Below are 144179 nucleotides of genomic sequence, written 5' to 3'. Positions count from 1 at the left end.
CATAGGATATGTTGGACTCTAATCCACCTTTTGATCACAACTTTGATATGTGTTGGCAGAATTCTTGGGTTAGATATAGATATCTTCTAAATATTTCTCTCGTAGTTTTCTCAAATAATTTATACCTAACTATAGCTAGAACGTTTCCTTTTGGCATGACATTTCAATTTTCGTTTTATACCCCTTACTTACGTCTCGTGTAAACTACACAGGATAAAGTCGAGTTTTAATATCACTGCGAAGCTTCTTAGGAACACACAAGTCAAGCAAATTTAAAGTTATACAAATGAGTTAAACAAGATTGCAAGACACTGGAAAGGACAAATCATTGAGCGATGTTTTAGATAGTGGTCTACCACTATCTAGCGATAAGTAATCACATTAATAAAATTTCAGTTCCTATTAACATTAGTATTGCTAGGATCTATACAGCCTTCTGTAAACATTGTATCGTGATTCGTGATTGCTGATGCAAATCTGGACTAATAAATGTCTTACATGTAAACTCACTTTAGTACATTCGAAACCGCGATCTCTATTGGGACCTTAACGTTGAGTTTGTTGACAAAGTTATCCAAAACTACGCTGAAATTCAACAACAATCACCATCACCTGAATGTCGAGGCAATCTAGCTGCTGGACAACACTGATATATCTAGAAGACTAAAACTAACAAAACCATTTGAGTTAGCGTAGTGCTAGTGAATAAGTGTAATACAATATAAAAATAGTGATATTATAAATGACACATGAACAAAGTGACTTCCCCTTAATAGAGACATTAAGAAATGTGTTAATGGCCACATTCTTAGTTTAATCTATCTAGCAGTTTAAGTTAAAGTAGGATTTCTTATAAGTCTAAGTTAAGACTAGATTTTAATGCAAGTGGGGAAACATTAAAATAACGATATTATTATGTTCCCTATAGTAAAGAAAAAAATAAATAAGCCGCCATATAAGTTTGTTACACCATTCATCTCAGACTACAAAATGATAAAAAATAACAGTAGTAGAAAGTTACAGATACAGACTCACTATTTAAGTTTACAATGCCAAGGATCAATAAGGTGGCTTTTAGGTCGTATACAATACTTTCTATTTTACAGAATCAATATAGTCTAGTATCGAGTATCGTCATAGTATCTTCATCATTCGGCTTTATATACGCTAAAGACTTGTAAACAAGGCGGTGGTGTATCGAGAGACTTGCCCATAGGTCTTCAAATAAATGAACAGCAAACAAGGTAATATGATATTTCTGTTTCAACATACTTCATTAATATTTGGTTATACAAAAGTAATATTTGATCCCCTTAATAAGTCTTTTTTTATGATGCAAATCGAACGAAGTAACCTCGGGACTTGGGGTACATCCTGACATGGACAGGTTAGATAGAAGGAAAAGGTAGCCTTGCTCTTGATTGTTATTCTTTTAACCTAATATGACATTATATTTAACACTAGCTGACCCGGCAAACGTTGTTTTGCCATATAAAGTATAATTCACGCGATAGTTTTATAAGTAATAAAATATTGCCTATATTATAGCCTGTACATCATTTTGTTCTATTGTCGATAGTTTTTGCAGCGCACGCAAAAATAGGTTTTCGATTTTACACCTTGTGTTACAAAATAGCAATTTTATTACGCATCCCTAATTTTGAAAAACATAGCCTATAGCCTTCCTCGATAAATGGACTACCCAACACTGAAAGAATCATTCAAATCGGACCAGTAGTACCAGAGATTAGCGCGTTCAAACAAACAAACAAACAAACACTGCAGCTTTATAATATTAGTATAGATATATCTTTACTGCACCTGCAAAGCAACTTATCAAAATATTATACAATTAATTTTTATTTCTCTTGGTTTTGCGGTTTTTTAAGGTTGGTCTAACTATATTAAAATATCGATTTGTTAAGTAAAAATTATGACCGTTTAGATTTTTTACTTCCTCTTTTTAAAAAACAAATTAATCATTAATATACGCCTTAAAGTATTAGGTCCATCTCAATTTAAACAGCATCAAAGGTAAGTTATTCCAAAAGTTAGTATTTGCCAATTATCTCAACTTTTAATAGACCCAACATGTTACTGAAAAAATGAATCTTTAAGACGAATAGCCATATAACGAAGTGTTTCTATAAGAGTATTTTTTCTTCTCAAATCAAAATACTACCCGCAACTGTTTGCTCGACAAGCACACTCTTTACGATCAAAAGGCTTATCAAATCATAAAACCCTAAGAATGTGAATCTGTTTTGGTGCTAATGTACTTTCATAAACTAATTCAAAGTTAATTATTACTTATCCCATTAAAAAATTCCATTCTAAGTTTATTGTTTCATTTTTACTGATTTATTACGTCTTATTTCGATAAGCAAATGTTACGTTTAGAAATATCTCATTTCTGACTAAAACTTTTTGTTGTTATTCGGAGTTTGACTCAAGGGCCCAGACATCTTAACAATAAAGATTTTTAATAACTCGGCTTGGCGTCGGCTCGATTTTCAAATTCTAATCGAGTTTTAAATTGCAGCTATTCTTATCTGCTGCGCTCGTTCCGCGAGCCCGAGTTCAACTTTCATCTCTCATCTACGGTCCCATTCCTCGTTAGCTTCTCCTTATAACTTTGTCCGTAACTTCGACATCGACTTTTTTAACTCGTCTAAAACTCGATTCTTGTGATTAATTAATACGATTGTGTGTGGAGTTATTCTTGGTACGATGTCCATTATTTCGTGATTTGTGCCATTAGACTGGGGTTCTTTTTGCCCGGTCATTGCACGAACCTCAAAACCCTCTATAAAACTTTGACCTTTCCATAGGCTGTTTTAAATTATTCATCGAAATTCTTTATTACATCATACGATTTCCCGTTCCGTATTATAATAAATATTCTGTATCGTTTGACGTAATTAAAGTTCAAAATAATTTTAATAAATTCTTAATATGAATACATTTTGTATTTGCTAAAGCGACTTGATAATAAAAATTTATATTACCATGAAAATTTCTATTTTCGGAGACTTGGTAGGTAAATTAGTAAGGATGTGTAGCTTTTGTTCAATACTTTCGAATTGTTTTAAGGTATACCGATTTATTTATTGACGACCCATATAGCCGAATGGTTAGTGACCCTGACTACTAAGCTAGAGGTCACGGGTTCGAATCCAATGCAATCATTTATATGATGAATATGGATGTTTGTGTGCGAGTCATGTATGTTTATATGTATGTTTAAGTAAGTAAGTATATTGTATTAAATATTATATCGTTGTGTTGTACCCATAGTTCAGGCTATGCCTAGTTTGGGGCAAGATAATTTGTGTAAAAGTGTGTCAACATTATTATGATATTGTTATTATTTAGAAAGGCACCACGAATCTTACAAATACAATATTACTCTACAACTGTGATAAGGGAGAGTAATATTAAGTAACTTACTAACGTCTATCAATAAATTATATATTTACATAAGTTTAAAACTATACTTATACACAATTAAATAAAAATCAATAGTCGATTTGTAATATAAAAATATTTTTTTAGTTTTTTTTTTAATGCCAAAATAATGTCTAATTGTATCTAATGTATTTGTTTTCATGTTCAGGAAAACCAAGTTTTGAAAGACAATTATGGTGACAAAGCTCTTTTTAACGAAATATTGTATGAAAAATCAAAATGAGTGAACATTCTTCATTGCGATGCCACTCAACAATCAGGAACGTAATGGCATGAGTATACCACTTACCCTCAATTGGATTTTTACTCATATCGTAACAATTCATAAAAAAATCTAAACAATTCTATCACTGAGCTTGTATTTTAATTATACATATATATATATTTGCCAGTCTCATATACAGAAAAATCTTTTATTCAGTTAAGTCAAAACTTTTCACAACATAAATCTACAAGGGTGCCTTCATGAAAATGTAATGACAAACTATTTATAGCTAATCCTTTTGAAGTAAACTGTTTGAGCGGTGTCCATTTGAATTTCTTGTCTAGCGTACTAAAACGGCTGCGACAAAAAGTTACCAAGTTGAAGAAAGATGGTGATACATGATCGTAATGAGTACGAAAGAGAGATAAAGAGCCACAGACGAATAAGGTATAGAGTGAATTTTTGAATTGCAAATAGGGAAATGAAGCTTCTGTTGCGTTTCCTGGCCACCCTAATCTGAGCCAGCCTGAGTAATAACCATCGTTAACAATATGGGACTGAAATAATGAATTTACGGTGCGATCAAAGCAGAAAGCTAACTGGTAGAATATTTGATACGTCATAATATTTTGATTAACTGATTCACCTTAACGTTTGGGCTTTTATTCTTCGAAACATTAATGTTTGTATATCATCCCCGTACACAATAAATCACCTTTACCTTATTGTATAAGCTAAAACAAAATATTTGCTTCAACCATTCAATATATTCATTAAATCTTTATTTAATTTTCTTATAATCATAATTTATATTAAAGAATATTTTAAAATACCTTATAAATGTTAAATATTTATGAACGGTTGTCAGCTTCCAGTATTACCATCCAGGTTTTAATATTGTCGTGCCATGTAATTCTCCTACGGCCTCTACCCCTACTTCTCTCTATTTTGCCCTCAATGATTCTCCTGATATATCCTACTTATCCTCCCAGTGGGAGGCTCCTTTGCACAGGATGCCGGCTAGATTATGGGTAACACAACGGCACCTTTTTTTACCGTGAAGCAGTAATGTGTAAACATTACTGTGTTTCGGTCTGAAGGGCGCCGTAGCTAATGAAATTACTGGGCAAATGAGATTTATCTGTTCAGAATTTTGGATTTTTTAAGAATCCTGCGCGGCACTACATTGTAATGGGCAAGGTGCCTTGCGAATCAACTGTGCGGTCTTTGCGCCATCAACGCTCCATCATCATCATCAGCCGAAAGACATCCAGGGCTGGACGAAGGCCTCTTCCAAAGATCTCTACGACGATTTGACCTTGACCAGATGTTCGGTTCATCTAACGCTTAAGTTATTTTAAATATTCATTCAAAAACCTAAAATTAAAAAACAAATATGAAAAGCATTTATTCGACAACAAAGCCTCGGTACCAGCGAGTATCAAACATTTACATATATCAACTTGCAATGTAGTTAAAAATTTAAATGTTTTTGCATAAATGGTCATCACAATTTCAAACTTTTGCAACAAAGCGAAAACTGTTGGCTCACTTTTCCCCAAAACTAATTACTTTGTCATTTCGTATTATAATTTAGACAAAATTGTTGTGAGGGGTCCCTGTTGGTATGGTACAGTGACTCTGATTCGGGCAAAATTTAATTGTGTCGTGCAACATTCCACCACAGATTGCATTCCAACATGGAGAAGTAGCGCAGAGCAACATGACGTATTTGCAACATAGGACTCGCTAAATTGGGTATTGCTTCGAACATTGCACTGAGGTCAGGTTTTATTAAAATATTTGATAATTTATCTACACCTATGCTTTAAATCCTCTATTAAAGATTCTACAGTTAGCTTATTGCCTACATTAAAACACTCAATGTCCTAATATCCATTACAGTTCCGATTCAAATTCAAATGCAAATATTTTATATTCAAAATAGGATGTGACATCACTTATTGAAAGTCAAAAAAACTACCACCCATTCCAAAATGAATGCCTCCGACGTGAGAAGAATGGGCGCAACAAACTCAGCGGGCTTTTTTTTTCATCAAATAAAAATGTTTACAAAGTAATATTGTACAATTAAACTTATTATTTAATAGCCTGAGGGCGGTCACTCCATTCCCAATCTGTGGTATCATTAAGAAAGTAATTTATGTTATTGTCTTTTGTCTTTTGAATAACGTAATACTTTTGTTTTGAACATTTTCTGGAATCTTGTTGAAAAAGCATATACATCGCCATCAGCCCCATCGCCATCCCCATCGAGTAGTAGGCATCATTAGTTTATTTCTGGTCCTGGTGTTAGCATTATGGTTATGACAGTTTCTGGAAAATTCACTTATATCCTAGTATCCGTTTCTAGGACTGGCTTTTTTAATGTTAGCAGTAAGCTAACTGTTTCAGAATCTTTTATAGAGGATTCATATTATGGGCGAAGATAAAGTCTTGTATGCAACTGTTGATAGTTAGGTATTAAAGCACTCATGTTATCACCCATATTAAACCCACATTCGGGTTTTAACACCCCTTATTACACAACAGTTGCATAAATAACTATAGTAATAATATTTCTTATTTAATAAATCTTTTCACTTTTTTGTGATTTTTTAATCATTTTGTATCAAAATTTTAGTACACGTTAAATTGATGTTACGCTATTTCTTATCGATTTCTTAACTTCGATTTTTTTCCTTTTGACCTCTAGAAAAAGTTCTCCAAGCTCTTAACATTAACTCAAACTATGATGTCATCATATTAGAGGTACATGAGTGTATTTCCAACACTTTTGTTTAGTTTCCTATGCAATTAAATGATTAGATGCAATATCAATTAAGATAAATCGGAAAGACTTTGAAGGCAATTTTGACAACTGTGAAAACTTCGAAAAAAAATTCCGTTTAACAGTCAATCTGTATTTTGAACAATGCATGCACACAAACACAAAGTGACACCCAAATCGCGCGTGTAAGACGTAGCTTATCACGCACAATAAAGCAATAAAGCTGGCCTGATTTTATCGGTTGTCTAGCAAGACAAATTTTCAATTTTAGTTATGTTAGGCCTGGTGAAATAATTAAAACTCTTATGTCTCTAGACATGAAAAAAATGCTGATATATGGGGCATTTCTGTTAAAATAATAAGTTCAATAATTAATGTCATAGCACCATATCTTGCAATAGTCTTTGATAATAATTGTATTAATTGTGGCGTGTGAAACATAGTATAATTACACCAATATTTAAGTCGGAATGCTTTTCTGATCCGTATAACTATCGTCCTGTGTTAGTTTTGCCGACGCTTAGTAAAATTTTGGTAAAATAATTTTAATCTTAATGCTTACTTACTTTAACTCTCATAAGTTACTTTTTGAAACAATTTGGCTTTACTGGGGGACGTTCAACAACAGATGCAGGTGTTGAGTTGATCAAGAAAATTTTTGATACCTGGGAGGAATCGCAGAATGCACTTGGCATCTTTGCAATTTATCTAAGGGTTTTGACGCTGGTCAGGAAGCTACGTCACTATGGCATAAAAGGAACTGCGCTCAACTTCTGATTTCATATCTAAACAATTGAGTTCAAAAGGTTGACGTGAATGGCAGGAGATCTTCTGGAACTCCCTCAGTATGGAGATAGCTCAAGGGTCTATTCTTGGACTCTTCCTCTTTCTATATATAGAAAAAAACCATAATTGTTTGCGGACCACACTTCACTGATATTCAAAGTGAGGAGAAATCAAGTTATGTATGACGAAGTAAACGATATTCTATCTGACATCGTGTACTGCTTCAGCGCTTATAACCTATTGCTATTAGCAAGAAAACGAAATATATAAAATTTACCGTACCAAATGACAAAAATGTAGATGCATGTGTTTTGTTTAACACAGAGCTGATAAAACCGGTGGAATCTGCTTTATTTCTTGGCATGACTCTGGATTCCAAATTACAATGGGGCCCCCATATTGAAGTATTGGCGAACGGACTTAGTTCTGCAGCATTCACGGTTAAAAAGATTAGACAATTAACTGACATAGATACGGCGCGATTATTTTACTTGAGTTATTTCCATAGTATTATGTCCTATGTATGTATATTGCTATGGGGCAACGCTGCCGATATGAATACAATATAAAACAATATTTGTACTGCAGAAGAGGGTTATTCGCGCTATATATAACCTAGGTCCTAAAGAATCATCGAGAGCAAAATTTAAAGAAATTAACATCTTCATGCCTCTCGATATATTCTTGATAATGTAATGAATTTGCTAGAAACTGTAATAGCCATCATGTTAACACCAGGAAGAGACATAAAATTATAGTGACTACTACTCGGCTAAGTCGAGTTAGTAAGTCTTTTGTGATGTATATGCTTTTACAACAAGATCCCAGAAAATGTTCAAAACAAAAGTATTACGAAATTCAAAAGAATTGTGTGGTAAAGGTTACTATAACATAAATGACTTTCTTTATGATGCCACAGATTGGGAATGGAGCGACCGCCCTCAGGTTATTAAATAATAAGTTTAATTGTACAAAATTACTTTGTAAACATGTTTTTTGATGAAAAAAACGCCCGCTGAGTTTTTTGCGCCCATTATTCTGAGGTCTAAGGCATTCTTTTTTTGGATGGGTGGTAGTTTTTGAGTTTCAATAACCTACTCCTGCCCAGGCGTTTAACCAAATGCTTTGTTATTCTGATCGGCTTACTTCCTGCCCAAGACAAATAAAGACTATATTGTTGTCTTATGAGTATTTAGATTTTTTTTAACTATTTTTTCGGATACCCTTGGAGTATTCTAAATGCCAATGCATTTAAAACCCAATGGGTCATTCCAAAGTCTGATATATTTTGTCCCTTTGTAAGCACATTGGGCACAATTACATAAATCATCTAAGCTGTATCTGTCCTTTTTGAAAGACATTGGGTACATTAAATGAAAGGATATTTATTTAAATCAACCTTTAATCTCAAAATCAGTTTCAAAAAGCTTGTAAATCAACTAATTAAAAAACTAAAAACTTAAATATAATTTGGGTCTCGAAATCTCGGGTGATTGCCAATTCCGTCATCTGGCAAAACCAAATTGTCTTCGAAGAAGCTGGGCGTCATGAATAGAGCACGGCAAACTTCCCCACATTCTAGCGCTCTACAAAGCGCAGGTCCGGCCACATATGGAGTATTGCTGTCATCTCTGGTCTGGCAGACCCCAGTATCAGCTCGAACCATTTGACCGCGTGCAACGCAGAGCAGCTCGAATGGTGGGGGACTAACCATAATTAGTTAGTAGTATTACCAATCATTGTTCATATAGTACAACTTTCCAAGTTGAAATTTTTTTCTTCGTCAGGCTCGGAATCAGTAGTGTTAACATCGCATAGCGATTCTCCTCTACGCTCCGGAATAAACTCCAGGTCATTATCACCTAAGAGTTCTTCTATTTCAATGTTCGTTTACCTCGAGTCTGTGACGAAAATACCCAATGTGATTTTTAAATGACATACATTTTTCGGAGACTTTGAAAAACCAAACACTAGCAATTTAAAAAAAAAATGCTAAAATCTTACATGTTATGGACTAAAACAACTAAACTAACCGTTAAATACATTCATTTCAAGAAAACACAAAGAATTAAGTAAAAAAAGTAGATTTTAAGTAATCTTGTCTCTGGCGTGGCAACATCTTGGATGTTTGGGTTATTACTGTCAGAAAATATTTTTTCTATGCCCCAGATCACAATATCTTGTTGCAAATAAACCAATCATTAAACAACATTAATTTAGCTATTTAGCGGCAATTTCAAATCCTGTGTATAAAAAATGGTTATGTCATTTTTGCTGGACAGCAATAAAATAAAACTTAAGAATAATTTACTTGGGCAGGAACCGTGAAGTTTAAAATGTACTTTAAAAATACCAATGAGCAGGATATGGATAAGTGATGTCACATCTGAACCTGTCATTTGAATTTGTCTATTAGTCTCCTGTCAAATTGGACCGAATTTTGAATATAAATATTTTTATCGTTAATGTTCTGTATTATAACGGATATCATTTAAGAAAATATGTGTTAGATAATAATATATTGTATACGTGAATATGCCGTTTATCAATATTTGTCATAGGAATTGACCAAAAGCAAAAGACTACACACTTCACCAACTCACTAACACATCTGTAAAACTCGCACACATGAATATTTTAAATTTTGTCTCACCGTAATTAGGTGAGTGTTTGTCTATTACGGTAGTATACTAAACTTATGTTTTAAACAGTCAGTTATTACCTACTTAATATTAAAGCCACTAGCTAACGCACAGTCATTTACAAATCAAAATTGGTCATACATTATCGGATTATCAAGTCATATACACCCTAGTATATGCTTATAATTATTATTATATTGCTTGTAACTAATTCTAGTAGGCTTCATAAGATACATAAAAGCTTTAAAGGTAAATGTATACACTTCTATAATAAAGTCCCAGCCACTGTTCAGGCATTATCTATAAATAAATTTAAATGTTTTATAAAAAAAATGGCTCTGTCGTAAATCCTATTACTCCAATGCTGAATATCTAAATGATCGGGCAGCCTGGGACTACATTGTGATTATTTTATAGCGACAGAAATGAATGTACAATATTGTATATTTTTATTGAAAAGAGCACAAAAAAAGAATGAGAGCGCCATTTGTTTCCGAAGCGGTAGTAGTATCTAGCAGTTATTAGGAATTACATCAAAAAGAATTCTAAAGGAATAAATTTTGAGAAAATAAATGCCTTTTATTTCTTTTATATGCTATGTTTATGAAAAATACTAACTGATAAAATAGTGCTTCTTATAATAATAGTAAAAACTTTCGTTGGAATCACCAAATTACATTGAATTATTGCAATTAAATAATTATATCAAAGGCTGTCAAAGAAATTGTTATTAATTGCCTTAAATGTATTTTGATTACGGTGTAACAGGGCTTCGTATTATTAAGATGTAGCCTGAGGCTTAATAGACGCTAAGTTATGAGAAACACGTAGGTAAGTGTGCAGCCTAACTATTATCCAGCGTTAGTAAGTTATTGCTTATTTACAACATAGATAAATCATAGCGGACGGTTTATTTATCCGGTGTTACCTTCAATTACCTTATACCAGTTTTGACCAAATCAATATCATATATAGTCGTATATAAATATATAGTGATCGGACAGCCTGGGACTAGATTATGATTATTTTACAATATTTTATTTTAATAAAAAGAGCGCAAAAAAAGAATGCTGGGAGAGTTTCTTGCGCCGCTTCTTCATTCTCAGAGCGCCATTTGTTTATGAAGCAGTATATACTAATTTGAACTGACATCAAAAATAACCACAGACCTAACCTTCAATTGTTGCGGCGGCATGCCTAGCATAACCAAAGAATCCAAAATCTCCATCGGATAATTCACATCTTCGTTGGTGTCTCAAACTGCATCGAAAGATTTGTATGACACCAAATCCCATGGCAATAACTGTTGTATCTTGGAGTTTGATCCTCTGACGTCCACATTTTTTGCTGCTAAAATTGCTCTTTCTGCCATCCATTCAAGATTTATGTATTGTCGAAGGATGTCATTGAAGCATCTGAACGCGCATGTGCACAGTCATTTGTACTTTTACAACATTACGCCACAGTGGCGATGATTTTAATGAAATGTTGATTTCATCAGTGTACGTTGAACGTTTAATAATGGGAAGTGTCTGAAATCACCTGAAAGGCTGTTACTCCTTTCAGGTGATTTGTACCAATAATAGCTTATTTTATGGAACAGGAGGACAAACGAGCATACGGGTCACCTGGTGATTAGCCGCCGCCCACAGTCTCTTGGAACACCAGAGGAATCACAGGAGCGTTACCGCCCTTAAGGAAGGTGTACGCGTTTTTTGTGAAGGTACCCATGTCGTATCATCCCGGTAACACCGCACAAGGAAGCTCATTCCACAGCTTTGTAGTACGTGGAAGAAAGCACCTTGAAAACCGCACTGTAGAGGACCGCCACACATCCAGGTGGTGGGGTTGATACCCTAAATGTGGCGTGTCGTGCGAAGGTGAAATTCGGCGGCAGGAATCAGGTTAAGCAGCTCTTCGGAACACTCCCCGTGATAAATGCGGTAGAAGACACATAATGAAGCGACATCTCTACGCAACGCCAAGTGATCCAGCCGTTCACAGAGCACTGGATCCCCGACAATTCGAGCTGCTCTACGTTGCACGCGTTCAAATGGATAAAGTATTTTGAAATACCAATAATTATATATATAATAAATTGTGGGGATAATTACGTAGATTTTGTATTTGAAAGTACTATTCGCTGTTTGATTGAATAGAAATCATAATTTGGAGGTATTCCAAAAATATACAACTAACTTCCTTACTTAAAGGCAACGCATCTGTGAAACCTCTGGTGTTCCAAGAGATTGTGGGTGGCGGTGAACACTTAGATGAGCCGTTTGCTCGTTTTTCCTCCACTCCATTCAAACAAACTAACAAAAATACTTTCGTTTTTCTTACAGCTCGTTTGGAAGGCAGATTTCCTTAGAGAAGAACGTGCAAGAAACTCTAAGGTTCCACTTTTCAAAACTGAATGATATAACAGATTATTATTTTCAAATAAATTTTAAAAATCATTTCAATTACAATACATGCAAAGCGATGCAACAAAATACACAAACGTCAATTACTAAATGCCTTACACAATAAGTAAAAAAAATGTAAATTAATAATATAAAAATAGGTGTATTTATTGAGTACATACTTAAAGTACAATATAGTAGATGCATCAATCCACACTTTCCGTTAATAAAATAAAGGCATTATGCGAGCATTTTATAAGGTATTATCACGGACTAGTAAAAAAATAAGGACTCCATGTCACCTTGTAGCACCAAAACAAGCCGATTAACATATAAATACATAGCCCCACGCATACACTTACACTACTACAGGCTGATAGGCGGCCATTATGTGAATTGCCATCGTCTGTGACAGATCAGTTTGCGTCTCAATTATTTAAAAAATGCCGTCGCGCGTTGTGAAAACGAAGTGTCAAGGAGTTACATTTCACAGATAGAAAAGTAGTAATCACACTGTTTTTGTTCTTTTCATAATACAAATTAATTCGATGTTTGGAACACAAAACCTCTACAACGCGACATCCAGTGTGACCGGAAAATAAACAGGGACATTACCCAAAAAATTGGGTAATCCATATTTTAATGGTGTTCTAAGTAGATAATTCATTTTTTTATGAAAATAAGGGTCGAGACAATCAGGTCGTTCAGCTGATGGTAATTGATACGCCCTGCCCATTAAAATGCAGTCCCGCTCAGGATTCTTGAAATACCCAAAAATTCTGAGCGGTACTACAACTGCGATCGTCACCTTGAGACATAAGATGTCAAATCTCATTTGCCCAGTCTCTACCAACATCTAGTCTTTACCAACATTTTTTTAAAGTAGTGTGGATCATTACTTCAAACCGGCCCATATTTGTGTGCTTTATAAGGTGCGGTTCCGGCCACATAACGAGTATCTTTGAGCAGAGCTGCTCGTATTGTCGGGGATCCAGTACTCTGTGAAAATTTCCATTACTTTGCGTTGCGGAGAGACGTGGCGTTTTAGACACAAAATGACTGAAAGATGGCAGACCAAAGGAGGATGGCGAGAATCCATGTGTTTTGGGACCCACTGAAAGAAGTGGCGTACATCATGGAAACTTATTATTAATTGTAGAACGTAACAAACTAAGAAAAAAGCTAATCGTAAGTAAGTCTAAAAAAATGGGAGAAAAAAGATATACTTAATAGTAAAATTTAACCTAAAATTATTAAACTATATCTAATTTTTTAATCAATAATTTGTATCTTATGTCTATGCCTAACACTACCACCACCACCTACCTAGCACGTCAGTGGCATAAAAAAACGAATTTAAGAATGAATTTTGTGTAGGTATTCTTAAAAATAAGAAACGTTTGTACGTCATTTTTATGTCAGTTAAAACAAAGATACTGCAAACAAGACATGGGCACAGGAATTAAACCCGCAATCCTTACTTTCAAGATGTAACTGTTTATGTAATTTATTTATTTACTCATAATATGACCATTTATTTTTATTTAAGAAGACAATCTGACTATCAGATATTAAAAAATCGGAGTTACAAGTAACGTGGCTATATAATACTATGACTAATAACGGGTAAAAATTTGTGTGATCTGGTATCCCCCTTTACTGCACACACACTAGCGTAATGTTGCTTCTTATATAATTATATATAAAAAATATATACAGGATGTCCCAAAGTTATGAGACATGAAGGGAAAGTACCTTAAATATCGAAGATAGGCTATTTTACTGAAAGAAGACTTTATGTTATTTTTAATAGTTGGTAATTCTGCATTCAAAGATTTTCAAAAAATTACTTGCCTCGTCTGGGAATCGAACAGACTTAAATGTAAAAAAAAAACACCCCTACTCTTATGATGCCAGTCGAAAGAATGGCCAAAACCTAATAACTATTTCAGTAAAATAGCCTATCTTCGATATTTAAGGTACTTTCCCTTCATGTCCCATAACTTTGGGACACCCTGTATAATAACATTGATTTAAAAAAAATACAGAAAAAATAAATGAAATAAAAAAACATTCATCAGATTTCCCGGTGAGAGGTTCATCCAGCCACCACAACCAGCACCCGTTCACGAGCCTGACGCATGGACCAGCCATCGCCTCCCTGGACCATATTTTAGGGAAGGAAACGACTCGCCCCACGTCGCCGCCACAAGCAGTGGCATTAAGCGAGCATGACGATGCCTGTCACGAGAACTCTACCAAAATACAACCAACTATAATTTAAAAAGAAAACTAACATACATTATCCAAATATGTAGTTTTAGCATGTTCAACAAGATCAAATAAAGTAGAAGTCACATATAACGCAATTTACAAATAAATAACTGAAAATACAATTTTGTGTCAGTACAATCAGTTTGTGTCTTTACAAAAGCTAAATTTGCAGACGGTATCTAATTTGTCTAAGAAGCATGATACGAAACTTAAGGCTTAAGTAATCCGCACAAAATATAGGAAAACAGTTATTTTCTCTTCCTTCCCTCAATCTTATAATAAAGCAATGAATCGACGCAATTTTCAAGCAATGTTTTGAAGGCTGAAAGCACTTTTAATCTCGCAAAATATTATGAATCATATATAAAGTATGCTTCCAATAAAATGGACGCAATTGCGCTTTTAACTTTAGCAGTGATTAAACGAATGTTGTTGATACAAAAAGGGGTTTTCAACATTGTTTTAATAACAATTTGACTTTATTCGGCTTTATAAAATTAGTCGCTAATACAATCACTCGCTGAAGTTAAAATCTCATGAATTTTTCAACAGCTTTCAGGAAATTTGTATAAAAAATCACAACTCAATCGTAATTTGTCGCTACCTTTCTAAGCCACTTGCTTTTAACGTTTATTAATGGTTTTCCGTTTAAACTGGTATATACTGGTGGTATTATAGCGTTTACTTATAATATAAATGTATTGGAAATGAAATTTAATGGTGGTTAGTGTAACAAAATGTCATCAGTTAAGGACAGGACCTATATATTTGAAAAAGTCCCGTTGAGTCTCGTTCTTTTCAGGTCTTAGACATTTCTCTTGAAATTTTCAGGAGTTATTTTAAAAACCAACTATGATTAAAAATTTTGGGAATGTTGAAGTCGTTTTGTCATTTATTTTATGAAATGCTCACATAATGCCTCTATTTATTTACGGTATGTGTGGATTGGTGCATCTACTGTACTCAATACTCTTGTGTTTATAAGTATTTATTTACTTTTTTTTCTATTTTGACTTACTCGTGTAAGCCTATCAGTTTTTGACATTTGAGTATTTTTGTTGCATCACTTTGCATATATTATATTGTAATTGAAATGATTTGTAAAACAATAAAAGTGTAAATCTTAATTTAAAAGAGTGGCAATGTGATTCTTGCTACTTCATCTCATTAGCTCAACCCTTTACGAAGTAGCGGTAAATTCAATAAGAAAAAATTTTGTTTTTTTGACATTCATAGGTGTCATTTCCGTGACCGAAATGAATAAAGTGATTTTGAATTTGAATTTAAACATGATGGTTAATGTCGACTATCGCCACAATACAAGCACAGAAGCGTAACTCAGCGGTTTCCTTGAAATTTATACCTACGTCTAGTCGGAGCGTTAGGGTTGGTACCTACAAAAAGATTGACGACGTGGACGGCACGGCGCAGCTAAGTTATCTCAGACAGTGACCAGTCTCAGCGGCGTACCTACGGCCAAACGAATAATAGTGTTCTGTGCTTACGGCGTGGCACTCAATAGATTTACCTTCCCAAGATTGCTTAGCGGCCGTGTAAATCGTGTGTGTGTGCGTGCGTCAATTCCGGCGCTCTACAATGTGATGCAACAAAATACATTAACGTGAAATAGTCCAGTCTAAGCCTTATATGAGTAAGTGAAGAAAAAAAAAGTAAATAAATAAATAAAAACACAAGAGTTGACAATAAGCACAGTAGGTGCTTAAATCTACACACACGATAAATAAATAAAGGTATAAGTAAACACTTTATAAGCCACTATACTTACAAACAACTATAAATATATTATACTATGATATTTGGAAACCAACTCTGTTTTCCAGTTAAAAGACAGAAAAGAAGTAATAAAATGTAAATTCCAAATATATTGATACAAATTAAATTTGTAATCAAAATTTATGAACGATGCGGGAAAAGAACCTGCGACCTCTCGGGTTCCGTCCGGACGCTCTTACCAACTTAGTCAAACGTACAAGCAAGCATGGATCGTAAATTTTGGTATACCTTGTTCAACTCTCAGGTCGTGGCTCCATCTACATACGTTCATAAATTTTGATTATCAATTTAATTTTTATAATAAATCTTAGAAGTAAGTGGTACTTCTTCTCGAGCTTTTACCATTCAATGTTCCTGCCAGGTCTTTACGCCCGCACGGAACTATCAACCTACCGACTCTTAAAACCAATATTGGGTTTCGCGTGCCTCTTCACAGAATGTTTTCTTCATTGGATTCTGACATTAATGTCAACCTGTTTTCGCACTCCTCTACTGCTTCATTCAAAAATAAGTTAAAACAACAATTACAATCCTTACCTTAAACCTTGTATCTTATATTCATTATTATATCCACTAGTCTATCTATGTCTTGATTTATATAATATTGTGTATTCGCCTAAATATTCTATTGTTAACTTATCTTAACGTTCTGTTATAATGTCTGTATAATTGTATTCTTTTTTGTTCTCAGTGAAACTATTCTAGTATATATCCAATATTGTAATTTTTATATTTTATTTACCTTCATTTTGTATTATAGCGATGTATCTGTTATAAATAAATAAGTACCACTTTAAAATAACAAATATAATTATGATAGCCAAAAAGATGTAATGAAATTTAACTTATATGCGGTCTTTTATCTTGTAAAGCAATTCCGCCGCAGAAAAGTTAAATCGTTTGCCATTGTATGTGCACATTAAGTACAGATTGTAAATTTTCCTCTGTCCGCTGTCTCCTCACAACAAACAGCTCCCAAATTGCCACAACGGTTATTTATGAATCTCTGAAGCGCTTCAAAAACGAATTATATTTAAATTTTAATTATAACTGAAATTTGAAACTTTTAAAAGTTATTTCATTTATGAATTTGAAAATACAGTAAGTACTACATGATAGAAATAATAGCTTATCTGAATACATATACATTGTTGAAATTTTTTTTGATGCGCGAATTAATTAAATAATAAAATCTTTTGCATATCATTGAAGCAAAATTGAAGCTACATGCTTATCTTCGATATTACATCAATTTCAAATTCAAATTCAAAAACACTTTATTCATGTAGGTCACTGAAATGACACTTATGAATCTCAAAAAAAATAAAAATATTGTTTCTTATTGAATTTACCGCTATTTCGTAAAGGGTTGAGCTAATGAGAAGAAGTAGCAAGAAACTCAACGCCACTCTTTTAAGTCAATCATTTCAATTACAATATATGCAAAGTGACGCAACAAAACTACTCAAATGTCAAAAACTGAAAGGCTTACACGAGTAAGACAAAAAAAGAAAAAAAAGTAAATTAATACTTATAACCACAAGAGTTATTGAGTACAGTATATGCATCAATCCACACACACCGTAAACAAATAGAGGCATTATGTGAGCATTTCATAAAATAAAATATATCGCTCGGCCACAACCGGAGAGTTGAACAAAGCTAACAGAATTTTGTAACGAGGCGGTAGGTACTCGAACGGTTAGCTCAGTTGGTTAGAGCAAAATTTTGTTTTTCAAATTTTATTTGTGTATTAATCCTAGAAGTGAGGGTTATCACTTTAAAAACATAACATATTGTTTAGATTTACAAGAGCGACATCTCAAGTCAATTTCCTAATATGCAAATATTGGGGTTGAGCAGGTTATTAACTGCAAAGTAGATGCTGTTGATGAAGCGACAATCTGAGAGTTAAACAAAACCAACAGAATTTTATAACGAGGCGGTACTCGAACAATTAGGTCAGTTGGTTAGAGCACCGGTACGGAACGACGGAGGTCGTGGGTTCGAATGCCGCATCGTTCATAAAATTTTGTTTTTCAAACTTTATTTGTGCATATACATATTATATACGTAAAGTGAAAACCTTGTACCCCTTTTCAAACAAATAGCGCGAACGGATGAACGTGAAACCTAACACAGTTAAAATTTATATTGAGAAGAAGTGCTTAAAGCTCTTACATAAAATGCCTTGTAAATTTATTAAGTTAATTAATTTAAATATTATACACACTACTACTTGAATGACACACAACACAGATAAATACTACACACATACACACGCATACATTATATATCTTTGACAAACACTCTGATAACAATTACGTATTGACATTTTTCAATGAGACGATCAAAATGTATATTCATTTTGATAATATTGTAATATTTTTCACAGAAAATTTATTTCCGAAATTGTTCATTATAATTCATGTTAACACGGCCCGTCAGAAGAAGCTTTGTCGAAGACTTATAATGAGAAATGTAATAAAAATCGTAATTTATTTCGCATTGAATTTGTATAAAAGATGTTAGGAGCAGAACGCTCCCTACAGCTTTCTTATTATCAACAATAATCCAGCTTGAGGTTAGAAATATTAGTCGCATCATTGCATTATAGGCAATCTTAATAAGATTTGATTTAGTTTTATATTATATTCTTGCGCTTGTTTGAAAATAAAACTTCACAAGTCAAGATTCCCTTATTAAACGATGACGTAATAAAATATCATCATCAGCCGGAAGACGTCCATTGCTGGACAAAGGCCTCCCCCAAAGATTTCTACGACGATCGGTTCTGCGCTGCCCTCATCCAACGACGGTCCACCTTGTGGAGGGCCTGCCAACACTGCGTCTTCCGGTACGTGGTCGCAATTTGAGGACTTTACTGCCCCATTGGCCATCTGTCCGATTGACTATGTGCCCTGTCCTCTGCCACTTCAGTTTCGCAATCATTTGGACTATGTTGGTTACTTTGGTTCTCCTACGGATCTCCTCATTTCTAATTCGATCTCGCATAATAAAACATGTTGGATATAAAATCCATCCATACAAGCCATGCGGAGCTAAAATAATACAAAAATCTGTGATAAATAGGATAGATGTAAGTTAAGTTAACCAATTATCTGAGAAACTGAATGCGCTGAAGCTTCGTAGAAGTCAAAACTGCTGGGATCTATAAAGCGTACTCAGACTTTACTTACGTAACAAATTGCTGAGTTTGAAAAAACGCGAAATTGACTTTTGCATTAGACTGTCTTAGCCTGACTGTCTTAGCTCGGCATTTTTTCAATTGTCAAATGACTATCAAAACTATAAAAAAAATTATGCTTACACTCAGCTAAATTTTACTTAAGTAAAGTTTATTTTAATGAAAATAAGGGACGAGACGAGCAGGAAGTTCAGTTGATGGTAATTGATACGCCCTACCCATTTCAATGCAGTGCCGCATTGAAAAACCTAAAAATTCTGAGCGGCACAACAATAATTGCGCTCGTCACCTTGAGACATAAGATGTTAAGTCTCATTTGTCCAGTAATTTCACTTGCTACGGCGCCATTCAGACCGAAACACAGTAATGCTTAGACTGCTTCACGGGAGAAATAGGCGCCGTTGTGATGCCCATAATCTAGCCGGCTTCCTGTGCAAAGGAGTCTCCCACTGGCAAAGTCTGAGCAAATTCAAGTGTATTCTATAGATCTTACCCTAAGAGTATCACACCGAGAGGGTAGGTACGAAAAGAAACTATTAATTTATTTCACAAAAATCGTCACCTTTTTGCTCTTAATAGTGATTTTCATTATTATAACACTAGAAACAAGGAATTGCTTGTAACTAATTCTAGTAGGCTTCATAGGATACATAATTGCTTTAAGGGTAAATGTATACACTTCTATAATAAAGTCCCAGCCACTGTTCAGGCATTATTTATAAATAAATTTAAATGTTTTATAAAAAATGGCTTTGTCGTAAATCCTATTACTTCACTGCTGAATATCTAAATGATTGGACAGCCTGGGACTAGATTGTGATTATTTTATAGCGATAGAAATGATTGTACAATATTGTATATTTTTATTGAAAAGAGCGCAAAAAAAGAATGCTGGGAGAGTTTCTTGCGCCGGTTCTTCTCTCTCAGAGCGCCATTTGTTCCAAAGCGGTAGTAGTATCTATAGTTATTAGAAATGACATCAAAAAGAATTCTAAAGGAATCAATTTTGAGAAAATAAATGCCTTTTATGCCTTTTTATGCCTTTAGACATTATTAAATCAATAAATAATAATCCATTTAAGACTTACGTCTAATAGAATTACTATTAAACTGCACGGCTTATAAATTCATCTATATGATTAAGAACTAACAATAATGGTATTATATTTATGATTAAAGTTTAAAGTAATTATATAATTAAAAATAAATAATCATTGTTTTTAGGGTTCCGTAGCCAAATGGAAAAAAACGGAACCCTTATGGATTCATCATATCTGTCTGTCTGGCTGTATTCATCATATCTGTCTATCTGTCCGTCCGTATGTAACAGCCACATTTTTCCGAAACTATAAGAACTATAGTGTTAAAACTTGGTAAGTAGATGTATTCTGTGAACCGCATTAACATTTTTACACAAAAATATAAAAAAACAATAAATTTTGGGGTCCCCATACTTAGAATTGAAACGCAAAAATTTTTTTCATCAAATCCATATAATCTATAATCTATTATAATCTATTGTAATATCATTTTTTTCTAAACTAAATAATTTGTGCGAGAGACTCTTTAAAATTGGTAAAATGTGTTCCCCCATTACCTTCTAAAATAAGAGAATGATAAAACTAAAAAATATATATGATGTACATTACCATGCAAACTTCCAGCGAAAATTGGTTTGAACGAGATCTAATGAGAGGTTTTCTTAAATCAAAATATTATTAAAAACTCGATCAAAGTTACAACGAACTACAAACACTTCTATATTATGTTACTTGCTGCTACGGAACCCTTAATGGGCGAGTCCGTCTCGCACTTGGCCGCTTTTTTGTTGGTTTTGCTTGCGACTCCTGGTTATATTTTTGACATTTGAACCATTTTGAACCTAGGTACCTAGGTACTGCGATTTTAGTCCAAGTTCATTATAATGTAAATAGAAAATTGTAAACAAAAATTCAATGGTAAATAAAAAACAACCGTAAAAACTTTTACACAACGTTCAATATTCTTTGTCACTGTCGAATCGAAACATTTGAAGACAATCTATCGTTCGAATTTTCTACATCGTTCACTCACTAGAAAACCGTCTCTCCGTTTATGAGTTTTATATTAATTTCCTATTTCAATAACCACTGCAGCAAATAGCATATTTAGTTTGTTCCAAATTTGAATAATAATTTTAATAAATTAAGACAAAATGGTTGTCATGCTAATACAAAATGTATTTTTATATGTTACTACCTGACCCGACAGACGTTGTTCTCTATATAATAAAGTTTTTTATTAATTTGTCAATAATATATTTACGATATATCAATCTATTTGGTTGTCAAATATCAAATATTATGGTTGCGTTCAGAAATTTAATTTATGACAAAACTTAAGATTTATCAATACTACATAAAAATAATCTGATAGATAGTTAACAACTGTACTTAATCTACCAACTATAGTTAGCTAAAATTAAGTACATTTTTTATCTCCTGAGAATGTTAGAAAGCTTAAAAATTCTAATCAGTTATTCATTTTAAATTATTCTTTTAATTTGATTTTTGAATAACGGGAGATATATCAAAGGAAAAACAAAATTATTGTTTTTATTTCATTCCATTTTCATATTTTTTCAGCCTACCTTTTTAAGCCTTCCCTGGACTTCCACAAATAACTCAAGACCAAAATTAGCCAAATCGGTCCAGCCATTGTCGAGTTTTAGCGAGTAGTTTCGTTAATACGAACAGCAATTCATTTTTATATATATAGATAATATATTGTACGATGGAACTTATTCCTTCACCGATTTTATTTTTATTATAGAAATGCATATCTATCAATACATACGACTTGCCCAAGGGATTTTATTAGGATGTGTATTGTAGATATGACAGAGGCGTGCATTGGTTTTCTAGCAAGGTAGGCACTGTAGATCTAACTAGTCGTAGTTGAGCTTTACTCCGACAGTTCAATATTAGTTGTATGAAACGCTGCTTGCTTCGTATATGCAATCTGTAGACCACCTACCGCTATATTTGCTTTATTTATTTAGGTTCATAACGAGTTAACCACTGCCTAATTGCGTATATGATATGCACGCCCTTGATATATGAACAAGAAATACTTAAAACCTTACGTCTGGATAGACTGTGACATCTGTGGAAACGTCAAAAAAAAATTGAGGTTGTCAGCTATCCTAACGAACGCACACTAACACAAAGTGACATTTAAATTGCAATTGTAAGACGTAGCTTGTCACGCACACTAAAGTAATAAGTATGGTCTGTTTTCGGTTGTCTAGCAGCTATCTAGTATCTTATCTTAAAATATAATATAAAATATACTTAACATATTTAAAAAAAATAAAAACCATAATAGAAAGCACAATAAAACAAAGCATTGCAAACGTATAACTATATTATCTCCAATTAAATTTGAATCGTTATAGAAGAAGCGGCATGTAAATGTCGTCTTAAAAGTGTAAAAGCAAGTTGTAATTTTTTTGTAACTTTGAGTGGATTACAATGTAAATTTTATTGATGTTAGGCCACCCTGGAGGAAATACTGCGCTGAGGGCCGTAGCCATTAGTATTCAGATGGTAGAAAAGATAAATTTGTTTCTACAACACTTAATTTATGCGATTTTGTGTTAACTTAAGTGAGGGGTACGGTACATTGTTTTGCAGCTATTCTAAATTTCAGACTGTGAAATTGATTGCGATTTTGTCAGCTAAAAACTTTAAAGAAAAAGAAGAATTAAAGTTATATTTTATGGTGTTTAATTAATATTTTTAAGATATGCCTTAAATTTTAGTCGGTGTTTGTGTTGTGTGTGTGTGTGTTGCTTAGTTAGGACTCAAACCTACGACCTCTCGCGTTCCGTGCGAGTGCTCTAACAACTAACAGCCGTTCCCAATATACTATGTACAGATAGAGATAAATTACTACCTTCTACTGTCAGTAATTAGCTGACAATAATCTGAAGCTGTCCCAATATACCTGATAAGTCATTCGTATCGCCTTATATTGGGACGCGTCAATTGAAATGTCCATACAAACTTCTTTCACTGGTAAGCTATACGTCGTCCCATTGACAGACAGGATGAACGGATAAGGTGAATTACCGTCGATAAGTTTATTGGGACAGAAAAGTCATCGACAATTATGATTTTTATCTATCGTCATATGCTTGTATGTTATTGTATATTGTTGTATGCTTTGTTCAACTCTCAGGTTGTGGCTTCATCTACAGGATCTACTTTACAGTTGATAACCTGCTCAATCCCAATATTTGCAACTTAGGGCATTGACTTGAGATCTCGCTCTTGCCAATCTAAACAATTTGTTATGTTTATCACTTTATAAACATAACAAATTGTTAAGTTGGAAATCGATAAAAAAAATCTTACGCAAAGGTCTAAATTGATCTCTTTAATCGTGCTTTAGATTTTTTTGTTATTTTTCATTAATTTTGTCAAGAATCGTATTTAGTACCACAGCTGTGAGCGTACCATATAATGATAAATAATGAAAAGTTTAACAGTATTTTATTAATATAAAACTAACGCGCGCTTGATCACTCTTGACGCACCCAGCGTATATAATATTATAAATCATATAAGTATAATCTAATATATAAAATTCTCGTGTCACGGTGTGCGGGACTGAACTCCTCCGAAACGGCTTGACCGATTCTCATGAAACTTTGAGTGCATATTGGGTAGGTCTGAGAATTGGACAACATCTATTTTTCATCCCCCCAAATGTTAAGGGTGGTCCACACGAATTTAATTTTTTTAATTTTTTTGACATTTTTTTTAAATTTGTTTGATTATGAGTCAGCAAAATACATACAACTTCAAATTTTCACCCATCTACAATCAACAGTTACTTTTGTATCGCGATTTTAATATCGACAATACAACGTTTGCTGGGTCAGCTAGTACAGACACACGTCTTAAATTTGAAAAATCGGTCCAGCCGTTAGGATTAGTTCACTAACATACACATGAGCAGGAGAATTATATTATATGGACGGAATTGAGAATCTAAGCTATTCTCAAATTCACTGGAACACACAAAAAAATCATCAAAATCGGTCCAGCCGTTTAAGAGGTAGTTCAATTATGAATTTAAACCATTCTAGAATCCACATTAAGACACACAGAAAGTATAATTGAAATCGGTGCAGCCGTTTAGGAGGAGTTCAGTTATAACAGACAAAATAAATATATTTATTAAGATGTACTGGATGGATTCGAGTCTTTTGCCCTGTTTATCTTACAGTGCTCAAATCTGGATCTTTAACAAATACACCATGTCAAAAATACGTACCTGCCAACAGGAATAATCTGAAATACCTACTTGCTAAACATAGTTTTTATATATATTTTTTCTAATGTCTAATGAATTTTAACGAAATCTATATGTATATTATTTATATCCAAAATTGAAGTCGATTTGGTAGTTACACGCTCAGATTTTTGAACAGTTAATTTTTTAATGATATAAATATCTACGTCACTAAATGTATATATATCCTCAATATCCCTCTCACAGGCTTCAGTCGTTAGGGGAGTGCTTCTCGTAAAGTACACGTAATGGGTTTTATCTCGGACTATAAAATTTATTTACACATCCACCACAACATTATCGAATGTCTCATTTCCTAATGTGCGTTGCAAAGTATTAACAACAGCAACAGATAGAATAGATAGGTTGAAAAAAATAAAAAAAAACAATAGATATAATATGCACTAAAAGTATAAAATCATTGCTTATTTTTATACAATCTAATTAATAACTCTAATTCTAGTTACGATTATTGTTATTTTTCGAATCGGTGTCCTCCCGCCGTGGCCCCGCTCTCGCCTCCTCGACTAAAGCACATTTTACCATTAACTTTGTATGTAGTTGCAAGCCTACCTTGTCTGACACCAACTGATTGTGGTCTGTCATAATTGAGTCTTTGAAAGTCTTAAGCGTTTGCAGCATGTAGTTACATGACACCTCTGGGTGATTGCTCTCAGCTCTTGCTGAAAGAATAGTGGAAGAGGCGGTATGCTTAGCATCGCCTCAATGGCAGCACCAGGAGTGGACGTCGTGGCCCCGGTTACGTTGGTAACCGTATGTTGATACAGGCAAGTCTCTGCAGGCTATTTAACCTGACTGCAGTTGTTTTCTAGCTGGCTGTGTTCCACCACACAATGGGGGCGAATGTGATCGTTGGTCTCACAATTGGTGTGAATAGTCATAGGATAGCTTTGGGCGTACTCCCCAATGTCTCCCTTCCAGATGTCGATATACACCCAAGGATATTTTTGCCTTTTTTACTGCTTTGTCGATGTGTGAATTCGAATGCGACTCCCAGATATTTAACCTCAGCTAAGAATTCTAAAGTGGAGCCGTTCAAAGTGGGAGACTTCAGTGTAATAAGTGTTTTTTTTTCCTCGTAAACGGCACAATTACATTTTTTTGCAATATAGGGCTTAGTAGACTTTGGCAGAATCCTCAGACGATAATAACAAGGTCGTCTACGTACCCTAGTGCATCAATCCTGAGTTCTTCCAGCCTACTGAGTAGTTCATCCACTGCTAGTGTCCAAAGAAGTGGCGATAGAACGCCTCCTTGTGGGCAACCTTTAGTAGTATATAGCTCCAGTGATGTCCGATGGAGAGAGATTAGAGCTTTACGATTTGAGAGCATTGACCATATCCATTTGACAGTTGTTCAGTCTACGTTCTTATTTATTAGTCCCATGACTAGTGTGTTTGTAGGTGTATCTAGAAATGCACAGAGTGCTATTTGTTTGTCTTCTATCGCCTTCTAGACTCTATCCACAAGTTGTAGAAAAGCCGTTTCCGTAGACCAGCCTCTAAAGGCGTGTTGAGGACTATGAATGGGCTTAAGACTTAGAACATCCTGTCTTATATACCTATCGAAGACTTTCTCGATAACCTTCAAGAAAAAGGAGGTAAGGCTTATAGGCCTGAAAGAGCTTGGCAGGGAGTAGTAATTTCTGTCTGCCTTAGGTATAAATAGTACTTTAGCCTTAGTCCATTGTTCTAGAAGATAACCCCAGGCAAAGCTTACCTTAAAAAAGCAAAGCTTAAGTTTCAGAGATGGCCCACCTTATGTGCCTAACGGAGATAAAACAAGATAGAAAAGGAATGCGAATTGTTGCGGTAACCAGTTTTTATTAATCAAGACTTAAATTACCCGGAACGCGTGGGATTAACAAGTCGTAAACAGTGAGCCACGCTTGGTATTAGCTCCAAAGTATTTTTAATAACAAACCACTAGCTTATTCACACATTGACATTTTTAATAATTAACTATTCTATTCGAGCGTACAGACATGTCAATGTTTATTGAAAAATAAACTGTGCTAGCAGTAACTCAATTATTTATTTTTATACCCGCAATACTGAAGAAACGTCCCAATTCCCACACACAATCCATTGAAATAAGACTCGATCTGCTGATCCTTAGATGTGGGGATCCCCGTGCCGACTGCATTCTGACGACCGTCCCTTTGGTACCATAACGAGTTCTGTCGTGAAATAAATCTTACCACCCCAAGTGAAACGACGCCTCAGCCCAGCCTCCTTTCGCGGAACGGATAAAACGTCTTTATATTTCGCGTTAAAGCCTTTTTGTGTGATTTATTTTGATTGGATCTTTTGATACGTAGTTCATACTTGCTTATGTTGTTTTTAAGTGAATTAAAGTGGACACAGCTGCTAGATGCTATCGAATAATCAATAGCTTTTACGAATATCAAACGAACTCAATTGGAGTTTTGCACAGACAAATAAATTAAAAGCCAATAGACGTTCGCGCAGAAGCGTCCGAAAATGTATTTCGAAAAAATTGGAAAAGGCTTCCGAATTCAAGGTATTCCTTTTAGGGTGACAAATAGCTTCGTTAAAGGGTTTGTTTTAAACGGAGAGTTTGATGAATGGCAAGCTTTTGTTGGGTCTTTTAAAATCAAATCTATTTGATTTATAACCGGATTTGGTTTGATTGACCTAAAACGAAAACTGAATAAATCAATACATCTTCAGTTACTTACATTAGAATTGTTAAGAGTTTATTATTTGTATGTTTTTGTTGTCTAAACTCGTTAATCTCTGGAACTATCAGTTGTGTTTTAATCTTTATTTTGTATTAGATAGTTAGATTCGTAAACGGGTTGCTATAATACATATTCATATATATTTCCTAAGATGCAATTATTCAAGTTGAAAAGTTGAACTGTTAAGAAGATTCTGTAGCTGGCTCGCCAATTGGACACTCAAACATATGAAGATTTTTGGATAATGTGTCATTGAGTACTTGGCAAAGTGGCTAATAAACAAAAGAAAGACAAGAAGAAAACCGAAGAAAAAGTACGTTCAATCTCCTTTCCTTTTCTCCTTCCTCATGTATTACATTTGTGGTACAATAATATTGGTGTTTAGTAGATCTTGAATAAAATCCACATTACCGTAACATATATATATATATAATTATAATTAATATATATATATATATATAATTATAATTAATATATATATATATATATATATATAATATTATAATTAATATATATATATATATATATAATTATAATTAATAACAATACTTTTATTCATGCTTGTTTGTTGCCAAAATAAAATATAATACATGTATAGGTTTATAAATGAGCCAAATCACGTACGTCTAAAATAACTAAAGATCCTGGCCTGTTAAATAGAACTTCGCTCAAACCACAGAGCAAAGCCAGTTACGAATAAATAAAGATGATAATCAACTTGATAAATATTAAAATAAAAAATATCTATCTTAAAATTAAACCTTTTAAAATTTGCACACAAAAATTCTGAAGAAAAACGCAGTGTGTCAAAAGTAAGTACCATATTGTTATTTGTGAAGAAATATGTGTAGGGATTCTAGTTAGATAGGTAATAGACTAATCATAAGTAAAAAAAAGGCATTTATTTTCTCAAAATTGATTCCTTTAGAATTCTTTTTGATATCATTTCTAATAACTACTAGATACTACTACCGCTTCGGAAACAAATGGCGCTCTGAGAGAGAAGAAGCGGTGCAAGAAACTCTCCCAGCATTCTTTTTTTGCGCTCTTTTCAATAAAAAAATATACAATATTGTACAGTCATTTCTATCGCTATAAAATAATCACAATCTAGTCCCAGGCTGTCCGATCATTTAGATATTTAGCAGTGGAATAATAGGATTTACGACAGAGCCATTTTTTTATAAAACTTTTAAATTTATTTATAGATAATGCCTGAACAGTGGCTGGGACTTTATTATAGAAGTGTATACGTTTACCCTTTAAGCTATTATGTATCTTATGAAGCCTACTAGAATTAGTTACAAGCAATCCCTTATTTCTAGTTATTATAATAACGAAAAACACTATTAAGAGCAAAAGTAATAGAACCTTTACTAGTACATTATATTACGTTCATTATTTATGACATCAAACTGGACTGCATAACTAATATTTGCACGTAGGAAGTTCTAAGTACTAATAGGGAAGTTCTTGACTGTAATTACTTCTGCAACTCATACAGTACACGCTCAAACAAGCAAATGAAGGTGAGTTTTTAGTCTTAATTGGTATATAAATGGTTTACACGCCAAGTCCATTATGTTGGAGTAGCTCGCGTAATTTCGTACGTTGAGCCGACGCTCCGTGTGGTAATTTGAGTGTTTTGACATTCATTTATCTCCATTACAAAGATACTACGTGTGTACTGTGTACCCTCTCCTAGGTAACCCTTCATTGCGAACGCGAATGAATGGGTTGCCATATAGTTTCATATATTCTACAACTGAATCCTCTTTCACGTCCTCAACGGATAATGAGTACTAAAAGGGCATGTAAAGTTAAGCAGACAGATATATATGAATGGAAGTTTTCCATTCCTAGCACTAAAGAATTAATATAAGGTGGTTATGAATATATTTTAATTTAATATCGTTTTATGATCGTCATGAAATTTCGATTGTTATTAGAGACTGATTGATGAAGTAATTGAGAATTTTAGATCATGTAATGTTTACTAAATGAAAGGGAACTCCTTTAGGCAATGCGAGAAGAGTTGAGGCAGAATAGAACAAAAAACACGAAATAAAAAACTAGTATGGTGTATAGCTTAAGAGTCGTAGAAGTTTTTAAAATAGTTCAAAAAAAGTTTAATACATTTTTTTAAAGAAGTGCTTCAAAGTTAAATACTCTTAGTAAACATTTTTTAATCCTTAACTTTATTGGGTTGTCATTTTGAACTGTTAGTAATAGGTTCAATTATTAATATTCATTTTTATACATTGATATGTTTTCTATACATAGCCCAAATGATTGCTAAGCTGAAGTGACAGTGGGCAGCGCAATAATTCAGCGGACACATGGGACGGAAACATCCTCGAATGGCGACCACGTATCGGAAGACGCAGTGTTGGTAGGCCTTCCTAAAGATGGACCAGATCGTCGGAATACGTTGGATGAGGGCAGGACCGATCGTCGTGGAGATCTTTGGAGGAGACCTTTGTCTAGCAGTGGATGTCTTCCGGCTGATGATGTTTTCTTACAGAAACATACTAAAATCAGGGCTTAAGAACTCCACTCCCAAAAAAATGGATATAAAAGCATGCAAAATGTGCTTTTATAAAAAAAACCTTAAAGTTCATATCTTCATAACGGTTAGTTTCGGACACTATAATATAGAATCAAATCCATCAGAAATGACCTGAAGAATAAAGTCCTTTAATCTTCGGTACGACTTTCCCTTTAACCCTGTATTTACACAATATTTGGGTAGGTATATAAAACACCTGTCATAGGAAATGCATTAATTGTTGACCTTTCCACTATTTGGAAATGGAACGAGTGCGTCAACAGTAGCTAATTACTCTAAAAACTAAAATATTTAAACACAATTTGCTTTAAAAGTTTCCATCGAACACTTTGAAAAGTTCAAACACACAAAACACGGATTTTGTACTTACCTACATCATATATTGTCTTCGGACTGAAGTGTACTTCACTTTTGATGTAAATAATTGCAATTTTTTATAGTTTTCATTTATATCTGGTCCGTGATATAAATATTACGTGTTGCGCGAAGTTTAGATCAATTGCATAATTATGTTGCAACTTCTCTAAAACTTTTAAATACATCTCCAACATCATTGTCCAAAATAAAAAACTTCTTATTCAAACTTCAGCCTGTAACATACAGAAAGACAAACATAGACTTAACTAAGCTTAATTAATAAACATATTCATTAAAGTATTAATATTAAAATCTATTAAAAAAAAACTTTTTTCAGTTGTCTTCGGTCTCACTCGTCCTCTCTAGAATTAAAGTTGGTACCTTAGGCCAACATGACTTGAAAGCATAAATTGAAATTCAACTACACCCTACTCCGCGATCGTCTGTAATGCAATATGTGATAGATAGACGAAAAAATTGAGGCTATGGTCCAAAATTTTACTAAAAAAAACTAAAGGAAATAAAATAATACAACCGATAATTTATATATCAGAAACGATAGTCAAACAGACAGCAACCAAGCCTATTAACGTTTAAAGATTGGATATTTTCCATTAATACGTCAGACGGCCAATAAACGTCATCGTTCGATATCACCGAAACAAATGACTTTATCATAATCAACTTGTTTCCTGACCGAACCGAAATTCATTAGCGAGAACTCATTTATTTGCCCACCTTCAAATTTAACCGAATAACGAGTAATTGTGGATGTTTAATTGCGCTTTATTTCAGAATCGCGATATTCAAATTGTTTAATTATTGTATTTTGAATATATTATTTAGCTCTGATGAATTATGATATTTGTTATACAAAATTATTACATAAAGCTTTTTAAAGTGATAAAATAGTAATTAATTATTACGTATATATTTTTTTTAGCAAAATCCAACTGCAGTCAACAAGTTTAAAAGTGGGAGGCTCCTTTGCACAGGTAGCCGCCTAGATTATGGGTACCACAACAGCGGCTATTTCTGCCGTAAAGCAGTAATATGTAAACACTACTGTGTTTCGGTCTGTAGTGCGCCGTAGCTAGGGAAATTACTGGGCGTGTCAAGGTGACGAGCGCAATTGTAGAGCCACTCAGAATTTTTGGGATTTTCAAGAATCCTGAGCGGCACGACATTGTAGGGCGTATCAATTACAATCAGCTGAACGTACTGCTCGTTTAGTCCCTTATTTTCGTAAAAAAATATCTAATTAATTTTTAATATTTGAATATTTGTATAAGTAGAAATGTCACATATTTCTGTAATCACGCCGGCAACCACAACGCTCAAACACACATGCAATATACAGTCCTAGTATTACAACATCTCACTGCAGAAACTGGTTGGGTTAGGTTATGTTAGGTTAGGTAGTTACTTCTAGTTCCCGAGGTTTTCCGGTGAAATGCCCTGTAAAGACCCTGGAAAACCTCGCAATCAGGGGAACCTCATGAGGTTCGAGGAGGTTTTAGTGGGTATTACCAAACTTCGCCAACTTCTACCTAAGTAGAAGATAGTCGATGTGGTTGAGTCCCACACTCCCTGTGCCACATAGTGTACAAGGGTAGTACGTAAATGTATTTCCTCCTCGTAAAAAAAAGGTAGTTACTTCTAGGGATTTATATGCTACACATGGAGTTGGTGAACTGCTACAATCAGATTTTCAACAATCAGTTAGTGAGTGATTTATAAAATTTACAAATACAAGCTTATGTGACGATCTCATCTATACCAGAAACAGTACCCGCGAACTTAAAGCTCTATTTATAAATTTATAAAACCACATTAAGAATTGTAATGTTAGGTATACTTATATATACCAGTGGGAGGTTCCTTTCCACAGGATGCCGGCTAGATTATGGGTACCACAGCGGCGCCTATTTCTGCCGTGAAGCAGTAATGTTGCAGCATTATTGTTTCGGACTGAAGAGCGCCGTAACTAGTGGAATTACTCGGAAATGAGACGTAGCATCTTATGTCTCGAGGTGACGAGCGCAATTGTAGTGCCCCTCAAAATTTTTGTGTTTTTATAAACCTGAGCGGTACTGCATTGTAATGGGCAAGGCGAATCAATTACCATTAACTGAACGTCTTGCTCGTCTCGTCCCTTATTTTCATAAAATAAATAATTCTATATTGCAGATTTTCGTTCACGATTTTGAATAACATATTTGTAAGAGAATATCTCAAGTTATTTCTTACATGTTTCCTTTCTTGTATCTACTTATGAAAGTTGAAAAGAGTATTATTTCCAATAACAAGGGAATTACAATTTTCCTCTCTATATTCAGAGTCATTATATTTATAACAACGATATTATTTATTGTTTCTGCTATGTCGGATCAACTTAACAGTTCCGTTCTAATTAGAATCTAATAAAAATAGCCCTCATTACTGAGGACTCGAAAATTAAGATATTATCTATAAATAAACTAATACTTTAAGTGTTTACTCCTTAAGAATCGTTTTATATGATACGCACGGTATGAAATATAGATGGGTAGTAAAATCAATCGTTAACAACTAGAGAAGGATCACATTTCCTCTGCGACTATTTCTGCCGTGAAGCAGTAATGTGTAAGCATTATTGTGAAAACACAATAATGCTTACACATTACTGCTTCAAGACCAAAAGGTCTGAAGGGCGGCTGAAAGGCTAATGAAATAACTGGGCAAATGAGACTTTACATCTTATGTTTCAAGGTGACGAGCGCAGTTGTAGTGCCTCTCAGAATGTTTGGGTTTTTCAAGAATCCTGAGTGGCAAGAAGAACTCAAATAAAATCTAGGTTGTGGTAGAACACTGGGGACAGCTAGATATGGTACAATCATTGATGCAATGTTTTCACAATTCGTAACTGTCGAAATTTCTGATGTTCATGTATCGTATTTTAGTTTTTATATACCTATTGCCACAGTATTTAACAGTGATGTTACTTTTTTAACCGAATTCAAAATGGAAGAGGTTATCAATTCGATCGGTATTTTTTTTATGTATGTACACCGATTACTCTGAGATTTATGATCCGATTTACGTAACTCTTCTTTTGTTTGATGCGAAATAGATGTCATTCCCATAAAAATTTTACATAGTTTGGCCCAGTAGTTTTTATTTTATGAACATTGATATGAAAATTTTCATTTACCTGGATGACATAATTGATTTTTGTATACGGCTTTTTTTGGAGTTTTTCATTCAGGTTGGTTATATATTATTATTAACTGACACTAAAACGTAAAAAATAAAAAATGAAGAACGTTTAAAAAAACCGACTTCAAAAAGTGAAAAGTATCAAATAACTAAAAATTTAATTTAATACACCTCTTATGCAAACCTTTACCTTTAATATTAAAATACTATTATTTGTATGTGCTACATATTAATAGCTTTGAAGTCGGTGCCAAGCAAAATATAATAAAGGTACCTACACTCGCCACGCGTGACTTTGAGCGGGATAACTTCGTCTAGAACAAAACAACCCAACAACAGTAAATAAGCTGTTTATAATATTAAGTTTTATTTTGTTTAGGACTTGGCATTGACTTAAAACCTATCAATAGGTAGCTCATATATAAATAATAGTACTTTATTAATATTAAAGGTAAAGGTTTACATAAGAGGTGTATTAAATTAAATTTTTAGTTATTTGATACTTTTCAGTTTTTGAAGTCGGTTTTTTTAAATGTAGTTTATTTCCGAAATTAATAATGTAATCTTAGAAATATATTTTATGTAAGTACCATAATTAAAGTAATATTATCAGGTTAATATGAATAAATGAATTCATTTACTTCCTTTGCCTATTAAATAATATTAATTTTTAAGATAATCGTTTTCATTTATATGTAAGTATGTATAATATATGATTGCAAAACTGAACACATAGATCGTCGGACAGATGGCCATTAGGGCAGTAATGTCCTCCAAGGGCGACCACGTACCGGAAGGCACAGTGTTGGTAGGCCCCCCACAAGATGGTCCGACGATCTGGTCAAGATCGCTGGAATACGTTGGATGAGGGCAGCGTAGGACCGATCGTCGTGTAAATCTTTGGGAGAGGCCTTTGTCGAGCAGTGGACGTCTTCCGGATGATGATGTATTATATAATTTTTCTAGTCTCAGTTTGCCGTATGGCAAAATCCTCTAACCCTTCTCAGAGAGTCCTGTCCTCTGTCACTCTTTGCCAGTAGGACCCCGCTGTCTTGTTAATTATGTCAGTATCCAGATCTACGAGCTCCTCTTTCTCTTCTAAATCTCTAAGATAATAGTTATTTTTTATTATTTATTAGGAATCTAAGATAACATGTTGTTACAATATTGCTCGTATTTTAATAGATATTTACTTATCCCTAGTACTTCTTATCGTTTTACCTGTACATTTCCATTTTAATTGTATTTACTCTTTTCAGTAAACTAATAGGAATTTATTATATAACGGTTTATTCTTATGTTTATATATCTAAGCTTTTTGTAAGACCATAAATACTTCTCTTCAGTGCATCGCTTTATTGCATTCATTTCTCATATAAAATTTTTAGACTCTATGTGATGATAATAAATTGACTGAGTTCAAAAATTGAGGTTATTTAGTTATTTGTATTTTTAATGTTTCTTATTAAATAGCTCCGTGTATTAATAATAGACTATTTTTTTTTTCACAAACATTTATTTTGTTCCATACAAAAAAATCAGTTCTGATAATGAACGGTGAGTAGATACCTAATTAAGGTAACTGCTCAAATTATACCTACACTTTTTGGTACATTAAATATAACATTTAGCATCTTTACATTGTATAAAATGAAGTCGCTTCCGCTGTCTGTTCGCTCAAATCTTTTAAACTATTCAACGGATTTTAATGCAGTCTTAAAATATAGATAGATTGATTCAAGAGGAGAGAGAGGTTTATATGTATAAATTATTTGGATCGGCCTTTTTGTTTACAAGTTATGAGGGGTATAAACCTATCTATGAATGAAAAATGTCACAGATTAAACTAATTTCCTACTAGTTTATTAACAAATACCAATTAACGTATTTACGTTAAAAAATAGTTTTTAAATTTGATAATTTAAATAGGTTTAAAAAAGGGGGATTGAAAACGTGCTGTTAAAGGCCACGAAACGTCGGGATAGCTAAAATAATAATAAAGATGAAACTTTAACGCTTAAACGCAAAAACTAATGTAAAAACAGAACTACAATTACACGCGTTTTAAATATTTTAAAGGTGCTATATTTAAATAGGCATATTTTTTTAATTTAAAAACTATTTGTGTTGCTTTAAAAGGACATCTTAACAGTATTTTGTTTTGGAAGAGAAGAACAAACGAGTGTATGATTCACCTGTTGTTAAGTGATCACCGCCGCCCACATTCTCTTAATTCACCAGAGGAATTACAGGAGAATTGTTGGCCTTTTAAAAAGATTTACGTGGATTACCTTTCTCGTACCATCCTGGAAACACCGCACATGGAAGCTCATTTAATAGTTTGGTTTTAAGTGGAAGAGGTTTCGTTAAGCACCGCTCTATATAGGAGAACCGGATATCCAGAAGTTGGGGATGATATCCTACATATTCTTCTTCTTGGACACATTATCCATTTCTGCCGTTTTTCAAAGTTTTGTTTTTGTTACCCTTCATATTATATGAATAGAATTGTAATTGTCATAAGTTTTTTACATTCTTAAAAATCCGAGCAAGGCTATTTAAAGCTGTCATCCGGATATTTATTACCTTATATGAGATCATTAGAATTCTAGATTATTTTCGAATTTATAGTTAAGTTTATTTTTAAATAATTTCATCTGCATTGACTTAAAATTGGAGATAACAGTAGGTATTATTCGATGTGTGTATTACCTGGGTAAATTCTCATACATGTGTTTGCGGCTTATAAGATAAACCTTTAGCGTCAGTAAAGCCCTACATAACATTTTCGTCCATATCGATATAAGTTTCATTTAAATTGGTCATAAGATTACATGTTTTATTTTCTGACAGCATATCAGTGAATCCTCCCACTGGTAAAGAGAGGGCAGAGTTTAACCAGTGGGAGGCTTCTTTGCACAGGATGCCGGCTAGATTTTTTGGATACCACAACGGCGCCTTTTTCTGCCATGAAGTAGTAATGTGTAAACATTACTGGTTTTCGGTCTGAAGGGCGCCGTAGCTAGTGAAATTACTGGGCAAATAACACTTAACATCTTATGATCTTATGTTTCCGGAATCAATATAACGAGCGCAATTGTAGTGCCGCAGAATTTTTGGGTTTTTCAAGAATTCTGAGCGGCACTGCATTGTAATAGGCAGGGCGTAGCAATTACCATCAGCTACACGTCCTGCTAGTCTCGTCTCTTATGTTCATAAAAAAATATATCAGTGAAACGGATAGCATTATCCAGAGCAAAATATTGAATACTCTCAATTTGTTACGAATACTTCAACTTTTGATGTCATTTCTAATATACTAGACACTACTACCGCTTCGGAAACAAATGGCGCTCTGAGAGAGAAGAAGCGGCGCAAGAAACTCTCCCAGCATAATTTTTTTTGCGATCTTTTTAATAAAATATGCAATGTTGTACTGTTAATGCTATTGCTATAAATAATCATAATCTAGAGCCAGGCTGTCGGATCACTTAGATATTCATCACTCCGCAGTAGTAGGATTAACGACAGCCATTTTTTTATATGATTGAAAATACATATAAACATCCATCACTCGGAGATAATCATCCTCATTCATTATGTAAATGTTAGAACCCACCGAGATTCGAACCTGGAACATTTGGCCCCGGCAGAGTCGCTATATTATATAGCCTAGTGGATAGTGACTTATAAGTCGCCGTCTTAATGATGTAATTATGAGTGGATATCTTGAAAAATTAAAAACATTGATAATTTTTTGGATGGTTTAATTTGTCGTTTGATTTCAATGCTTTAAATATTTAAATAGGTTTCATAACAAATTTTAAGGTAGTAGTAGGTAGTATAAATATTCTTAATCTATAATAATTATGATTGATCCTATAGCATGATTTTACAATAATGAGAAATGGGTATACAAAGGTAAAATGGGATTTATATATAATAATATAAAGTAGAAAGTTGAATGGGCAGTAACGGTCAACAAATCTTTCCAAAACACATAATTTCGAGCAACATAATAGTAGATGTTTTAAATACTTTATTTTAATACAAAAATATTTATATTTTCAAGTGTTTTTATATTCAACAAAATTAGCACGATAAAAGAAATTAATTTATAAAAATAGCCCAGTCAATTCAATTTGTACCCCATATCATCAGAGCTACTGGGTATATTTTAATTAATAATATTTTGTGTAAACAATAACATTGAGTGCATCCAATTATTGCTAGAGTGGATCCGATTTCTTTAGGAAATATCTAACACTGACATCTGACAATTGAATGGAAGTAAAATTGTAGCAATTTTTTCCTTTATCCTAAGTTATACTAAGCTTTTAGAGGTGATCAGCTGAGGAATATGGAAGAGCCAAAATCAATTTCCGGATTCAGTTTAACCAAAATATTATTAACTGTGATTATAATCTTGTTACAATCGTAAGCATCAATTATCCCATTTGTTATCTAACGCGGTTACAAGTATTCATATATTTCATTATAGTATTTTCAATAATAAATGTTTCAATATTTAATTATGTTTCCATATTGCTTATATTTGTACAAAGATTTTCATCAAGTATTGGTACTCTTATTGTTAATATTAATTTAATTTACTATTAAAATATATTTTTAATAACATTACTGTCTATACATTAGGGAAAGACTTACTCATATCTGAGGAACTACGTATAAAAGAAACGAAGTATAAATGTCTTGTAAAACAGATAAAACCACCAATATTCTAACAATATAAATCGAATTATAAAAACAATTACATAGTCTTACTAACTTTTCTGGCGTTAAATATTTACAAAAGACGAAGCTAAATCTATTCACATAATGTTTCGATCGAAATTGTTTTAAGTACTGCATCAAAACACTTAATAATATCTAATTTATATGTACACTTTTATATTTACAATGCTATCACATCTTAAATAATTTATATCACTATATACATTATTGCAAGTTTCAGCGTCGCTATGTACGTCTTATTTGTCCTTTTTGAAGTGTTTGAGCAAACCTGTTACTTTTTTAACATGGTTTTTGAACACAACAAAAGCCTTATGTTACACATACACTATATGTGGTTTCTCTGGAGTCCGGTGAGGAGGTATTGTTTCGTATGCAAATTGTTGGTAGATGTGTTCTTCATTGTCTTCTTGGTAATATGGGCTCTTATCCATACTTTGCCAAGGAGGGTTAAGTGTGTGAAAGTTATTAGTAACAGATGAACCAATCATTAGATACCTGTCTACTTCCCTTTTATTATCATTTTCTCTGCCTCGAGTCGTATACACTAAGCTATTGCCTAGTTTGGATACATCACCATTCAATATAACACTTGTCATTACTTGTTTAGACTTATCTCCTTTACACTTCTTTAGTGGACCAAAAAAGAACAATACTCCACCGACAATACTTATTATTATACTAATTGTCATTACCACTATAGCGACAACAACCCAACCACTTGAGCAACCGTATTCAGATTCCGGTATTTGAATAAAACGAATACTCTTTAAATGTTCCGGTGCAGCGCACTTTACATCTTCATAATCAATTTTTAATACTGTACTTGTGTTATCAAACTTCTTGTTACGCGATTCACATTCTCCAACAAGTTTCCACAACCAAAGTAAAGAACAATTACATACAAATGGATTCCCAGAAATTTCAAGTTCTTGCAACGTATCGATCGGGAAATGCGATGCATCGAGCGTTTCCAGGGCATTGTTTCTCATGTAAATGTGTGTTAGCTTAGGATTCCCGTGAAACAATCTCGGAGGAACTTCGTGGACTCTCAAATTTTCATTCATCCATATCTTTTGGAGATTTATATTATCCACAAATGCTCTAGAATCTATTTTGTCTAATTCAAAAAGTCTGCTTAAGTGTAAATGTTTTAAATGAAACAGACTTTGGAACGATAAAGAGGGAATCTTTTGGATAAAATTTCCACTCAAGTATAAATGAGTTAAATTTGTTAGCTTTGAAAGAGCAGATGTGGGTACTGATGTCATATTATTGTCACTAAGATCCAAGTGCCTGAGAGATGGTAGGTTGTGGAATCCTAAATGATCTACAGCTTCAATTATATTATTATTCAAATCCAAATGCCTCAGTTCTTTCAAGTATGGAATACCATGTTTAGGTATCTGTTGGATAAGGTTTTCTGATAAATCCAGAAATTCCAAATATATAACAGTTAAAAGATTTGTAGAAGGTATCTCTAAAATAGAATTATTCCTCAGAGATAAAACTTTAAGTGATGACAGTGGTACGAATGTATCAATTTCAAAATTAACTAATTTGTTGTTAGATAAATCGAGCCTTTCTAACACTGCAAGATCTTGGAAGGTTTGTGCGTGTATAATAGATAATTCATTATTTGATAAATCCAAATCCATAAGTCGTTTCAGTCCAACAAATGTATCCTTATCTAATTTTCTTAGTCCATTATGGCTTACGTTAAGATTCGTCATCTCTATATTACTATCGAAATTCTTACTACCTAAGTCCTGTACTTTGTTGTATGAGATATCGAGTATGGTAATTTGAGTATAGAAGGCGAATGAGTATAGCAAGTTGTCTATAGAGTTGTGGGTTAGATTGATGTAGGTCGCTTCCGGGTTTAGTTGTATTGGCACAATTTCTAAGCCTGCGTTGGCACACGAGGCTGCACGCAAAGCGTCGTCGCAGGAGCATCTTGGCGGACACAGGGTGCGAGCGGCAGCGCTCCAAGCCCATGCGGCTACTACCACCCAGCTCCAGTGTGCTATTCCGCGAGAGCCCATAACATTTCATGTATATACCACGATGTACCTGAAAATAAAAAAAAAACACAGTCAAAATACGAACTAAAACGAACAACTAATAAAGTTAAATAAAAAATAATATGCCTATTTAATGTCGCTCTTAATCAAGAGATCTTCTGAAAAATGATTTAATATTTTAGGAATAATTTTATGAAGTCTCAAACAGAATTGAATTATGAAACAAAAGGGCGAGGGTTGAAAAATATTTTATTATTGCGAAAGTAGCTACTACAGAATTGCTGCAGGAGTAAGAAACGTTTTTAAAATATCTTGCTAATAAATTTGATAATTTTACGCGTTCGAATTATGCCTTTATAATTGAAAATAACAGGTTTGGTACTTTAAATTAAATGCTCAGCTTAACAATTCGACGGAATGTATAATGAATAGCGCCGTAACATCTGTTAACGAAGGCGAATGATCTCGAAAGTTTTCACGCGCGGGAATAACTAATTGCGAAGGTTGGAATTCAATTTATGGCTTCTAGTATACCTTCAGGGAGATCACGCCATGCCAAAGTATTAATAATGCAAAACAGTGTCACGAAGTTTTTGATTCCGAATGCAAATTCAATTAGAAAACGAAGCGGTATTAGCTCGTTCTGGTATTCGCCAGTTTTGGTTAACTTTGTAAGTATGTTTTACGTAACCAACACGAACATAATACACGCCCTAACAAATAACACAATTTTATGAGCAGTTTACATTACGAGAAACTATTCGCATCCTTGTGAGATGTAAGCGTCGAGTGTCGGCCTCTTAGACTCCCTTCGTAATTTGATACCCTATTCGAATGGATTACTCCATCGCGCCGGAATTACAGAAACCATACGTATACGCACATTTGATACATATTAGAGATCCCGTATTAGAAGGGAATTAATACTTTACATTTAGTTTATACTATTAACAACATTAAAGGTTTCTAAATGCATCGAAACTCTATCGCTAACTTAAATCATAGTATGATATGAGTCTATTAATGGTGTGATTGTGTATCCGTTTTTGGATTTACTTCAAGACTGTTCTATTGAAATATCCAAAAGAGAATGTGCGCCATCCATTTCCTAAGCTAAGCTGTATTGATCGGCACTCTTTTGTCTTTTAATTTCCTGTCAGGCGGTACAATCGTGAATTTCACTTTCGAAAGCTCAACTGACTTGTGTCTTATTACCTATTGAACTTTCTTATTTCAAACTCGGCTCGATAATGCCAAATTCAATGGAAAATTTTTGTATTCATTCATTTCCAATAATGATTGCTTTTGTATCCAAGAAATTTTTACTTTTATAAGAAATAAATTTCAAATAAACATAATGATAATTCAGTGAATTTTTTACTTTTTTGTCATCGTTAGTCTCACTACCTGATAAATACATCCTTAACCAGTCGTAGGCTTCTTTGGTTGAGTGCCACAATAGCGCCTATTCCTGTATAGATAGATATATATAAATATTAAATATATATAAAATTTAATTAAAATCTGTTCAGTAGTTTAGGATTTCATGGCGGACAAACAACGTGGTTTATAAATAATATTCAAAAACATTTTTAATTTATAAATAAAAAGTATGTATATCATTTGGTTTTGTATATATTACAATCTATGATGGAACAGTAAACCCCTAAACTACTTTAAAATTAATAAATAGTATACCATCACAGTTTGAGTGGTCGTTTCCAATGACGTTGCATAGACAAATAATTTTACCAGTGGGAGGCTCCTTTGCATAGATGCCGGCTGGATTTTGGGTATAACAACGGCGCCTATTTCTGTCGTGAAGCAGCAATATGTAAGCATTACTGTGTTTCACTCTGAAGGGCGCCGTGGCTAGTTTAATTACTGGGCAAATCAGACTTAACATCTAATGTGTCAAGGTGACGAGCGTAATTGTAGTGCCGCTCAGAATTATTGGGTTTTTCAAGAATTCTGAGCGGCACTGTATTGTAATGGTCAGGGCGTATAAAAAAAAACAAAGCGGACATATGGTACATGCCACAATTAACATATAATAAGCTTCGACTTCTTTAAGTCTATATTGCCGCATTTACTCCAGTTATTAGCCAAGAATATTTTAAACAACTGTATAAAACGTCATTGATACAAACCTGCAAACTCCTCAATATATTTATAAAGATAATATATGAGAGAACTTAGCAAAACTATACCCTCCACACTCTAATTGTGGTCGGGGTAATCAACAAAGGTACTGAATGATTACCACTAAAGTTATCACGGTGTTAATACAACTTGAGACATTACTAACACAAAGGAAGGTTTACGAGGGGCACCGAGACAATAAAACCAGTGTAAAAGTCTTCTAACCGCGCCTCACCCCAGAAAATATCCGAACCCTCTCTGCTTTCATGAGTGGCTTAAGCCGTACGCTGTTTTTAAAATAGTCCTCGATTTAAGTTGCAAACTTTGATGTTTAAAGCTGAATTTGTTTGCACTCAAAACTTGTTTTCCTAGTTCTGTTCCTCTCTAGTAACGCTTCAAATACACACGTAACTTAAAAGCAAACTGTTATAATGAGAAAACTTGAAAAGCAAAATCACTCCTACGCTTGTAGTCAACACATACTGTAAAAACTACAGTGAAGTACCAGTGGATGTGTTAAATTCAATTCAAATTCTAATATTTTTATTTAATATAGGTTATGATATCACTGAAACTCAAAAACTAACAACCATTCGAAAAAGTTTGATGCAGACCTAGAGAAGAACGGGCACTAGAAACACAGCAGGCTTCTTTTTTATCTTAAGAATATGGTTATAATGTAATATCATACAACAAAAAATCATTATTTAATAGCCTGAGGGCGGTCGCTCCATTCCTGATGTGTATCATTAAGTCATTTATGTTATAGTAACCTCAACCTATAAGATCAAGAAACTATCCTAGATTTTGGAGCTGAGTGGCATGTGAGAAATTACTTACACTCTTTTCTAAAGACATTTATGTAACTCGTAAGCCTTGTACAAAAAAGTAAACAATATTTTCTCCCTCATAAGGCATAAAATTATCATTCGACAGAATCTGTATTTAACTCACAGGAACACAGGAATGGTGACAAGTTTAGCCGCTGAAATTCAAAGAAATGCTGCATGTTAAGCACAAACAATGTAATATTCTGCGAATCCTAATCCCCTAGTAGAGAACAGAAGCGAATGGCTTACTCAGCATTCGTAAATAAATACTCGTATATTAAAGTTTCATCAAAATTATCTCCGTTGAAGTTATTATTTTACGCAGGCAATCGATTAATTAGAATCAATTAGTCGCAAAACTTTGCTGCGGAGCTCAAATCGCATTTCAATATCTTTTAATTAGTCTACTGGGTTTTAATTAAATAATGAACGGTGTGCCAAAATAACGATGATAAAGTGTCCACACCCTATTCCTTAGTGGCTCACAAATTTTAATACTATGAAGGTAAAACAGCTTCCAATAACTTAGGTTTGTTCCCTCGGTAGGTATTGATTTTGCAATTAAAGATGGATTAGAGCACGAGAAAATTATTAGTGAGGATATGCGTCGTCAATATTAAAATGATATCTTATTATCTTACTAGATTATAACGTATTGTATTCGATTATACAGATTGTCGGTAACATAATGTCTAAACAAAGACTTAAAAAGTAGTTACTATAATCGTTTGTAATTTTGTATATATATACTAGCTGACCCAGCAAACGTTGTATTACCAATATTAAAATCGCGGTACAAAAGTAACTGTTGATCGTAGATGGGTGAAAATTTGAAGTTGTATGTATTTTTTAATGCTGACTGAAAAAATACAAAAAAAAATAAAAAAAAAATCGTGTGACCACCCTTAACATTTAGGGGAATGAATGTAGATGAAAATAGAAGACTGAAAATAGATGTTGTCCGATTCTCAGATCTACCCAATATGCACTCAAAATTTCGTGAGAATCGGTCAAGCCGTTTCGGAGGAGTTCAAAGTTTAACACCATGACACGAGAATTTTATATATTAGATAAATGCACTCAGGCATATAAAGTAGAAAAATTAATATAAATACTAATCAATGTTCGGTATTTATTAATAATATATAATAATTTATTTATAATCATTTTACTAACGCACTCTTACCTTTGTTATGGCATGAAGCTTGTAGGTAAATAGGTTCTGAACAAATTTTTATTTAATCTATCTTTAAAACAAAATAAATTATGTAAAATAGTCAAATAATCGAGCATTATACGAAGAAATTATTATTATGAAAATCGTCGAACAGATCTTTGTGGGAGACCTTTCTCCAGGAGTGGCTCTTCCGGCTGATGATGATAAAACGAATAAATTAACTAATTAGTTGCAAATCTAACAATCTCAACAAAAACTTAAACATAAGAAAACTACCTATTTATATAATTATAATATTACAGAGTCTATATATTCTGTTATGGATGTAAAAGCAATGTAGCTTTACATTAACGAGAACTAAACAAGACGAGCAAAACGTGTACACAATCCCATTTTCTCTTTCATCGCAGCGAAGCGAAACTTAGTGAATCAGTCCTTTCTATGGGCGCCTTTATAAACGCAATAATGAGAAGTGCTAAGGCCGCATTCAGCCGTGCGCTGTAACGAGGACCGTCGATGAATCGTCCATGAGGCGAGCACAAAACTTGCCACTTGGCTTAGTAACGGAGACGGGCGAATCTTCGCGCATACTGCTTTGGTGCAACGTTTGCACATACGTAAAAGGGCTTTTAGCGAGCTTGCTTTTAATTTGAGTTACGTCGCTTATTCCGATTCACAACGGTTGAATAGTCAATGAACGAATTTAGGCCAAAACGGGCGTCGGAGATTAAAGCTCTGTTTGTTTAGTACTAACTCGATTAAAAATGACTAAGCGCTCGATGTTTTATCGTGTTTCGAGATCTGAGGAATCTGGTATGAATCTTGATAAGGTATATGTGGAGCTGATACATATCGTCTAGTTAATATTTTTATAGAAGAAGAGGACTAACACGTAGTCAGTAATTGTATCAGCGTCAGCAATTGCTGACAATATAAGTCGTCGACTAAACGAGCATAAGAATTCAAAAATCGAAAATTCGTTTGTAGATATGTGGCAGGTGACAATCGAACCAGAGGCTACGTGGTGAAATTCAACAGTAATACAAATGATTTAAGTTTTCTTTAGAGTTAATTCCGCCAATATTTGTTTTTAAACAATTCGACACGTGTTTCGCCTTTCGCCTCAGGACGTGTTGTCTCGCCAAAATCTGGCACGAATCTAGTCTTTAGTCTAGTCTTTTATCTAGAATTTAGTCTCGTGCCAGATTTTTGCGAGACAGCACGTCCTGAGGATGCCTCGTGTTGAGGCGAAACACGTGTCGAATTGTTTTAAAACAAATATTGGCGGTATTACCACTAAAGAAACTTAAATCATTTGTATAATTATGGATTTCCGCAATGTAACGCCTACTTTAATAAATTTTCTAAATTCAACAGTTTAAACTACTGCACCACCGACACTTATTCATTACTAGAAGCAGTCGTTTTCTTAGCAACGTGTTATGGGTAAGATCCCAACTGGCATTACAAAGACATTACAAATATTCCATAAGGTAAGAACGTTTATGTAATGTATACTGGATGTATACTGGAGAGATACATCGACCATAAGTGACTTAAAATGTGGATGATACAGCTTGGAATCAACAGATAGATCGCCCGTGTACTTAAAATCAAATTATTAATGATTTAATAGGCAGGGTCATCACCTGCCATCAATTGAGCCGCAATCGTGTTTGCTCATAACCGTCCTAACCATAATATCAGAACCCATATATTATATGGATCATTGTAAGCATTAAAAACCACATAATTTTTGGTTCTTATTTAAACTATTTACCTCTACAGCGTAGGTATTCAGCGTATTCCTCTAATCTGACTGATGTAAATTTTATATTTAAAGAAACGAAGACTATAAACAATAGCGATATAATATTGTGTATTAATAATACTAAAATATGAAATAATTGTCGCACGTTGCTAAAGCTAGAATCAACTCATTAATAGAAATTTGTTACGATTCGTGTCAGCGTGTTTGAAGATGTGGAAAAACCAGGGAATTAGTCAATGCTATCAGGCTCCGAGAACGAGTTCAGTAAAGCTGAATAATGAAATAGCTCACTGAACGATATCGTCAGCGTTAAGCAGTTAGAACGCTATCCTACAGACGTTGCCTGAGCGAAAATCCAAGGATTCCATGTGAGATATCTTGCGGCTCTTTAAGGGTTATTAAATGGAGTGGGTTTTAGGAAAATGAGTTGAATAATACGTCTACTTTCCTTTCACGTTGAGAAATCCCTGTTTTCGATAAATAAAGAGCGCCCATGAAATAAATTAACTCCCCACTTTGTCTTCGTAGTATTCGCGAAGCCTTTTATACGAATAAAAATTGGTAGCCACTTATGGCAAATTGCCAATACGGGATAATGGGAATAGACCAGTTAACGGAAACGTACTTATTTTGTGCGAGGGAAAGAAATTAAAATTGAATGAATGTAATATTGTTAACACAAAAATGTGGCGTTTTAACAGAAAGCGTAATATAGCAGGAATACAAAGCTATACTCGTCAATAAAATGCTTGGTTTATTTTAGTCTCCGAAAGCAACAAAATCCCACATATCCCATTTCCTATTGCAAGCCACCAAGGATTTCCGATAACATATTCAAAGTTTTCAATTGCAACTCCGAGGTTACCTACATCGTAATACATTTTATGAATGAATGAACGATGAATGGAAAGATTTAAATTTGATCCGAGCATTGGCCTGAGGAAATATGATACTTTTACAATTTGACTTATCCACTATATTTTAAAACTATGATTATAACTAAGTATGGAAATAATAATGCATAGGTTTTAATTTATTTGGTGGACGATGTTTTGCAAAATTATAGGCAATAATTACAATGTATATAATTATCTAATTGTTAATTAAAATATTGTATGGTCTTTGCAATGAAAGATATGACACACAAACTAAAAGGTAACCAACTCTCGTAGTATTTATATATTTACTAGTGCAACTAATACGAACGAATAGGAGTTAGTTGAATAACAAGTTACCACGGCAATCACAATTTAAAACTACATTTTGGTAATGAAAACTTTACTAATGTACCTATAGTAGATCACTTGTGTTAATTCAGTAATAATAGTATTCCATTTGCAAATATCGTAATTTTCCTTTTTAAATAATTATAATACAAATGGCTAGCCCACAAACTTTCAGTATGGCTCAGGTATAAATCAAATAACCTAGCTACAACGAAATATAAATATTTGTAGAAAATATTTTGATTGCACCCAGCTTCCGCGAAATGCATTTTATGACACATAAATAAATTTACAGCTTGCAGATGTTGTGCATTTTTATATTATTTAGCGTGTTTGAAAATTCAGTATGTTCAGACGATAAAAATATTAAAAGGAGTGCTTGTGCTAAAGAGGTTTAATGCCTCGAATATTTAAAGTCATTACTATAATGGAGTCGATACCGCGATGCGAGATGGCTGGTATATCTCTCAATTCCCTGCCCGTTCTGTTTGTAAGCCTCGTATCGCGAGGTATTTATTAATCAGTGTTCTGCGAATCGTTTGCGACGCTCAAAGGCCACATCGAGTTGATTAATTCGATTTGCCCTTAGGGCGTTGATTGCTTTCCTGCAAGACCAGAACCATTTTCTCCGCTTTTAATGAATAAACGTTAATTAAAAAGCTGAAAAGTACTACTGTATCTGTGATAAGCTAAGAAAGAAGACATCTCTGATTATAAGCATATATTTGCAATTTCTGTGCACAATGTTTTTTAACAAATTCTAGAATGGAATGAGTCATGTTCGTGAACTGGCGCGCTTTGCTTGTGGTGGCTGGATTATCATTTTATCAGTAGCTCGGCTTCATTTGGTTAAATTTTAAAGTTGTATTGTAAAAATGATCTTTATAATTGCTAATACAATGCTCGCATAATACCTATACTTATGACGTTTCCGTTTTTGATGCTCATATAGATTGCAATTACAATAATTTGTAATACAAATTGTAGTATGCGAAAGTGAAATGAAACTGCAAATGTTGATTTAAAAGAGAGGCAATGAAGTTATTGCACTTCTTTTCATTAAATCTGAAAATTTTCAAAAATGATGTAAATTGAAATATTTACACTATTTACTGAATTTTTATATTCATAAAAAATGGCTTTTGATTTGATTTTAATTATTATCAATCATCTATTGCCAACAGATTACTGTGCAACAAATGCTGATATTTAAATGAAATAATTTACTTATTAATCTGATTAATATTATCTAGTTATCGAGATCTTATATTCTATCGAGAGTATTAATTATATATGAATATTAATTTTTATTGCATAACTAATTAAAGTTCAAATTATAAATAATCATTTATTTTTCATACAAATTGGTACATTTATTACTTACTCAAATATTGATAACGTAATTTCAAGTGATTCAATAATCTGGATTCATTCATTACGTAAAGTCATCTATGCCATTCAGAAAAACCATGTCTGACAACACAGATTCTTATCCTCAGTAGTACACTAGCGGGATTACATCCTTGGCAGCTCTTAGTAAAAACTTAAATGAATTAAATACCGCAAGAGCTGGTTATAGAGAACAGAACTTGTCTTATCAACTTGCTTCCTGAGGTCAATGTGCTTAGATTGTCTGATTTATTGCGGAAGATGTGATTACAATATTATGTATTCAATGCGATAATTATATTAATTCATCTTATTATTGTGTAGAAGTAAGTTTTAGACGCAATTTTACAAATAATAATGATAATAACAATGACACTAGCCGTACAATATTGAATATTTTATTAAAAAGAGCGCAAAAAAGAATGCAAGAAACTCTCCCAGAGTTTCGCCGCTTTCTTTCTCTCAGTACGCCATTTGTTTTCGAAGCAGTGGTAGTGTTAGAAATGATTTTTGATGTCATTTCGGAATTCTAAATGAATCAATTTTGAGAAAATAAATGCCTTTCCGTTAAATGAATTATTGATTTTAATAGGCTTACTGTAAATGTGGTATTATGATTATTCTAAGATTATTACCGAAAAAGTTGTTTGTACAACTCGGAAAAGCTTCTTTCGGATAGATTTGTTTCTATTTTATTTTATTATACAATTAAAGAATTGGATTACATACGTAGTAACAGGGGAACAATATTTTTTCACAGATGAAATAAATATAATAATATTTATTTCAAAAGATTTAAGTGGACAAGAAAATAACACGTATAAAATTGTAAAGAAAACGTAACGTAAGACTTAAGAATTAGAATTAATCTTGATTGAAAAGGTGCTCGGTAAGGCTCTATTTTAGCTGCTTCTGGGGTGGTATTATCCGATAAAAATGGGTCTTTCATCAAATACACGGAATATTAATATTCAACTAAGAACTCAAACAGAAATTCATTTGATATCAATAACAAGATATTGGTTTTAATTATTTTATAATCGTCTTATATTGATACTGAAAATTGTTCATTGTTCGCTTTTGTATAAACTTAACGTAAGTGATGATATAGTTCGAATATTGAAGCTTCCTTGTACTCTGTAAGAACAGTTTCAATCACTTTAAAGTTCTAAGACTAGACTTGAAGGCTTGAGACTTCCTTTACAACAGGATTCATTAAAATACCAAACAAGTTTGCTGATAAAAGCCAGCTTTGCCACTTCTTGTTAAAACTAAATCAATTTCAAAAGCAAATAAACAAACAACAGCTCGTAAACATTATTAAACTTAACTATTTTGTTCAAATTTATACTAATAAATGAACAAGCGCATTTTTCCTTCGGTTATACTGTGAAAACTACTGAAACGATCCGAATAATACCTATACCTTAAGAAGCAGCATATTTCGGAATTTTTTTGTATTTTATGATCGTAATTGATACGCCCTGCCTATTATTCTGCTCAGGATTCTCGAAAAACCCAAAAATTCATTCAATTAATGTTTACACATTACTGCTTCACAGCAGAAAAAGGCGCCGTTGACCCATAATCTAGCAGGCATAGAGAGCATCGCAAAAGAGCCTTCGAGATGCTGTGATTTTCTAATTTGACAGTTTTTTTTTAAAGTGACATGAAAATTCACTGAAAACATAATGGTGTAAAACACAGTAACGCCTATTAAAGTAAATAATTTAAGTCGTATGAGAACTATAATGATTTATAACTCCCCCAAACGATCAGTATCAATTTCCAATAATGAGGATACTTACTAATAAATTAATCTTAAACGTCAGTGAAATCTAAACTTCTCCCATGAAAATCTATTCAATATCCGAATCGGTAAGCACAAGAGACTCCCACGACAGTGCCTACCGCAAGCCGCAGTTATCCAATGATCTATCTACGGAAGGTTTAACATATCGATTACTGTGTAAAGCAATCGCACCCAAAACTTATATTACATAAGGACCATTATTGTACGATGCGTTCACAGTAAACTTTGCTTTGTACCGTAAGCTATATCAAATATCACCGTAGTCAATCTGAATCTATCGCTTTATAGACCATGAAACCAAAAATTATATAAAATAAATGCATAAATCGTCTATCAAATATTTGAATGAAGCATGCAAAAACTACTTATTAATCGTATATGTAAATACGTTATGTATTCCAGTTAAAGTTAACTCCATATTCAAGGTTAAAAGGATGGAATTCTTAAAAAAGTGGGCAATGCTACTAGTTTTCCTCTGGTTTTGCTAGAGTATAGGCGGTGGTGATCACTTAACATCCGGTAATCTGTGCGCACGTTCTCCTCCCCTTTCATTGACAAAAATGGAATGTCTAAAACTCTGTAGAACTCTGAGTATGTTTCTACATTCAGAATACCATTATAACATAGAAGATACTCAAATACCTTATGTCTAAATTTTACTTTGTTTTTATATAAATTTCCAATTTCTTTCAAATTTGTTAAATGATCACATACACGCAATAAAAAAGTTATATCAGAACAAATAGAAATGTAAAAGTTAATATTAATAACAATTGTTATAAATATTAACTTTTACTATAAAGCTATAAAGAATAGAACATACTGTTCACAACGTGTTAGCGTGAAAAAAAACATTCAATTTATTTATAATAAATAACTTCATAAGATACATAATAGCTTTAAGGGTAAATGTATACACTTCTATAATAAAGTCCCAGCCACTGTTCAGGCATTATCTATAAAAATTAATTTAAATGTTTTATAAAAAAAATGGCTCTGTCGCAAATCCTATTACTCCACTACTAAATATATAAATGATCGGACAGCCTGGGACTAGATTGTGCTTATTTTATAGCGATTGAAATGATTGTACGATATTGTACATTTTTATTGAAAAGAGCGCAAAAAAAGAATGCTGGGATAGTTTCTTGCGCCGCTTCTTCTCTCTCAGAGCGCCATTTGTTTCCGAAGCGGTAGTAGTATCTAGTAGTTATTAGAAATGACATCAAAAAGAATTCTAAAGGAATCAATTTTGAGAAAATAAATGCCCTTTATGCCTTTTACCTGTTTCGATAAAATTTCGTACAGAAACTTTGGTGCACACTTTAATTGGAAATACGGTCATTAATTAATAATAGAAGTGGCTACTTCAGTGTTATTTTGAAACGCCAAACGAATATATTATTATATATCATTAACAATGCAAATCTTAACCTCATTCGGTTATAAATCAATATTCTATTAGTGAACTCAAAACCAGCAAGTCATGCACGATAATATCAAACAGAAAACCAAAAAGGTTGCGGTCTTAAAAACCACTAAGTGTTCCGTTCGTATCAAATGTAGATTGAGCCAAATTCAAAACGTTCCCACCGTTTCGCCTCACCGACCATGAATATAACATTTCGAACTTCTGTAATTATTTTTCTCGTGAAGTTATACAACAATTACAGCATTAGTCACGACCGAGATATGATTTGATGACTCCTTTATTAACGTCTAGTAAAAACTTTTAACTTTGATTCCTATCATAAATCATCACCTATTCTTATGGATCAAAGTTTAGTTCAAACTTTAAGCGAACATTTCTTCCAGTATCCATGCTAATAATCTTAGGACTAAGATCATTTATATGTATAGATAGACTGGGCGACAGTGAAAACTAAGAAAAAAAAATTAGGTTGACAGTTAACCTTACACTAACAAAAAGTGACATATCGCGAGTGTAAGACGTAGCTTGTCACGCGCACTTAAGTATTAAACCTGGCCTGTTTTCATCGGTTGTCTAACTCTACCTAGACGAAAAAATTATCGTTAAAAGATTTTCTATTCAATATCTTTTTTCTACATTCATGAGTTATTAAAGCATTTTGTATTCTTGCATGTTTCTGTAACGTTACAATGTTCTTTGTCTCATTAAATTTCGTCTTTATTCAGCCTTCACGTAAAACACCCACGTCTCTTATTTACGTTACATTTTCATGAAGAATAATAACATAAATATCACATCTGAATTCTCACGAACTTGATACGTACGCTTTAACGCTTCATAAAAAACTTACGTGTGCAAGCTGTTCTCTAAACGTAGTCTACAGAGGTGTGAATGAAGTTTCTGTAAGTCCTACGAAGACAGTTCGTGAGCGTGAACTGTACACCGTGCACTTGTCGTACTAAGAGACGTTACAACTAACAATATAACAAAGAAACTATATCCTCGAGACTCTAGAGAGGCACGAATAGTCCGCTCCATTCGAATTCACGTCAAGTCGTCGTATTTGTAATTCAACACGGAGTCCCCACGCGACGTATTGTTTCACCTACAACCGCTAAAGGGGAGTTTCTTTGTTCATAAAACATTTATTAGTCGCGAATCGTTAATGAGTATAGCCCGCGGTTGCTTTCAAATTAGGCGAATAGGGCGTTGCTTAACTCAACTTGCCCTTGACTCGACAAAACGCGATCTTACCCTCAAAAGAGCAAATGTAATTCCGGATTAATTTATAAACAGTCATCCGCAGATTATTTGTCTCTATGACAAATGAACTTCTTGTTTACAAAGAAATTGTAATCTTAGAACGCAGTCTTACAATTCGTTCATCTTAAGAATTTCAAAAGAATGACACGATATTAAGTTTATTGAGTACTATAAACTTTGAATCCAATAATGGAATTAAGGATATAAAACTTAATAAATGCCCATACATTTTACAATTCCCAAATATATGGGAATTCTTACACCAGCTCGACGAAAGGATTGTTAAAATAAATGAGAAAACTTTTTCGATTTTAATACGCCTAAAAGAAAAATTATAATGAGTTTCAAATTACTCATGAATAAACAGTACAAAAAGTTTGGTTTTCTCTTGAATTCTCACTGGAAATCATTTATTTATACTAACGTACGTAATATTGAAATGATAATTATTCATAGAATACGTAAACAAGTCTAAAAGTTTAATTATAGCGATTGGAACAGGTGCGGCGTTAACGGAAAGCTCATAAATATTAAGCAATGATTATAATTGAAGTCTGAGGTAATCCATTGAAGACGAAATCATCGTTGGTTAAGAGTTGGAATGTAAACTGGGATTACTTAGAGAAATCCATGGAGCAATAGTTACGGCAGTCAATAATCGGAGTAGGTATGAAGTAATTTGGAAGTGTGATTCCATAGATCCCGTTAACCGTTGTTGAGACGATGTAGGATGCCAGGTCAGAAGTGGGATTCTTCATTACGGATTGAAAGGGATTTGTGCATGGGGGTAACGGGAGATGACTTGATTGGACAATTTACATTTACACAAACCCAAGCGCAGATTACGCCAGCTAATACAAGCCGAAACAAGGCTTACCTCTAACCGGTACAATTGAGTTTACAATCAAACCAATCTTTGCTTATAGAATACTGAATTTGAATAGCCACAAGTTGGATTACTGTGTTCTTTACAAAGTTTATTGTTTTTGGCGTTTAATGTTTGGTCGTCCAACTTTTATGATTCTATTTTCTGATTAAGAGTACCTTATGAATACAAGAATATATGATAATTAGCATTCATATTTAATACCTTTATTTAAGGTGTATGTGGATGATGCAGCTACTGTACTCAATAACTTTTGTATTAATTTACATTTACTTTTTTGACTTACTCGTGTAAGACATTGACTATTTGACGTTTGTTTTGTGTTTGTTGCATTATTTTACATATTATATTGTAATTGAAATGATTTGTAAATCTTGATATGAAAGAGTGGCAATGAGTTTCTTGCTAGTTCTTCTCATTAGCTCAACCCTTTACGAAGTAGCGGTAGATTCAATACGAAAATTTTTTTTTTTGACATTCATAAGTGTCATTTCCGTGACCTACGTGAATAAACTGATTTTGATTTGATATTCGGATTCATGTGAGTATTAAGAATTTCAAAAACACATTATTATCTTCATTTCAATTAAGAAGATGTACACGAGCCATCGGGTCTGTGTAAATCCTGACCTACTTTTGGATAGTCCATTAAATCGTATTGACAAAAGCATGTCGGGAGCATGATTGAACCTTAACGCATCAATTGGAAACCCGCATCTATCAACAAACACGACATAAGGACGCAAATATCGGGAAACACGGTTCTGTGCACTCACAAGACAGATAAAAGTACAATATATCTTTAGATATGATTTTTTTTATGAATATATATATTTTAAGACATTATAGAAAAGAAATCCAAAATCATCATACCTATAACGGCTAATTGCTTCGATCATAATATGATTTGAAACTGTAGAGTTAGAACAAATAATGTAGAGTTCTATATAATGGTATAACATCAATTAAAAATACATAAAAAAATTATTTAATATCAGTAAAGTGCTTATTTTATAACTAATTAAACTCCAATACATATATAATATGAGACAATTATCAATTTCACCAATATTTTACATTTTAATGCAAATTTTCATTATCAATAACTGTTATGAAACATTTTGTCATTTAGATTATATCAATATTAATTTTGCGTGATGAATGGTATTCACTTCAGTAAATGAATAGAAATTTATTATTGAAGTGATATTATCTTTAGTCACGCTGAGCAGTATTGAGTATTGAATGAGACTGAGACGTGACGTTCGTTCAAGTAGAGTTGGCTCGAGTCTATTAACGGAGCCTCGCTGGGTGATCATAGTTGTATAAATCTTTTGATGAAGTTTTCACTTGGTGTGGTCCTAGGTTTTTCATATAATCCAATGTAAATATATTAAAATGATTAGCAATTTGTTATTTTTAAGTGAAAAAAGTCCCTATATTCTGGGTTTAAATAAACAAATTTAGTCTGTAGCAAAATTTATGGACGACGGGGGAATCAAACCCGCGCCTCTCGGATTCTATCCGAGCGCTCTTACCAACTGAGCTAACCGTCCGAGAGATGCATTGATCATCTTGGTATGTCTTGTTCAAATTTCAGGTTGTGGCTCCATTCACAGGATGTACTTTACTGTTGATGAGGTCCTCAATCCCAATAATTGCATATTACAGTCCCGACTCCCGCACCGCTCAAAAATTTTGGTACAAATTAAACTTGTATTAAAGGAATAAGATTCAGTTATAAATATCACTAAGTATTTATATGTATTTGAAAATTCAAGCAATTATATTTGTATATATCCTTTAAAGTCTGAGTATGTATATTTGTTTCAGGTATAAAATAAGAAATTAAACCATTTTTCAATCATTAGCACCGAACACTACCATTAAAACTAGAAAACAAATACTCTAAGGTTGATGGTATACCATAACATAGCCAAATTGTGGTATATCTAAACAATATGTTATGTTTTTAAAGTGATAACCCTTACTTCTAGGATAACTAGAATATAGAACATAACTGCTTTAAATGCTTTAAAAACATAACATATTGTTTAGATTTACAATAGCGACATCTCAAGTCAATTTCCTAATATGCAAATATTGGGGTTGAGCAGGTTATCAACTGTAAAGTAGATCCTGTAGATGAAGCCACAACCTAAGAGTTGAATAAAGCAAACAGAATTTTATAACGAGGCGGTACTCGAACGGTTAGCTCAGTTGGTTAGAGCACCGGCACGGAACGCCGGAGGTCGTGGGTTCGAATCCCGCATCGTTCATAAAATTTTGTTTTTCAAATTTTATTTGTGTGGTATATCTTCCACAAAGACCACAATACGAAGAATGGAACAGAATGTTATATATTATGTTTTAATATTCTAGAAATATTGAAAAACGTCCCGCGATGAAAGCCGTGAAAAACAGTAAAATACAATATGGAACAAACGCGCCAAAAGTGCAGTTGTAAAACGAAACCGTATTTCAATCTCAGTACAAATGGTGAAACATTTACAAAGCTTACAGCTTAGAGAGAAACACCGCACAAATGGTTCGCAGGTGCTGTTCTATTGAAAAAACTGAACAAATCACCCTTTTCCTTCCGAATTCTAAGATACATTAATTGCTTCTACAGTCGAGGGAACGAAAATATGTTATAAACACTATTTGAACAAAAAAAATTTTTTTTTTTACATTTTAATTTGTAAATGCATAATTTTCTTTAATATTAAATAACTATCTGACCCAGCAAACGTTGTATTGCCGATATTAAAATCGCGATACAAAAGTAACTGTTGATCGTAGATGGGTGAAAATTTGAAGTTGTGTGTATTTTCTAATGCTGACTCATAATCAAACAAATTAAAAAAAAAATGTCAAAAAAATTAAAAAAAGAAATTTTCGTGTGGACCCTTAACATTTAGGGGGATGAAAAATAGATGTTGGCCGATTCTCAGACCTACTCCATATGCTCACAAAATTTCATGAGAATCGGTCAAGCCGTTTCGGAGGAGTACGGGAACGAACATTGTGACACGAGAATTTTATATATAAGATTAGATATTACAGCATCACTACATTGGAGGGTCCGTAGCTACTACGTAAGTCGGTACTGGCTAGGAGCCGATCTAATTCCTAGCCAACAAATATTTTTGAAGCGTTTAAGCAAAAAGCAATCATACATCGTGAACTTATAACTTATACTACTAAAAAGTATAAAAATAATTGCGTATTTTTATACAATCTAAATGATTAATCTTATTCTAGTTACGATTATTTTTATTTTTGGAGTCGGTGTCATCCAAGATAGGTTTGTTAGGTACTACATACATAGTTATAGGTGAGATGTGCTTGAGTTGTGAGGAGGCGTGAGGCGAGAGCGGGTCGCGGCGGAAGGACACCGATTCCAAAAATAACAATAATCGTAACTAGAATTAGATTAATTATTTAGATTGCATAAAAATACGCAATTATTTTTGTACTTTTTAGTGCTCATTATATCAATTATTTTGGAATAGTGTTTTTGAAGGCGGTTGTTTTTTGTTAAAAATTTTCATGTATCTATTTAGTCAATAAATATATTATGCACTTTCGATATCAGTTAAAAGTTTTTTGATATGTAATAGTTACTGTATAATTGTCTGGTCACACCTAACGTATATATCTTGTATATGGTGCTGTTTTTTTTGTTCGATTATAACGCTGATATTTTGTTTATGTATATATTTGTTAAGGTTATTAATTTCTAAAGTAATCACTAATAATAAATTAATTTCTTACCTAATTCTAGACAGATGGTTGATATTATAATCTGTACTTCGATGTAATCATAAGATCTTCTCTTATAACGGTATTGTTAATCTGTAACAAAAAACAAAGGGTTATTAGATTATGTTTCATAATGACGTAAATATACGGGGCTAAAGAATGGAATACAATATAGATACTGTAGCCACAACCTGAGAATTGAACAAAGACATATCAAGATTTATGAATGTTACGTCACTCGAACGGTTGGCTCAGTGGAACAGCTAATTATTTAAACTATGTTATATACTAGTCGCTGCCCGCGAAGTCATACTTTATTAATTCGGTTGTTTTAAGACAACATAGTAAGTTACGATTTCATTATAATATGCTTAGATCATTTATTATTCTAAGTAAACTGTGACAGCTGTGAAAACGTCGAAAAAAATTTAGGTTGACAGTTAACCCCTATTTGAGCAATGCACGCATACTAACATAAATTCGCGAGTGTGGCTTGTCACGGGTAATCTAAGATTATTAATTATAGTATAGATTGCATATTATTTATAACGTTAAGAATATTTTTATGAGAAAAAATGCCCGTTACAATGCAGTAACAATCAGTGTCTGTCAGAGTCTTGAATAACAAAATCGCGGCATCACAAATGCGCGACACTTTGAGACATAAGATGGTGAATCCGATTAACCCAGTAATTAAGTTCACCAGCTACCAAGCACCATTAAAAATAATACATCTTCTACCGCATGTATCACGGGGAGTGTTCGAATGAGCTGTTTTACTTGACTTCTGCCGCCGAATTCCACCTTCGCACGACACGCCACAAATTAGGATATCATCCCTCTTAGGATACCAACCATCTGTACGTACTAGAAAGCTGTGGAATGAGCTTCCTTGTGTGGTGTTTTTGGAAACATACGACATGGGTAGGTACTTTAAAAAAAGCGCTTACACCTTCCTTAAAGTTGGGCAACGCTTGCTGTGTTGCAAGAGAATGTGGGTGGCGGTGATCACTTAACACCAGGTGACCTGTACACTCGTTTGTCCACCTTTTCCAAAACAAACAAAAAAGCTCCACTGTGGTTCCCACCAAATCACATAGGCTCTTTATTAAAAAAAAATTGTCATCAATAAAATCTTCCAGAAAAACATTTCAGATTTTCCCTGAAGATTAGACAAGACTAGATCTATAAAACACCACATCTGCTACAGCTTAACGAGAGAAAAAAACCATAATAATTATTTATAACCTCAAAACTTTATCAAATTTTAAATTGAACGTTAAGAACCATTACGAAGTTATAATAGTAATAAGTTGTGTTTATTATCTCTAGAGACTACTATTACGCGTCGATAAATGTTATTCACGTTTAAGATGCTATAAAATCGACCTTCATAAATGAGAGTTTATGGAGCCGAGTTATTCAGTTCTGTTATAAACTACACAAATATTAATGTTAATTCGTTATATGAATATAAATGGCGAAGCTGTTCATTATTAAGGTTTGTGAATCCGGCGGGCGGCTCCTTTGCACAAGATGCAGTAATGTGTGAGCATTACTGTGTTTCGGTCTGAAGGGCGCCGTAGCTAGTGAAATGTGACTTAACATCTTATGTCTCAAGGTGATGAGCGCAGTTGTGTTTTTGAAGAATCCTTAGAGGCACTGCATTGTAGTGGGCAGGGTCAGGGTAATTACCATCAGCTGAACGTCCTGCTCGTCTCGTCCCTTATTTTCATTACAAAAACCTGAAGAAGTGAACACATGATTGTATGTATGTGTTGGATGCGATTACTAATTGTGGCAATAATCACGACCATCATGTTCACGAAGTATCCTTACACAAACAATGAGTTCAAGCTCTAAATATTGATCAATCCAATATAGAATAATTTATATCCATATAGTTTATTATTTGTTTTTGTAAAGTATTTTATATTATTTAAACACGATTCATATATTGGATGCAGCACCTTACATACTAATTTGTTATGTATTCAATGCTGTTCAAAAATACTCGTTAAGTTTCTTGTATGTTCTTCTCACGAGCTCTACTTTTTTCGAACATAATATGATAGATTTAGTATTAAAAAGAAATATTTATAGTGACAATTCAAAAGCGTTTAGTTTAAGCCTAATTGAAGATAGTTTATTTGACTTTGATGACAACAAAACTGTCAGTAATGAGAGCATTAAGTGCCATGAAATTATTATAAATTATATGGCACTTAATGTCACAGTGACAATGATTGTTAACAAATATTTAATTCAGACTAGATGTCAATACATAACACTGTACAAGAAATATTTCTTATCAAATTTTCTCTTCCTTAATTTCATATTCTTAAACTTACAAAATTGCACCCTTTCACCTTAAAAATGCTTAAATAATAAAACGATACTTAAAAATGATTCTATTATAAAGTTGGCGAACCTTCTTCACCCGCATCAGATCTACGATAAAAGTTTTCCTGTTACGACCCAAGTTAAAACAATGCACGCCAAAAGTCGTTCGGGCACAGGTGTCTCCCGAACCCTCATATCCTAATCAAGTTAAAATATTTGTTCGCATCGGCGGACCTAATAGCACCCTTATTCACTGGCTTTCCCATGCAACCAGTATTAAACTTTGTAAACTCACACATGTAGTCGTAACAAATATTTTGTTATACAAATGATTTAAGTTTTCTTTAGTGTTAATTCCGCCAATATTTGTTTTTAAAACAATTCGACACGTGTTTCGCCTCTACACGAGGCATCCTCAGGACGTGTTGTCTCGCCAAAATCTGGCACGAGACTCATAGCACATGTGCTAATTGTCGAATACAATATTTAGAAAGATAATAATTTTCTTTAGTCAAATAAAAATACTTTCCAATATATATAATGCTTATGTTTAATTTTTTTTATGCCCTAGCCATTACAATGCAGTAGTGCTCAGGAGTCTTGAAAAACTCAAAAATTCTGAGAGGCACTACAACTGCGCTCGTCACCTTAAGAACAACACGTCCTGAGGATGCCTCGTGTAGAGGCGAAACACGTGTCAAATTGTTTTAAAAACAAATATTGGCGGAATTAACACTAAAGAAAACTTAAATCATTTGTATAATTATGGATTTCCGCAAAGTAACTCCTAATTCAATTAATATTTTATTGATAAATTAATAAAAAATCAAGCAAAAATCAAATCAATCTTTTGCAATAATTTAGTATATTGGTGAAAGGAATTAGTTACACATATATTTTTACATTTTTTAAAGTGAAATTTTTTATCGACGTATGCGAGAAATTTTATAGCAATGTCGTCACGATTTCGCGTAATGTTGTTTTTTTATCAAAGTTCAGTATACCTTATTCTTTACGTCACCACGTAAAGAATAATTTCTGTGAAGTTGTAAATAGCAGAAAAAGATATATCATAAAGAACTTTCACTTCTTACTTGTGTACTCTGGTATACACATTTTTTTTTAAAGTTGAAAGCAAGTGCAATGACAACATTTAAACTACCACACTTGTCAAGCAGGAAATTCAACACTCAAAATAATGTTACATCGTAATGTTGTTTTTATAACCCTGTATAAAACAAATTACCTTAAGGACAGTATCCTCAACGAAACAAAAAAAAAACTCATCTCGTTTAACGTCTCGCTATTAAACGTAGGCGACGGTGAAATGCTGGTTACACAAAGCCTTCGCTTATCTCAGGAACGAGCTGCGTGCGTCCGTTTGAGGTGCAAAACACGCGCAGATCGTGATAGCGAGTTAGCATTTACAAGCGAGCATTCTTTTGTTTCCATAACGGATAAACTCGACTCTATACACACAGCTCCGAGTAAACCTTTTGACATTTCGCTAAAGGGTTCATTTCGACTGATTAATGTTGTAATTCCTTCACTTGCAAGCACAAAAAGACAGTGGAACCGTTTTATTCGTTGACAGCTCGTGAGCGAGAGAAAAATGAATGGAATTTATCTGAAGCGTGTATCTTGGCGAGCGGCTGACAGTAATATATTTTAATATAACTATTAGTGTGGGGATTGAATGAACAAAATGATGTGTTATGAATTGATAAATTGCTTATTTAAATTAAAATTTGTAAGTGATGCTAGACTATTAGGACTAAAGCCTTTCAAAAATTTAGTTTATAAATAATAAGAGTGTTATAAAGAATAAATAAATTATAATAATAAATTGACGACCTATATATGATGAATATAGATGTTTATTTCCAAGTCATGGATAGGTATGTATGATATTTAAGTATTTATTTATGTTTAAGTATGTATATTGTATTAAATATATAGTTGTCTTGCGCCCATAGTACAGGCTATGCCTAGTTTGGAGCAAAATAATTTGTGTGAAAGTAAGTCAATATTATTATTATAAAGATAATTGTAAGTCTACCATTATATACCAAACATTTCAGGTCATTTTACGCCAAAGCGGATCTTTTGAATCTATAGATTGGATAAAATGATTTTCATTTCTATTGGATATTCGCTCTTAAACATACTTTGGTAAAGTTTACTTTACTTTATGAGAAAAAGTCACGACACGAGCAAGACGTACATCTGATAGTAAGTGTTAGACCTTGCCCTTAACAACAAAAGTATCTCAGGATTATTGTAAAACCCAAAAACTAAGCAACATGGTGATTTCACTCGTTACTTTGAGACAAGATGTTAATACTTAATCACAAATTACTGGGCTAGTAATTTCACTACCTACGGAAAAAGACGCTATTCTAATTATACCATTGACAAAATTGATTCATAACCCACTTTCCTGATAATTCTTTCCTAATAATACAAGTGGTGTACTGTCACCACTCAAATTAAAGAATATGGAAAATATTGATTGATATCTGTCAATACATTAATATTTCTGAAGTTTTGCAAATAAACGCGGGAAACGTTATACGTCCGAATAAACCAATCACTATTTGTAAACATTTTGCATATTCTTGATTTGTTCTTAGGTATAACTTTATACTAAGTTTATTTGTTAAGCCGTCAGTGTCTAATAAAATGATAACAGGTACATGTTCAAGCGAATCAGAACTTTCAGTTTTTGACATTTGAGTATTTTAATTGCGTCACTTTGCATATATTGTAATTGAAATGATTTGTAAAACAATTAAAATGTGAATCTTGACTTAAAAGAGTGGCAATCAGTTTCTTGCTACTTCTTCTCATTGGCTCAACGATTTACGAAGTAGCGGTTAATTCAATAAGAAAAAATATTTTTATTTTTTGACATTTAAGTGTCATTTACGTGACCTAGACGAATAAAGTGTTTTTGAATTTGACTTTGAATTTCAACCTACTTGTTTATTATGACTGTAGGAAAAAAGGTTAAGGTTCACGATTCAATTTTATCGATAACCCTAAAACCCATATTTCGACTATGATCTGTTAAATTATGGACTTGTTTTCAATCCAGTTAATCAAATCAAATCAAAATCATTCATTCATGTTGGCCACGGTAATCAAATCAAATCAAAATCACTTATTCGTGTAGGTCACAGAAATGACACTTATGTCAAAAAAAAATAGAAGAAATAGGAAGAAACTCACTGCGACTCTTTTAAATCAAGATTTTTGTTTTCATCGTTTTACAAAACATTTCAATTATAATTTAATATGTAGGTACCTACAGTTGATAAGTGATAATGTCTTTCTATACGATTATTATGAATACAGGTTTATGTGCGAATAGTTTTCCACGTTTATATATTTAATGTTAATTAAATTTTCAACTCGGAACTAAACAAGAGCAGCTGGCACAAAGGCGGTCGCAGGGCGCCAGTTAACAATCTAACTCATTAGTAACGAGAATTTCCTCTGCGAAAAAACGCATGCTTCTCTCTATATGTGGTTCCTGTAACTTTTTTCGACACGTTAACGAGCTAACTCGTACGTAATAGTATTGTTAACTAGTTTTGAAGTTTAGTTGCTTTTCGGAATACGCAGTTCTTTCATTCCTCGGGTTACACAACTCTGAAACTTTAAGTACTACTCACATAGTTGAAGCAGGTTTGATAATAATAAATTTAAAAGATGTTAGCGAAGTTGATTAATTTTAATTTTGTGTCATTCAATGAATACATGTCCAATTTTCTACAAAAACAAAGGTTATTATAGTTGATTAAGTAAAGTAATATTTTGAAGCGAAGATGTCATACGACGCCTCGCCAATATATCCGTGAGAAGCGTCAAATTTTTAGCGTTACATGAGAGCGTCAGATTTAAAACTGTTACACGATTTCAAATAGGTATACAGAGTGGCAACTGCCGCGCGCTCCCCGCTTCAGTGTGCGTGATCTTCTATCTCGCTTTCACCTATCTCTTTCTCCACTTCATACATCCGAGTCGATTGAAATTTGAATATCCATTGCAATCAGCAGTTTCGTTTATCCTTTCTGTCAATTATAAATAATTGTCATTCATGGCTTTTTCTTTCATTATTTAACTCTTTATGCAATAAAGTTTCGCTTCTTTGTGCCGTCCTTGTCGGCGACAGACGACATTGTATTTTTAAGTCATAATTTATTATATTAGCTGAGTATTTTGATAACACTGAGCTACGACACTCGGCTATTTAACGCTAGCTAAAGTGAAGTCGACTGCGAACATGGGATTGAGCGCAGCATGTTGAAAATATGAAAGCAAGATGAAGCAAGAATAACAACCATAAGAAAGAAAACAAAAACGGAAAGTGTGGAAAAAACAATTAAGCAGCTGCAGCAGAAGCAAAGAAGATAAATGGACAAATTACATTATAGAGTGGTATCCAAGATATGGAAAAAGAAATAGAGGGAGAAAACGATATGATGGGAAGATGATTTCAAAAAGATTGCTGGACTAACATGGAGAAGAATAAGTTACGACAGGAAACTGTGTAGAGATCTAGAGGAGGCCTATGTCGGCAGACAAGCGAGCAATGATTAACATATATATATATTAGGTGAAATATAATTATAGTCATTTAGTATATTAAGTTGTAGCAAAAGATAAAAATGTACCTTTTTAGTTTGCTTGCAATAAAGACTTCATTCATTCATTCAAGGTGAAGTCGGATCAAGTAGAGCAAATGAAAGCGGTCAGTTAAGGCGCGGTCGTACCTCAATATCCACAAAACTTGGTTTCTTAGAGAGTCGATTACAACGTAACGCAATGAAAATATTTCGACACAAAAAATACAGTGCACAAAGAACGACTTAAAGATAATATTGGACTGAATAGAATATTTTTATGTACTTTGAAATATCCAATAAAAAATTTTGAAGTTGCTTCCCAAAACTAAACTTTGGAGTCAAAAATCTCTGAATTTTCAGCGATAACAACATTCTTCTTTTAAAGAATTTAATAGAACTAGTACTTTTCTAAGACTTTAACCGAATAATTATTCAATTTAATATCTAAATTTTGATGAAACAATAGATAACCAGTACAATAAATGCCCATTTGCAGCTTAGCCACATGATCAAGCCAAATATTGTACTATTGGTTGTAGCGTTTACAATCCTAGTCAGTCCGCGCTTTAAAATATAATTTACCAGAGTTAATGATATATTATAGTTTCTTAGAACTGTTATTACTATATAAATATTGAACAAAAGAAGATTTATTTCGTATTAAAAAATCTGGCTTTGATTAGGTTTCTACTTCTGTCGCCTGACCTTTAACACACAGTATTTAAGCGATAAAAAATTATAAATATAAATTGAATCTATATTCACCTTTGAACCTCAAATCAAAGACGAAATATTAAGCTTTCGATTAGAAACAGCAATCAAAATAGTCATCAGCTGTATTAACATACAAATTACTACACGTGAATAGTTAAGGATTCGTATTAACTCCAAGCAATATATTTTATTATCTTATTTACATAGACCAATAAGAAATGGGCCGTAGCATATTGTAATCTTAACAGTAGACAGCGCGACGTAAGCCTTATCCATATAAAGGTTTCTATCAAACATATTAATCTTTTTATTACGTTGTATTTCTACAGATTTGTCTAGCTTATTATCTTCAAGAGTCGGACCTGTTAAGTAAAGCGTGGGTAGTTGTTTATTTAGGGGACACATACGTATGTGCCTGAACTGGTTTTCCACAGTAATTTAATGTAGGTAAAAGTACAGAATTAACTATAAAAGCATGTAAAGTAAGTTGTATCATGGTAATATTTATGACATCAACCTTAAAAAAGTTATTCGCAATGTACAAAAATTCAATCGACCAACTGAGGTGATCGGGCTCGGGTACTGAACGCTCATTGGTCAAAACGATGACGGCATATTATAAACAATCGCTATTGGCTATTGTGGATTTATAGAAAAACTATATTGTGCTATCTCAAAAGCGTTCTCCCTTTATTAGGCGTTGTTTATAAATATCTATTTGATTTGTTAAAATATTAATCAGTTGAAAGAAAATATTTTCTTCTTCTAATTCAGTGCAAACTTCAGTCTTAGTAGATCCGAACCAACTTTACACGAATGAACCTCGTGACGGTGCATTCTCATTCGAAACTGATAAAAAGAAATAAGTTTTCACTTCTAAATTAACAGTTAATCAATCAATGATATGTAACACAATTCGATTATATTATTAATTTATGAAGCAACACATTAATTATAGTTGCTCCGAGATAAATTATTATAAGCAGAACGCGCAATCGCACATCAAGAATGATTTAAGCTGTCAAAACATCAGATTTTATTCTAAGAAAACAAAGTCAAGCACCTTCTCAGAATACTTCACTGCCATCTTAATAACCACTCGTGAAACACAAACTCATAATTATGCATCTGTATTTGTGTAATATAAAATAAACTTGATTTTTAGCGTTCCGCAGTTAGTATTAAAATAAGGGGCAATGTGGGATCACTTTAGTCGAATTTTAATGGTATATGGTTTAACTTACTGAGAAAACAATTAGGTATATTAATATTAAAAAGTAAGTTATTTACGTTCGAAGCAAATGAGTTGGAAAAATACCAATAAAGTTTACTAGTATCTAATTGGCATATTATCCTAATACTAAAGTTTACACATTCTTTAATATTAATCATAATACTAGTTTTAAAAGGTGAAATCTAATTTATTGCAATAATATTTAAGGGTTATATTTTTCAAAAAGCATGTACGCGTATTGTTGTACTTTTATCAGAAGCAAAAAAACATGTAAATCAACTTACGTTTAAGAACAAACAACCTTACGATTTTGGTTATTTAAGACAATTGTTCAGAATTTTAATTAACAAGTATAAAATGGTTTTCTTCATCTACCTTCATTGCCCAGCATCTTGACAGAGCAAAGATAAATTAAGGCTGGGTTGAATGATAGGATTTAATTCAAATTTGACGTTAACAGTAACCCTGACTTTAATATAGACTGCGGAATGTGTGCACTATCGTATTCCTTGGCATAAAGTTAAAAAGTGAAGTATCAAGTCAATATCTAAAATTCATTTGAAATCTTGAACAAATCACTATTTAGCATTTATTTAACATTAACAATAGCTTTAAACCGGCGAAGATTGGACGTTAAGGTTAACAGTTAAAGTTATGACGTCATCTAAAAAATGTCAAATGGTGCATCAAATTTTTGTTTAACTAGTACTTTAACATGTTCGTTATTGCTAATGTTAATTAGTGCAACCCAGCCTTAGTGATATTTACGTTATATTTTTTTATTTAGAACAACACGCATTTAACAGGTCACTCACCCCTTAAACCGCACGAGACGAACAAAGTTTCAGTCAACCATTTATTAGTTACGCTCGGCTGATTTACACCTTCGCGAAAAAAATGGTAACTATGGATTAACACAACACTGAAACTCAAATAATGGAAAACGGCTAATTCAATATTATTTTCCATATTTTGCGGAAATCCATAATTATCCAAATATTGTGAGCCTTCTTGAGTGTAATTTCCGCTAAAATCAATCGTCTCGTGCCAGAAATTGGCAAGTCAACATCTCCTAAGGATGCCTCGTATAAAGGCGAAACACGTGTCGAATTGATTGAAGACAAAGTTGGCAGAATTCACACTCAAGAAGTCTCACAACATTTAGACCAAATAATAGATACAAACAAATTATTATCCGTTAAATTCAAACCAGATACAAGTTTGCTTTAACTTTAAAAAAATCTTGAAAATTAATTATTAAATTCTACAGAACCACGGCGTTCCAATCTTACCTCTCAAATTGGAATGCGAGAGGAGCAAGTGCCGTAATTAAATAAACATATTTTAATAATTACACATCTCCAACAGAATGTATGCACATATGTACTGAGATGACTAGATCAATCAAGATTAGGAATACAGTAGAATACATAATATTACTATTTATATATCTGACTCATTCCATTCCGTGAGAAAAGCAGTCGGTTATTCCAGATATATTCTTAGTAATTTAAACCATACATAATATATTCTCGGAGTCTTAATAAAAATAAAGTTAGTTAAATTCTTTATTAAGGTAATGTCATGTAGACAAGTGATAACGGTAACCCCACCTTGCGGGCTTCACGCAATTATTAGGGTGACTTATAGTACAGTCGCGTGCTACAGTGTTTTGTTTTAATTAAACAAATTTTTTTGTTACAGTGGTTTATGGTATACTTACCGGAGTAGATAATCAAAACGTTTGTACTCATGTATTCCAAAATATATGCGACTATTTAATGACTTTCATTAAAACCAAAAAAAAATATTGGCATTGCACTATTTGAGTTAAGAATAGAGACTTTCTTTGAGTTTACTATGGCATTCCCCAGAAAAATATACAACTATATCTAGTTATTAGTTTAATAACATTAATATCCGGACGACCGAGCCTTGCTCGGATTTTTAAGAATGTACAAAACTTGAACAAAAAAAAAACTAATAGGACATCTGGATTCGAACCGGGGTCTTCTGCTTTCCGGATCACCCAATGTCCCATCTGAGCTATAATAGTCTTGTATACAGTGGCGAAATTTACCTTTGTATTCTAATGTTATTGTAGCTGTTTCTCAATCAAACTTGGATAAAACCATTTTTTTTAAATTGAAACCTAGCTAGATCGATTTATCACCCCCGAAATCCCCTGCATACTTAATTTTATGAAAATCGTTGGAGCCGTTTCCGAGATTCAGATTATATATATATATATATATATATATATATATATATATATATATATATATACAAGAATTGCTCGTTTAAAGATATAAGATTATATCTGTTCTAGTAAAAATATGACGTCATTCTGATAATTTTGTCTGGTACGATCTTGATTTAATTTTTTCTAAAATAAACAAAACTTAATTGCAAAAATGATCGCGCCTGAATGGAACCCGAGTGCTCGCGTTCATGTCCCACATCGTTCATAAATTTTGGTAACAAAATTAAATTAAATAATTTGTCTCTTTCTGCACGACTGTACTCATCGTTATATTCATATTTTACAGCAGAATGGTTGGTTATAATAAAAAATACAAAATACACATTTAATTTGAGCTAGACGAGGGGAACCGGCGCCCTCTCTAATTAATTAAACACTCACCTGTTATATAACATACGGCGTGGCAAAGTTCACTAACAGTTAAAAAAATATTTAACAAAATCGTTAATTACTCTTCACAACGACAAGAGCGTGTTTTAATATTTATTTTCATATTTAATTAACAGACAGCTGTCGCAACATGATGTTTAAACTTTCAAAAGTAAGTAATTACGTTGTCAAAAGTTACAGTCTAAATAAATAGGGATATTTTGCATGTTTTCGTTATGAAAATTACTCAGTCCTCTGCAATTTGAGCACATCCGACATTTGGGCATAAATGCAATGTTTTACCTGTGCAGATATGACATAGTACGAATTGTCTCCGTTCTATTATAAACTCATAGGTTTTTAATTAAATTATTATCTTAATATAATATGAAACATTAAGGAGCTTTAATTGTTCCGGTTTCTGTTTTTACTTTGGAAGTATTTATTTTTGACATTATTTAAACATTAAAAATTAAACTATTTTATCTTAGTTGTCAATTAATGGATAATTATTGAACTGAATTTATAAATGAATATATCATTAACACTGTATTCAGATCGTAGAAATGACCCTTATAAATTTCAAAAGTTATATTTTAAATTAATCACCAAATTTCGGAAAATGTTGAACTTAATGAGAAGTAATACGAAACTCATTGCCATACTTTTGAATTAATATTTATTAAACTTCAATGTCAAAAAGTGACTTACAATCCGCACACATTGTAAATGTTTATTTACAAGCATTATATTATTATATAGTAATAAAGTTTATAAAGATATATATCTATAAATTAATATATCAGATGTTATTATTAATGAGGTTTTATCGAATACTGGTTCCATATACGAGATAGTATCTTCAGGGGTATTTGTCAATACAAGCAGGTGGGCGGTATAATCTTGACCTACCTGCATAATATTTTATTTATTCTTCTACTCAACCAAATTGATTGCTACTTAGAAAATTGAATGTACAGTAGCAATTTATCACTACTACTTTATTTAAATATGAACATTTACCAGTGGGAGTATCCTTTGCACAGGATGCCGGCTAGATTATGAGTACCACAATGGCGCCTATTACTGCCGTGAAGCAGTAATTTGTAAACGTTACTGTGTTTAGGTCTGAAAGGCGCCGTAGCTAGTGAGATTAAAACTGGGCAAATGAGACTTAGCATCTTATATCTCAAGGAGACGAGCGCAATTGTAGTGTCGCTCAGAATTTTGGGTTTTTCAAGAATCCTGAGCGGCACTGCTGGCAGGGCGTATCAATTACCGTCAGCTGAACGTCCTGCTCGTCTCGTCCCTTATTATCATAAAAAAGAAGAAATAAATTTATTAAGGTATTTTGCGCATGAAGTATTGGATATATTTCACAAAAACAGACCTATATTTATATTGTTATACAACTTTTTGAATATTAATAAATAAAGTCAATATTTACTGAGAATTTAAATAAAGAATAAGATAGGTAGTCTAAATTTATAATAAAATTGCATTGAAAGCTGCGTAATTGAATGAAAAGGTAGATAAAAACTTCTTTTTATAATTATTGTTTCAGGTCCGAAGTTCTTACGACGAACGATTTCGAACAGACCTTATTAGCTATTCACCTGATTCCTGACGCCGAATTCCCTCTTCGCACGACGCGTCACAAATTAGGATATATCGTCCTTACCATCTGGATGTGTGGCGTTCTTCAACACTGCGGTTTTCAAGGAATTTTCTTCCACGTACAATAAAACGCAAAACCTTCCTTAAAGGCCAGCAGCGCTCCTGTGTTTCCTCTGGTGTTGCAAGAGAAAGTGGGCAGCTCTTAAAACAGGTGAGCCGTACCCTTGTTTTTCTTCCTCTTCCATAAAAAAAAGGAACTAAATGAGCAATAATCTGGAGTGTCGTTGGCCGGATCATAGCCGAAAATCTTCGGTAAGTCAGAACAAAGTCACAGTGCGAGTGAAAAACGACGTCCATTAAGGAAGTGAATACATTTAAAATAATCGGCTTAGTCGTCCGACGTTGACGTATATTCGTACTTATCTCGTGGAGATACCGACACAGATATCCAGAACTAATCCCTTACACAAACATCTTAAAGGCTCCGCACTCCTTGTACGAACCGGATAATTGAATAGGCCAGTCGCGGCCATCTCGATTTGAACAAAAGTAAGCAATAATTTATTCCTATAATCTGACGCGCGCCTAAATTACTTTTATTCGTTTTGGGAATCGAAATAAGTTTCTCTTTGTTGGACACAGATACTTCACAATAGCTGGAATCATAATATTGCATGTGGGTTCCTCTTAACTTCTTTATTTGCCGGCGGGAAAGTAAATATAGCCGGGGATTAACGCAGTATCTGAGAATGAACTCATTTCGCTTTCTTATAAGATTCGTATCATTTAAGGAATATAATGAAAATACATTTAATAATTGAACATATTTAATACACTATATATTCCATTATAAATTTAGAAACATTAAAATATAATATTCAGTCATTACCTTTGACAAATTAATACCAATTTAAAACAAAAAAATCGTTTATTTCAAAGATTACATATATACATTTTTAGAGGTTGAGACTTCCCAGTAAGTTGTCTTAGGACACTTGTCAATTAAATAATATTCATTTAAAGAACTTTTCTTGCAAATTTTGACATTTATTGCCTCTGTTAAGAGTTTATTTAATAAGCAATTTTAATTAACCAGTATCTCACTAGACTGATTGCCAAGTAGAAGTTATAAATACAAAATGCGAAATTTGAAAACTTCAGGCAAGGTCAGTAAATTCATAAGACTGTTTTCGATGAAGATGTAAAACCTCTTAGCAATATACTCTTTTAAAATGGACTTCCAGCAAGACTTGGCTAGAGGGCACAAATTACCCAAACGAAGTCAACGTATTATAAGATCAGAAGGACTGGCCCTCGTCAAGCCCTGATCTGGACCCCATGGACTACAAGTAATTGTCAGTTTTGTAAAACAAAGACACACAAGAACAAACAGTGACTAAAGTTCCCATGAAAGCAGTGTTTAATCCATAGATGCATTGTTATATAGAAGCCCCAAAATTATCATTTTTGTTTATTACTGACACTTCAATGTATAAAACTTTTATTAAGATTTCATTAAGTCTTGGTTTTTGTCTGGTTCTGCGCAGACCACCCAAAATAAGTATTGTAGCAAAATGTTATCTTATTGTCACTCCCTCTGGTATATAAATATATTTCTATAAAAAATGTTTGTCCTATCCTAAACCTACCTATCTGTAACAAAATTTGTGGTAACACTAGGTATACAAACTCTTTAACTAACAAATTTAAATACTAATTAGTTGTTTTATATTTGACTTATAATAGAGTGTTCATAACCAGTTGAACCACAAGTATTCGGTGCGGAAATGGCCATCAATTTTTAAGTACTTCCTTTGAGGACAGGCGCCGTGTTTACAAAGGCGTAACTTTTAATGGAGTTACAATTAACATCCAAGATGGTATTTGAAAGTGTTACACTGAACTCATTACTTCATAATTAAAATGAGTTTGAATTAAGTCAAAGAACAAGAACTTCTGAGTGTTGCATTATAATATGATTATGGCGCCTTTGGGATCAATATTGACGTCCAAAACTGGGATTAGGTTACTTTTCTTGGCCTATTTTTGGTTGGAAATGATTTGCCACGATTGTGTTCCAAAGGGATTGTTTAGATTCCAAACGAAACGAATTATATTAGGTAAAGGGCGTCAGCCATCCTGGCAAGGCTGCGTTCAACCTCAAACAGTATCCTTAATATGATGGCGGAAAAACTCGATTTTCAAATTTTGCAGCGATTCATTCAAGTTCTTGTCCGGTAAACATGCTGTCTCAGACTGTTTTCGAAGTAACTATGCACCATTTTATGAATTATATCAAGCAAATCGTATTATACTTATTATTTTAATTCAATTGTAAGATAGTAACATATTTTTTCAGCCTGTAACTAACAAAATATGGGCCTCTGTTGACTCAATAAAGAAAGTTATTATTATTACAGATTTAATATTTAAAAACTTACATAAATTAATATAAAAGACAGGGTGGGCTTTGTTAAGGAAAACGACAAAAGTGAACGAAATACATCTTTTTTTATTCTTTCATCACAATCATCAATGTTTGAATTATATGTCGCATCGTGAGCATAATGAGATTAATTAATAAAAAGCTTTTACCAGTACACCGTGACGTTACAATGTCACTAAAACCAGGCCGTTGAATTGTAAGAAATGAAGTCGAATCTACCGTTAAATTGTAATACCACTAGTGAAATTGTAATATCACGGCTTTGGTACGGCAATATACCTGCGACATATATAATAGCTGTAAAGCATATGGTAATATTAATATCAAGCAGGTCAGAACGAAATCCAAATCCACGTTTGATTAAAATGATTTTTCCAATTCACTCCAACAGATCGCAATTACAAAGTAAAAAATTCAATCGAGTCGATTCAAATGCTGAGCGCAGTTGACATAAACGTTTAAAACAAAACTTGGCAACGGTGAATACAGGTTGGAAACAAAACCGTCCTATCACATCTGTTGCAAAACCGATATTACTGAGATTGCAGCTGAGCGACAAAAGTTTCCCACATAAAACAGGAAGCACCGTATGTCGTGTCTCTTATACGAAGTAACAGCTTTGCGAATGCTTTTAACGATATATTTTAAGCCAATGTAAACTTAGATGTACTTACTTTAATGATATGTTTTCAGCTGTAACCGCAAATAAGAAGACTTTACCAAATAATGGAATGGAGTTATTATTTCAATTTTCTTTTTGTCCGACTTGTATTACCTCATTATAATGATTCACATGAATAAGAACATATTTGTGCTACTTATAATATAAATACACTTATTTATTTTTATGGAAATAAGGGACGAGACGAGCAGCACGTTCAGCTGATGGTAATTGATACCATAATATTGTGTGCATTACAAGAAAACCAATGGGAGGCTCCTTTGCTCAGGATGCCGGCTAGATAATGGGTAACCACAGCGGCGCCTATTTCTGCCGTGAAGCAGTAATGTGTAAGAATTACTATGTTTCGGTCTGAAGGGTGCCGTAGTGAAATTACTGGGCCTAGGACTTAACATCTTACGTCTCAAGGTGACGAGCGCAGTTGTAGTGCCGCTCAGAATTTTTTCAAGGCCCTTCAAGAATCCTGAGCGGTACTGCATTGTAATGGGCAGGGCGTATCAATTATCATCAGCTGAACGTGCTGCTCGTCTCGTCCTTTATTGTCATAAAAAAAATATAATCGCATTTGTATTTCTAACAATTCTTATGGCCACACTGGTATATGTACACACTTTTCTCTTTGCATTCTATAAAATAATAGTTTCCTCAACACTATAATTATTTACATGCCTATCCCTACCGCTTTTGCTCCATTACATTGCTACGATTGCTGTAATTAATCAAACAGAAACTATCGATTGAGCTAAAATTGCTGCACAATCGTCTTTGGTCTTCAATTAGACTTTGCCATCGTCGAATATTAAACATTTATTATTCGAACTCCAATTATTACAGCGATGTATGTTTCATTTTCTATAATATTTACTTGGAAGCATTTTGGTCATACTACACATGTTTTCTTATATTTAAATGTATCTCTCTTAGATTCTGTGTTCAGATTAGATTTAAGCACATCTGTATTTGCTCTGTCACGTTAACAATTAAATCAAATTACGCTAGTATGACATATCTTCTTAATATATAAAAATTACGTGACACGTTGTTTGTCCGCGATGGACTCCTAAAGCAATGAAGGGATTTTAATGGGTATTACTTCATGGAGTGCAGTTTGGTCAAACTTGAGAGATAGGATAGTTTTTATTTCGATTTGGAGCCCATAATTATTTTTATTTCCAATATTTGTTTTGTATGGACATATTTTCTATGAGAGAATTTAGTGACACACGGTTTGACAGTTCCGCTGTGAAACAATTTCATTATAACAACAGGGAGCATTTTTTACGAAATAATTTTTGATGTTTTGAAATATTATTGGCAAATTCCTATAAAACAGTATTTTTTTTATTATCTACAGAACAACATCTGTCGGGTCAGCTACTATGACGATAATTCTTTGCTAAATATTATATAAAAACATATGTTTAATCCTACATCTCAGCCCGTTTCAATTCTGGTTGTCTACATACAATAAAAAACTTAATAATATTTTTGAACGTTCGCTGTTCTTCTTGTTCGATACATTCTTGACAGAGCGGTCGTGGTTGTGAAGCAGTTTTATTACGGGCACATGTAATGCGCCTCTCAATTTACTGCCATTCTGATCTTTGTTAGAGATCATTCGTGTGCAGTCAGTCGCAGATTTGATTAAGTCAGTCCTTTGCATGGCAAGACGAGTCATGTACAGTACCACCCACAGCAGATTTAATTTGGTCAGTCTATGCCGCGATCTCATTATTATCATCTCTCATCCGGAAAACGTCTACTGCTGGACAAAGACCTTCCTCAAAGAAAGCCATGACGATCGGTCCTGCACTACACTCATCCAACCTACCACGTGATATATCTCCTCTTTATCCTGGATGACAGAACGAGCCATGTACGGGACTGCCCACAACAGATTTAACTTGGTCAGTCCATCCCATGGATTACATTCCGCGCTATCTATTTCCTCTTTGACTGTGTACCGAGTATTGCAGGTCTACACTATGACACATAAACAATGCAAAATGTGGTACAAGATACTCGAAGCTTCTGCAGCTTTCTTTTAATTACATTTAATAACGTTCTCAAGAAGACTTACGAAGCAAGCGTTTATCGGAGATGAGTTATAAAAATAACGAAGAGCAGACGAGCTTTCAATTGACACTCGACACAAAGAAGTGGCTTCCACATCGAAGCTTACACTTACGCTGGAAGTGTCTGAAGTCAAACTTATATTTTGACATCATTCATTCGTCAAGTGTCCGGTGAGTGTACAAACACTTACCTTTTAATAGGATTACGACTGTTCTCAGAGACATCAGTTTGCTTTAGGTTTTCGCTTAGTCATATTCTGTTTATTTATTCATTTATGAACGGTCTCTAGCGACATCACCCGAATACATTCCGTTCTTGGTAATCTAACCATTGTTTCGGATTATATTCATAGTTTTAATGGTGTTAATTTTTCTATTTATTGGGATATTGTGCGTGTAAACTCATACCAGCCCAGGGCGTCCTAGAAAGCTTTCTAGCCCTTTCAGACTGCTAGAGACATCCGGAAGTATTAAAACGCGTGGAGGATTTGTGCCCGTTGCTTAGCCACACTCCTACAGCCTGTATGCACGTGCTTTGGCGTCTCTTCCTTGCATTCCCTGTATTAATGGGCTGTCTGTTATACCTATGGCAAAGAAAGGCTTGTTTTCGGGTACTGTAAGCACGTAGGTACTATAAGTACTATATTACGTATTCATTCATTAATTGTGTAGTCTGATGAAGTCGGGAGTCCAACCCCTTGATGCCACCGGAACTATATCTTTGTTTGCTCAAAACTCTCATTCATTCACCAAAGTTAAAGCAGTGCAAGTTACGCCAGTTCATCTACGGGTTTATATCATGAAAAGACAGACGGACAAAAATAAATTGATTTATTTTGGTTGCAACATAAACATTTATATTAAGTTGTAAAGAACTGTTTTTGACATAACAAACGATATGATTATGTATAAATTATTACTTTTTTAACTAACAGCTACTCTAGTCTAGATAGAACCATAGTTGCTTGGGATTTAAAAAAAAATTGATAAAACTTGCTATTGATCGCTGTATGTATGTATAGCTTCCTACTTTTTCATCTTTAAAACTTGATCGCAACGCATTTAAAGCGGAAGTGACAATATAAGATATACCCCAAGCTAGGCCTTGAACACTAACATAATAAAAAGCATTTTCAACATAATTTAACAACACAGATACACATTAACAGTTGCTATCGAAAGAATACAAGTCAACACACCTATTAACTTCCATCTAAAATAGCCTACCAATATCTAAAAGGCATCAATTAACTTAAATCGTTGCTCAGTAACCACATACTGTATGTTGTGAGACGCCCGATATAGCTATTTATTGAAACGCTAAAGACTATTAAGAAACGCATTAAAGTTTCGTGGAGTCGCCAAAGATAGGCAACTTTTAATTTTTATTATTATATCGTTTGTTTCTTCACTTACTTACCACATCATGGCACGCACATGTAACGACTTAAGGCATGAAACCCTCTTCCGCACCGTCAACTCTAACGAATTAAGTTATTAACGCTTTTAACAGCTGCTCTACACAAATCAGAATGCTTACCGTTTACAAAGCTCTTTCATCCTTCCACAAGACTTTATAGCCATTTTATGGATCCCTTAATATTAACTCTGTCGAGACAATATTACGAAACGCTATTGTCTTCAGAGCGAAATAAATTAATAGTTTATTTGTAAAATACTTGGCTCGTGACTATACGGCATATTTCGTGATCTTGCATCGTAAATAATAAGGCTATTAGTAAATCAAATCGTTAAACATATCTAGAACATATTTGAAGGATATACTATTATTATCTACTCGAGAAATGCCTCAGCGTGGAAATGAGCGAAATCATAAACTATGTCTCGAATAATTCTTGTTAACACTGATACGTGCTGTAAAATAGAACATTATAATTTACTATCTCGTTACTTTAAAGGAACTTGTGCTTTGGAACAGATGATTTAAGGGCTGTTATTGTGTAAGATGATTATGGATTTCGTCAGGTGTTACTTCGCGTTTATTCCAGCGTGCAATATCTTAGCACGCGACCCGACTTGTCATCGCCGCGTTGGAAGGTAAAACGAGTGGTTATAAATTATTTACAATTCCGTGCGAACGCCGAGTATTTGTCACCCCAGGCCGAGACCTATTAAGATATTGCCACGTATTCCTAAGGGTCTCATTACAAACGGGCCCTTCACACGACATCTTATATTTCATCCTTAACCTTCTACTAAGCCAAATGCTGAAAAATTAATGCTTTTAACGAAATAACCCCTAGAGCTATGATTAAAATTTCATGGGAAAATATTTCTATATCAACTTAAATATTTTATAAAATGTAATTGGCGTGTGATTGCAAAATATTTTACGATCCAACCGCGTGGTCGTAATGTCTGGGATACACTTGTTCGGTGGGTAAATTAACTACGATACGCGAAGTGGTAAACAATTAAAACTGGTAACGAATTGATTTGAATCTTAGTTAAAACAATATCAAATTGTTTTACGTCCATAAGAAATCATATATATGAGTTTTACATACAGTACTCTGTTGAGGTTTTGTTCTTATTTCTTACATTATATTTTATTTGGGAAACTTACAGCCATTTTTACAAAATTTACACAGTAAAGTAGATCAGCTAATTACAAGCTTCCGCATACGTTTTCTGCCGTAAGCAGTATTGTGTAAATATTACTTACTGTGTTTCTGTCTGAAGGGCGCCGAAACGAGTGAAATTACCGGGCAAATGAGACTTAACATCTTATGTCTCAAGGTGACGAGCGTAGTTTTAGTACCAGAATCAGAAATTCTGACTCACTAATATATATCACAAACAATAATTTAATACAAAATAGGTTGTAACTTATAAGATGAGCTTAAGTGCTTTCTTTTACGTTACACGAGGATTATAAAGTAAGGGGGTCAAACGTATCGCTTGTGGAACTGTCGCATGCAACGAAGAAAAAAGCATAAGTATTTATTTTCTTTAACATGATTTGATATGATAAATTATATTTAGCAAAGTAATTCAGTATTAATAACTGTTTCAAACAAGTTTTATTATGGAAGATGAGGACGAACGTGCGTATAAGTCACAGTTTTCGGTGAAGCAGAGTTTGAAGATTGTACCACATGCAGGTGAGGATTATATCCATGTCTGTGAGTGTGGTGCAGTGGGAAATTCGGCGGAAAGGATCAGGTCAAACAGCTCTTCGATACACTTAAGTAAGAAGAGTATTCAGGCATGTGGTATTAGTCAGAATAAGATCTCTACCCGTGAATATTTTGTTGAGAAATGAAGTAAAATGCGTGTTAACATTGCAATTAAAGTTTTGCTAAGTTATTTGCTAAATTATGTTTAATAAATCCATTGATAAAGAATAGTGTACTATATAATATAATGGATAAGTACGAAAACTTTAGGTAACTGTATGTATTAAGTAAGTTAGTGATTAAATATAAAAAAATTAAAAAGGGGTATAAGCACACATTCTCTTGTAACACCAGAGAAATCACAAGAGTGTTGCCAACCTTATTGTCCCAATAAACGTATTTGAAAACCACAAAACACATCTGTGGCGGGCGAGCATCGAACCGGAAGCATGGTTCTACCTATTACTACTACCACCGATGAAATTATGTTGTTAAGTAGATAGAAAAATAAAAATGTCACACATCTGATATAGCTATTACATCATTGCACGCAGCATCAGTTCCAACATTCAATTTACTCACACAACGAACGAAATACAGTCATTAACACTGCCCTCTGTAGCGACAACATATTTTTTACCTACTGCGTTACGAAAATCTGGTTAAGATATTCATATTATAAAGGTATTTTTCTTCCTTTGTGGGAACTAATTTTGTTGTTTCTTAGTCGTTAGTTATTTAATTGTGACTGTAGTGTTTTTTGATCGATTTATATCTAAACATTTAATACTCATCCTCGGCTTCTATGAGAGAGTGAAAAATTCTAAATCCTAACTAATATATACTTACTAATGCAAAAATCTAAATGGAACAAGCATTAATTGAAGTCTTGTTGTATTATTTACTACTGTAAATACTATTTACACAAATCTGGTAAAGTCTTCACTAATGTAAGTACAATTTCCTGATGGTTACACAAATTTCACTTACAATTACACAAGATTACAATATAATAAAGAGCTTGGATCAAGAAATGGACGGGACCTAAATTATTATAATTTAAAGCCCGCAGCAGTGTGTAAGTGCTATGGCAATGTATAACTATCATTACAAAATTAAAGAAACTATTCGATCCTATCTCAAGCCAGTCGCGTGTACAAAACGAAAGAGATGAGATTATTAAAAAAGCACATGTGCCTCTAGATGTGTATCGCAGCGTTTCTTAATTACTTTTGACACGCAGCATATGATTCAATTATCATATGATTTATACAAAGACGCGAGTGTCGACCGTGGGGGTAGACAGTTTATTTGAGCGTTAACTAGCACGTTGATTTCGATGTATCGGATTCCCGGCAGATGGTCAGCAAATTCTCACAGTAGCTGACTTTGACACGCCACTGAAATTTGTGGGCGGTTGAACAACAATGAACAGTCAGTACTGTTGATACTAATTAGCTTGCATTTGAAACATTTAAATTAAACTGATTTAGACGCAAATTATACGATTGAAAAATGAAATACTTTTTTAATCATTATTTATTTATTTACGTGCATGGCAGACTGCTTGGTCACAGGTTCGGGTCATTGTTTAATAGACTTTTCCTCAATCATTGATTTCGAAGTTCAGTTATATCAATGTTTAAAAGAGTGTCTTATTAATAACGGTGTTAATAAAATATAAATTTCAATGTCCAAATAATATTTCAGAAGGATTAAGTTATACTTGTAAATTAGAAAATTTGTTTAGATTATACGAAATCAGGTGCTGTAATCGTAAAAACGACACTGCCATCAAAAACTTTAATAGTTCAACTAATGAGTTGGTTTACCACATAAGTTATTTCTTAATCATTCTATACACGAAAGATCGTGCTGTTAACATAAGCAGTCAAAATTTACAGCAATAAATAAATACTAATTACAAGTAAAACATAAAGATAACATCTCGACCCAAATTCTTTGGATTATAAAGCCGCAATGAACTGGCTCGGTCTAAAAAACCGTGTTTACCATAAACAGTAAATCTTCCGTGACACGTAATGGTCTTAACAGATTATTTATTAGCGTCACTCGCTTCGTCTCAACCGTTTAATAAATATTATCACACTTTGAGTAGTCGACAAACGTGAGAAGATAACTGTTGACCAGATTCGTGATACTTGACTCGTTTTAAGGATTAAAATTGATCGCTGCCGAACAATGTCTTCTGTTTGTCGAATTGTAAATAGCACAGATGCTTAAGAATATTACGCTTTGTAAGACGTAGAATAATTAGTTGGGATTTGAAATTGGTTTCGAGTGTGCTTCAGCGACAAAAGAGGGACTTATAACCAACATCGTGTAAAAAGGATCTCCATTAAAGGGATTTCTATAACACCACTTACGCCTGCATTTGGCAGAACGTATTTTTTCGTGTATCCTGTATAAATTAGAAAAATGTTGAATACGCACTTCAAGTTTGTACTTGTTTTGGCTATTGAAAGCACCTGGGCTTACTATAGAAGTTACCTTTTATATTAGGTCAGCTGTTGATGGAAAAGTGTGGTATTATTTTGTTTGAAAATGATGTCCCCAATCAACAACATCAATGGATAAAAAAGCCTTTTTTTCACAATAACAAAAGCCTTAAAATATATTTCTATATTAATAAAAAATTCTTTATAAAATCATTCAATATGAGGCACTAGGGTTAAGTAGTCGTAGGTTTAACCAGGACAACAAAGGGGCAATTAACAGCAGATGAAACAAACACCTCTCAATCTATATTTATTATTATTATTTATTCTATCGGTCTCAGAGATAGCAGAGCCCACAAAACGTTAATTATTATAACACTGTTAAATTGATTCATTGATATAGTCTTTGCTCTGCAAAAGAGAGCTGTTCGTGCTATATATACGAGTATCAGCTTGGTTATAGACAGTCTCTCAAAGAAAAATTTAATGAAATAAATATTATGACTGTTCATTCTCAGTACATTTATGAAAATTCAATATACGTTCACAAAAATCGTCACCTTTTTGCTCTTAATAGTGATTTTCATTATTATAACACTAGAAATAAGGGATTGCTTGTAACTAATTCTAGTAGGCTTTATAAGATACATAATAGCTTTAAGTGTAAATGTATACACTACAATAAAGTCCCAGCAACTGTTCAGGCATTATCTATAAATAAATTTAAATGTTTTATAAAAAAATGGCTCTGTCGTAAATCCTTTTACTCCACTGCTGAATATCTAAATGATCGGACAGCCTGGGACCAGATTGTGATTATTTTATAGCGATAGAAATGATTGTACAATACTGTATATTTTTATTGAAAAGAGCGCAAAAAAAGAATGCTGGGAGAGTTTCTAGCGCCGCTTCTTCTCTCTCAGAGCGCCATTTGTTTCTGAAGCGGTAGTAGTATCTAGTAGTTATTAGAAATTACATCAGAAAGAATACTAAAGGAATCAATTTTGAGAAAATAAATGCCTTTTATGCATTTTAAATAAAAAAATAACTACAGCGTTATATTTTACTGATTCGTTATATGTATAACCCAGTAACGTGACGATACATTTTGAATTAAATTCTCAATATTAAGTGAACGCCCCCTAATGTCTTTGTTTATATTATAAGACTATTTATGATTTAAAGAAGATGCTATAATATTATTCAGTTACTTATAAATATAACGGCTTAGCTGATTTCAATTAAATGTAAATAGAAGCTGCATAACAATGGAGTAACAAAGTCATTTAGTTGATAATGTCTTGGCGGGGTTCCCACATTTTCCACCACATGGCTTGCATTAAAACATCTCCAATACAAAAGTGTATTCAATAAATCCGGATTACTTGTCACTGATATATTAACACGCGCTGTGAAATAGACATTTATGTAACAATTTTAAAATAGTTCCAATTTATGAGGACACAGAGCGCATTTTAGGTAGCCGGGGATAATGTTTAGTTCTTTCTGAGTGGAGGAAGTCCATGTTATTGCAGCTTATATCCCGGAGTAACCCGCTGAGACATTCGAAGCACCCGTCGGTTTTTTGTGACAGACCAAACGAGTGCCATAAATAATAGGTAGGGGTCGCGCCGTACGTCGCTTCGTAATAAATTTGATGCTCTTTTTGGGTAGCAAAGAGCTGGCATGCGATTGAATTATGAAGATTTGTTAAGCTAACTCCATAGAAAACTATTTTATTTTCATTTCGCTAAGCGCACGCACGTTAGCATCGATACTATTATTCTTAAGTCACGTTTTCTTGATACACGCTACAATATTTGTTCTCTTTTCATCGTTCATCCTGCTTGCAGTGTCGGGTTACATTCAACTCCCGTCCATTTGAAAAAGACAACACACAGATGGTCTTGTATTGGCTTTCTCTTAAAACACAAGACTAGAATCACACGAGACCGTTATTTCCTTCGGCAAACAAAGGAGCGTATCAAGATGGTTTTAAAGTAAGATGGATTGAATCGCTTGCATGGATCGATCTTAGTTTTAGTAGCGTTCGCTTGAAATGCTTTAAGCATTACGCGCTTGGCTGTCGTTATAATGGATCATAGTTTAACCCTATTTTTCCCTTAAATTCGTTTCCAAATATTATACGATCTATTAGATAAGATTAATATTTTATTTAGATTTTAGCAAGTTAGTAATATCAGGCATTTATAAGGTGCGTTCAACGCAATAGTAAAGTTGCTGTCATTTAGTAAAGTTATAAAATGGTTGCTTATATAAAATGTAATTATGAAGGTATGCTGTATGCTGCAGTTTGTAGCTATTCATAAAACATGAAGCAGTTTTGTGGTTTTATGAAACCACGATGCAAGTGAAACATTTTTACAGAATAACATGTTATTACTGCATAATAATTGAACATAATTAACACTTCAGAACGATTACAATTATTTTACAGTAAAAAGTTTATCTATCAGAAAAATCAACTTTCATCCATAATTTCAACGACTGTCTTACAAATTTTCGATCAGGCCACGTGTCCTGACGCGAGCTTAACATTTTATACCCATCCCAAGAAAAGTGCTCAACGACGCTAAAGAAATTTTCAATTCAAAAAAAAATTATGATTACTTTATGCTTTTATTATTCCTAAAATAAAAATATAATGCTATAAAATGTTTTGTCAGGTGTGAGACTCGAACCCTAGCTCTCTTCAATCCCTGAACTAGAAATAGTTGAAATTAATGATTTAAATTCTCCTACTCCGCAGCCGTCTGTAAAGCGACATGTGATATATAGTCGAAAAAATTAGAGGCATATTAACACGTCGTTACGTCAGCCGGCGTGACTTTGAACAACAACGCTAAAATATTTTGTGTTTCCTTTATATATCTAATGTATTTCCGGCACTTTAAGAGAGACACAGAACGGTGACATGAAAGATTCTGTATTTTAATACCTGTCAGCGTGGCTGGCTAGCTTGAGAGATAATGTTACGTGCCGTAAAGGGGAGCGACACGACACGACACGACACGCGACCGCTCACGACGCGAGTGTCTCTCATATTACTCCCGGATAAGTCAATCATTGGAAACGTCCATGTCAACGTCCACATTTGCCCAAAAATAAAACACAGAGATGTGCGTGTGGCGCTGCCGGCTTAATGCTCTGCGACAGCCGACATGTTTTGTGCGAGAAAATAAAATTGATGGCACGGGGAGCGTTTCAGACTTAAATAACTCTGTATCACTGTCCTGACTAAACGCTTTTGTCTATTTTATAATTGGATTGACAACTTTGTTGCGTCAACCGCTATTGTAACGCGTTTTATAACGACAAGCACAAATCAATAAAATTCAGTAGCACTTCTAGCTTGTAAAACGGTTTTCACTTAAACATTTGAAAAGGAGATAATTGGACAAGTGCTAGCGTGGTCGAAACCGACAGCTGGGTCCAATTTCCTGCAGTCTCCGGTCAAACAGCTCTTTCAAATTAAACAAGAGCCGTCTAGCGAATCCACATATCAACGTTGTATTGTTTCACTCATCATTCAAATGACCTGAGGCACTTTCGATTACCCGCCCTCGGAGAACAAAGCCTGCGACCTCGAAACCAAGTCAATTACATAGTTCAACAACTCAGCCCTTATAACTTTCATGGGCCATCGCTGGAATACAGAAAAGGGTATTTGTTTTCAATACGTCGGACGTGAGATGCGATTGACCCTCTGGAGTGTCCGCATTGACTTTTAAATTACTAATCCCGCGGGAGTAAACAGAAACAGAGCCTTGGCGTTAAGTTTATTTACTCGGTCGAGTGCACTCGCATATCTTCATTAGCCCCGTACTGTGCCGAGTTCCTTGCTTACTCAGCACTTGTGTGGCCGTTCCGAGCAACGAACGGGAGAGCGGCCCATCTAGCACTACTTGACACATATCCTTCATTCTTACTGCATTTTTCTACTCATTATCCTGCTAACTATGAAAGTAAATGCGCTTTTTACTTACAAAGATAAAAGGGCAATAAATAAAACGAACTTTACACGCTGCATTATGCAAACAGATAGAGATATGATCTTAGAACGAGTATGTAGTTTAAATTAATTGAATTAACATTTTAATCAAATCTAGTTTACATGTGAAACGCTTTCCGGCTATATTTTAAATTAGACGTCGTTGTTTTAGGCGTATAGAATGGATCTATGAATGTTTATCTAAACATCTGAATAAGAATGGCAGGGGGCAGAGCTATGAAACAGCAATGGCCGTCGTGGTGCAGCCATGCGAGACTATTTCTCTTGATGGCTATATACCCCGTCAAATAAACTCAACCCTTCCATACAGAATGAATTATTAAATTTTTATACGCTCAGCTGAAGCTCGGGAAATCGCACGTCAAATTATATTAACGTGATATAATATTGTGTTATTAAATTAATATAACATTACAAAAACTTTATTGAAATACTGCAACTAGCGGCTAATGTAATTAAACGTTCGGGATAATAAGATAGTCAAGTATTTCTCGCTAAATTATTTTATGACGAGGTATTATAACTATGTTTCGAAACATAATATAATAATAACGTTGTCCGGCGCGTTTTAATACAAATTCCCAGTTAGAAAGCATCCCTTGGTTCAATGATTAATCAGTTGAAATTGTTATAAGCAGCTATTATGCTTAAATATAAAAATATCCATTAAGTGTTAAACTGCCGTGACCGATTGGAATTCGACTCGCCAGTTCAAAGCGTCTATTGTACTCCTAAAATATGTTTATGTTTGGGTGATTTTTTTAGCTGTAAATCAAAACTATAATAACCCTCTACCTGCGTGAACCATCCATCACATTCCCAACCAGAACCCTTCTTTGTGATACGTCATTATAATTATTGGCGTTCTATTCAGAAACGGATTACTTTATTTGCAAACATTATACAATGCTTGGATATTACTTATAGATGACTCTACATTAACAATGGTTTATAAATATAGCCCTGTAGGTGATTATTAAATTGATAAGATGATGGGTATATGTGCAGCTGCTCTAAAATAACTTATTATTTACTAGTTGATGCCCGCGACTTCATCCGCATACACACATAACTGAGGACGTTGTGCTTATAAAAATCGTTGTTTCTAAAACTTTAATAACATTATATTTAATGAAGATATCACAATAAGTTTTTTTTTTACAATAAGGGCCAAGTGTCTAAGGAAATAAACTTAGAAGACGTAATTGAAACCTATCGAATAGCTTTTCCATGATGCAAATTATAACCTTCATTTTATTTATATAAATTTAATGTATCTGAGTATAGTGAATTAATTTTAGCTTATAATGTAATATGTATATTCTATGGAAAGGAAAAAGTTGTTTGGACAGTTTATTTAATGTCACTTGAAAAATTATTTAGTCTGACTGATCACTACATTTTGTGAGAATTGAATGAGATTTAACTGTCACGCTTATCTATGTAATATCATAGATAAGCGTGACATAGACGACCTGTATAGCCGGGTGGTTAGCGTTCCTACCTACTAAGCTAGAGGTCCCGGGTTTGAATCCCGGTAGGTGCAAGCATTTATATGATGAATATGGATGTTTGTTTCCGAGTCATTGATGTTTAAATGTATTTATGTATGTTTATATGAATTTATGTATGTTTATATGAATTTATGTATGTTTAAGTAAGTATATTGTATTAAATATATCGTTGTCTTGCTACCCATAACACAGGCTTATATGCTTAACTTGGGGCGAGATAATTTGTGTGAAAAGTGTGTCAATATTGTCAATATATCATATCAATCACAGAAGCACTCACACCCGTTTATACGCGATTTATTTAAAGATACCCATAGAACTCAAACAACGACGGTAATTCCACAGTAGGGTTGCTACGTGGAACAACAAAAACACACAATCCAGTTAATTATGGTTTAATAAATCATTTAATGAATACAAAGACGTCTTTAAAACAAACCAACTTGATATTAAAGCGCTTGATTTCCATAATCGTTCATCTCAAATAAAATGAAAATTAAAACAAATAGAACATTATCCAAAAAGAATAGCTATTAAAAGCTAAATCAAACCGTTATAAAAGAAAAGTTTGAAAGCTTCAAAGCCTAAGCTAACAAAGGCGTCGCCTACATTATTATTCCGAGTTTTATGAAAAATGACGGTATTATGTTACTATTATACTTTGAATACTTTTGGCGGGCGCATTGCCAGTTTACACAATAATTTGGCGAATACTCAAAGAAAGTTCGGAACACATACAGATACAAGGTAATGTATTTTCCGAGAGGTGCTTTGCATATCAATGAATGGAAATATTACCGTGGGTTAAACGTGTTTGAAATGGTTCCATAACTGCTTAGCACTGTGAAGAATTGATTTTACTATTTATATAACAACTAATGTCTTTAATTCGAGTAAATAGTGTAATATTTTCTCGAGCTAGTCATGCCATAGCTATTTACGATAGAACCATAGATACGTTGCAATGCTATGAGACAGTATTTTTTTTCTTAAATTAAAAATTCTCGTACTGTTTCAAATATCATATGAGGTATAACAAATACTTTGACAGAATTAAAAATGAATTTACGCGCTGTTGTTTAGGGTACTTACGGGTATTATCCCCGCGCGATGATATGAGGACACGCCGCCATTTTAGTGACGTCAGTTAGACACCTCACAAATGCCAATCAAAAGTATCATTTGTAAACTTATGCCAAGGTAACGTAGACAATAATATTACAAGTTTACAGCCTTTTCTTGTAGCCAGTTTAAAGGTAATAATGGCCTTAAAATGGCAAGAGATATGTGGAAAAAAAATCTTAAGGCTTTATTTGTATTAAGCATATAGCGAATATTTATCCAAATAATCATATACTATACTAAATTTTTTTTATTATATGGAAAGCGCGAATTCAATGTTAAATGTTATATTTATACAACATGTTTCATTATATGAATATTTTGTTCATTGTGGTATGGTTATTCAACCAATGAATATTCATTTATTAATAGGTGTTTATACTGTAACTATAACAACATATACACATTAAACAGGACCGTTTGAAGAATAACTTTTGTGAGAAATAGTTTATCTAGGATTGTTATATCTCGATAGTCCTTTGTTCTAATGCAGGGGCAGTACTATGTTCATATAGAACTCCGTACCTTAGTACGGAGTTTACTTATAAAACTCAAATAATTGGATCAACACTTCGATATAAATAATTCGAAATATATTAATAGAAAATACCATTGGGAGGCTCCTTTGTACAGGTTGCCGGCTAGATTATGGGTATCACAACCGCGCCTATTTCTGCCGTGATGCAGTAATGTGTAAGCATTACTGTGTTTCGGTCTGAAGGGCAAATTACTGGAAAATGAGACTTAACATCTTATGTCTCAAGGTGCCGAGCGCAGTTGTAGAGCCGTTCAGAATTTTTGCGTATTTCAATAACCATGAGCGGCTCTGCATTGTAATGGGCAGGGTGCATCAATTACCATCAGCTGAACGTCCTACTTGTCTCGTCCCTTATTTTCATAAAAAAACATTTTCTCAAACGCTTCCAATTATATGTCTAGAATAATAGACATGTAAGATTCTATACGCATATATATAACCGTTCCGTCGTATAAATGTGCATATCATTACTCTAACAAGAGTTCCGAAAGCGGTCGTTTGTGTGGTCCTATTCCGATACATGCTTTATTTTTTGTTCCAATACCTTTGGGGATAGAGTATGGACGATAAATTAATGAAGCGACAGCGAAACGTTTAATTTTTCTCTTAATTTATTTTGACACGAATGAATTTAACGATTTTAGCCCGAGTGGAAATATATCAAGCATGTCGACAATTATTTATCTTTTAAATTTTTCTGTAATATATCTCTGTGACTAGATATATTTATTTAAGTCTTCGAGAGCTTGCTATGAAAATTATCAAATAACTTTTGTTATAGAATGTTATAGAATCATAATACATAATAGGGAAAAACCAGGAGTCATACGTTTTGTCGAAGTTTAAAAAAACTTTTTTTTTAATTGACAATATGATCAAGATGTCAAAAGCAGTGTGGCAAGCATTCTTGTATTTCGGTTTAAAGGACGTCTTAGCTTGTGAAATTATTGTGCTATTTAGTGTCGTACCAAAGATTAAAACTTGATAATTTGTAAAGCAAATGATAATTAAAGAATTACGTACCTTCACTGCTGAGAACGCTTCATACTACATAGGCTAGATTATGGGTACCACAACTGCGCCTATTTCTACCGTGAAGCAGTAATGTGTAATCATTATAGTGTTTCGTTGTTAAGGGCGCCGCTAGCTGGGTGAAATTATTATGTCTCAAGGTGACGAACGCAATTATAGTGCCTCTTAGAATTCGTGGGGTTTTCAAGAATCCTGAGCGGCACTGCATTGAAATCCGCAGGACATATCAATTCAGCGGAACGTCCTGTTTCCCTTATGTCATAAAAAATGTTTATAGGTAGATACACACACAATATTTATCTTTTTTTTTTTAATTGTTAAAAGTGATATCCCTAACTTCTGGGATTGATGAAATTAAATTTATAACCAAAATTTATGAGATATGCGGGATTCGAACCCATGACCGGTGGTGGACCCATGGTTTGTAAATCTTGGTGTTACTTATTCGAAAAAAAATTATTGAAGTACTTTGCGGAAATCCAAATGATTTGAGTTTTCTTTAGTGTTAATTCCGCCAATATTTGTCTTTAAACGATTCGACACGTCATCCTCAGGACGTGTTGACTCGCAAACTCAAATCATTTGTTTCTTATTCATGGTGTGTAGATGGAGCCACAACCTTAGAGTTGAACAAGACATACCAAGATTTATGAATGATACGTCACAATATTGATAATATCATAACACGATGTCACAAAATCTCGTAACAAAATAAACTTTCGCATCATTGTAAATTAATTATTATCAGATCATTACTCACTCCAAGAACGAAACACGCCTTAATATTTCTACCCCGACACAATATGATATGCTATGTTCATTTTATTTTTAAACTGTATGTAAATTAAGCTTAATTCTATCATCCTGTTAACTTTAACAATAATACTTGATACAACAGAGCATGACTCGGCAACCAACGACAACGGATCTCTTCTACGTGATTAGACTATCTATTGTTTATTCATTTCAATGTTCTTATACGTTGAATATAAGTACAACGTTATGAATATTATAATTAGAATTCATTACAAAAAAATATAACTGTTACTTTTAATGGTACAAGATAATTTTTCAACCTAAATCCATTCTAAATACAATTTATAATAAAAAATGGCAGCGATAGTTAATCTATATATATGTATATAAATGAATTACTGTTCGTTAGTCTCGCTAAAACTCAAGAACGGCTGGACTGATTTCGCTTATTTAAGTCTTGAATTATTTGTGCAAGTACAGAGAAGGTTTAAAAGGTGAATAAATATGAAAATGATCGGAATTAAATAAAAATAACACTTTTGATTTTCCTTTGTCCCCCGTCGTTCAGAAATCAAAGTGAAAGAATAGTTTAAAATGAATAGCTAATTAGAATCTTTGTAACTTACTAACTTTCTCAGGATGTAAAAAACAAACTAACTAAAATTCTTAGCTACCTGTAGTTGGTACATTTACTACAGTTGTTAACTATGATGGCAATACAACGTTTGCTGCGTCAGCTAGTTCTTTATAAAAATATGATTTACATTACTGTTTTTCCATCTTTAAATAATGCGATCATAGATGGTTTTGAAGACTATACATAACTTACGAACCTATTCGATATTTCTTGCCTCAGATCTCAGAAAAACGGGCGGAAGGAACTCAGAAGGCTTTTTTTTAATAAAAATTTTGTTACAATAAAATTTAATTAGTTTATATACTGAGGGCGGTCTTCTCATCGGAGGTATTAATAAGAAAGTCATTTATGTTATAGTAACCTTTACCAAATCAACGCTTTTAAAATAAATCCATTAAATTTTATTATACATACAAAAGTATATATATGGCCTTAACACACTTCTTAACTCGACTTAACCGAGCACTAGATATAACAAGTTTATGTTTGTTCCAGGTTAAAATATAATTATCACAGTTTCTAGAAAATTCACTTATATGTCTTTTTTATGGATGAGGAGAGCAAAACAGCGTACAGTTCAACTGGTGTTAAGTGATCACCGCCGTCCACATTCTCATGCAACACCAGAGCAATCGCAGGAGCGTTGCAGGCCTTTAAGGAAGCGCTTTTTTTAAATGTACCCATGTCGTATCGTCCCGGAAACACCGCAAAAGAATGTTCAATTTGCCTGTTGCAAATATCAGCTTAATAGAGTAATCGAACCATGTGTTACAACATAATTTTTTCCCAGGAGGTAATAATTAAATGTTCATTACATCTGTAATACATTACCCAAGCGATATGCTAATAAGAGTATAATAGAACCAGAAACAATGAGGCATCGTATAATAGAATTACTTAATAATGATCGGGACCCATCAATCACTGCGATAGAGGATATGATCTTATCTCGAATGAAACTCATCATTTATAGATCTGTCCGTCGGCGCTGACCGAATATAATTAATAATCTATCCAGTCAACTGAATTTCGTAACGGTAATCTAAGTCATTCTCTCGGTAGTATCTCGTCAACAAATTGTAGGGTTCAATGAGCTACATACATGCTGAGTGTTGCAGTAATGAAAGTAATCCGACATTATATAATTTGACCATTCGGAAGCAACCGACACGTGTACTTTAAATTATGTAGGTACTTTGAAATATTATAGAGCTTCAAATTTATATAAAAATAAAACATAACCAAGTGTGTGTGTGTACTTATGTTCACACGCAAGAAGTTAATATAAAACAAAAATCCTTAAAAATAATATTCCTCGTGCTATTTTGTGTTTGTAGAAAAAATATTTTAATAGAGATGGTATTAAATACAACCAATCAATAAGAATATTATTTTACCGCATTATTAAGCCTAATGACGTTTATTTAGTTATCATTAAATTATTTTTATATAATTATTAGAAAGATTTTTGAAGTTATACTTATTTAGGCGCGTTTAAATTATGAGAGAGAAATTTTAACACCTTAAATTTTCTGACGTTTGCGTCATTCGTTATTTTTTTTTTGTTTCTTTGTCCATTATTAGGACAGGCAAAGATAGGTTCAGACCCATACAGCCGTATTCATTATTTATTAATTAATTGTCATAGCCATCTTTGCAAGATTTTTACAAAATTGTCCTTTGTAAAAACGTAGAATAGCACGAGGAATAAACCATTTTAATGATTTTTGCATCGTTAGGCCATATAACTTCTTGCGTGCATACATAAGTACATGCACACATTTATTTTTTATTTTACAATTTTACATATCGAAATTTATTTAATTCTTGTTTATTGGTAGTGGTTCAATATACATATGAGTTACATGAGGCTTATGGTAACTTATCTTAGTGTAACTTAACATTTTAAATAAAATACTTTTTGAAGGATTAAAACGCGTGTAATTGTAAATGTATTTTAACTAACTCTTTGCGTAAAAGTTACATTTTTATTAATATTTTATGTAACCCGACGTTTGGTGACCTTTTCAGGGCATGTTCTCAGTCCCCCTGAAATATCGTCATATGAAGTTTGTATTTCCTTATCGTATTCACAATTTATAGAAATTAAATAAAATAATTATTATTAAGAAAAGTCATTTATTCACTCAGGTCATAATAGCACTTATGAATGTCAAAGATTTTACCATCACTTCGGAAAACTTGAGCTTTAATGAGAAGAAGCGTCAAGAATCTCATTGTCATTAGTATATTTTATACAACATATATAAAGTGATGCACCAAATTTACTCAAACGTTTTGATTTGCTTGAGTTAGTTAAAAAAAAAGTGGTTTATCTAATCAGGAATCTTCAATCATCTTGAAGTACTATTGTTGAAAGATACCAAGATTAAAAATAATTGAGCACATAGTTGTAGATACTTAGAAGCAATATCTATATACAATGAACTTAATACCCTTAGAATCAGCTTAATCACTTTCCAATAACGACTTACCGACTGCCACGTTAGCTGTAATTAATTTGAGAACCTTACAGTAAACTTTTTATTTTCTAGTTGTAAAATTATGTTTGAAATCCTTAAAATTTATATAAATAAGGCATTATATCTATTTTGCTCGGTAAATTAATTTATTATAAACTAATTAGTTTTATTTAGAGTTCGTACATCTAAAACAAACTAGGAATTCAAATCAAATCAAAATCACTTTATTTATTTGGGTCAAGAAAATGCCAATTTTTTTTTTCTTTTTACAATTAACACCACTTCGTAAAAGGTTCAGCTTTAATGAGTAGAAGTGCTAAGAAACTCTTTTTAATCAACATTTACAGCTTCATCATTGTACAAATCATTTAAACTACAATATATGTAAAGTGACGCAACAAAAATACTCAAACATCAAACACTTAACAGTTATGTCATACATGAGTAAGTCAATAAAGTAAATGTAAATTAATGCGTAAAAACTATAGTTTGAGTACAGTATATGCATCAATTCTCTCAGGTCCTTTTAGAATTAATTAGTTAACTATCTATGTGTAAGTTCAGATTCTATTTCATTCGAACGGAGGGATAAATTAATTAAAAAAAAATAACAATAACTAGCTTCGGCGCGGGAGGTACCACAAAAAAGATACGGTTGTTTAGGACGAAGACTTACTATATTACTACCCATATGGCTTTTAATCAAGAAATTTTGTAAGTAGCAAGGCCAAATATCACAGCCATATTGGAAAACCAAGTACAAATCTAAGTTATTGCGATGCTAAAGTGTAAAGTGAAGCGTTTTATTTAACTTTTCTCTGCGACATATTAAATGTATTCCCTTATCTCATTTCCTGGCGTTAGACTGTCATATGTCTAACCTTCTTATAAGAGATAAAAATTCGGACAAGATTTTAGATTCCTTGAGGAATTGTGGTTAATAGTAGCAAAAATGTAATCAGTTATATTAGTACTATTCGTAATGATAACAAGGACCTATAACTAGACCTACTAAGCTAGAGGTCCCGGGTTCGAATCCCGGTAGGTGCAAGCATTTATATGATGAATATGGATGTTTGTTTCCGATTCATGGATGTTTAAATGTATTTATGTATGTTTATATGTATTTATGTATGTTTGAGTAAGTATATTGTATTAAATATATCGTTGGCTTGCTACCCATAACACAGGCTATATATGCCTCATTTGGGGCAAGATAATTTGTGTAAAAAGTGTGTGTCAATAACTAAATAATAGTTGGAAATTGCAGATTTTACACCCTAAAGATAAAAATCTAAGTTTTATCATTTTTATTACAATCTAGCTTTCGGGACTGGAAGCAATTCAATTTTAACTTAATCTACTAACGGCCGTTTTCAATAACCTATCTATCCTTAGTTTAACTTACTAGAGGTAAGACAAATCAATCCTTTTACGCTTACTTACATTTCAATAACTTGAAATTCGACTATAGCTATTTTCGACAAAACTATGGATAGATAAGATCTTGTCATTCAACGGCGACAGCAATAAAAGGCATAAAAGGCATTTATTTTCTCGAAATTGATTTCTTTAGAATTATTTTTGATGTCATTTCTTATACTACTAGATACTACTACCGCTTCGGAAACAAATGGCGCTCTGAGAGAGAAGAAGCGGCGCAATTAACTCTCCCAGCATTCTTTTTTTTGCGCTCTTTTCAATAAAAATATACAATATTGTACAGTCATTTCTATCGCTATAAAATAATCACAATCTAGTCCCAGGCTGTCCGATCATTTAGATATTCAGCAGTGGAGTAATAGGATTTACGACAGAGCCATTTTTTTATAAAACATTTAAATTTATTTATAGATAATGCCTGAACAGTGGCTGGGACTTTATTGTAGAAGTGTATACATTTACCCTTAAAGCTATTGTGTATCTTATGAAGCCTACTAGAATAAGTTACAAGCAATCCCTTATTTCTAGTGTTATAATGTATCCGTAACTAGAGATACGTTATTGAAAACGGCCGTAAGAGGAGTAAAACTATGAAAATGTCCACTAACTATGTCGTCGGCATTGCAGGTGTAGAAAACAACCACACCTGGACTCAAAAGGAATTTATTTTCACCGGAAAAACGGTGTACATAATTTCATTCATAATACAAGCGGCGAATACATGGAAACAGAAGAATGTGAAGCAGGCTAATACCCAAATAGGATCCTTTCCGTCCCACTAAAAATATTACAATAAATTCTAATGCTTAATTTTAAGAAAATATAAAATAATCAAAGCTAAGTTATAAGTAACAAATGCAACACAATAAACATGTTCAAACATTACATAATCACAGCTAGGGTTACCATAATTTTGATGTCATTTAGTATAAAATGAAGTCCTCACAATAAGCCTGAAATTTCAATATTACTAAGTCCCGACTTTAAAGTTGAGGGAGGCGATAGCTGGCTCATGCGTCATGCTCGTGAACGGGCGCCTCTTGTGGTGGCAGGATGATCCTGTTGCCGGAGACTCGGTTTCAGATTCTTAAAATATATGTATATGTATGGATATAGACATCTTTATTTATTTATAATCACTTATAAAATGCTCACAGAATACCTTTATTTATTTAGGGTGTATGTGGATGATGCAGCTACTGTACTCAATAACTTTTGTATTAATTTACATTTACTTTTTTGGCTTACTCGTGTAAAACATTGACTATTTGACGTTTGAGTGTGTCTGTTGCATCATTTTACATTTTACATATTATATTGTAATTTGTAATGATTTGTAAATCGATGTACTTAAATGTAAATCTCGATATAAAAGAGTGGCAATGGGTTTATTGCTACTTCTTCTCATTAGCCAAATCCTTTACGAAGTAGCGGTAGATTCAATAAGAATTTTTTTTTTTGACATTTATAAGTGTTATTTCCGTGACCTACGTGAATAAACTGATTTTGATTTGATTTGATCTCGCTTAAATTTGGTAATTCTCGTAAAAATTAAAGACTTATTTGATATAATGTGATACGTTGTTTTACTTTTAAAGCAGTACAAGTTAGAGAGCCGGACAAAATCCAGACTTGAGTCTAAGGCTGGGATCTATAGAGCCTACATAGACTTTACTTACGTAAAACTTAACTGAGTTAATCTTAGCGTAAACTTTGATCACGTTTCTTCTAGTTTCTTCTATCGACATCTGAAAATATTATGCTGAGCTGAATGGAGACCCCTATAGCCCAGTGGCTAGTGACCCTGCCTGAGCTAGATGTCCCAGGTTCGAATCCCGATAGGTGCAGACATTTATATGATGAATATGAATGTGTGTTTCCGAGTCATGAATGTTTATTTGTATTTATGTATGTATAAGTAAGTGTCTTTATTAAATATATCATTGTCTTGTACCCATAGTACTATGCCTAGTTTGGGGCAAGATAATTTGTGAAAGAGTGTGGCAATATTATTATTATATTTATTATGCTAAGACGGCCCAATGCAAAAGCCAAATTCTCGTTTTATCACACTCAGCTAAGTTTTTCGTTAGTAAAGTCTGACCAAAGTCTAAGTTCGCTGTATAGATCTCATACTAAAAATCCGGATATGTCCAGATAAATCCGGACGTATGGTAACCCTAGCCACATCGGGAAAAATCCTATTCCAAGTGGCGTTTGTGAACCAGTATTACATTACCACACCGCATTAACAGCTAATATTTTCGATTACAGACGTCAAGCCCAGACCAATCTCGAGATGTGAGATTAATCTTACGAACGATAACTTAAGAGTTTTTTCTTGTATTACGATAAACGTCACGCCGAGTACTCTATACCGAAGACAGAAGGGTTTGATAAAACGCCCGTCGATATCATTATATTATATTAAATTGTCATACTCTTAGGCTGGGTTTCATCATATTAGCTGTTATAGTTTACGTTTTAGTCAAATTTAACGTTAACAGTAACGCTGGCTTTAACATAGAATGCGGAATGTGTTGCACCATCGTATTCCATGGCATAGTTAAAGTTAAAAACTGAAGAATCAAGTCAATATTGAATATTTATCTGCAACTTTTGACAGGTCACTATTACACTATTTAAAATTAAGAAAAGCTTTAACCGGCAAAGATTGGACTGTTACGGTTATCAGTTAAAGTTATGACGTCATCTACAAAATGTCCAATTGTTCAACATATTTTGCTTTAGCCGGTTCTTTAACATGTTCGTTATTGCTTAAGTTAGTTGATGCAAACCAGCCTTAATAAACAAGATCTAAAAGAAGATTATCTATGTTCTTTAATTCGTGAATAAATTGATATTTAAGATGTATATTCAAAGAACTTTCTTCCACGTACAACCAGAAATAATGAGGTTCCTTACGTGGAATTTCTAGGACGATACGACTTGGGTATCTTCAATAAAAAAGCGTACGGTAAAATGCCGGCAACGCTCCTGTTATTCCTCTGGAGTTCCAGGAGAATTCAGGCGGTGGTGATTACTTAACATCAGGCAACACTCGTAAAGAGAAAGAAAAAAGTATGTTCTTTGATTAACGGGAACGTTACACATTTAAAGGATTAAAACGTGTGTAGTTTACCTTTGTTCTTACATTAGATTTTTGCATAAAAGTTACATTTAATATATTAATTTTAGTTAACCCGACGTTTCAAGACCTTTCCAGATCTCGTTTTCAGGGGGACTGCAGATGAAATGAGTCAAAGATATATTTGTCACAGTTGTCATTATGAAGTTTAGCGCCATTTATTGCCTTGAAGGTGTTCATCTGTCTATAGCAATAACCAATGTAAAAGTGAGAAGGAAAAGATATATAAACAAAGAAAAAATATTTTATTGAGAGTTACTTTGTTAGAATATTCAATTCAGGTGTGTAGTAAGTAATTTAGTTTATTAAAACGAAGCCGTTTGCTTCCATTCCATTACAAGGGCAACTTAACTTTACGCTTTTGTTTCAGAAAATGTTGCTCTTGAACCTTTTGTAAATGAAGACTCCGAGTCAATTTCTTTAGTCTTTTAAAGACACTCATTACTTTAGACGTCGTTGCGTTGTTAGCGTGGATTCTTCTGTGTCTAAAGATGCTTCAATATATGAATAATATATTCGAACATTTGTTAAACTTTCAAACGCTTCACTGTAATATACGTAAAGGTTTACGATACGTAATTAAACCAACTTACAATCATATATGATTATTGTAAACACCTTTGAATCAAACACATTTTCTAAGTACAGATTGAATGATATTTTACCAGTTCTATACATTATATACGGTACTCAGACGTGGTCGCTAACTATGGGCCTGATGAGAAAGCTCATGGTCACTCAGAGGGCAGTAGAGAGACGTATGCTCGGAGTTTCCCCCGCGAGATCGAATAAGAAATGAGGAGATTCGTAGGAGTACCAAATACACCGACATAGCCCAAATGATTGCGAAACTGAAGTGGCAGTGGGCAGGGAATAGTGAATCGAATGGCGACCACGTACCGGAAGACGCAGTGTTGGTAGGCCCCCCACAAGATGAACTGACGATCTGGTCAAGATCGCCGGAATACGTTTGATGAGGGCAGTGCAGGACCAATCGTCATGGAAATCTTTGAGGGAGGCCTTTGTCCAGCAGTGGACGTCTTCCGGCTGATGATGATGATGATGATACAGGCTGTAATCGTTAAGTGTGACCAGGCCATTATTCCGTAACTATTACAGATTTCAAAAAACCTTAAACTGATATTTAAAGTATGTTACCTAAAAGTCAAACGAGAATAATTCAGAAATTCTATATAAAAGACTCCCATACATTTAGTATGAGATTAATAGAAAGATCATTGTTCCGCGAAACAAGGACTACATTTCGAAAGCAAAATTTTGTACAAGTAATAAATATTATTAAAAAGAGATAATTTTATTATTATGCGACGTTTTTTTAATATAAGTAATAAGCTAAAATAACCTTTATAAATAAGAAAACCTTAACAAATGTCATACTAAATGTATCTTTAATATCAAAATTTTGGATACTTCTCGTGTGATTTAAAAAATTCCACCTTCGTACGACACGCCACAGGTTAGGATATCAACCCCACCATCTGGATGTGTGGCGGTCCTCCACAGTGCGGTTTTGAAGGAGCTTTCTTCCACGTACCACAAAGCTGTGGAATGAACTTCCTTGTGCGGTGTTTCCGCGCTTACACCTTCCTTAAAGGCCGGCAACGCTAATTTTATTCCTCTGGTGTTGCAAGAGATTGTGGGCGGCGGTGATCACTTAACAATAGGTGACCCGTACGCTCGTTTGTCCTCCTATTCCATTAAAAAAAAAGATTTAAAAAAAAGTTATTGATGTCATTTTACTAATTAGGTAACGTACTTTCGATTTCAGATTAAACTTTTTTGATATCTGTAATAGTTACGGAATAATCGCCAGGTTACACTTAACGAATACAGCCTGTATATTTACAATATACTATATTCCCTACTGGGAATCAGATTATCATACGCGTCATATTGTTATAAGTTTACATAGAACTGGACCCTCGCACGACCGCTGCGGGCAAACACGTATCACAAATATATTCAGCAGGTGTCCACATATTAACATACAATTTCCAAAGTCTAATACGATGCCTCCCACTTTAGAAGCGGATCCATCGTGAACAGCTCTATGAACGTGCACTTAACATCTGAGATTAAACGAGATTTGGATAAACATTGAATTTTTAATGTGTTTACAATCAAGGAGTGACTTCGAATTAATTCAACGCATCGATGGGATTATTTGAATGACGCATAGATTAAATATGCAAATGAAGGTGCTATGACTGAGTATAAACTGTTGTTAGCAGCATAGCAGACTATAGAATATCGATTTCTTGTTCCTACATAGGTATAAGAAAGGCAATGCTATCATGTTAGAGTATAGTTTCTCAACCTTATTTTGCTCACCGCCCACTTTGAGAATATGTTTTTTTATTTTATTTTAGTACGTGATTAGCGTGTATTTTTTTGCCTTTTTAGACTATATTTTTTAATCTACCCACGCCCCATCTGCGCCATCTCAATGCCTCCTAATTTTCTCTGGGTCTTCTACTGCCCCCCCGAAAGTCTCAAACGCCCACAAGGGGGCGTTGAGAACCTAACAAGAGCTTTCTGAAATGAAATTCTTCCAAAACACTATTTTTCAGGTTTATAATTTCTATTACAACATTTTGCATTGATCAACCTGATTTGATAAAGTCACATCTTTCTTCCAAATACCACAAAGCGGTGGAATGAACATCCTTGTGCGGTGTTTCCGATACGATATGACAGACGATATGATACCTTCTACCTTTACCTATAAGCACGTACATCTTCTATAAAGGCCGGCAACGCTCCTGTGATTCCTCTGGCCTTGCAAGGTAATCTGGGCAGTGGTGTTCATTTCATACCAGGTGATCCAGAAGCTCGTTTGTCTTCCTTTTCCATAAAAAAGTTAGCACTTTTAAGTTATAGGTACCTGTCCTGATTCCAGACTCTGGTTTCTGGCATAGAACCACTTACGTATTACTTAATCAATTACCTACTTAATCTAGATGCATGGATACACAATTTGGTTTCTTCCACTCAAGTAACTTTGTTCCACATAATACCAAAGTCGGTAACAACCTTTGCGGTATTTCTAGGTCGCTATACAATTTATTTATTTATTCTTAACAGCCAACCACATTCCTTTAACTCTTATGGCACTGCAAAGATTCGTCACATTCACCAGATACCCTAAACTCATTTATTTATCAAAACCATAAAAAATAATAGAATAATAATTCAACATATCAATCTGTGACAACTGTAAAGTAAGTCACACACACAAATACGTTTTATTAGTCTCAATAACTTAAAATTTATTATTTATAAGGGACCAGGAGACACAGATTTTTCACCTAGTTTGAAGTCCTGTCTCCAAACTGTAGTATAGCCTTATTAGAAATAATTAAAATAAATTATTAATTCTATGTTTTGCTGAACTGCCTTTTAACTCATTTAATATTAAATAAAGGATTTACTAATCACAGTTACATAACAAATCCCTTCTAAATTATTCTTATAAATGTGAATGAAAGTTTGTTTGTTACGCTTTAACGCCGGATCTACTGAACCGATTTTAGATTTTATCGACATAGGCTACATTTTATCCCGGAAAAATCCATGGTTCTCGTGAGATTTGTGAAAATTGAAATTCATCTCCTGGTAGGTTTAGTTTGCCATAGCAATCTTCCTCTAGATACGATTCATATAATATGTTGGGAACGGGAGCGAAAACGGGAACCGGAACCGGAATAGGACACGAAGTTATCTTCAATTTCAAACTTGCTTATTATTTAAAAAAAAACCCTTTGTCTACGCGGACGCAGCCGCGGTCATCAGCTTGTATATTAATATTTCCAAATGAGCAAACATTCTATGTTTGTTCTAATAAAATAGAAGTTGGCATGTGAAATACATGCTCTTAATTTGCCATGACATATTATACGTAGCGTGAAATATTCCACGACACTCGGACAGTCGACGTCTTTTATTGTTAAAGCACAACTAGAAACGAGTGGGACGCTCGTAATTTCATATTTACACGGAATTAACCTTTCAAATAGCTTGCGAAGCAGGAAATTTTCAGCAAACAAAGCGTAGATTTTAGACCACCCTCAGTCGACTAGCTGCAGGCTAACTACGCCCACTTAACATGATACGAATTGGCTTTCATAATAATACATTATCCATGACAAAAATATATGATTTTACCATAATATCAATCAATTATTGTGTTCGGTTGTATTTTATCAGCCATCCGTACTCACTTGGTATTTTGATAAATTCAACTTTTTCATACGACCAATGAACTTATGCTCACAAAATTTCCATGGAATCTAATATCTTTTAATAGAGATTTAAAAAAATTTTCAAGTGCGCTACGAATTTTATTTTAATATATAGATATATTACGGCCATTTTGAGATTCGCCATATAGATTTCGCCATTTGTTTTTAGCGGCAATAGTTACACAATCTCGGCCAATATTATGAGATACAGCCCGCTGACACACTAACAGACGGAACGTAATAGTTAATAATACGTACATCTTTGTATAAGGTTTCCCGTTACACTTCGGGTACAGCACACGGGGTTATCATTGTAAAAATTTAAATTTATTACATCTAGATTTTTCTAGATACTTCTAAATTGAAGAAGTTACTATTGGAAACGTTAAAATTAGTTAGAAACTTCAGACATTCGGTAAAACTATCTCACTGTCTATAATAAACAAATAAATTCTCCATTCCAACTAAATCACCGCAATTAAATTGAGCTCTGCCGGCCTTTCAGAAGTTTGAACTAATAAATTATGAACAAGTTGTACTTATAACAAAGCCAAAAAAGTATTCACCGGAACTTCCATAAACAATAGCTATTTAACATCCTTACGGCCGTCATTCAAAACAAACAATTAGAAAGTACATCCAAAACAAATGCATTCTATAAACAATTTTAATATTCAAATGCTATTAATTGTTACAAAGTATCCGGTATCGATTTAGAAGGCAAATGACTCCGAAGGGCTAGGTTTCATATAACGGGATACTGTCGTTAAAATTCATTATCAAGTTATGAGGCTTATTATTTTAGGGGAGGACTTTTATTGTGCTGTAAATATTAAGATGACGATAACAATTATCTGTAGATAAAACAAATTGATCTTGCCACTATGAACATGGATGAGTTTAAAGTTTATTTGTGTTTTTTATGTTTTCTTTCATATTTTTTTTTATACTGAGTTAATACAGTTTTAACAGTAAATTTGACAACTGTTCGCACTGTTCCTGTTTAAATTTATTTGTACGTTTGAGTATATTTAGAGGCATATGACGAAATCTCAATGCAAAAGTGTTTAACTAATGCTAGTCGTTATGATAATGGCTCATTTTGAACTCTCAACAGGGAATTTTGGAATAAAAATTATATAATGCTTTCGAACTGGCAGATGAAGGGTTTCGTACTACTGAAGAAAAAAACAATGTGAACATTTATTTTGACATCATAGTCGGGATTAGCGAGAAACGGCTCACTGTGGAAAAAATTGGGGGCGGCCTATACCGAGACGCAAAATATCCAGTAGTAACTGATATAAATAGTACATAATTACTTACTAAATAGTGAGTGATGTAAATAGTACATAAGTTCTAAATATATATGAATATTTAAATAAATGTAAGGAAAAATAGCTTTCGATAAATTACATTCACCAAGTTTTTGTTTAAATTATTTAAAATTTTCGTGAGACAGTAATTTTTTTTTTAAAACGACTTCAAAACTATTTTGAGACGGGCCATCAACTCACTACACTCACCCTGATGAAAGACCTCGAAATGATTCGAAACTAGTCGGTACCAAGTCCGACAAACCGTGAGTAAAGCCGTTTCAAACAAATAAGTTTTTCTTTGGTCATCACTCACTGCACCAATACCCGATTGCGCATACTACATTCAAACAAGACCTGAAGACAAGAATTGGGAGGCTCCTTTCCGTTCAGGATGCCGGCAAGATTATGGGTACCACATCGGCGCATATTTCTGCCGTTAAGCAGTAATGTGTAAGCATTACTGTGTTTCGGTTTGAAGGACGCCGTAGCTAGTGAAATTACTGGGCAAATGAGACTTAAAATCTTATGTCTCAAGGTGACGAGCGCAGTTGTAGTGCCGCTCAGAATTTTTGGATCTTTCTAGAATCCTGATCGGCAGTGAACTGCGCTGAACGTCCTGCTCGTCTCGCCCCTCTTTTCATAAAAGAAAACATCTTATAATCGTAATAACTTCAGAACATCTTGCACAAAAATAATAACAGGCAAATAACATCTATAGGTAATTACACCTCACGCAGACCGTAACCAACCAAGAATTAAAAATAATGACTGTCGGTTATAATTCTCTTGGATACGAATAACAAAAGGACGCGGTCGGACCTCGCATCGATGCTCGTTTGACAGGCAGCTGCGGAATAAAATTATGGGCATTTTTATCCCTCGTTCGGACGGTACACCTGCCCTGCCCACCGCGATTGACACCTATATACCCAACGAATCACGGTATACTGAAAAAATCTTTACAATACAACATGAGAATGTATTATTGGCCCTTTAAATGAACCATTCGTTTTTACATCTTCATACAGCCCTGACCATTAGATTAGGCGTGTGGGCAGCTTGGGTTTGAAGCTAAATAAAACTATTGTTGATTCTAACAAAAAGTTCAAGTGAACATCTTCATCTTCGTCCCATTGTTAGTTTCTATTCAATGTTTTTATCAGCGAGCCTATATTTGTCAATGGTTCAATGAATGCTAATATCCAAGAAATCATAATAACAGGCTTGGATATATTTTAGGTCACTGTTTAAGATTGAGTTTTTACTTCATACTTAGAAATTTATTCGAACTTGTATTCAGAGAACTAAAATTAATAAATAATATAATAAAAATTCCCACATTGGCTTTATAATATCAAATCATATCAAAATCACTTTAGATATTTAGGTAAAAGAAAAAACACTTGAGAAGATCAAAAGAATACTTTTTGAAAATTTAATTTCTACAAACTTGATACAAACCAAATCACATTTACTGTGACCGAAATTAAACTTTTAAAGTTGACTTTTATGCGAATAAATGGAGAATGAAGTTAATTTAAAGCCAGTGCATAAGCTCAAAGGCGACGCAATTTGACAGCAACGATTAATGACGCAAGAATTTCGTTGCTCGCAAAATGATAAACGTGGTCTAAAAGAATTTTAACAAAATCAATGCGATTGTAAAAACTTTCGAACTTGTCACAAAACTAAAGCGAAATGCGAGTGTAAATAAAAAATATATAGCCACAAACACGAGCAAACAGACCGCAAACTCGTTCACGGTGCAATTATCGCGCGGAGTTCTATATTTAGTGACCATTCGAGATTAGGGAAGCAAGGTGTATTGGCCACTTTAACCGCACACGATGAGCGTTAATAGCGCCATAATATTAACAACTATGCAGTTCAGCAGACAGTAATACATATATACATTGGTTTCATACATAAGCGATGATTTAAAAATTTAAGCAATTCCACTATTATCAATAACAAACACAGCAATATCTAAAGTTATAAAATTTGAATCTAAACAGGATGAAAACTCTAGCATGCATCAATTTAATCAATATTAAACAAAAAACAGTTTGTCTATGTCGCTTCGTGCCAGTTACACCGTAATTAAATGTAGCCACGAAATCGCCTTTGTTAACGACAGTGCTGCGTTAATGATTGCGGGGTATCACAGGAGACGAAACTGAACCTTTCCTTGTGAGGCGAACTCTAGGGGAAGATGCTTCCGTACCACCCTCTGTTGTAATGACCCGCCTAACTCGAGATAATCATGCCTTAACTAAACGTATTCTAGCTGAGAAATTTATCGCCAATGTTAATCTAGAATAGCATTTTGTAGTTCCAAGCTAGTATCATGTCTTAAAGCGACACAGCGTGGGCGATTACATTCGGAAACCGACAATAAATCAGACTTAGAACATCTCATTAAATAATTTCATTAGTTACTGAGCGTGCATTTCATTTGTATGCATCGTTGCACCGGTAGTTCCTATCACGAAGCACAATATCCTCTATATGCAGCTTTTACAAAGTCATCCTTTCCGAAATCGTTTCTGAGATAAGCAAATGTTTAATATTCGCGATTCATGTTGCGGGCTCTTTGTGAAATAATCACAAAGCTTTTTTAATATTCCCCGCAGAGTCCGCTTCTTTTATTTAAAAGTTTCCTGCGTTATAAGCCTACTGTTTCTTAAATGTCGTTTAGACATTCCGTCAGTCTTCGTGGCAGATAATTCAAATTAAATACACCTACCGCGTTGGAACCGCTCTGTGAATATTTAGAAGCGTCGCAGCAGTGCACCCTCGCTTGAATTCCAAATGGATTGCGGCGATGTTTTGCTTTAAAATACGTTTATTTTTAATGTTTTAAATTATAATAAATCTACGCTACATCTTGTTCATTTCTGTTGTTTTGTTTAAGACGATTGCGTCGTCTATAAATTATGTGAGTTATGTTTGAGTAATATCAGTAGTATAATGCATAAGATCGTTAAGCAAGACTGCAATTTCAGATTATCCGTAGCGTCACCGACTATTATTGCTGGTAACATTAGGTCTAGACATAAAGGAACGTAGTGGAACCAAAACGAATGCATTTGTGTATCTGGCCACAGAGCTTGAAGCCTATTGTTAGCGCGCTGTGAGATCGTAAATTCTTAAACAACTGCATACATGCTTTTATCTTAGTGAGATTATGAGTATCTACGATCACATTTAAGATCTATGGAGATAAAAAATAATTTACATTCATTCTTTGATTAATGTTATCAAATCGTTTATCGTATAACAAATATTCTAGGAAATTGTACGCTCAACTTTAATTAGGTGATTTGCAGAATTAGTTAATAATTCATTTAAATTAGCTTTTATAATTACAGTTGCTAAGAAATTAATAAAAAAAGAAAAATAATTAATTCAACGATGCTGAATATATTTTTATGAAATTATTTTTAGTCTTAAGACAATATTAAGTGTTAAAAAATTGGCTGATTTGATTTACGACTATAACATTACATGCATTCCGTCTGATACCGATTAACATATTATATGTAGAATAATTAGTATGAAAATAGTTGTAATCGCTAAATTGGTAATTCCTCCTTTTGTATTGAGTAGTGAAGAAGAACGAGATGATCACAAAGTTATTTTAAGATAAACACGTAAAATAGCGCAGTGTTAGCACGCAATGTGTCGCTATGCGGTCGTCCCTTTAGTAACATTTATTTTAATCTAGTCCTCCTTGGCTTTATACGACGACATTAAACCCGTTCTCATTCTTTATTTATACGTCTGCACCTGCAAAATCCTTTGATTCCTGGGTTTGTTTGAATCCAGCACACTGTAGGTTTTATAGAGTGAGTGTACTAACAGTTAATACTGCTTAACTTGGTTTTATTTATAAGAGAACCTATTTTATATAATATTGTTTCTTTATAATCTATACATATAAATAAAATTGTAGTGTCCGTTTGTAGTATTGATGACTAGTTTATATACACCAAAATAATGTTTTTTACAATTTTTGTCTGTCTGTCTGTTTGTTCCGGCTAATGAAATGGCTGTACGGATTTTGACGAGAATTTTATTGGCATAGCTGATGTAACTTAGGCTATGTTTATTTTAGAAAATATATTTTATTTTAGGAAAATAAAGTAATGTTGCAATGTCCAAGAAACGGTCTCAATCTAAACATGATTTATATGGCAAAACAACGTTTGCCGGGTCAGCTAGTATAATAATAATACTGACATACTCTTACACAAGTTATCTTGCCCCAAACTAGGCATAGCCTGTACTATGGGTACAAGACAACGATATTATTTAATACGATATACTTACTTAAACATACATAAATACAAATAAACATCTATGATTCCGAAATAAACATTCATATTCATCAAATGATTGCACCAACTGGGATTCGAACCCGGGACCTTAAGCTTAGTAGGCAGGTTTACTAACCACTGGGCTATAGGGGTCGTCAAAGGTATATTTGTATACAGCAAGTGTTGTGGTTATCAATCGCAGATGTTTATTTTTATTTTACATTTTCTAAGCCAATTTTATCTTGTTTCAAAATCAAAAACTTGTAACGCAAATCTGACGCTCAGGTCGGAAAGGGAGCCCGTGCTTCGAATTTTGTATATTTCTATCATAATGTAAGCCATTTACGTAATAATTTAGATACTAATTGGTTATAATATGTAACCATACAAATATATTATAATAAAGCTTTGCGCAAAGGTTCTGTTTAAATCGCCAAGGCTTAATTACTATAATTTCTGAAATAGTGAGACTATAACACTAACTTTTATTAGCACCCTAGGAACTTAGTAATAAAACATTTTACTGTACATGTATAAGGTCAAAGTTCTTTTAGATTCAATTACTTTAATCGAAGACATTGAAACAAAACGTGAAAATATGATATTAAATATCCAAATGATTTGAGTTTTCTTTAGTGTGAATCCGCCAATATTTGTCTTTAAGCAATTCGACACGTGTTTCGCCTATCTTCCTATCTACAAGAGGCATCTTCAGGACGTGTTGACTCGCCAAAATATGGTGCGAGACTAAAGAAAACTCAAATCATTTGGATAATTATGAATTTCCGCAAAGTAACGCCTACTTCAATAAATTATATTAAACGCGTCCCTTATTTAGGAATCTTAAGGTGATTCAAATAAGTCAGTACCTACTGTAATAGTCATTAAGTCAAATAAAACGAAACTATGGAATTACCTTCCTTGCGCGGTGTTTCCAGGGCGATACGACATAGGTACCTTAAAAAAGGAGCTTACACCTTTAAAGGCTGAAAATCCTTTTTCTAAAAGTTTGGCAACGCTTCTGTGTTTCCTTTTTTTTATGAAAATTAGGAACGAGACGAGCAAGACGTTCAGCTGTTGGTTATTGATACGCCCTGCCCATTACAATGCAGTGACGCTCAGGATTATTGAAAAACCCATAAATTCTGAGTGGCATTGCTGCACTCGTCACCTTGAGACATAAGTTGGGTTAGTCTTATTTGCCCAGTAATTTCACTAGCTACAGCGCCTTTCACACCATAACACAGTAATGTTTACACATTACTGCTTCACGACAGAAATAGGACCCATAATATAGCCGGCATCCGGTGCAAAGGAGTCTCCTTCTGGTAAAACTCTAAGCTAATAGATGCGCCGGTGATCACTTTAAATCAAGTGATCCATACACTCGTTTCCTATTCGATAAAAAAAAACTCAAGCGCTCAAGACAAATTCAAAGACTTTGAGTCACGAACAATTCAAAGCTTGTTTTCAAATTCAGCTATTCAAAAAACTACAAGCTATTTTTCATAGAGTAATCGTAGTTGCGAGTGCTAAGTTATAATTAAATAATTACATATCGCATGTATACCGCTAAGTTAACGTACAACACTGGTTCTTTCCTACTCCGTTATAATTAAGACTTATTGTTCGACGAAGGTTGTTACGACTTTTGTCTTGGCGCGAGTTCTTTTGTTGAATGTGGCCCGCCGCACGACTTCCGCTGTCGTCATAAAACTTATAACTATATCCAGCTTACTTGCACTCATATAAATTAGAAATAAAGAAAATGCTCGCATGTTTATATGTAAATCTATTGTACTACAGCTTTTGGTAGTTTTTGAAGTAAAAACTACTTTTGGTGGACCGCACACACATTTTTTTAGGTAATAAGTTAGACTGATCCGTCACGTTCTGAGGTGAAAGGCTCAATCGGGTCAACTCGTGACTGCTGAGTGTACCCGAGCGAGAAAGATACAGGCAGCTGCTCTTCGCTGCTGAATGGTGAAAGACTCAATCGGGTAAACTCGGGACTGCCGAGTGTACCCGTGCGAGAAAGGTACAGACAGCTGCTCTTCGCTGCTGAACGGTGAAAGACTCAATCGGGTAAACTCGGGACCGCCGAGTTTACCCGTGCGAGAGAGCTACAGACAGCTGGTTTTCGCTGCTGAACGGTGAAAGACTCAATCGGGTAAACTCGGGGCTGCCGAGTGTGCCCGTGCGAGAAAGGTACAGACAGCTGCTCTTCGCTGCTGAACGGTGAAAAACTCAATCAGGTAAACTCGGGACAGCCGAGTTTACCCGTGCGAGAAAGGTACAGACTGCTGCTCTTCGCTGCTGAACAGTGAAAGACTCAATCGGGTAAACTCGGGACCGCCGAGTGAAAGTACAGACACCTGCTCTTCGCTGCTGAACAGTGAAAGACTCAATCGGGTAAACTCGGGACCGCCGAGTTTACCCGTGCGAGAGAGGTACAGACAGCTGCTCTTCGCTGCTGAACGGTGAAAGACTCAATCGGGTAAACTCGGGACCGCCGAGTTTACCCGTGCGAGAAAGGTACAGACAGCTGCTCTTCGCTGCTGAACAGTGAAAGACTCAATCGGGTAAACTCGGGACCGCCGAGTTTACCCGTGCGAGAAAGGTACTGACAGCTGCTCTTCGCTGCTGAACAGTGAAAGACTCAATCGGGTAAGCTCGGGACCGCCGAGTGAAAGTACAGACACCTGCTCTTCGCTGCTGAACGGTGAAAGACTCAATCGGGTTTTAAGTCCAATTTAAATTATTTTAAACACACACAACACTGAAAGCTGAATTTGATGGGAAATCCGTGTTAAAACTCGGCCGATATGTATGTCGTTGTTAGATTCACTTTATAACACTTCATTCGAATACAAAATAACGGGATAAAGCAAACAAATAAAACTCTTTCAAAGAGAAACAAAGCGGTTAATCGGACAAATAATAAATGTAGCAGATTATAAACAGCAGACCGTTACTCAGTGAATGGAGTTTCGTTTCTATATTGATTTAATGTTTGATACAACGTTCCATTTATTCATCTGTTAATTCTTTACAATGCCTCTGAATATTTTCCATCTCGCATACCAACGTTATCTGTAATTGAATTTATATTATTTCACGACTATTGTTATAGTGATTTGATTTTTAATCATAGTTTTTATTATTCAATGTTTCTATATGCATATTCATATTAATAGTACGTGTACCGTTTTGAACAATGCCAAGCATAGATTATTTATATCTCTAGATATACTTTGAAAAAGATAGAGGTTAACAGTTAACCTCTATTTTACTACACACTAAAAACAAAGTGGCTTACATATCGCGAGTGTAAGACGTAACTTGTAATGGATACTAAAGTAAATAAACCTGGCCCGTTTTCATGCGTTGTCTCTCAAGCTCTTTCTATGTATTTATAGGATATGCCAGTGAGCTTCATTGCACAATACCGGTGAGGTCGGTGACCATAGCAACATCTTACTCTTCCAGGTTGATTGATTTAAAGGGTGCCATAACCATCAGGGTTGTATCATTTACCATAAGATTAATGTCTTGTCACTATTGCAACAAAAAGACACAGGCTGGAGTTAGCAGAATATTCATATACTTCTACGTGATTTAAAGATGAAAATATATGTAAAATATTTCAGCAAATCTTAAGTACTAATATTGTAATTACTTTTTACTTTCAACTAGAAGTGTTTCCAAACTCCAATTTAGTATAAATGAAATTGAATTCTGCAGCGTTTGATGCACATTGATTCTTCAGCCAATCCTTGAAGTTAAAAGAAAAATCCAATCTAAACTCAAAGCAAACACCGCTACAGAAGCGAGACGAACTCTAGACAGAAGAAAAATAAAACTGTTGAAACGCGATAAATGCCGGCGGCACTGCAAGCGAGTGAAAATTTACAATTTGAAATACTCAAAAAAGAAAACGATAAGATTCATAATACACCTGCGCGAGTTATATTGTTTTAAGTCTTAGTAGATAGCGAGCGACGAATTGAAATTCCGATAGTTTTTGCGTTTATAAAAACCGTCGTGATTATCATGCTGTCTCGGTTTGGCTTACTATGTGTAGTGTGTGTAAGAAAGGGAGGGCAATTGTTACTCTCAGGGTAGTTCGAGTCACATTTTATGGTAAGTTGGCAGGTGTACGAAATGCACCTGCGACGCGGTCAGACGGGCTCTGAGATGCGGGACAACGAACTTATTAAAATGGATTTTGATACAAAATAACTGCATAGTATCACCATGAACAGTTTTCAAACATCATATAATTATTTATCAATAATTATACAATATAAACTATTATTAACATGTTTACTTTTAATTGGTTTTGAAAATTAATTTTTACAGCGTCCGTTAGTATTTAATTTGTCACGCAATACTCAGGTATATATATGACATAATGACCCAACAGATGGTGAATAAAGTGATATTATTGTTTTTTATAAAACAGGCGAACCCATGAAATAAAAGCGATGAATACCTTTGTAGAAACACATCATCTATTTCGAAAATTAATCATCATAGAATCTAAATCTTGACACAGTATCTCATATTGTACATATTAATAAACAATAAAGCAATATTGCTGTGAGGTTTAATAATCCCGTTCGCGAACATCATTTTAATGAATATCTTCAGATTAACCCTCTGATCTTAAACCCTGAATTTCATTATGAGATCTGCCAATCCAAATATAATTACCATGAACTCACATTAATTTCACTCAAATCAAACCTTATCATACATATATATGAATAAATTATACACTAATTTTATTTAATACCATTTTGTTTTGATTATATAACTTTAAATCGTGTTCGTGAATAGTTCGCATTTTTAATGGCCTTTGCGGAAGGCTAACGTAACATACATATAGTATTTATCTATTATTTGTACCCAAAATTATAAATACTTTTAATCCTAATAATTGTTTTATTAATAGTATTTTCTTTGACTAAGGCGATTTTACACATTAAAATAAAACACTTTTTAAGGATTAAAACGCGTGTAATTGTAACTGTTTATATATTACATTTTGCGTAAAAGTTATATTCATATTTTTATTTGAGTTGACCCGACATTTCGTAAGCTTTTCAGAGCAAGTTTACGAGGAGATTTTTTCATTAAATGTTTTATAAATGTAAAAAATATATAAAAGTATTATAAAAATAACCGGCAAGGCATATCTTGACCCCTGGTGTTACTATTGCCTACCACTCCCACCTCACGTGAGCTTCTTGCCAGTTCGCCCCTCTTATGAATATTAAAAAAAAAACAATATTTACTAATGCAATATCACAATTAATTAAAGAAAACATGAAACTATTAATCACTACAAACAAGTTTCTGATTGGTGAGATCATTAAAACTGAGTGATCAATATTTGATACCACGATAAGACGAAATAGAACTTTTAATATACTTAAATACTTTCGGTTGCAACGTTAGTGATATTAATATTTATACCACCCACCGACTCAATCGTATTATAATAAGTTAACTCGATAGATATGTGAAGAGGATATGGTCATTTCATCAAACGTTTAGATATTTGGGTGATTATGTCAACCATAATCGGTTATTATTTAAAAAAATATATTTCCCTTTATCTTAGAAATATGTGATTTAAAACTGATAAATTTCTTATATAAGTTTGATATAAAATGTAGTATTTTAAAGGATGCTGTTTTAACGTGTTTGAAAATACTGTACTATGAGAGGAGACGAGAAATCGTATCGAGTATCCACCGAGAAGAAGATTTACATTTCTATTGCAGGTCATAGACTTTGTGGTCACCTCTTCCCCCATCGCACCTATTACCAGATCTCTGTTGTAGGAACGTCTAAAAAGGATTGCTAAGACAAGAGTAAAAGAGTGTGTATCCGTATCTTTGATTTAAATATTCAGATACCTTGCCTCATTAATTATTCCAATTATAAACATGTTCCAATCCACTTGATAAACTAATTAGCTATAAGTCTGTAACACAAAAACCATCAGACCATACTTCATTACAGTTTTCAATTATTCGCTCTAACAATTTTTGTTTTAAATCAAAACGAAAGGGTAACTTCTGCAACTTACCAGCACGGTAGTAACTTTAAATTGCGTCGCATGTTTCAATAAAAACGCCAAGTAAACAAGTTTACCTGCTGTAAATAATATGCAGGAGGTAAATTTGTCCTTATTTTCATAGTTTTTTTGTTTCTTTAAGCAAATTAACACGGGAAGGCTATCCGTTTCTCCTTACGGCCGTTCCCAATATTCAGTCTAGCTCTTACTTGAGATAAAAAATCGTAACTATCGTTGAGTTTTCTGTTTCAATAAACTTATAGACGGTAACTCACCTTATCCGTACACGCTGTCTGTCAATGGGACGACGTATAGCTTACCAGCGATAGAAGTTTGTATGGAAATTGCAATTTACGCGTCCCATATTAGGCGATAAGAATGACTTATCGGGTATATTGGGACAGCTTCAGATTATTGGCAGCTAATTACTGACAATAGAAGGTAGTAATATAATTATCTCAATATGTCAATAGTATATTGGGAACGGCCGTTACTGAGATTGGATTATGTAAACTAGTTTATAATTGTCATATTAGTATATTTATGCCAGTACATGTTCGATTTTTAGACATAATTATGACTCAAATATTTCAAATCCTTCCAACTTGTTTCAAAAAAGCATAACAGTAAATTCATCAATAATCATTATATGTATTAGATATATATATATATATATATATATATATATATATATAGTATACTAGCTGACCCGACAGACATTTTTCTGTACATAATAAATAAAATACTGTTTATTACGAATTTGTTAATATTTCATAACATCAAGAATTATTTCCTAAAATATGCTCCCTGTTGTTATAGTCAAATTATTCACAACAGAACTGTCAAACCATTCATCAATAAATTCTCTAAAAAAATATGTCATATACATAATAAAATTAGTATATATTGGAAATAATAATAAATATGGGTCCCAAATATTGGGAAACAAAAATCAGGACACTGGATTTATATATATCTAGTATGTGGATTTAAGCTTTAATACTTTTGGCAAATCCAAGAAATATATTAGTTAAGTATTACTAAAAGATATTTTTTTTTTGCAACACTTTACTTTTAAAAATACTACTTTACAATACAAATAGTTTGCGCGCGATATTTAATGTCTTCGGTAGCGTTCTAAAATCTTAACTCTAAATGTATTTGCAACATAAATTCCGTTACTTTAAGCATTGTTATGAGAATAGTTCAAATGCTTCTAGTTAAAACAGATGAGGCAACGAAGCAATACACCAATAGGTATATATCGAAGATCGGAAGAAGCGAATTCTATCCGGATATTGAATATTGATCGCAAACCCTTGGTCCTGATGTATCGGCTGTAGTTACCGACCTTATAGGATAAAGGGATATTTGGCGATTATATTCCATTGTTTTCCTCCAAAAACAATAATACCGTCGTATTATCGGGAAGGCAATTACCGGTTCTAAATTGAATAAACGTTTCTGTTTTAGTATAAGAAAAATTAATATGTTTCAGATGGTAAGATTTTAATTTAGATTTATCAGAAGAGGCTTTTTGTTGGCGTAACGAGATGGTCCGTGATTTGTTATTTTCCATAATTACTTCAAGGTTTATTTGACACCAATGAACTAATTGACGGAATGTTTAAGTAAGCAGATATGACAAATTTTAATATCAGTCTATTTCTTACTTAAGTATACATTTATTTTTTTTTCGCTGTCCTTTGCCGTAAATCTTAATCCGCTGGATTATGATTTATGGTCAGTTTTAGAGAGTACGGCTTGCTCTAAACGCCATGATAATTTGCAGTCCCTAAAACAATCCGTACGATTGGCAGTGAAGAATTTTCCCATGGAAAGAGCGCATGCTTCTTTTGATAACTGGCCTCAACGTTTAAAGGACTGTATTGCAGCCAATGGAGACCACTTCGAATAAGCTTTATATATTTTAGATTGTTTTATATTTATGTATTAAATTAATACACTGTAAAAGTAATAAATGTTATTTGCAATAGATTTTTTTTTCTTTGTTTCACAATTATGACAAGACTAGGTATTAAAAAAACTAATTCATCACCATTCCCACCATCTAGATTTATACGCATATACTAAAACCTGGTAACTTTCTTGTGATTCCTCTCGTCTTGCAGGAGATTGTTGGCTGAGGTGATCACTTAGCAGCTTGTTTATTCTCCCCTTCCATAAAAAATACTTTCTTAAAAGACCAGCTATCGCCAAGTGAGATTGAGAGTGTCCAAATCGTTCCAATTACTTAGGAGAATAACCGAGACAATAACTTAAACTTGAACTTACAACTACAATGTTAATGTTAATTCAATTACTAATCCAATGCAAAGAAAATTTAATAACATAAAAACAGGTACTTAATGCTAAGTAATAACCGCGTCATTATATTATTGGAAAAAATTCCTCTTTTCCACCGTGGGAAAAACAACGACAGTCTAACCTAAATAGCAGGCTTTGTAGTGCATAAATGAACACTCATCAAGTGATAATATTCTGTGGCAAGTATAGAAAGATATATCCATTTCATTAAATTGCAGGTATTTACAACCTATTGGGTTATTTCAATTCAATAAACCTAGCAAATGTGGGAAGGTTCCAATCCGCGACAATTTTTGTATGTATGCTTTTATTACAAAATATTTAGTATCAGGATAAATTTTATATTTGCTTTAAAATTGCTTTGGCTCTGCTTTATTATGAGATTATTATTATTTAGTCCCGGTAGATGCAAACATTTATATGATGAATATGGGTGTTTGTTTCCGAGTCATGGATGTTTATATGTATTTATGTATGTTTAAGTAATATCATATATTATATTGTATTAAATATATCGTTGTCTTCTAACCCATAGCACAAGTTATGCCATGTTTGTTAGATAATTTGCGTAAAATTGTGTCAATATTAGATATTATTAGTATTATTATAATAGTACCGAGCTTATTTGAAAATTCTTGATTATATAGCTGTACCCATAACGTATATGCTAAAAGTGTGACAAACAAGCACATATGTATTTGTATTTATTACATATAGTAGGATATTTAGGATAATAATATAATAACACTCTGAATAATTTAAGCTTGCGTTGATCCTTTCCACATCCAACTTAGAGGAAAGACAAAGGAATTTAGAAATTAAATTTAAGTTCCTTCAATTATGGGTGTATGTACATCCGATTTTCGGATTATGTAAATACAGTAAGAAGGACCTAAAAATAACTACCTAATGGAAATCTTTCAAACTTCATTGTGTATATCATGTTTTCGTATCATTAGAGATTAGATTTTACCTTTACAAAGAGGCGTAATACTTTTAGGTTTAAAAGGTTTTGTGCCCCTGGCAGTACTAAAGCTTACAAAGCGTACTAAAGTAAGCTAGGCTCATGCATTTATAACTTATTCATGGAACTTCATCCACGGCTATTCGTCATGTATTCATTAAATGCCAATATAATTTATCGTTCACTATAATTTTCTTCATTTCATTTGATTTTATAATTTATGCGCACCTATACAGTTTTTGCATTAGTCATTATAAATTTTATAGTTAGATTTTTCAACTAGGAAGGTTCATTTACTTTATAAGTTTAAAAATTTGTACGTTCCATTTTTGGATTTACAAATCCGTCTGTTCGTCTTTGGAAGCAAGTTGCATCTAAAAACTGGAATAGAAAGAAAATTCGACAGAATGTGTATTTACAATTGCTGGTAAAAACCATTGTTGTTATACAAAAAAGAACTCATTAGTGGTAAAAATTGAAATAAATATTTATGAATTTGAAAAGTTCAAAGTTCTTAATTTGAAAGAAACATTTATAGCTAAAGATGTGACTTTAGGAGTAGGCACATGTTACGAATTGACACAGACATGCAAATATTTTATTATTTAATTTTTGTAATAAATACTTAATATAAATTAATAATTTTTCCAATTACGTTCGTTAAGGTAAAGTTATACTAACCTAACCTTACAATAAAATACAAACTACAATTACGCTGTCATTTTTTTTTAAATAATAAAATGCTGTTAGAGTCATTAATATAGTAATTATATTGATGCAATGGTGGTGGTAACACCTAGTTTGATAATATATGTATTGAGTATAATGAATTACATATTTTTTTTAAATACCGCTTGTCCAATGATCTTCATAAAAAGCGTCTCATGTTATAGAGAAGAACTATGTAATATTTATCATAATTTTTATGTTCAGTAAAATAGCAGTTTCCTCGTGTTCACAATTCGCAGCATAAATAAAAGATTAGGTACAAAGAGAAACATGGGATGGTGTTTTAAGTGTAAAATATTAAGCAGGCGGTACTGTGGCTTGCTAAGTAAAATGTTTATGAATGTAAGAACAAAGTTTCGAGTTTGTTAGCGAACTTTTAACGCCTTTTCACGGAATGAGAGTTACATGAGAAACGTGTTACAAACCGTCATTCGTGATTGATTAAATGTATTGACAGTCTGGATTTACCTTTATGATTTCGTCCGCGAGAATTTCGTTTTTGTGGATTTCAGATTTGAATGATAGATGAAGAATTGAATGTTTCTTTGGAAGATTAATTGGCACTAATAGACGGATAGATATAAAAAAATACGTGTTCTGGTATTAGCCACGTGTTAATTCTCTATGACTGCGTTTTATATTGTTATTTTGTAATCATAAGCAGTCACTATTTTTTTTCCTATGTATAGGCATAGACTAACAATTCACCTAGGCTTCGTGCTTTTGCAATTTACCAAAAAAAAAACTTATATTACTCTTAACAAAAAATATGATTATATTTGTATACGTAGGTACCTACTAGGTATATCATCATCAGCGGAAAGACGTTTACAGCTGGCCTCGCCCAAAGATCTCCACGACGATTGGTCCTGCGCTGCCCTCATCCAACGTATTCCGGTGATCTTGACCAGACCGTCGGTCCATCTTGTGGGGGGCCAACCTGCACTACGTCTTCTGGTACTACTACCAGGCATATACCATTATCTACCCTACTCTATCATATTGTTATATAACTTTTATGCTTTTGTAAACTAATGTAGACTGATTAACAAACTGCCATGTGACTTGACAAACTCGTAGACAGAGACTAATTTAAAACAGAATTTAAAAAAATACTTTTTAAGACTTGACTGACCTCGTGTATTATTGTATCAAGTATTTTTAGTTATAAAATTATAATGTATAGCTAAGTTTCTAACGATTGTGAACTATTTTTTCTTTTATTAATTTAACTCTGTTGATGTAGACTTAATTTAGCAATTGTACAAACCTCAGTAGTCTTTATTGCTTTAAAACCGCAATGTAAAATTTGTTTTTATTAATAAATATATATAAAAAAAAGGTATCTAAACTATGTATGTAATTTAGTATTCCAAATTACGATGAATCTAGGTAGACAAACTACTTAACTATATTAATATAGATGTTCCAATACAAAAACAAATAATAACTTAAAGATATACTTTAACAGTAATGTATAGCTACCAAGCTGATTTAATTAGAGTTACTTAACACCAGATGAGACTTAATCAAACGTGAATCCATAATTCATATTTCCCTAAATAAACATAAGGCGTTCGCTAATTGACTCATACAATATTAATTGAAAGTGATGGTCCAACATAGAATAAACTGAGCTTTAATTTAACATTGATTATAGAGAATCTGTATGTAATGTTAGTACCTAAACTCCAAATTGTAGTTAAAGTATAATGCAGAAATGTAAAATACATAATGTGATTACAAACGCATGAATTCAAATATTTTTAATTAAAACTAGCTGACCCGACAGACGTTGTTATGTATATAATAAATAAAATAATGTTTTATATGAATTTGTCAATAATATATCATAACATGAAAAATTACTTCGTAAAATATGCAGCCTGTTGTCGTAATGAAATTGTTTCACAGTAGAACTATCAAACCGTGTGTCAATAAATTCTCTCATAGAAATTATGTATGGACACATCAAGAGAAAAACAAATTTGTTGTTTTTATTTAATTTAGCAGCATTTTCCTAATTATTCACCTTTAAAACCTTCTCTGGACTTCCACAAATAATTCAAGACCAAAATTAGCCAAATCAACCAGCCGTTCTCAAGTTAAAGCGAGACTAACGAACAGCAATTCATTTTTATATATATAGATAGGATTTAAAATCACTTAATGAACGTCAAAAACTTTCTCCCATTCGAAATAGTATGCCTCAAACCTGAGAAGAAGGTGGGCGCAAAAATCCGGCAGGCTTTTTTTTATTTTTGTTACAATATAATGAAGATATCGTACAATAAAATTCATAATATAGCCTGAGTTTGTTCGCTCCATTCCCAGCCTGTGGTATCATTAAGAAAATCTTGTTATAGTTACCCAAAGGTAAACCACATAAACATTTTTAACAATACTATTGATTTTGGTAAAACATTTGTTTTGTACATTTTCTTGGATATCACATCGCCCAATAAACGCCTTTCTATCTCGACTTAACCGATAGGTACGCATAAGCATGCACGTAAGTATTCAATATATTTAGGCTAATATTTAATTTAATTTTGTATTCTAGTACTCGTATAAGAATAAGTTATGAGTCGAAAAAGATACGTATGTACGCCTATCCCATTATACAATGTAGTAAGGGTTGTCATCTAAAATGTAATTTGAAAAATCCTGACAAGAAGTCTGATATTTCGATAAAAGTCCGGACTTTTTAGTTTAATATTATAACATATAAGAATGAACACATATTGCATGCAACACTTAATAAATTAATTTGTTTTGTAAGTATATTGCAGCCCTCACGAACTCTACTTTTTCCGAACACATGATAATTCAGTAATATAAGTTAAATATTTACAGTGACGTTTTAAAAGAACTAAGTTTATATATTTATTTACCTATTTATATATAGTATATTTGACTTTGATTCTAGCATGGGACTCACTGCATAGTCTGTATAGTTCATCAATTACATTCCATGATATTAAATAAAACACGGGTATATAAAATTGTGGTCGTTTCGCTTCTTCGTAATAATTAAGTTGCACCTTGCCTATCCCTTCACTATTGTACCTGCGAACGATATTCAATCTGTGGTAGTCGGCAATCACTCCTATTGACTTCCTTGTTAGAGCGTACAGATCAATTTACTGTTCACTATCTACCATCAAAGAAGCCGCCGCGCATAGTTATATGTATGTAGTTCTATTATAGAATGTACGATGAATGGTATAATTAAAATACATAGTTTAAATTGAGACACTCTTATAAACTTTACTGCTAACAACAACAATTTAGATACTAAATTAAGTAAGTTTTAAAATGATTCATACCTCCAACATAAGACACAAAGTATTTCTTTGATTAACGCGAGTGTTACACATTTAAATAAAACACTTTTAAAGGATTAAAACGCGGATTGTAACGGTTTTACATTAGATGTTTGTGTAAAAGTTACCTTTTTGTTTTAGTTAACCCGACGTTTCAAGACCTTTCCAGATCTCGTTTTCAGCGGAACTGCAGATGAAGTGATGTCTATGACAAATACTCTCCTTGACTCTTCTGACTCACTCTGACTTCATCTGCAGTCCCCCTGAAAACGAGATCTGGAAACTTTTACACAAACATCTAATGTAAAACCGTTACAATTACACGCATTTTAATCCTTTAAAAGTGTTTAATTTAAATAAGACACAAACATAAATTGTGTACTGATTAACATCGTGTGCAAAAAGTACATTCTTCTTTTGTAGGAATGGGTGTCGCGTGAACCCGTGTTGAAAAAACGCGTGTACTTCTGTGTAATTTTTATTATTATTTTAGCTAACCCGACGTTTCTTGACCTTCTAAGTGCAAAGAGGGGGCAGCAGTTTCCTTAAAAACGTGCTAAAAACTAATGCACAGGTTTTAATCCTTAAAACAATTTGTTTTAATAAAATGTGTAACACTCGCGTTAATCAAAGAAAATACTAGATTTAAACGTGTTTATATGTTTTACCAATATATATAAATATGTAAATACCCAATTCTGAATGAATATCATTGTTTCAATGTTTACATAAATGTATTTTCCACGTCTGAGTGGTTTTAATCTTAGCAAACTACATAACATCTTACCGACCTTTTTCGTAAATGACTCCAAAAGAATTTTCGCTCGCACAGAAGCTGTTACAAGAAACGTTGGAGGCAGATAATATGGAGCACTTCTAACGATTTTTTGCTCGAAAAACTCTTATGAAAGGAATCCGACACAGTAATTTATAAAACAAGATACTTGAAGGACGAAACGATTGAACGGTTCGGTTCAGTGCATTTTATAGATCGTTACCAAAAATATTATGTGATACGAGTACACATATCATTGTAATATGTCTTGGTTAGTCATTATATGTATTGTAAGTATAAACAGGGTGAAACTACAGTCAGATTTATCGTTTTTGGATTTTTTATTACGTATGTTTTGATCTTTACCTAAGGGCTATAATTATTTACTATTAAAGTTGTTATTATTGATATAATAATAATAATATTGACACACTTTTTACACAAATTATCTTGCCCCAAGTTAAGCATATATAGCCTGTGTTATGGGTTACAAGACAACGATATATTTAATACAATATACTTACTTAAACATACACAAATTCACATAAACATACATAAATACATTTAAACATCCATGACTCGGAAACAAACATCCATATTCATCATATAAATGCTTGCACCTACCGGGATTCGAACCCGGGACCTCTAGCTTAGTAGGTCGGATCTCTAACCACTCGGCTATACAGGACTATACAGATATGATTATATAAATTTAAATTAGAAGGGAAAATACATATAAAGTCCGAGATATGTTGATGTTTCAATTAATTGTAACTTATTAGAGTTAAAAATTAATTATTTATCGATTTCATAAACAGAAAGAATATCGTTTTTAGGAGGAGCAGTTCCGTGCCATACATTCCAATTTCCTAAGGCCTTCTCTAAGTTTCCACTGAATTGCACAATTCATTCAAGTCATTCATTTGTCCTGCCAGTCTCTACCTCTTTTAACGTCTCTCTACGGAACTCTACCTAAGTTTATATTTCTTTTTATTTTACTAATCACAAAAACCATTTGACATTTTTGGATTTAATGTACTAAAATATAGTGGAGCCAACGAAAAAATTTATTACATTATATTGTAAATGTAGTAACGAAAGGCTTTCTCTGACGAAAACCTTAAGAATTGTGTACACAGTTCAAGAATACCTCAGGAAGTTTCCAAGGTGAATTTTACCGTCATCCGATGTCCGTTTAGTGGAAATTCCACAAATGCTTCAGTACACCAGCTTCGCTCACTGACCGGAGTATAACGTTACACGAAAAATATATGCCAATAAATATTTTATGTCGCGTTATTCGAATCATAAATAATATTGTGCTCACAAGTTAGCTATATTGAAATAAAATATATTTTGAGCTATTAATGCTTTTGATCAGACTTAACATACGTAAAAATTCACTTTTTTTATCCCAATAAGGGACGGGACGAAATGAGGACGTTCAGCTGATGGTAATTGATACGCCATGCCCAGTACAATGTAGAGTCGCGCAGGATTCTTAAAAAACCCAAAAACTCTGAACGGCACTACAATTGCGCTTGTCACCCTGAGACATAAGATGTTAAGTCTCATTTGCCCAGTAATTTCCCTAGCTACGGCGCCCTTCAGCCCGAAACACAGTAATGCTTACACATTACTGCTTCACGGCAGAAATAGGCGCCGTTGTGGTACCCATAATCTAGCAGGCTATTAAAATTGACTCTAAAAATGAAATCAACGATCATACTAAGCTTACACTCAGCTTCGTTTTACGTAAGTAAAGTCTGAGCAAAGTCTAAGTACTCTCTATACATCTCAGCCTAAACGCGTGTTATTGAAATGGGTAGCCTGTCATCATGCAAGGAAGGAGCGAAAATGATAATGATAATTAATTACCACAATAATTTATATTTATATAGATATTTGTTATGTATATTTCATTTGATTAATTATTTAATATAATATGTATGTTATACCAACGTAGTGGTTCATAGCGGTTTCTACCACATTTACTGCTGAACGCCAAAATTGCTATCGGCTTTGTAATTATTAATCAACAATATATACGGTCTTTAGAATTCGATGCTACTTTCAGAGATCTGTACATTTTCGAAATAATTATACCTCTAATTTTCTTCAGTATTTAAAGTAATCTGTGGAATAATTAAGAATATTTTATTGTAAAAAAATGCTTTAGTAAGCACTTAAGACAAACAATTTGTCTTTCAGAAATTGTTAAAAGAGTTAACTGGAGATAGGTCCTAATAAACAAGAAAAACAAATAAATAACAATTTTGAAACAACTTATCACACAACCAAAGGGAAGTAAAGAAGAATGTGTTCTAGTTAAACTACTTTTTATACTCGGAAGCTGTGTTTTTTGAATGATTAAAGATATTAATCAAAATCTCTTCATCTTCATGTCAGATCTGTTAAAATTTTAAATTTTGTTCGTCTCTTGTAACCAAAGGTGGTCTTTCGCTACATAAAAATTTATACATATATCTAATTTTTGATGATTCATGATATTTGAATATCCTCATATGATTCTGAGGTCAGTTTACAAAATATATATAGCTTCAATTTGAATTTTTTTTTTCATAAATTGCACCTTAGATACATTAAGCGTTTAGAAAACAAAGTGACATACAAATCGTGAGTGTAAGACGCAGCTTGTCACGCACACTAAAGTAATAAACCTGGCCTGTTGTTATGCGTTGCCTAAAAGTAAGAGGCTCTATATAGGCGTATACATTATCTATGAAGTGCATCTCTCCTTTGTAGTAGCTTTAACAAAAAGTTTATTGTTGGTGTTAACTATGAAATAATTTTTTAACAGCTGTATTGGCAAACATGGTTAAAGGAAAACTTTCAAACCTAATAAGGTTTTACAAATAAAACTATCAATATACCTAGTTAAATAAAATTCCAAGCCTTCGAAAAACTAAATTGTACGTTTTAATCGAGATATTAATTTAACTCCAGAACTGCTTTTTGCGAGGACTAAACCAAAATATCTCTTGACTGATAAAAGCTTTCGGTGTATAGAGAAAACGTCTTCACGCGCGGTGAGCATTAATAAGACAGCCGTCACGCTTGGGTATGTAACGCTCATTTAGATCAAGTCGGCTCGGCTCGACTAAGCTAGTGGGATCAGAACTACCCGAGTAATTTATTTATACACAGTTATAATTATATATTATGTTACAAATATAGAACATATACTTAAATAGTTGTATGAATTATTTCCAACCCATATATGAATATATAGGCACAATATAAGAAGACATGTTTTAATAAGGCAATTATTTATTTTCAAAAAATTGAAACTCTTTCAATACTTTTTGATATCAAGTAAGTTTAAGTCATATTAGTGTCTATTTAATCCAAATCTTTTACGATAAAAGTTGAATCTTATTAATTAATCCGTTCTGTAATCACTTACCTTATCAAACTTCCAATTGTACAGCAAATTCTATTAAAAGTCCATTTACAAGTCGATGGTTTTTAATTAGTTAAAGTCACCAACATCAATAACATCCACAGGGCACATAAAAGTCTAAATCCAGATTAGGTCACGTAACACAACTTAAAGCTTTTAATTATTCTTAGCTTATGTTAATTACGATCGTCTGACAAGTTCACGTAAAAAAGTAAAGGACGTGCGCTCCGCGTGCAAGCTCTGTACAGACTGGCGTTCTACAAAGCTATGCTTACTAAATAGACACCCCCCAATAGCTTACCGCGCACCCTATGAGCGCAACGCATGTACCATGCAATTTTCTATAAATTTTCGTATAAGCCCCAAAGCCACGCTGTCAAAATCTGTTTTTGCAGGCGAGCGGTGCATACCCGTAATTGAATTACCTTCAGCTAATTCGGCATTCATTAAACACGTTTTAAAATTAACAGCGCCTTTGTAAAAATATTGTCGTTATTCTGTCTTATGAAGGCAGCATTATTTTATAAATTGTAAGTGATTTCAAAAATATTTATTACGTTATTATTTTTAATACAATGTAAGTTGATTGTATATTTTATTAGCGTGGGTAGGGTTGTCAATTATGCGCTAGCTAGAGTTTTGTACCTTCTACAGTTCATGTTAATGTTTACTTTATAATCTATTACACAAATAGGGTTCGAAGTACTATAAGAAGTATATATTATAATATTTTTTTAAATATTAACGATATTTGTTGGAATAGTCGGAAAAAATAAAACGTCTGGAAGCTTTCAACGAAAACGCAGTCTAACCACTTTGCAATAACAGAATAATGTATGGTGGAATTGTGTACTTTACTTGCAGATCTACAATCTACAGAAAAGTCCGCGATGGCATAATATATCTATCTCTAAGGGTAACATACTCTCCATTTTAATGCTTTAAAAAATTGGCAACTAAAAGCGGTAATATTAAAGCCGCTTACACAAATACGATATTAATCCTTATCATTTTAAAAATAGATTAAATCATTCTGAAAAAAGTTTTTGTTTCATTTTTAACGCATTCACTTTGATTACAAATTTCTGATTTCCTAAATACAAAATATTTTATTTTTCTATTTACAGAACAGCGCCTGTCGGATCAGCTAGTGTAACAATATATTAAAATATCTAATAGGCGTATGCAAGTGCAATATACAATATATATTTACTCAGAGAACTTTGGGTACTATCAAGAGATATACTTTTAGATAATATCAAAGTCAAAAATATTTTATTGACATAAAATCAAAGGGCATATTTTAGTGGTTGAAATAGTGATTTCATATCCTAAGTGTATGATAATATGCTACCGTCGGAAATGTTAAGACCTTAAAATGCTCTCTCAAATCCGTGACAGCACCAACACTATCCTGAGTATTTTTGCAGATCGGTGGGTGTCCCCTCTTTAAAAAAGGAGAATATGGCTTCAAACCAATATTAAATAATTTTTATTTAGGTACCAACTAACATTAGTTTTTAAGTAAAACTTTACTTAAAAACTAATGTTAACTAGATATGGATCTGATTTGAAATAAATGTTTTACTATTATTATTATTAATAGGGTTCAAAGTACTAGTAATTTATAATAATAATTTTGTATACATTTTTGTATACAATAACTATATTTTATGTCAGAAGTGTCTGAAAAAAAAAAGGCGTCTGGGAGCTTTCAACGAAAACGCTGTCTAAACCTTTAGAGATATAGCCATAATGTATCGTGGAATTTTGTATATTATATAGTTCTATACAATAGTCTGCGAGGGCATAATATGTCTCTGAAGGATATCAATACTATATCCATTTTATTAATAACCTAAAGACTATGCACATATTATTATAAAAAAGAGAGTCCTCCGCCACGTCTGTCTGTCTGTTCGTGATAATTTTCACCAATGGATAGCGTGTTTCTCGATAAAGGGTTTATTTAGTATAGAATCTGTTAAGTTTTTGTATACATTAACCATATTTGTTGGAAGTGTCGGAAAAAAACAAAATAATGTTTAATGACATTGTGTATACTATATAGGTCTATAGAAAAGTCCGCGTTGGCACATTATATCTATCTCCTAAGGATAGAATTTATAATGGTAATATAATGGTTTTATTTTTTTTGACAGACCAGCACCTGTCAGGACAACTAGTATAATAATACATCGGAGTATACAGAATATATATTACACAGCATTCCTATAAAAGAAACCTAACAGGTTGTATTATCCACTAAGTCTAGACTTTCCATTAGTTCCGTTACCAATAAAAATGCATTTATAATAAGTAATGTTTTCTGTCGACGCGGTGATACAGTCGTATAGGACAGACAGACAGACCTAAGCTTAGTAATTGTTCCTTGATTAGCCCTGCGTAAAGTTTATAAAGCGAATTATCATAATTGATTACAATATCTTCATCCAACCTGTTATATAAAGCATATAAGAGTAAAATTTATGTGTACATTTATATTGTTTTTGAAGTGAAAGCTTCTTTAGCGGCGTTGAGCACTTTCCTTGGGACGGGTATAAAATGTTAAACTCGCGTCAGGACACGTGACCTGATCGCAAATTGGAAATTATGGATGAAAGTTGATTTTTCTGAAAATTCTTTCTTTCAGTTTTTTTATATGGCAGTACAACGTTTGCTGGGCCAGCTAGTAATTTGTATCAGTGTTGAGTATGACCTTAGTTTGTAAGCTATAATAATGCATTTTTTTGCAGATCGGATTACAAGACGTTACAACTAGTAACGAACCGTAACCAACAGTAACAACCAGTACATACAACATGCGTGGCACAGGATATATCACAAAAGCTTTTAAATTATCACAGGAATTGTCAGTGATGACAACGATAATGCGATGGAGTTCCGTGACAGACGGACAGATATACACGTGGGCGTAGACACACGTCATGTTGATTCTTATTTCACTTCATATATCGTATTTTTATTACGACGGCCAGTGGAAGATCGCGAAGCTTGTTGTTTTATACTACATGGCCACATTATTTGGAACATAAAACCTCCTCCCCAACCTCCTTTAACTCACTAGCACTCGTCCTGTTGCATCAGTATGGTTCGCAGTTTCATTACCGTTAAACGGCTTGATATTCACTGCTTTGTTTTTGAAGTTTTCATTGTTACGGTTTGAATTTGTTGTAGTTCAGCAGTTTCTGTTGTTCTGTGTAAATAAAATAGTTCCGACGGAAAAATAAATACTTTTTTTACATAGCCCCAGATTCTTACATTTCATTTCACCAGTGGGAGGCTCCTTTGCACAGGATGCCGGCTAGATTATGGCTACCACAACGGCGCCTATTCCTGCCGTGAAGCAGTAATGTGTAAGTATTATTGTGGTTCAGTCTGAAGGGCGCCGTAGTTAGTGAAATTACTAGGCAAATGAGACTTAACATCTTATGTCTCAAGGTAACGAGTGCAATTGTAGTGACGCTCAGAATTTTTGGGCTTTTTAAGAATCCTGAGCGGCACTGCATTGTAATGGGCTGGGCGTAAAAATTATCATCAGCTGAACGTCCTGCTCGTCTCGTCCCGTATTTTCACAAAAAAAAGCATGTTGCAGACATTTACCAGTGGGAGGCTTCTTTGCATAGGATGATACAGGAAGGTGGGTAGGTACCACAGAACGCTTTTTCCTGCCGTGAAGCAGTAGTTCAAATTTTGTAAATCACTTATTGAATCTACCCATAGATCCAACTAACCATGGGTCACTCCATTCCCTAGATGTGGAATATGTGTAATAATTTGTGCAAGCAATATTATGTAGTAGTTTGAAGGGCGCCGTAACCGCTATTGATCTTACTGGAGTGACAGTCCAGTTATTTCAATCGCTACGGCATACAACTTCATTAGATTTAACATCTTATCCGATAGTTGCAGTAAGTATCCTCAAAGTTAATGTTTCATTAAATATCTTACATCACTTTTTCATTCAGACAGTCAGAGATAGCATGTGATATAATGAAACATTAACTTTAAAGATGCTTTCTGCAACAAGCGGAATGTCTCAAAAAGATTTTTGGATTCAATCAAAAATTCTTTGCGGCACTGAATGATAATGGGCAGGGTTTGGGGTACCATAAGGTGATAATCTTTCTCGTTTCATCATTTTTCCCATAGAACAAATTAATACATATTCTCTGCTGCTGAAGTTGGTGCTACACATTAGCTTGGTTTTATTTCAGTTTATATAGTCACTCACAAATTAATTTTAAGACTATTCACAAAGTTATAAAAATTAAATATACAGTCACATAAAGTGTCACTTTTTTTCTTTTAATAGTGATTTTCTATGTCTTAACAATCAGTAATAAGGAATTGCTTATTACTAATACTAGTAAGCTCCATAAGATACAAAATAGCTATAAGAGTTAATAACTATAATAATAAAGTAGCATTTGCTGTTCAGACGTTATCAATAAATAAAATAAACTATTTTATTTCAAGAAAGCTCTGCTGAAAATCTTACTACACAACAACAGAATAATTAAACACAGCAGATTTTGACTAATTTAGCAAGGACATAGACTAAAGAAAACAATTTTTTAAATTCAGCGCAAAATTAATTCAGTGAGATGTCCTTGCACAGATCTACTAATCTCAAAGAGCACCATTTGTGTCCGAAACAGTGGTAGTGCTTTTTAGTGGCAAATCCCCGTTACCAACTGACATAACTTCATGACGTTTACAAAGTGTTGTTGCAATATGTTATGTTATTGCAACTCCTAAATAAATATATTTTATTCTATTAACGCTAAATTTAGTTCCAAAGGAATCGATTTGAAGAAAAAAATTGCTTTTAGGATCATACAAATTGTGTCTTAGAGACGCTCTGGCAGATAGACTGGTTGACGCTGGTCTGTTGTTAACTCCATTTTGAAGCTGAATAGGTTCTCGTAGATTGTTCTTGTAAGGCACCTGCTTGAAAAGATGAAAAAGATGAAATAATAATGAAGATATTTACAGCACTGATATTTCATTGCAGAGCTAGTGGGATGTTTGAAACAAAAATCTACCGACATAATGAAAGAAGTTGTGATGGGTGAGTTTTAACGTGTTACTGTGGTTGCAAATATTTTGGTTTTTGTTGTTAAATTCGTTGTATTATTAAATTGATTGAGTTCTAAAAAGGGTATCTACATATCGTTTATATTCTCGGTTTGACATGGGCCACGGTTCAACATGAGAGACTGTAATTTAAAATATTATATATTATTTAAATATAAAGTTGACCAAACCCAAAGTTACGGCCAGAAGTCATTTTTTTTATGAAAATACAGGACGAGACGAGCAGGACGTTCAGCTGATGATAATATATGCGCCCAGCCCATTACAATGCAGCGCCGCTCAAGATTATTGAAAAATCCAAAAATTCTGAGCGGCACTACAACTGCGCTCGTCACCATGAGACATAAGATGTAAAGTCTCATTTGACCAGTAATTTCACTAGCTACGGCGCCCTTCAGACCGAAACACAATAATTGTGTCCGAAACAGTGGTAGTGCTTTTTAGTGGCAAATCCCCTTTACCAACTGACATAACTTCATGACGTTTACAAAGTGTTGTTGCAATATGTTATGTTATTGCAACTCCTAAATAAATATATTTTATTCTATTAACGCTAAATTTAGTTCCAAAGGAATCGATTTGAAGAAAAAAATTGCTTTTAGGATCATACAAATTGTGTCTTAGAGACGCTCTGGCAGATAGACTGGTTGACGCTGGTCTGTTGTTAACTCCATTTTGAAGCTGAATAGGTTCTCGTAGATTGTTCTTGTAAGGCACCTGCTTGAAAAGATGAAAAAGATGAAACATTAATGAAGATATTTACAGCATCATTGCAGAGCTAGTAGGATGTTTGAAACAAAAATCTACCGACAGAATTAAAGAAGTTGTGATGGGTGAGTTTTAACGTGTTCCCGTGCTTGCAAATATTTTGGTTTTTGTTGTTAAATTCGTTGTATAATTAAAATGATTGAGTTCTAAAAAGGGTATCTACATATCGTTTATATTCTCGGTTTGACATGGGCCACGGTTCAACATAAGAGACTGTAATTTAAAATATTATATATTATTTAAATATAGAGTTGACCAAACCCAAAGTTACGGCCAGAAGTAATTTTTTTTATGAAAATACAGGACGAGACGAGCAGGACGTTCAACTGATGATAATATATGCGCCCAGCCCATTACAATGCAGCGCCGCTCAAGATTATTGAAAAATCCAAAAATTCTGAGCGGAACTACAACTGCGCTCGTCACCTTGAGATATAAGATGTAAAGTCTCATTTGACCAGTAATTTCACTAGCTACGGCGCCCTTCAGACCGAAACACAGTAATGCTTACACATTACTGCTTCACGGCAAAAATAGGCACCGTTGTGGTACCCATAATCTAGCCGGCATCCTGTGCAAGAAGAGCCTTCCACTGGTAAAATTAAGCTAATTCATTTCTCTTTATAACAGTATCTTGAACAGACAAAACGGATTCTTTGAATTAAGTTTCGTAAAGTCAATAAAATTTTAAAATTTTAGTAGAATTTCTCTGCAAGCTGTATGTCCAAACAAAATTAATTAAAACGTATTCACTACCGAAAAGCCTTAGACCTTACATAGGCGTTCGATAACAAAACTCACACGTCATAAACCATAAAAGCATTGAAAGGCGTTTTCTTTTGATCGTAATAAAAATATCTGGGCGTGTATAGAGATAATGGTACGTTTCGTCGAAAGGGCAGTTAAATCTCGTGAAATATTGTCTATTTTGTTAGGAGCACAAAGACAGTTCCATAGAGTAAGCGAAATTTTTTATCCCTTCCACGCAGGGTGCTACTGAGGCGATAGAGATGTTGCACCTTTACACATTACATCTGTCATCGTGCCTTCATAAATATCCGCCCGTTCTTTGAACATGAAATGGGAATTTATGTTTTATTTGATGAAATAAATCGCCCACAATGCTCATTTATAATTTGATGTAAGGGTAGGTATCTCTTACTACAGGAAGTGCTTATACTTATTGAATAGCATGCCTGGCGATTTGTTTATTTTTTTTACGGAAGAAAGGTTCACAGGAGCGTACAGGTTACCTGATTTTAAGTGATCACCACCGCCAACATTCTCTTGCAACTCCAGCGTAATCACAGTATCTCTTCTTCTTCTTCGTTACACTCTTGGCAGAGCGGTCGTGGTTATCACGAAGTGACATCTTTTGGGGCAGATGTGCTTCGCCCCACGAGAATTCGCCACTTTTCTCTGCTGGCTGACAGTCTGGTACACTTCAATGTTCAATGGACCGCCCACCGTAGACTTAATTTGGCCGGTCCATTGCATGGGCGACCTTTCGTCCGCCCTCTGGTTCCCTCCACTTTGCCCTCCACACCTTTATAATAAATAATATTAAGGTAATATTTAATTTATTCGAATCTTTTTTCATATAGTAAATTATGTTACCTGATTTCTATATCAACTGTAAACCCATTTTAATGTTATTTTACTATATTGGAGTTGTGACTTTAATAAATTTCATGTTCAAATATTACCCGAACTGCTGGAAAATTTGTGAATGTTTTTAGTACAGCTACCGTGATATAATATGTAATTTCATTAATTATGTCATTTTTTATATAAGGATAGCTGACCGACTGATAAATAAAACACCAAAATTTTTTTATAAAATAAACTTAAAACAAACAAATGGAATCGTTTTTAAGTGTCACACATCAAAGGAAAATCAAAATTGTTGTTTTTATTATTATTATTTTATATTTAATTAGGACAAACGAACATACGGGCCATCTGATGTTAACTGATCATCGCCTCATTCGAAGTTTTGAAAAAGAATGTATTAATGATGGAGCTACAAAAAGAATTCTAACGAAGCATCTTTGACAAATGTAAGAAGCCTTTGTGAATAGAATGCACGTTATGGTCTCAAATTATGACTCTTCTATTATTGGCATTTATCGTAATATGCACAACAAACAGACCTTTTCTTAGATAGCTTCAATATACAAAATGATCTAAAATCTATTTACAAGCCGTTTCCTTTACAGATTTTAATGCTGAAAGCCTCAGATCTCTTAGGTCCAACCTCTGGATGTCAAAAACCAAACTTCATAAGTAGGCATAAATTAACTTACCACGTACTACTTATTATTACCACGGACTAGTAAAATAGAAGGAAGTGAAGCACATATTTTATCCTAGTGTGTGTGCGGTTACGGAGTAAACCAGTTACACAATTTTTTCTCCCTTAAATCATATATCCACAAATACTTTTATAGTATTGTTCTTACACTTCTCCACTACGCACGACGGCATTTTTAAAATATTTTATTGCGACGCAAACTGATCTATCACAGACGATGACAAATCTCATAATGGCGGCCGATCGGCTTGTATTAGTGTAAGTATATGCGTGGGGCTATGTATTTAGGCTTGTTTTGGTGCCTCACTGTTATGTAAGGTGACACGGAGTCCTTATTTTTTTACTCGTCCGTGTATTATATGTGTCAGATACCAAATTGCTCAGATGTTAGTGACAGGTATATGTACGAGTATAAATTACAATTTGTTAAGACCGGATGCATATTTGAACTCCCAGAACTATGTAAGGGCTAAAATAAAAAAAGGTTAAAACCACAGGATAATAATGGAAATTTCATCAAAGTGAGGGTAATAAATACGAAATCAAACTACTTATTTGTTTTTTAAGTAGATTCTATATTTAATAAAAAGAAATCAAAACCACTTTATTCATGTAGGTCAAGGAAATCATCTTATTAAAGTCAAAAAGTTTATTTTTTTTTACATTTACCACCACTTCTAACATTGAACTTTTATGAGAAGAAGTGGCAAGAATCTCATAGCCACTATTTTAATTATTTTATTTTATTTTCGTATTACAAATCGCAATAAAAAAGAATTAATTTTAACTGTGTATAAATTACTCTGATAGAAACCCACAAACCGAAATTGTATAGACTACTAGCTGACCCAGCAAACGTTGTATTGCCGATATTAAAATCGCGATACAAAAGTAACTGTTGGTTGTAGATGCGTGAAAATTTGAAGTTGTATGTATTTTTTAATGGTGGTTCATAATCAAACAAATATAAAAAAACGTAAAATAAAAAAAAATGGCTTGGACCACCCTTAACATTTAGGGGGATGAAAAATAGATGTCCGATTCTCAGACCTACCCAATATGCACTCAAAATTTCATGAGAATCGGTCAAGCCGTTTCGAAGGAGTTTAACTACAAACACCGCGACATGAGAATTTTATAAATTAGATTATTTCGCGTCTACTTCATAAGTTAAATGTGTATAAATTGTTATTTTTTCTAAAAATACATATACCCGGCATGCTAAATATATAATTATATGTTTAACATTAACATTCATAATACACACTATTATTCGACTGGATGCAATTACTCATATCGATATATTTTATTCAATTTATTCATTTTACAAGTGAGTTATCTTATCTTTTATTATATCTTTCTCACTCTCCCTCAAGTGAATTGAACTCGAGACACGGTTTCGTATGTCTGCATAGGAAGTAGGCGGGAAGGAAGTACACAAAATATTCTATTTGAACCGATGTATGAGCTTATGTAAGACATTGTCATTTTATGTAGACAGAGCTTAAGACGGGCTGATTTGTAAATAATAAAATTAAAGTATCTTTATTTAGTTTTTCTATTAGGCCTCGTGTTTATGGGAGAGGAGAGAATAGGTATGTCTTAGACACGTGTTTTGTTAAACAGTGTCTAACTATTAAGCGACGTCTAAAGATTGACGCTAAGTAACAGAAATATATGGATAACTAATAGAACTTTTGTAAAACAAGTGTTCAATACGTGTTTAATCTTTATACAGTAATAGCACCGTTAAGGTTTCGTGAGCTTCAGAGTTCCATACTGATTCCTGTTTCTGTGAAATATTATCTATGCATTGGTATATTAGCAATTATATCCAATTTTTTGCATATATTGATTGTGCTATCGTTAAATATTTAATTAGGTTTAAAATTTGATTAAAATACATTGTATTGGTATATTAACAATTTAATTTAGTTGTGGGTTGTATACATTGGTAGTTACATTTTAATTTAATTTTCCTTCCTATCTGTAAGATTTAAGTCGATACTTATATCATATAATAATATGTAGATATCCATTATGAAATAATAACAAAAAATATAAATTATTGTTCAATTAACTGCTATTTAGTTCAATAAATGTAAATGAAATAGGCATACAAAAATTCAGTGGCTCCTCTACAAAAACACTTAAAACAACGGTTTATTGAATTTAATTTTATATAAAGAATAAATTAAACTTTTATGAATATGTACCATTATGTGTGATGACTACCTATTATTGGTATTTATCCCCATCTTAGCCTATTAGCCAATATTAGCTAACAAATAAGATCCAGAACTGACATTTTAAATTAGTGATTAATGAAATGAAGAAATGTTAATAAAAGCGAATATGAGTTTGTTAATTTGTTTGTAACGACGTACTCAACCCATTTTCATGAAATTTTGCACATAATTTTTTAGGGGTACAGAAAAGGACATAATATGTTATTGTATCTCAAAACTTTAAGAGTTCCCGAGTGTGATTTTAATTTTAGATCGTGTCGAACATAAGAAATGACGGTGAAAGAGAGCTGTGGAAGGTAGGAGATTCATTATTAAGCATCTTGGGGTATTAAGTTGAAACAAATTTGGGATCCATTATGAAATCAAAGATGGCCGCCGCTCAAAAACATGATTTCAACAATATGGCCTAGATCATTTATACGTCTAGATAGACTATGACAGCTGTGAAAACGTGGAAAAAATTCAATTTAGAACTAACCTCTATTTTGAAGAATTCACGCACACAAAGTGTCATACAAATCGCGAGTGTACGACGTAGCTTGTCACGCACACTAAACTAATATTACTGGCCTGTTTTCATCGGTTGTCTAACACCAAGAGACTCTATCAAGACGTATAAAATATAAATTATCGAAGCATTATGGTTATCGTTTCCAAGGTTCTTAAGGTAGTGTTGAACAAATTTTATCGGTATCATCTTAACAAATACCTACAAGTTTTTTTTATAGAAGAGAGGACAAACAAGCGTAGACACCTCATGTTAAGTGATCACCGCTGCCCATATTCTCTTGCAACACAAGAGGAAACACAAGAGCATTGCTCAAGTCATTGGACTACAATGAGACCGAAAACTTACTGAAAAATCTTATTTGACCAGTAGGTACAAAGGCATTTCTTCCCCTCGGGTACATAAATACAGTACACACATCACTCTTCACACATCCACACATCCCTACACATTCACCATACACACATAACAGTCATAACGTAAATATAATATAACACTTGATCGATTTTGAACACAATCAAGTACTTAGTTTGTATAAGTTTGCTAATTTCAAGTACACGCACCTAAGTATCGCTGATCTAAGGACGATGAATACTATCCTTTCGTGGTACAGTTTTTACTAGTACGAACCGGTTAATCAGTTTAATGACAGCCACTAAGTTACCTATAATAATGAAAGTTAACTTTGAATAATAATTAGTTCTATTGTGTTTAGTTAATTGTATAGATTAAGAAGCTGTATAATGGTTGTTTTCTTATTTTAATAAAGATAATAAAGATTGCTGGACATTTAAGAAAATGTACGCGCTTTTTTTGAAGGTACCCATGTCGTATCGTCCCGAAAAACACCGCACAAGGAAACTCATTCAACAGCATGGTCGTACGTAGAAGAAAGCTTGATTATTGTAATTTTTGGAGTCGGTGTCATCCAAGATAGGTTTGTAACTACATACATAGTTATAGGTGAGATGTGCTTGAGTCGTGAGGAGGCGAGAGGCGAAAGCGGGTCGCGGTGGAAGGAACCGATTCCAAAAATAACAATAATCGTAACTAGAATTAGATTAATTAATTAGATTCTATAAAAATACGCAATTGTTTAAGAATAATGTTTTTGAAGTTTTGATTCCTGTAGATTTCTTTTTGATGTCTTTTATAATATTCTAGATACTACCATCGCTTCGGAAACAAATGGCGCTCTGGGAGAGAAGATAAGGCGTAAGAAACTTTCCCAGCGTTCTGTTTTGTGCTCTTTTTAATAAAATATACAATATTGTACCGTCATTGTTATTGCTATAAATAATCATCATCTAGTCCCAGCCTGTCCGATCACTTAGATATTCAGCTGTGGAGTAGTAGGATTTACATTATACATATGATCTACATTAGATTGACATTCAAAATTTTCATATATTTTGTAATGACAATAAGGGACGAGACGAGCAGAACGTTCAGCTCATGGTAATTGATACGCCCTACCCATAACAATTCAGCGCCGCTCAGGATTCTTGAAAAACCCAAAAATTCTGAGCGGCACTACAATTGCGCTCGCCACCTTGAGATATAAGATGTTAAGTCTCATTTGCCCAGTAATTTCACTAGCTACGGCACCTTTCAGACTGAAAACAATAATGCTTACACATTACTGCTTCACGACAGAAATATACATCATAATTATGATGAATATGCATAGTATGTATGTTTGTATATAATACAAATATAGGGTTCGTTCGACCGTGTGAAAGATCTTAAACTATTTTAGTACCTACCTGTTACCAAGTATCCATCCCTACTCTATGGATATAATCTATTATTACAAGTATTACCTACTCATAATGTATGTCTGCCGGTCCTCCTGACAAGACCAAGACATATCTAATACGAGGCCAATGACACCAGTGAACTATTCAAATTCAAATATTTTTATTCAAAATAGGATGTGACATCACTTATTGAAAGTAAAAATCTACCACCCATTCCATTGATGGTTTATTGTTTTTTAAATCTTATTTTTTATTGGTTTTAGGTAAGTTAAGTATAACAATTAGAAGTTTGATTAGGTATTCATTGAAAAAAATGCATATTTTTTTTTTCACACAGCATGTTTTTTAAAAACAAAATTGCCGATAATATCCAGTCTATATAAACAACCATAATATAAGAAATGTTGATAGAAATGACTCACCTAGATATACTTAGAAAATACCTCTTTAACTTTATGACCTAATTAAGACGATAATTTATTATGAGTAGTAGGTACTAAAGTTTCACTCTGAGTAGACATAGTAACAAAATTCATACGCCATCTAGGCATGTCTCTCTACACTAATTTTAATGGCAGCTAAGCTAGGTAACTAACTGATGTTTGAAGTTCTAACAATACATCGAGGTTTGATGTCAGGCCAATAGATGGCGCATATTAAAACAACAATTCTTTCGAGTCTTGCTTGTCATAGTATTTGTACTTTTTTAATAATATTATATTCTTTGGTCATAGGTGTTATTAGTACTGAAAAAAAGGCAGCAAATATAAATAATGTAAAACATCAAAATTACTAATGTAAGTTGTGATATTTCAAATTATTTTATTAGTAATTATAAATACCTACAAAAGTTTTTTGTTTAGATGTTTGTTACATTTTTACCATAAAATTCTGAATTAATTCCAATGGAATTATGGTTGCACGCATGATCTACAATGGGATGTAAGCTTCTTTTTACTTTCTTCTGTTGTTTCTTGTTGAACTTGTGAATCATGCAAAATATTCTGCACCGGAACCAAAACAATCGCCGAGAGAATTGGTATACCTCGTAAAAAGTTTACAGATAGGGTGGTTTTCCTGTCACGCGGAATATAATCCGAGTGCGGATTTGGTCCGCGTCCAGCGCATCTAGATTCTAGAGTAAGTGTTCTGTGTCTCTGTGACCTGCATTCTATTAGTGATGTGCCGAGTAGGTACGGCTTGACTCGAGTCAGACTCGATTCTCGCTTTGGACTCGCCTACTCGAATACCAATTTATTTTGATTTGAGTACGCCTGACTCGCTTCTGGTACTCGAGGCAGGAAAATCGACTTTGCACTCGCTGACTCGATTCTATGATATCTTTTCTTGAAATAGCTTCTATTTTTTTTATGTTATATTATAGAATTTGATCTTATTTCTGGTTCCTAGATACCTCTTAAGTATGTGCTATGTTTTTTTGTAATGTATAAAAATATTTTCATTCAGAATGTTTGATGTATTATCGTGGTGTCATTATATGAAACGAAAATGGTAGCGGACTCGAATTTCCAGCGTAGAGTTCTGGACTCGAGTCAACTCAATAACTCGAGTAGTCGTCTCGAACCGCATTCGAATACCGAATAAATGACGTCGAATCGACTCGATCCACCATAACAGCGACTCGGTACATCACTACATCCTATTATTTTCAACATATTGTGTTTCCTATCACGCGTGCTGCAAGCGCATTGTGTTGCGTGTGGCCAGGAGCGGAGAAAACGTTCGGCTGGAAATCCGCGTGACAGGAAAACTGCGCGTAGTTCCAGTGACAACTTATAGAACACAAATAAATTAAACTTAAAGAACTGTACAATATAATAATGATAATATAAAGTAAGTAGATAATAATGTAAAATATAGTAACATAGATTTCATGAAAAGAAGATGTGGTACTAATAACGTTTCGAGTCTTATTGTGACGAATGACTATGTTATATTTATGGTTTTCAAAGTAATTAATAATATACTCCTTCAATATTACACACTATGACATTCATTGAATTACATACAGTTCTTGCAGTCTTCCTGATGGTCTACTGGACCGGTCTATATAACCGCATTTACCGCCTCTTCAGGGTTTGTTAATCGTATACTCCTTTACTTACATTAAATTTTCCAATAAAAAAGTCACATTCAAGACTTTATGGTGGATTCATCTGCTGAATATTTAAGACCTTGAAAGGCTCATTTGTTACTATTCGTTCAGTGCTCTGGCTCACTTGGCATCGCGTAGAAAGGTGTCTTTATCACGGGGAGCTGTTTCACCTGATTCCTGTCGCGGAATTCCTCCTTCGCACGGCATCTCAAATTAGGATACCAGTTCCTCCACAGTGCGGTTTTTAAGGAACTTTCTTCCACGTACAACCAAGCTGTCGAATTACCCTCCATGAGTGATGTTTCCAGATTAATACAACATGAGTACCTTCAAAAGCGCGTACACCTTTCTAAAAGACCGGTAACTCTGCTGTGATTCCTCAATGTGGGCAGCGGTGATCACCTAACATCAGGTGACCCGTACGCTCGTTTGTACAAATTGAACATGATTAGTCTGAGCCAATTTTTGGGGAAAAAACATGAAGAAATTTAACATAAACTAAACCAACTTATAGGGATAATTAGCACTTGGATGGAGGATTTCTTAGGATTCTTTAATGCACTATCTATTCTTCATTAACCCTAACTACTTACCGACATTATTGTTATTGCTTTTGCTGAACTTTAACTTTGACTTTGAATCAACTATTTATTGAAAATTAGTCAGCATTTTTATAAAAAAAAATACGGATTGCACTCCGGTAGAAGTGAAAACTTGAACATTAACGTTTGCGTATTTTTGAATGTTTTGCAATACTTAGGGAATAATTTTGCACGAATTTCTTTATTTATCAGTATTAAAGTACTAGCATTTATGTATTTCAAAACAATATTCATATATTGTGTATATATATAAAAAAAATTACACATCAATACTATTACAATTATTTTACATTAAAATTTTTATCTCTCAGCAAAATCAACGATTGTCTTACGAATTTTCGATCAGACCACGTGTCCTGACGCGAGTTTAACATTTTATACCCATCCCAAGAAAAGTGCTCCATGCTGCAGAACATTTCACTTGTAAAATACCTCTGCGAACACTTTAATTGGCACTAGAATATTGTGTTAAGACAGTTAATTGAGTGTTTTGCTTGCTTTTCGATAAGATTTATATAATATATAGCTTATCTATTTGAAATCTTTATAATCCTACTGCTAGATATACGAATGATTACTTTTATTGATTAGACAAAACTTAACTCAAAAACTATCTGTGTTAAAAAATTTATATCGATATTAAAATATTTTTTATTCAATCAGCTTTAATATTAGAACAGCCTTTTTCATATTCTTCCGAAAAATTTTTATATATCTCATTTTTTTATCACTTTTAATAGATAAGTTAAATTATTGTTTATTGATTATAGTAATTTATATCGCGAGTGTGTCACAATTATAATTATGCGGTGTTCCGCAATATTGGTTCAGTTACGGACCTTATAACCACTAATATTATAATCTTTCCTAATTCTGCTATTTTACATGTAAAAATGTAACCATTAGGTATAAAATTGATAGTGAATAAATAAATAACATGAATAATTAATAAAACTGATAAAAAACATTATAAAATACCTTTACTGAGAAAACCATAATATTATATTATGTTTATAGCTTTGATGTGTACGCAAAATCATCTAGGTATATCCATAATTCAAGTTTAAATCAATTTGTTTGCGATTTTCAGTATTATCTTGTCAAGTCGAGCAAAAACATGCGGCACGGCCGTGCCATTCTTTTTCTCGAAGCAAAAAAAGAAATTAATCAATTCTTGGAACTCACGTGATGTCCAGTGGCGGTCTCTGAAAAACTTCTTCTCGTTGCGCTTATAGAAAATATCCCAATGCCTCTTTGCTTCCTTTTCTAGTTTTGCTGCCTTTGCTTCTATTATTCGTGTAGTTTGTGCTTCTAAACGATTTCTTTCGTCTTCTGATAATTCTTTCACCCTTGAATTGATTGAAAATCTCACCTTCTGGCCATTTTCGACGCCCTTTAACTTCGTTTTGGATAAAATTAGAAGCCTGAATTCAGCAAATTAGATTATGAAGTGCGATGGCCATGTCATATATTTATTTAAAACATAAAATACTTTTAAATTTTCAAAATTGATAATATGGTCACTGTAAGATGTTGTTAGGTAAGTTAATTACGTAATAACTTAAGACTGAAGAACATAAGTAGAGTAAATATTAGGGTTAATGTTATGACTGAAAAAATTGACCGACTTGGTAATAGGTACATGGATCTCACATTTTTTACGGTAGAAGAATTAAGTTGTGAGACTAAATTTGATATGCAAGCTATGTTTTGATAGCATTAAGTACCTATTCTGTGTTGGTTTATGGTAGGTAGGGTTTCCAAACATTTATAGGTATGATGATAGTGATTTTTTTATTATTATTTATATGAGAATAAGGGACGAGACGAGCAGGACGTTTAGCTGATGGTTATCACGCCCTGCCCATTATAAGGCAGTGCCGCTTAGAATTCTTGAAACACCGAAAAATTCTAGGTGGCACTACAATTGCGCTCGTCACCTTGATACATAAGATATTAAGTCTCATTTGCCCAGTAATTTCACTAGCTACGGCGCCCTTCAGACTGATACACAATAATGCTTACACATTATAGGTGCCGTGTTACCCATAATCTAGGAAGCATCCTGTGCAAAGGAGCCTCCCACTGATTTGTTTCTGAGCCATTGATATCTATGAATGTTTAAGCATGTATATTGTATTAAATATATCGTTGTAATTGTATTCATAATATAGGCTATGACTTGTGTCGGGCTATTTAATTTGTGTGAAGGTCAATTATTATTATTAATATGTTGATTGAGTTGAAAATTTATGCGTAGATTACACATTGCATCCATAAGGTTCAACCAGAAATA

At 33.4% G+C, this 144179-nt stretch overlaps 1 protein-coding gene across 5 annotated transcripts; it reads right to left on the bottom strand.

Moving 5' to 3' along the window:
- Positions 1 to 37512: 37512 nt before the first annotated feature.
- On the bottom strand, positions 37513 to 126682 carry LOC126969548 (leucine-rich repeat-containing G-protein coupled receptor 4-like). 5 transcript variants are annotated; one of them, XM_050815049.1, is made up of 3 exons: positions 126449 to 126682; positions 58245 to 58325; positions 37513 to 40587 (listed from the first exon to the last, which is right to left on the bottom strand). In XM_050815049.1, exon 3 carries the CDS (start codon positions 40557 to 40559, stop codon positions 38832 to 38834), a length of 1728 nt encoding a protein of 575 aa, XP_050671006.1. In that variant the 5' UTR covers positions 40560 to 40587; positions 58245 to 58325; positions 126449 to 126682; the 3' UTR covers positions 37513 to 38831. The 5 variants fall into 5 exon arrangements, 4 of the variants coding, with proteins under 4 accessions (XP_050671006.1, XP_050671008.1, XP_050671009.1 ...); XM_050815051.1 differs by lacking the exons at positions 58245 to 58325; positions 126449 to 126682 and adding exons at positions 42237 to 42394; positions 49069 to 49212; XM_050815052.1 differs by lacking the exons at positions 58245 to 58325; positions 126449 to 126682 and adding exons at positions 42291 to 42394; positions 49069 to 49212.
- Positions 126683 to 144179: the final 17497 nt, after the last annotated feature.

Source organism: Leptidea sinapis, chromosome 18 (assembly GCF_905404315.1).
Source record: "Leptidea sinapis chromosome 18, ilLepSina1.1, whole genome shotgun sequence".
Lineage (NCBI taxonomy): Eukaryota > Metazoa > Arthropoda > Insecta > Lepidoptera > Pieridae > Leptidea > Leptidea sinapis.
This window is presented reverse-complemented; position numbering and strand designations above follow the sequence as displayed.

Excerpts from the sequence above, each read along its gene's own strand:
- LOC126969548 (XM_050815049.1), bottom strand. The coding sequence starts at position 40,559 with ATGGGCTCTCGCGGAATAGCACACTGGAGCTGGGTGGTAGTAGCCGCA.